Source organism: Ixodes scapularis, unplaced genomic scaffold (assembly GCF_016920785.2).
Source record: "Ixodes scapularis isolate PalLabHiFi unplaced genomic scaffold, ASM1692078v2 PGA_scaffold8__174_contigs__length_109621045, whole genome shotgun sequence".
In the NCBI taxonomy this organism is placed as follows: domain Eukaryota; kingdom Metazoa; phylum Arthropoda; class Arachnida; order Ixodida; family Ixodidae; genus Ixodes; species Ixodes scapularis.
The window spans coordinates 32,940,309-33,084,487 of NW_024609883.1; the positions used below are offsets into that span (position 1 = coordinate 32,940,309).

General features: G+C 47.6%; 1 pseudogene; it reads left to right on the forward strand.

Moving 5' to 3' along the window:
- Positions 1-100,564: 100,564 nt before the first annotated feature.
- LOC120843563 lies at positions 100,565-101,497 on the forward strand (annotated as a pseudogene).
- The last annotated feature ends 42,682 nt before the right edge of the window (positions 101,498-144,179 follow it).

Consider the following 144,179-nt stretch of genomic DNA (forward strand, 5'->3'; position numbering starts at 1 on the left):
GTACCGTCTGCTTTGGCGCATGTTTTCAAACGTCCTCCTGTAACAGCCCCCAAAAGGCCGCCATTACGGTAGTGATACCGTAGGTAGACTTCGTATATAGACCTAGTATAGTACAAACTTTGTTAAAGACCAGGTGTGAGCGGAGCCAACGCCTCGATCCGATGGAGCGAATCAAGTAGCTCGAAGAGTTCATCGTCCCGGCGCTAGACGTCTCTATGCATTTTCTATCACCGGCGATACAAATCACTCTCACTGGGTGCGCTTTATCCCTAGCCGGGTCTTTCTTTTTTTTTTTTTTTTTGTGAACAATGAGTGTCGCCGGTCAGATAGTATTGCCTTTCTCTTGCGCGCATAGTTCGCCCGCTTTCTGAAGCGTTTTTCACACCAGATAAGGGGTAATTCGGAGAGTGCTTCAGCAAGCTCCGTTATACGCTGTCGGCAACAAAAACTCCGCAAGTGTGCATGCTGCGTAGCCCTTCAGAGATGCGTGATTTGCGGGCCTCTACAAAATGTTATCCCGGATCAAGCGTTGACGGTTTTGCACTATACTTCGAACAATGAGCAAAAGTCTTTATTGTTTGTTCGTATTTTTTTTTTTTTGCTTCACTCGTGAGCGCGGTGTGAAAGCTTCTCAAAAACTCGTCCAAACGCTATCGGATGTGTCGAGATTAGAGTATAGGATCGCAGAGCTGACTCTTGTACACTTCGGCTTCGCCGCATGACACTCTTCAAAGAGAGCAACGCTCGAGGTTTTGCGCGAACGTTGCACATATGTTTTTCGGTCGCCTATTGTTGACACCACGTTTCGCGCGCCCATTGTATTTCTAAGCTCGAGGGCGCTTGCTTGAACCCTTGTCAGCATTTCATCAGTGCACGCGTTTGGTGACAAGGGGGACTGGTGGCCGAGTTTGATACCGCACCGCAGCTCGCGGTATACCGAACCCAGAGATCTCTGGGTTCAACCCCTACCCCTTCCGGTTTCGATCTGGGTGAGCATCGTAGCGGCGTGCAGTCGTGTATCGCAACCCGGGCACGTAAGAACTTGAGATTGGGCGAGTTGGTTGTTCATGTTTGTCGACGTTTAGCGCACTCGAAAAGCTGTCATTCAAGCATTCACACACCCAAAGAACACTCCTTTCACACAGCGCTGTGTGAAAGGAGTGTTCTTTGGGTGTGTGAATGCTTGAATGACAGTTTTTCGAGTGTGCTAAACGTCGACAAACCGGGCACGTAGCCAGTGGGGAGGCCCATAAGGCCCGCCCCCCCCCCCCCCCCCCCCCCACAACCACCCCCGAAATCTTCCATTTTGCTGGGACCTCCTCTCCCCCCCTCCCCCTCATACAGCATTTTGTCACGGGCGGCGGCCCAGAAAAACAAAATCCTGGCTACGTGCCTGATCACAACTGTGTGGTGCACGTGAAAGACCCCAGCAGCGGTAGTGTACTGGCAAAACTGTGCGTCTAGAGCTAAGACACCGGTCGTCCACCTCGATCGACTAACTTTCCGGCGTCTAAACAAGCAGAAAACGCAATTACTCTTAATCGGTAACTCCGAAACATCAATGTTCCGCATTGATGGTAATATCATCATAGTATTTGAACATAATAAAAACAGCCCGAGAATATCATCATACTATTTGAGTTGGTTTGGTCGACTTACTGCTGTAACAATCTAGCAATGTGATGTTTTAAACTCGAAGGTCAGCGAAGGCTATCAGCACAAGACTCGTCGCCAAAAGACGCAGCGCGCAGAATGGAGACTTTCAGCAGAACCAGAGCCGTGTATACAAAGAGCTCGGTCGATGGGAGGCGCGGGCAGAGTTAGAGCGTGCGCGAGACTCGGAAAGAGGGTTTGGCATGCTCTCTTGACCAACCAGAAGCCGAAAAGAATCCCCTAGCGGTGGTAGCGAGAAGCAGTTCTGATCAAAGGTTTATGTTAGTATATGGTTTTAATAAGCGCGTAAGAGTGAAGTGTAGTAACTCTTCGTGGTTGAAAATAGGGTGCACGTCTTGTTTTGATCATGAACATACAGAAAGATGTAAGAAACGAATGCGCCGCTCAACTCTTTTTTGCTAGGACTGAGTGTGACCGCTCGGACGGCAGATTTCCGGCCCTCGGCGGTTGGCTTACGGATTATGTCAATCGTTCCCCTAGTCGCACTCTTCCACCATCATTTTGGATGGCCGTGATTGAAACATCACGTGAACCATATTTTCAGTCACCGAGAGTTACTCCGATGCATTTATCAGGTTTGTTACTCGCGATCACCGCCAGGGTATTATTTCCAGCTTCTGGTTGGTCATATTCGAAATCCTGAAGACGCCTTAGAGCACGCCCAGCCCGCTTTCGGCCAATGGCGCCTCCTCATTTGTATCCTATACTTCCTAACGGATAGCCAAACTCTCTACGTACACGGCTCTGAGCAGAAAGCATGCTGGCTACCGCGGGCATGGTACCGCTCCGCGCGCGCTCTTGAGGGCGTTTTTAGAAACTCACATCGCGAGCTCCCGTAGCAATATTACCGCCTTCAGCGCGTGCTTGTTGCCCTCCGCCAGGTTTTGTTGCGCTCGCAACGAGGAGGAATCAAAGCAAGAAAGATCGCGACGGAGGCGGCGACATCTAACTGAGTTCTTTACTTCTCGCCGACTATAACGCAACTGCAGAGCTATGCTAAAACTCTCCATCCATTTACCGCATTCTTCGCTCCTCTCGTTTCTAGCACGCAAAGAAAGCAGCGAATGGATTGTCATTCGTACTAATATATCTGGGTCATGACGTCAGAATTCGCATCACCTGCATGCTGACTTCGCTCCAGCTGTTATATCTTTCTTTCTTTCTTTTTTCTGTCATAACATATTTTTTTTTTCGAAGCGTTGGAACGCAACTGTCCCTGCTTTGGCGCGTCTCTTACGGCCTCAGTTAAAGCACGCGAGCCTTACGTGGGCCGCATCACAAGTGCCTCCGACGTTACTCGGGTAGCGATCCCGGGCTGTCGGAGCTTACTCCAATCGCCGCTTCATTTTGATGCAAGTCATGCAGAGCGTAAAAAGGGGGTTCTTGGTGACGTAATCTCGTTCTGTTTAGGGGGAGGGAGGCACGGGACGGATACATCGTGTCGTCATTCAACGTCAGCTCTGCGGGCGAACCCTCGACGAACTCTGGAGAGGCATTCATTTCAATCCACTACGTTGTATGAAGCCCGAGCCCACCTAGAGCGACAAACAGGAATAAGTGACACCCACCATCCTCAGGCACCTAAAGCATGCACGTTTTGCTCAGTATTCACGATCTGCGCGAAGAAGTTCTTACACAATGGGGTTGTCGAATGAAGCAGCGAAGATTTTGACCTTTGAAACATAGAAGTCTCGATAAAATAACATAAAGCAATAATAGATAAAAGAGCACCCCGAGAAGCGGATCTTTTTACTACGCTTCTTGAGTTGAATACGAGCATAGTACTGGCAGGCTTTTGATTTCTCCATGCTCGTGAAGTAAGCACGGGACTTACTTCACGAGCATGGAGAAATTGAAAGCCTGCCAGTACTATATGCTCGTATGCAACTCAAGAACCGTAGTAAAAAAATCCGGCTTTTCATGGTGCTCTTTTAAATATTACTGTTTTATGTTATTTTATCAAGACGTAATATGCTTCGAAGATTAAAATCATCGCTGCTTCATTCGACAACCAAATCGTGTAAGAACTACTTCGCGCATATCATGAATACTAAGCAAAACGTGTTTTTTTTTTCTTCTTGACTTGACGGGTATTCACTGGATGCCATATTTGAGGGAGATGTCTAGAGCGTATGCTCAGAACGAGTTCAGATTAATAGGATAAGACCGGCAATCTTGATGGAGCGGAATGCACGTTGCGAAAGAACTGTGGAGGCTCGTCGTCAGCACGCGTGCTCAGCAGTTGCGCACACAGCTATGGTCGCCAGTGAATATTCCCTATAAGGAGTATTCACTGGGCGCCATATTTGTGGGTGATGTCCAGAGCGCATGCTCTGACCGAGCCCACATTAATAGGTTGCCAAGACCGGCACTCTTGATGGTGTGGAATGCACGTTACAAAAGAACTGTGGAAGCTCGCCATCAGCACACGCTTAGCAGTCGTGCACACAGCTATGGCCGCCAGTGAATACTTCCTATTGGCGACGTGCGCGACCGAAAGCGTCGCTGTGGTCTGCCTTCCACGATTGGCCGAACGCTGACTATGACGTCCGAAAAGGATTTATCATCGACGGAAATAAGAGGAATGAAAGAACTTTGATTTTAATGGTGTTGGCAGTGTTCCTTTGAGAGCGCAATGATTTCAAGCTTCCACCATGCTATTTACAAACACCATCGAACTTGTTGTTTGCAAGGTAATGACGTCACAAGGGGGAACCGTAGGAGGGCGCCACTAAAACATCTCGTTGCTAATAGATAAAATCAGTTGTAAAACTCCTTCGGAGGGAGGTCCGTTCCTCTTCCCCCCAAGTCCACCACCCGTAAAACCACCCGTCGTTTGAAGCGCCATCTAGAGGCTGTGCTTCAAAAATGCGTGTTCCACAGAGTGAAGCCCCTTGATGGGTTTGTGTTTTTCCTGGAAGCAGCGTCAAATGCGCCAACGCACGATGCCTGTGCGGCTATTGGAAGAAAATGGCGGCGCAGCACTGAAATCAGCGTCCCTTGTAAGCTAGCGGCGGCGTAGCGCTCACTCGTGGCACGTGTCCCGAACGTTCGCGCAACTGTAGTTGTCAGTACACATGTGAGAAACGCCGAGCGTGAATTCTATTCGGGGACTTTACCATAGAGTACGATGAAGTGCCACTTAGACGGTGCTTCAAAATCTGTATATATCAGAGAGTACAGTGTACTTCCCATACAAGCCGTCTCTATCTCTCCCCTCCACTCCCCCCCCCCCCCCCCCCCCCCAAAAAAAAAAAAAATAAAAAATTTCGAAAAAAAGTTGGTGCGTTGATTGGCGGCAGAACGAGCTTGGGGGTAGAAGAGTACCGTTCGTGGAAGCGGGCATGTATGGGCAGATCCGTAATTGAGCTGACCTATATTCGTTGCCACATTATGAAAAAAAAAACAAGTTTTGCACATTGTTCGTACGTTGTGCGAAGTAGTTTTAATTGCCCGGGGAAAAACAATACTTTTGTCGTTTGAAACGTATACTCCTTGATAAATCGACGTATAGCTAATCTAAAGTGCATCTACATATATCTTAATTCACCGCATAAAGGACGAAACAACTAACTAGTAAAACTCGGCAAAATCCGGAGATTCTTTTTTTTTTTTTTTTAGAGCGCAGCTATAAAAAAAAATAAGAAAAAAAAAACGGCTTCAGCGGCGTCAGCGTCGCCGTCGGCGTAACCGCGTGGTGCATTATTGGTAAATTTCCCCTCTAAATTTAGCGGAAAATTTCCCCGCTAAATGTAGCGGAAAATTTCCCCGCTAAATCTAGCGGAACATTTCCCCGCTAAATCTAGCGGAGAAATTTCCCCGCTAAATCTAGCGGAGAAATTTCTCTAGGGGGTCACGTAACCCACCCCTTAAGGTCACGTGACCCACCAAAGTCCCGTGACCCCCCCCCCCCCCCCCCTTCCCCCCGAGGTGGAGGAGCAGGATGAGGGGAAGGGGGAGGAGAAGTAGCAGGCACGATCACGAGGGAGGAGGACGGGTATACCCTCCCCTCAGTACCCTCCCCCCCTCCTCCTCAAGGGCTACGCTCCGATTCGGTGTTACAGGGAGTTGAGAGGGGGGCAGGGAGTTAAACGGCTTTCATTTTTTACTGCGGTTTATTAGGTCACTGCGAGTAGAGGCGGGTGTAAATTTGGGCAAGTTGATGGTTCGTGTGTGTCTTGTCCTTCGTTTTCTTTTTCTTTTTTTTTCTTTGGGGGGGGGGGGGGGGGGCGCTGTTTATAGCACAGTAACGCTGAAGCTTGCCTAAGCATCTTCGCTTGCACGCTGCATGTGCTTAACGTTGGCCGGTGTTGGCTGTTTTTTGTTAGTCGCTCTGGTGGTACCCGGGCATTCGGATGGACGCACATAAGATAAGTTAATGAAGAGGTTACTGAAAAAGTTGTAATTATCGAAACCTGAAATTCGTTTCGTATGGGCCCTGAAACCCTAAATCTAAACTCCGTTAATACCGGTTTTGCGCAGTGGTGACGAACGCTACGGGGCTGGGGTGCTTGACCACGCCGACCGCGAACGGAGCGGCCGAACTGCCGAGCAGTTCGAGAAAACGAAAGTGTTGCATCGCGCGTCCCCGAGATGTGGGCTCTGCAGTGCGAGCGGTTGAAGATATAATTCCTGCTGTCATTCCGCGGGAAGTGCTGTTTCAACGGAAAAGTAAGACAATCCACTTCACCAACGCGTGCGACAAAGTGAAAACCACGTGCAGTACCAAGTATGCACCACACACGGCCTCCCAGGAGTAATCTCATATTGGAGACTCACCAAAATGCGACTCTTCACTGAAAATGGTCCTTTCTAAGGATCTTGGCATATGTCCGTCTGGCCAGCCCAGTCATATACCAACGCAAATCAAATCAAAAGCCCCAGAAAAAAAAAAAAAAAAGTGAGCACGAGGGTTTAGCGAATAAACTTTTAGCATATTTTCGAGTCCACCCCAAGGTGTTCTTTCGCAATGCGCGGACCGCGACTGTGCGCACAAAACGGAGGAATCCGTGTGTCACCCCTACCGTACACAGCCGAGAGAGTCTGAGGAACCTCGCTCCCCGCTTGCCGAGGGGACCTCGGGGTCCTCCGCGATCCGTCTTCGTTAAAGGTGGATAAAAATACCGGCGCAGCTTGGAGCGGCGCGCGGATCCCGCGGGCGCAATGAAGGGAGCCAACCATGGCCGTGCAAGGGAGGCCCCCGAGGCTCGGGTACCTGCAGCTGCTGCTCTCTTGGGTGTGCCGTGCTCTCGAAACGAGAGACGACGCGTCGGGAACCCACTTTTAATTTGGGAGAGACCGCGAGTCGTTTACGCTCACCTGACGCGCTCCTCGTCGAGCCCATGGTTGCGCTGCTCCAAGGAACCATGGAACGACATCGAGCAGCGAAGGTTTCGGGTGGAGATTTACCCAGGATTGTCAATCCGGAAAGGAGGGCTGTACTCAGTATGGGGTCAGTCTTGTATACACGTTATTCGAAAAGGGTAATCGCTGGCAATTGCTATCAGTGCTTGGTTAAAAGAAATTACTCAATTTGATTCCATTGTTAGTAGAGAAGAAAAGAAATGGGCCGTTTCTTTAAGAAGTAACTGTTACTACTCCTATTACCTCAGTATTCCGAAACGAGAGTTTTTTTTTTCTGCCAGTTTGAAAACGGGTTTTTAGTACTGTGCATTATTGAATCAGAATTACAAAATTTTAACAACTTATCATCTTATTCCGCAAGTTTTGGTAAACCATCCTCCCTTCAGAGACATGGTTCGAGCATTCCTCGGTGAAACATGTACAAAGGGCGTTATTAGAAAGCCTAGGGATAACTACTAATGGTCACAAGTAATTTATGTACTTCTAAAAGTAATCAAATTACCCAATTACTAATGGACTAATTGCAAAATTATTACAAAAGTAATCAATTCAAGTAATCTGAGTGTATGTATTGAGTACCGTACAAGTCTAATCCGGGGGGAGGGGGGGGGGGGGGTTATAAAACAGCGCTGTTTTTAAGCGAATTTTAAAAGTCTCATCAGCATGCACCGACTCGCCCGACTATGAGCCTCGCTACAGTCTCACGCATGAAAGCGACACAACTGCGAAGGACCTCCCGACCGCTCTCATTCTATCAGTAACTGCTGTGGGCACGCGCAGCGTCACCTATGCGGACCGCAAGTTCGTCTGCTTCTTTTGCAAGAGTTCCGATAATGTCAGAAAGCCGAGCTCTTATTGGCTGATTGAAAAAAAAATAGCGGGTAGCCCTCAAGGCATCTAGCATTGAGGTCTACCCACTATCTTTTCAATCAAAGCCAATCAGAGCTCAACGTCCTTCTGACGTCACCGTTGCAACTCCTGCGCTAGAAGCCAGACGACTTTTCTCTTCGCATAGCTCGCGTTCGCGTCGCCGCAAGCGCGTCTCGCAGTGTCTCACACAACAGGCGCAACGCTACAGCATGCGCGCGGCGACGCCAAGCTTTGCCGCTTACTCTCGGTCGAGGAGCTTCAGCGCGTTTGCCGCTTGGCGTGCGGGTCGGGGATTCACTGTGCAGGCTTTGTTTTCTGGGTGGCACTGCTTCAATCCGCATTCCTTGGCGTCCCGTCCGGGACGACGCAAAGGTGTATATAGAAACGCGACCCGAGAAGAAGCTCCCCGCTGTCTCGCCGTCCTGCAGCACGTGGCGCGACCTCAAGTCGGAGGTCGCTTCGGACTCTCGGCTTTCCCGAGCACCGCATTCTCAAGCGCGCGCTGCGACGTAAAGGTAACTATAGCAAGTCGCAGGCTGGGGTTCCCAACAATACCCAGAAAGGAGCCACGGCATTTGCGAAGCTCAGTGGGTGAGGAGGGAACAACGATCCTGCAGTTCGTGTTTCCACCCCAAACTATGGCGCCCAGAACGCGTCTCTCCGACAGGTGTGTTGATCGCGTCCAATTAAAGAAATGGTCCCTCGATTTTCACCCGATGACGTCACAGAGTGCCACGCTGTCGCCGGCAGCGATCCTGGCGGCGTCACAACAGCTGCGGTGGATGTGGCAGACGCCTGTTCTGCTGCAGGTCGCTCTCCGGTTTGACAGTTCACGGAAGCTTCGGCAGCCAGGAGTTGGGACGTCGCGACGACAGCGACACTCGCGTTGGCTCGTGCTGTTTGCCGGTACTGTTACCGCCAACCACCAGGATCGCGACATCCGACGGCGTGACACTCCGACTTCTGTGACGTCATTTGGTGACACTTCGGGAACACTTTTGTTGCGTTGGCGGAGCAGGACGCTAAATACGCCAGTCGAAGATGAGTTCTAGAACTCATCTTCGACTGGCTTTTTCGCGCTAACAGTGTCCCAAAGTGGCGTATCACGCGACTCCGGGCTCTCGCTCCGCCCAACCGGAAGTGCAAGTGACGAACACAGAGCAAGAGATTGGCTCACGTGACTCGTAGTGTCCCTTGCGGGTCATCGTATGGCGAAACGAGGTACGGTGCCAAGAACCCTACGACAAGTCTACGCGAACATTTACACCTTAACATAGAGTTTTAGTAGAACGTTTAATTAAACGACTCTGATAACGAAACCCGATAACCCGAAGCCACCGCCTTTGCTCATGCATGGAATCGTTATCGGGTATCGTCATCGGGGGTATAGGAACGCTCTACTAATACTCTATATTAATGGCCGGAAGTTGACAAAAATTAAAAAAGAAGCCAGTTTGTCCAGTGGAGCCCGATGGAATATGAAGGAGGTGAATCGTGGAAAACCCGCTATGGTGGCAAAGATGATTTACGAGCTATGTATACTCTTGCTGAAAGTAAATTCTTAAGGTCCCAGCATCCTAAACAGAAAGTCGCCGTGACCTCCTTCCTTTCAAAAGGCCACGTACGGTTTATTCCCCGTCAGCACGCCTGGGCGAGCTACTTATTCACCTTCGGACGGGACCAGTCACAAAAGGACGGCAAGAGATGAAGAGTGGAAGGATTCGTTTAACACCCAAAAAGTAACAACCACAGACAAAAAAAAATCCCATCGGAGTTGCGCTCAATAAAACAAACTTCAAATCATTTTTATTTCATTTAGCACCGGTGCTTAGTTAAAGATCTTTCTCCTTACTTCGGAACCCTCGACTTGCTATGTAATAAATTGTAGCTATACATACAAATACATTGTACTTCGTGTCAGCATAGGTTTGCTTTTTTCACTGTTTCAAAGTAGAGTCAATTTACCTAGCGTTAATCAAAATGCCAACTTCGACTTTCTTTGCGTCATACGTAAACCTGACAAATGTCACATGTGCCACGGGTCGGGTTGGCACAAGAACCTCGAAGCACATACATGACTCTTCAGATGATTCAGTCAATGCAAACATGGCAGCGTTTCAGAGAAACATGAAATTTCTCGCCGCCTGTCGGAAGGCAAAGTCATCCGACTGGAATAATCGATAATCATGTTACAATGTTTGCTCCATGTTTCGATCATACATTTTTATTAACCTAAAACAAAGGACAAATTGGGGTTAAAAAAAAAGTATCCTTGCGGCGATTATCGAAAAAAAAGACCAAGAAGGGTCTTTTTTTTTTTATTCGAAAGATCTAATTCCTGGTATGGACATCTACGCAGCGAAGAGCTAATCAGCTTTAAAATACACTAGTTTGTGTAAACACAATCAGCTACAAGTGATTCTAAGCGAACGACGAAGCCAAGATGGCTTATTAAGAACACAGATTGTTGCCGGAATCGCTGAGCAGATTGTCGTTTAAATGCGACAGCCAACGTTACTAGAACACTCAGTTGGGAAACTCGCCGGCGAAACCTGGGCCGCTGGCGTCCACCGAGACCGAGCTAAATACGATAACAGCGCCACTCTTTATCATTTGTCGGTACTGCGGTCATATTGAGCTTTTTGAAAGCATGTTTTTGCGTAAAAACAAACGGGAAAGACTCTTTTTGTACAAAATTTGTTAGAGTTTAATGTAAAATGAAAGGGTGCGTGATGTTTTTTCTAATCTTTAGTTTGCAAGGTTTTGCGGAACAATTAATATTGTTTTTAAACAACCATGCCTCAGCGGTCCTTTCAGGTAGCGCGTCCCGACCTAAGTGTAACTTCGGTAGAAATTCGCGGCGCGTCCGCTGGGGAGACGGGGGTGGCACCCCTGTAACCTCTTCCGCTGTATCTGTTTCGGCACCAAAATGGCCGATTAAAGCCAAAATAGAAGTAACATGCAGTCCCTCGAGTGGCCGCTGCGGGAGAAATGGCGGCGTTGTGTTCGCCATTAGCTCGGTTCTGGTGGACAGATTGGGGCCACTTTTCAGAGCAGTCTCTATGGCAGTTTCCCAACTGAGTGGTTCTAGTAACTCTGGCGACAGCATTTTGCACCGTCTTGTACCGCGTAGACGTTTTCTTCAATAAACTGCCTTAGAACCTCGATCTGAAACTTCTAGAAATAATTTTCATCAACGTCCACGAATCCTTCTATCGCATTTAAAACCAATTCGCATAATCTATAGATATAACTGTCCACTTCCCGCGGACGGACCTCCCGCAACGAACTAACGACGTAGCATTACAACAATTCAGGTGTTTCTGTCTTACCATAATGATGTAAACATAAAATGTACATCAACATAATAAAATTCCTAGAAGCTGAACTCGCTACTCAGAAGTGTCTGATTTCCTAGTCGCATAAATGAAGTAGCCATCTGACAGAAAGGTGCAGCCCTCTTCCCTGGCGGGGACTCAAAAGAGCGAAGGGTTCTTTAATGTACGAAGTGCAGTGTACGAAGTGACAAAGCGCCCGGCGCACCAGCACGGACATGGAGAGCGTGTCACTCGCGAGCCCCGGCGAGCGTGCACAGCGGCCGGTGGGGACATTCCAACGAACCCGACGCCACGCAGGCTCCCCTTCCTGTATCGGAAAAAAAATAAAATTAAATGCAGTATATAACAGGTTCGCTCAGATGTGCTACCGCATTTAAAAACGTCAGGCTGACCTGCGAGCATTCAGCGCGGTCTGCATAAAACCCGAGTGTCTTCACAAAGTTGGCGTCACGGTTCGTAAAGCTCACAAGATCTGAACACTTTAACCGCCTAAAGCACAGTGGGGAGTGTTTTACGTACATTGTACTTAAAGTACTACTTTAAAGGACCAATGCAACAATATTTGTACTTTGCGCAAATACCGCTTAAAACGGATCCCTAACGTTAATGACCTATGAAACACGCGTTCGTTTTTAACCCCACGCAATAGAAGTTCCAGAAAAAAATTTAAGAAAAACGAGCAGCGTTCACCCCCTCAACTCGCAGCCAGAACAAGCGGCCACGTGATCTGGAGCCGATTATATGCCGCCAGTGTTGATCATAGCCACGCGCTGGGGTTGGCAAAGCGCAGGACACGCGCTGAGTTCCAGGCATTGTTATGGCTCGGCTGTTGTCGTCGTTGCAGCGATTGGACACGGGTCAAAACCCGAATGCTTCTCGAGCTAGCAATTGTCACGAGCCCAAGTTGAGTGCCCACGCAATGCTCGGGTCCAATCTATGAACCGCATTCAAATATCGTCACTTGGGTGTACTGGGACCCCCGAGTTACGTCATCAAATTTTGCAAAGGAGAGATTGAATGAAAAGGATCGCTTTTGTCCTTGAAATTACACCGCAACAAAGGAGTTTCTTGGCCAATGGCGTTGCGTGTGAGTATCCTTGAGTCCCAGGTGTGCCAGTAAGCTCGTGTATAGAGAGATACATTCCAATTGAATATCGTTGCACAGCTCCTTTAAGTAGGTTTAGAAAACTTGTCCTTTAATTTAGATACATTTTTTTTTATCGCCGAATTCACAAAACTCACTCCAATCGAGGCGCCCGAGCTCCATTTCTTTGTCGCGATTGGCCAGTGCCGGCCCTCGCGCCTTCCTTGAGGAAGTGGACGGACGCCTCAATTGGAGTGGGGTTTGTGAATCATGCGATTAGTATGTAATCTCGTACTTTACATAAAGTTTTTTTTTTTTTTTTCTGGTACTTTCCGACCGAAGTGCAATTCCCAACTTCAAAGTACATGCCCCAAATTCCGTGAAATCTTTTTTTGCCATACTAGTAGGGTATAAAGCGGCTGCCTATAGAAACAATGGCAGACAAAGGGCACAAGAAAGTGCTTTTTCGGGGAAGCCAAGATCACTCTGTGGTTTTCGGCATCCACCGCCCAATCTTATTTATGTTGTGGTGCGGATTTATGTAGTGTGACCGACTCGGTAGACAATCTCCAAGCTTCTGGGTGGCCCGCAGAAACGAGCTTCCACAGAAGGCGTCTCTTTCGTCGTTATCACAAGGCAATGGGGAATCGTAGTAGACCGCAAGACCTTGAACTATGCAGACAAGGCTGGCGGCGCGCATACGTAGCTGCGGCGTTTTCTTCACGGATACCGTAGCGGAGGAGAAAAACTGTTTACTACAATTCCCTAATAGAAGGTTTTGTAGATCGTTCTCGCCGTCCCGCAGCGCCCTCCGCAACCCGCTACAATACCCGGAACTCTACAGTCAAGACTATCGGCGCGCAGGCGCAGTAGCAATTTCTTCGTTGCGGAGGGCTTAGCGGAGGGGTGAAACGCCATTCTACGAAAACTCCCTAATAACTACATTCCATATGTTGCGTAAAGCGCTGAGAAAGGCGCGGGGACGACCGCGTTGATCTGTGCAGTGCCTTCCTGCGCTCGGTGAAATTGACCTCTTTCAAGAACCACGCACTCGCGTCCTTCCCAGTACTAGAGTACACTATAAGAAAAAGCATGGCGTATCGCCGTCATATGTTAACGAGCCATCGTCTTTCGACACATCATCCGGTCATTTCTGAGGTAAGTACTGGCGACTATAAGACCCATACAAATAAGTGCCTTATAACTTATAAGCTGACTGCGTTAAGCAATTCGTCAACTCCGTGGCCACTTGACTCTATCCAGTATTTACCGCCTTTCCCAAAAATAACTGATGCACCCCCGATTAGCCCTGGGGCAATGCGTACCAGTTTAAAGAAAACGCTGTATAGGGGAATGAAAGGGTTTTATGAAAGATTGCGTTAAAAAGTGCTTGTACTGTACTTTGCAAGTACATTGTACTTATAGTGCTTTACGTCAAGTATGTGCATCGCGTCCGGTAGCCTTCCTTCTTTATTGAAAGTACATAACCCATGCTTTACTTTGTGCCCCAAGTACTATTTAAATGTACTTTACCCAACACTGCTAGAACCCGACTAAAAATTATACTTGCACGGTGTGGAGAATACATACTATTTTTCCCCCTGCTCGTAAAGTGCACATTTCAGCGATGTTTTCTCGGTAAAGTGCCTGTCGGTCGTTAGGCAACATTCCTCGTTTTTGGGCAGCGGCCAATCCCGTCGGAAAAGCACAACAACGACAAAACACGACGGCGGTTCATGCACCTTGGCAAGCGAGCTGGAGAAATATCCGACCGACCGGGCTGGAGGCATCGATAACGGTGCAACGAGGAATGCTCGGTGTCGCAAACGTCGCATGGCACGTTTCACGGGGAACGCGGCAGGACGTTTCTCGCCGAACCTCCGCGGTCGTTTCTTGCCGATTGAGGTCTCTTTTTTATCTCACGTGCGCGCGCCGCTGCTCTGCACAAGCAATACAGCTACTACTACCACTTCAACTACTGCTACTACTACGACTACTGCTACTGCTACTACTACTACTACTTCTACTACTACTACTACTACTACTACTAATAATAATAATAGTAATTTTACTGAACAACGACAACAATAGACATAGAAATCATTGGGATGCTTGCAAGCGGGACCTGATAACTAGGAGAGATAACTACACCGCTAATACACAATTTAAGAAATTATTAATTAACAGCGGAAATAATGACAAACGCGTCGCGTAAAGAAAAAGAAAACTTTCAGATATCGTAACAAGTCAAACATCTTAGCGAACCAAATATCGTGCAGTAGTCAGATGTCGTAACAAATCAGATATCGTAGCGACTCATATATCGTAACGAGTCAGATATCGCAACGAGGCAGATGACGTATATAGCGAGACAGATATCACAACAAATCAGATGACGTGTATACCGAGTCAGATATGACCACAAATCGGATGTAGCGAGTCATGTATCGTAACGAGTCAGATATCGTGGCGCGTCAGATATCGTAGCAGGTATAGATATCGAAATGAGTTAGGTCTGGCAAAGAACCAGATAAGGTAGCCGGTCAGAGATGGTAGCGAGTCAGATATCCTAGCGAGCCAGATATTTATAACACTTCAGATATCGCAGTTAGTCCGATATCGTAACAAGTCGGGTATAGCAGCGAGTCAGACATTATAAAATTTTCTCATATCGTTTCTTTTTTTTTCAACTCCGCTACGTTTTTTGCAACGCAGACGCCACTACTGGCAATGCGCACCGGTAGACTTGACGACAGCGTTTCGGGTCTCGTATACGCCGCGGTCGAAACAATCTACAAAAAAACTTCCTATCGTAACAGATCAGGTATCGTACCAACTTGAGTGGTATCTCAAAAGTGCATCCTATTTCCAAGCTTACTTGCAACATCCAATTCCGGTTACAAAAAGGAGAAGAAAGAAAGGAGGAAAAGGAAAACAGTAAGTAAAGAGGGAAAAAACGTACACATTCAATCAAACGTTCCGTGCGCACTTGACGCAAAAAAAAAAAAAAAATAATAATAATAATTGAGAAGTCTGAGCTAGAATATCGAGTTCTCTACCGCCTGTTCATTTGCCTCGCTCGGAAAGTAAACTGATTGCGGAATGTTATGTAAACAAAGTTCAGTAGAATTTCGACGACGAGAAAACGAGGTACCGCGCCGAGTGCCGTGTTCGTGTATGCCGACTCTTTCCCGAGGCCCCGGAAACGAGCACATCAAAGGCTGGCTCGCAAACAGGTACCCGCAGAAAACAGAGAAGAAGAAGAAGAAGAAAAAAGGCGGGTAATGCACAAGGCACTCGATCTCCTCCGCCTCCCCGTTCGAAGACCTGAACAATCTCCCTTCCATTATTGATGCGGCCTCATGGTTTCCAAAAGATGGAAACGAAAAAACGAACGACGGAATCTCGGAATATACGAACTTTCGAATATGAGATGGGGCCGCAATCATCGGCGACTACATATTCTGTTTCACGACCGCGGAGAAGGCTACGAGCCCTGGAAGACAATCTCTCATGCCATGTGAGTATCTCGTGATATGTTTCCAGCGCTGGAATGGCTGGGATGGCTTGTAGCATCCGCTGCGATCCATTGGAAGTTTGAAACGGAGTAGAAGCTAGGGGCAAGGATCCTTGCCGTAAGGTTAAACTCTCACTTCAGGTTTCTTGAAAAGTAGCTTCACCTGTGACTGATGTGACTCTGCAGGTTTTAGGACTAAAGTGACGGCGGAGCAGTATATTGAACTGGAAGTCACAATGTTCTTTCCGCGGAAACGCGCGTTGTTGTGCGCGAGTTGGTCCTGTAAGAGACGGTGAATAATATCAAAGATCTCACGACGCGGTACGCTTCCATTTTGCTTCGAATATATAGTTTTGTATGGTTCGGTTTGCAAGATGTACTAAATCTTTGAACGCAAGTTGCCGCCTCCGGCACAAATACCAAAAGCAAACAAAAGCGGACACTTTTTTTTATGGCAAAACCACCAAATCTGAATAGACCCTGATGCGGTGTTCATTAATATTTTGAATAACTCCTTTTTGTGTTCTAATGTCTTCTAGGCGAAGAGAGAACGTGGGTGGTCCAAGGTGGTTATTTGGGCCAGTTGGTTCGTGGTCTTAAAATGTATAAAAGCGCCGAAAACAACAAGGACGAAGAGCAAGGTGGTCATTTCGGCCCGTTTGTTCACGGCCTTAAAATGTATAAAAGCGCCGAAAACAAGGGGGAAGAGCAAGGTGGTTATTCTGACCAGTTTGTTGATGGCTTTAAAAGGTATAACAGCGCCGAAAAAAACAAGGTTGTTTATCTTACTGCGAAACAATCGCACGACAAACTTCTGTTTCTCTTACTTCGTCTTCGTGCTTGTCGTTTTCGGCGCTTTTAAATTTATACCTTGAACGCCATAGAGGCTGTCAGATTTATTTATTTTTCGTTCCAGACAGAGTTGATGTTTGCAACCCTCAGAGTACCCGTTTGCCGATGGGTAGAAACTGTATAAGCCTGTTGCATGAGTAGCCGATTCTCACGATAACTTTCACGCCAACATATTTTCCAGAAAACGGTAGTAATTAACGCTGCATCCAAAAGCACGGAAAGCCATTAAACTTTTTTCATGCACTCGCGCTGTCCACATTGTAGTCTTATTATCAATATGTCATTTTAGGTGTACAAACTGACCGGCAAATTCCACGAGAACACCTAAATGTACTCGGCAATTACACGCCACTGAGAAACGCTTTGCGTGCCTCCCATTGCGCGCCTTCTGGCGTGGATACGCGCAGTTAATGCAAGCGAACGTATCAGAACAATTAGCAGTCGCAACAGAAGAGCTGTCCAGACCACGCGCCGCAATGAACTTCCACCGATTCGGACGCATCTGCGAACAGTAGCTCTTTGAATGCTTCAATCATCCCAATTACACGCAATAGACCAATCCCACTAAACGTTCGGCGCACGCGTAGCGCCGCCATAACTTTAGTTCACAGGACGCAGGCTTGTACGAGCTTTCCCGCACGAGCAGAGACATGGCGGCGGCCAGTCAACGTGCTTGCAATCGTCTATAGGTCATGTTAAAAGAAAAACCATGGCGAGCATATCAGTGTCCCTTTAAAGCGTTTAAGAATGGATGGTTAGCGGAAAATTGTAACTCTATCATTATAGAACGGGACGTAAAATTGTAACTATACCGCAGTAAATTTTAACTATATCATGAACAAAACGTTACTTTCAATGCTGCGAATTCACATTCATCCATTTCCTGCGAACGCTTCAGGTGTGCTCGGCGTATTCCCAATAATTGATGAACTCGCTCTACAAGCGCAATAAAACGAACAATTATGTCATTCGGCAAAAACAACATAATCGTTATGGCGACTCGAACTAAACGTCGGCAGTACTGACTGCTTGCTTCTTCATAATAAAAGTAATTCTATTGCACGTACGTTTAGACAGCGCGAGTTTCGTCTGTCTTTTGGGACATGGTGACGTTTTTACACGCTGCGGTTGTGAAATGTAGCCAGTGCAATACGACAGTAGTCTTGTGTTTTTTTTTGTTTTTTTTTTTTTTTTGACGTGCATTAAGAGTGGCTACACGACAGCACACCGGTACGGTGCTCACCCATGGATCGAAACGGGCAGGGGTGGGCACTGAACGCAGGATCTCCTGGGTTCTGCAGCGCGGGCATTCACTCCACGTACTCTGAGCTCCGGTTTCACAATCATGCTTATTCATGCGAGCTACACAATGTACGTTATAAAATCGTTAAAAAGGAGAAAAAAAAAAGTGTTCGAGAGCGAACGACGCTACTTTGAAAGCCGCAAGCGGTCGACGTTGCGGTCATGAAGCTTCGAACCACTCTATTGAAGGTGTTCGCTCTCTTTGTCCCGCTAATCTCATAAGAAAAGCACAATAACTACATATAAAGGAGAAGAAGAAAGAACGCATACTATTCAAGATGAAAGGAGTAATCTTGTTCAGAAAGGGCTCGAAAATTTGAAAACAACGTTGCAGCTCATCGGGCCGTGTCGGAGAGTGAGGATAACCGATAGAAATAATAAAGACAGAGGGGGGAAAAAACGAAGTAATAAAATAAAAGTAAATGAAAGACAAACCTGACATATTTGAGTACTGAAAAGCCCCGCGGTGCGCGCAAAGGTAAAAAGAAAAAAAAAGGCAGAGGAGGGTTTTAGAGCTTAGAGCTTGGAAACTCATTTATTAAAAGTTATAAGCTGGGACACAATGGAGCCGCTCCTCATTAATTACGGGTAAAGTTCGCGTCCTCTTTACCAGGAACAAAAATTTGCGGGGAAATAAATAAACAAAAATGCCTCGAAACGAAAAAAAAAAAAGTTACACGAAAGCGGGTGAACGTTTCTGATCCCTATCTGCCTTAGAGGCAAATTCACCGATCGCGCGCACGGCCCTTCCCTGCGAGTTTATTTTGTTCAAGTAATCTTCCCGAATATCCCTATTATCCCAGCCTCTATCCCCGCTCCCCATTTTTACCAGACACGGCCTATCGTGCACAACTAAAATTTCTTCGTTTTTAGACGCCTCTGTTCGTTGTCGTTGAATGCAGGTAGGTCTATATGGGTATATACGTAATATCCATCTAGTCCCTACTTTCACTTCCCCATTCCAGCTCCCCTCATTTTCCCCCTTTTTTCTCCAACATGTCCCGATCTTCCGACGGGCTGGGTAAGTAAAGACCGAACAATCTGTTCCTAAAAAAGAGTTTTAGTAGATCGTTCCGATACCTCCGGTAGCGATAAACGATACTCCCCTGACACCGTTGCGCATGCATCGAGTCGTTATCGGGTATCGTTAGGGGAGGTATCGGAGCGGTCTGCTCAAACTCCCTAATACACAACTTCCCTGTCGCTTCTCTTATTATATTTCGGTATTCGTATCCAATAAATAGCACTCCGGGAAGAGTGAAGCTTGGGTATTTCACAAAGTGTGAATGGTCTGGTTAGCTCCAAAAAAAGCACGAAGCTTGCAACGTAACTAAATTAGTTCAGTTACGGAAATGCTCATAGAAGCATGCTTCCAGGAGCAGCACCCCTCTTCTCCACCCACGGCTCACCTCCCGTCGTTCGACGCGCCACCATTTTTAGGACGGCTGCTATGGTAATTGCAGTGTACTCTACGGGATGCCTATGTTTTGAAGCGCAACGTCTATAGGAGGTATTCACTGGACGCCATATTTGAGGGCGATGTCTTGAGAGCATGCTCAGAACGACTTACACAGCGCTTTGTAAATGGTTCTTTCTTTTGTGTGCATGAAAGCTTAGAGTGCTTGTTTTAAGGGTGCGCTGTTTCCATGTCAGAGCTCACATTAATAGGCTGCTAAGACCGGCAACCTTGATGGTGCTAAATGCACGCTCCAAAAGGACTGCGGAAGCTCGCCGTCAGCACGCGCTCAGCAGCAGCGCACACGGATATGACCGCCAGTGAATAGTCCCTATAGATGGCGTTTAACAGTACTTAGTATAACGTGCAGTTTTGAAACGAGAATCTAGGTGGCGCTTTAAACGACGGGAGGCGGACTGAAGCGAGTGAGGGGGAACCCCCTCCCTGGGAGTTCCACAACTCCCAGGGAGGGGGTTGTGGAACTCCACACAACAAAACCCTAGCTACGTGCTTGATTCAGATGATGATAGTAGTGACAATAGAAATAGAAATGCGCCAGACGAAAAGGATACAGAACATTCCAGAGCAGAAAAACAAACAAAAAACAGTGGATCATACAGACAGGAAGGTACGGCATCAAGACGGCATACAAGGCGACAAAGAACGAGTGATAGGCAAACGTACCGTGCAGAAAGAAAAAAAATCTCGAGAGAAATAAGAGAGAGAGAGAAGGAGAACAGAGAGATGCAGGTAAAAGGCTGCAACAGAAAAGGATAGCGAGAAGAGGGCCATAAGAACCAGATTGTAAGGAGTGAAAGAGAGAGAAAAAAAGATTGGATCGAGACATTTGCTCCGCACGCCAAGACGAATGGTCCTTAGCGCCTCGCACGTACACGGGGACACGTTTGGTCCTAGACAGACGGTCGTGTCCGACAAATCCAGGGAGGCGCGGGCTCGCGAGGGCTTCGTGGCCGGTTGAGGCGGCTGGTTTTCAAGCACGCACTGGAAGCCCCTGCGCGGGACTGACATGCGGGAAGAAAGGACGCACTAGCATAGCGAGAGAGAGAGAAGTAAATGGGAATACATTAATACACATCTAGAAAGCGAAAAGGCATAGAGAAAGGAAGAGACATGTTTGCGGTGATAAAGATGCAAGAGAGGTGGCCCAGAGTAGAAAGAGTGAGAGAAGAACAAAAATCAGAAAGAGAATGAGAGTGAAAGGTAGTAGAAATAGTGAGAAAATGGTGGAGGTGCGTGAAAGGAACAGACGGAGAGAAAGAGACAGAAGAAAAGAGAGAGAAATTCGAACCCTGGGGGAGGGATGAAGGCAAGTCAGGGTAAAGTAAAAGAGCAACGTAGATGGTTGAAACATAGCAAGACACGAGGGCAGGGGCGATATAAGTTGGAGGGGCGTAGGGGTTCCACAAACAGGTTCCACAGACACGCGCTACTTTACTTCAAATGATGACGAGTTATAAACTTTCGTTAATAATAGTTACTCTATAACTCCGCTGCCTTGCCCAATGACATTCCTTTTGTTCTCTACACTTGGATAACAATAAGAATCACGCGTCGGACGTCAAAAAGATGACATGCAGTAAACTAGCCCCGCTGCTAAATTGAAGGGGCCACGAAATTATGTCGAGTCTCAATGTTACACCATTTCCACGAAAGCTAACACAGGTGTGCACAGGTATACTCCCATACAACCTACTGAGTCAGGATATTTGTCATGAAATGCGTAGCATCTATAGGGACATCTCTTAGCGCTTTTGTGAATGAGTCTGGGATGCAGCCTCGATAGCACGCGCGGTTAGAAGGGAGTCTTAGGGATCCCCAACATTCTGGATCTCCCCCGCAGCTTGGGGCGTCACACAAAACATGCACAGAACGTCCGCGCAAGCGCTGTGCGACGATCCAAGCTGCTTGGGGTACCCAAAGCGTTGGGTCCCCCAAGCTCGGGAGAGCGCCTCGAGAGCGCGCGTTGTAGCATCGTCATAAATGTTGTTGTTGTTGTTTTTAAAGTAAAACTACGTCTTTTCTTCTTTTTTTTCTTTTTTTTTACTGGCAACAGCATTGGAGCAGTTACATGCACGACGAAATGGTACAGCGCAGAGCCACTAAATGAGCTACGCTTCAGAGTAACGACACTTACTCTCCTTGATGTTTAAAATCATGGTTGCCAGTTATCTGAGGCTTTATTTGAAATTACAGGGAACGCTTTTCCATTTTCCACAAATGTTTAAGCAGTTTCGCGAGAGAGCCGAGATAGATTACATGAGTTTCTTAACACCGAACCTAATGCTGATGTCGCGCTTTTGAGTCATGGCGATCGGCAGTGCGTCTGCTCTGTACTAAGCACCACGATGGCGGCGCACACAACAATGTCGGGGAACAGAGTTCCGAATTCAGTGGCTCTAGTACAACGCGTTTAAAGGAGGGCTGAATCGGCATGTATACCCTCTCAAATCTTGCTCTGTACGCAATTTTGTGCGAAACGTTTTGTACGGGATCATTTTGGTCACTATCTTTTTTGCCTCCTCCTCTTCATTCCCCCCCCCCCCTCCCCCCGTGCCGTCAGAGAGTTAGAAACTGGGCTAATTATAGCCAAAGTGGGCTATTTCTTTGGAGTCGGTGTCGAAATCTGGTGGTGGCCATATCTATCCCGTGGGTCATTTTCAATTCTTGCATGGCACCGGAAGCAAATACTCTCTAAATCCTTAAAAAAAGATCACACACACACAAAAAGAGATTTTTCTTAAATAAGCAAGACATCTTCGTACCAACACTGTCTAAAAGCACAGTTTCTAACAAAAAAAAAAGAAAAAGACACGGACAAAGCTGTCTTGCCAATCCTCGGTTGAGTCGGCAGAACATGAACCCTTTGAATTCCACCTTCTCTATCAAAGTAGTGATCGCTTAGGTAGCGATATAGTTGAAAATACCGTCCTCGGAACATTCCAGTAGGGAGTATTAACGGGCTGCCATAGCTGTGTGCGCGACTGCTGAGCGCGTGCTGACGGCGAACTTCCGCAGTTCTTTTGCAACGTGCATTCCGCACCACCTTAGCAGCCTAGTAATGTGAGCTCGTTCTGAGCATGTGCTCTAAACATCGCCCTGAAATATGGCGTCCAGTGATGACATGCGCTATCGTAGCGCATGATACGATGATATGCGCTATCGTAGCGCGCACTCAACTAGTTGCTCGCTTTCATGTCGCACGCTCTCTCGTCTGGGGTCTCTCCCGTCGGCGTGCTCTCTCGTTTGGGCACTCTCGTGTCGCGCGCTCTCGAGTTATACCCCTGTCAGACGGGCACGTTAAATGACATTTAAGCAAAATGACATTACAAGTCGGCCAGTCTGCGTGAATAACACGCCACGCGGCGCGTGCACGCGTCACGCGCAGAACCAGGATCACGATCGGATTCGCCAAGCGGTGAATGAAATTCCATCAAAATGACATTTATTTTCCCGTCTGACAGGGGTATTAGATAACCCCAAATCTCTCTAGCATGATTCCACTCTCTGAGTGCAATGGACAACTCCGCTTGGAGCGAGAATTTTCCTCAGTGCACGTCCAGAAAGGACCACACGCACCGCGAAGGCTCTTCTTGCTTGCGGACTGCGTGTACCGCCAAAGCGACGCAGAATACGGCAATGGCAGGCGCAGCAAAGCCAAGAGGGACAGGGCAAGGAACGCGGCTGAAAAACGAAAGCGCCGGGTCGAGCAGCGACAGGAAGACCGTTTCCGTTACACAGCGGCACCGACCGGCAGTTGAAACGCCAGTTCACGGGCACTTCGTTCGGTGCAGCATGTGTGTGTTTGGTATACGTTGTGGTTTCGGGCGTACGTGAGCAAAGCCGTTCTTAATGCGAAACATTCAGAACGCCTTCAGGAAATACCAAAACAGACCGCTCAATCTCGTCAAGGTGTAATTTCAAGGATAGAGGCGGACTGACTCTTCTTCTTAACCCTGAAAGCCGCCGTCCCATTGCTGGTGCATCGTGCAAAAAACAGTCTGCTGGTGCGTCCGAGGTCTTCCTTGTATGACGGTCGGATTGGTCATGCTAATACTGTCTGCAGACATCACATGCTTCCAACATGATTGGGGCGTGTCTCTGCCATCGTACCTGCAGCGTATATTCTGCATTGTGTATGAGGAGTGCAAGCACGGCTTTCGAAGGGTCGTGAAACGTTTTTTGCCCCAAACTTTGAGCTATATGTCGATTTTTGGAATCCTTGTCTTTAAAAATGCAGCCCATGTTCATTCGTTTGATCAACCGAATTCATTTACTAGCGTTAAAACAAAAATACATAGATGATATATATATATATATATATATATATATATATATATATATATATATATATATATATATATATATATATATATATATATATATATATATATATATATATATATACATAATTTCGGTTTATAGGGAGCTTCCTTCTTAGTCCAACAATTACGTCATGATAGGTAGCCAATGGGGAAGTTTCGGCCTATGTGCAAGATGGCGACGTAAACCGGACTTTACGGGCGAAGCCAGAGCGTCAGATAACGGTCCAACAGTGATGTCACACACGCAACTCGAACGATGACACCTGACATCTAAAATTATGCTCAGCATACTTGTAACATGGCCGGCCTCCTGTCGAACTCTAGCGTTCCTTATTAGACCATGGTTGACTTTTCGGTTCCGAGCCGTACGCCGACGGAGGGTTTGAGGGAATTGTGAGTAACTTCGGGCGGTTGGGCCGCGACCCGATGCGATCGCCAAATGACGATCTGCGAATAGGTAGGGCCTCGACCAGAAAATTGCTGATACACTCACAGAACAAGTGTGGGAAAGCTGGAAATGCAAGCGAAATTAATCGCCTCGTCATACTTGAGGAGCGGCATGTCAACTTGCTGCTGAAGGAAAGAAGTCCCGTATAGACCGACACGCTGTTTACAAACAAGCCCGCGTTTGCCCACATCAGGTGTGGGCACTGCGCATGCGCAGAAACCGAATTCGAGTGGACTGAAGCTTCTGCGCATGCGCAGTCCCGTCGACAGCGCCACCGCAGCTGCGTGACGTCAGGGACGCGTGTTGGTCTATATGTTTGAAACCGAAAATGCATCCCTAATCACGTGATGCAGCAACGTCCAACTAATACAAGAACGCCAATAAATAACTAGAATGCTTTATCACTCCCAATTTATTATTCCAAGGTTCAATAAAGTTGAATATCTGTTCCAACCTTTTTACACGGCTAGAGGTATAATGACGTTTGACTGCCTATGCTGCCATCAAGCGTCGCCTGATCTTTTCAGACAGTCCAAAAAGCGCCATTTTTAAACACGCTTTATAAAATGCAGACGCAATATTTCGCCGTAATACTTGGGAATCAGCGACTTTGTGATTTTATGAATATGAGAAATTTACAATCCGACAGAAGAATTTTCTTTTTATGACCCCCTTAAAGGTGCTTCGACTCTAGCAACACGCCTGACGCGTATTGGGGCGTTACTCAGCAGTATTCTACAGGTGCGTTACTCGCAGTATTTATGGCAGGTGCTCTAGCTCCTAGCTATGGCAGCCTGCCTCACTTTCGTGTTTTCGACGACCGACCAGCGAGGGAAAGAGCGAGACGAGGGAGAGGAAGGTACACGTTCCGTGCGTTCGCGGGCAGCATGCCAGGAACGCGAGGAGCACCTTCGGGCGACAGTGTCCCGGTGTGGGACACGCAATCACAGAGGTCCCTCCACCCCGATCCCCCTTTTTTCGGCCGCCTGGATCCAGACGCCGTGTAAAGCGGACGCCCTCCGCCGCACACAGTGACACCGGATAAAGGAACAGCAGGTGCTCCCTCACGCGGTGGCTCGAGGTTTCCCGGCAAAAAGAGCGTTCCTGCATTAGGCGGGCTTTATCCAAAGGCCGGTTCGCACAGCACCGTTTCCTTACGTAGTGTTAAAGGGGCCATGAAACAACATCGGGTTAGAATGTTTATGACTTTGCACATGCGCACTAGTCCTAGTCTGGCCTAAGTATAATTACACAGAGCGCCAAAGATTCAGAAGCTTTTTTGCCACGATGAAATCGCAAGGATGAAAGGGTACTATTTCTTTCAGTTTTATGACGAAATTGTGGGATAGCTACCACCCGCCTGACGACAGTTGAGTGCGGCTCGTGGATTTGGCCCGAGAACTGCATGAGCATTCAACTTCGGCTTGTAACAATCAATGCCTCGGTGGACACTCGAGTAGTGGTTCGTGTCCAACAACTGCGGTAATGAGAAGAGCCGAACTCTAACGATGTCTGGAACTCAGCACGCGTTTTTTACTTTGCCAACCCCAGCGTGTGGCTTAACGACGGCGGCATAGCGTAGGCACCAGGCCACGTGGCCACTTGTTCTGGCTCCGAGTTGAGGGGATGAACGATGCCCAAATTTTCCCAATTTTTGTTGGCTACTGCCATTCACTAGAAGTAAAAACAAAGGCATGTTTATTCGGTTATTAACGTTAGGGTGTGATTCTAAAAAGTATGAATTATACAGAACGCAAGAAAATGCTCCGGTGTGAACTGAATAGGCTTTAAGATAAAGGCTGGTTTGCACAGCGGCGTTTTAAGTCACCGGCACACCTGCGCTTCCCACGAAGCGTCGCAACCAGGAGCTTGGCATGCGGAACACGAAGCACGGATGCGCCAGGGTCATGCGGACGCACCTCGACGTAAGCATATCGTAAGATTCATAAGGCAAGAAAACTGTGCTCTGTGAACTAATGTCACCGCATAGTCGCCATTTTGGTTCGTGGAATGAGCAGTTTCTTTTTGACCTCACCATTCTAGGTGAGCCGGTCTAAATACGCGAGTGACGGGCAACTTTAGAAAGAAGTTCCTTGAATGGCCAAGATTTTGTTATGCATACACCGGAGAAACAAGCGCACACCTTTGCATTGCCACCACATGCGACGCCAGTGCTTGGTGGCATTGAAAAATAATTTTCCTGCCTTTAAGTACGAAAGATCGAACGAAAAACAATATCATTGTAAGACGTCTGTGGTGATAAGCATGATTGGTAAGTGGACTGCGTGCATAACGCCAACGACGATTATACTGACGAGGAAGGATTTCAGTTAGCGATCTGGTGCGATGGGTTCAGAACGACCCGTACTAAGCTACAAAGATTTGGACGAACCGAAATGGCGATTGCCGTGGCAACTGAGACAGAACAGCCAAACACCTTGCGAGGTTTGTTCGGACGTATGTTAGTATCCATTTGTGCCCGGCTAGCAGGCAGAGAATGCAATGGCGCTACTTTCCCAGGATTCAGCGACTTTAGTGTGAACCATCCTTAATAGCGAGTTTTAGAATAGGGGGCCCCAGCATTTTGGCTCTCTGAGCAGCTTGGGGAATCGCACTGCGCTTGTGAAGCGCCCCCTGTTCAAACACCCCCTAATAGGGAGTTTCAGAACTCCCTAATAGGGATTTTTATTCTTAAACTCCCTCATCGGGAGTTTTAAAATAAGCGGTCTTAAATGCCACACCCCAAGCAGCTTGGGGTGTGGCAGAAGCTGCATGCGGTTATAAATTATCAAAAAGTAACCTACGAAAATAAAACGGTCGTGTATCACTACTGCGTGGTGCACGTTAAAGACCCCAGGCTAGCAGGTTGTACTGCACTGGCTAAATTTCTCATCCACAGCTGGGAGACTCGTCGCCCCTGTGAGGCAGACCAAGTTCTAGGCTATATAAACATACACACAACCCAATTTTTTTTTCACAACTCCCTAATAGAGATTTTTATTCTTAAACTCCCTCATCGGGAGTTTTAAGATACGGGGTCTTAAATGCCACACCTCAAGCAGCTTGGGGTGTGGCAGAAGCTGCATGCGGTTATAAATTATCAAAAAGTAACCTACGAAAATAAAACAACTATATGACCTTATTCTATTGCATCGAGCGCTACAAAGATATATGTATCCGGAGAGGGATCAGTGTGCCTTTGCCGTCAAACTTTGTCGTCGTCGGTGGTTTTTGCCTACTGTCTGTTGTTCGCTCATTGTGGAACATGGGATACCCAAAGGTTTGGGGCTTCCCATTCTATAACTCTCCAATACAAAACGACATCGCCGACTACCAAAAGAAAAAAAAAATATATATATATATATATACACATATTTTTTACTTCTCTAGGAGTGAGGGAAGGTACCCCCCTTTTGCGGGTGCTTCACAACTGACGTAATTTATTAATGTTGGTCGTCACCAAAGGACCACGCTAACTACAGCCCGCTTCATATGGCGTAATTTTACTTGCTATTTCGCAATTGGGGTGTCGCTCGTGCGGCAAGAAAATCGTGGTGGAAGCTGCGGTTCCCAAAATCGCAGCTGAGAAATCGAAAGAAACCAAAAATTCATACCACGGATCAGGCTTCCTTAAGCACTCGAAAGGGGCAGTAAAGTGGATATTGAGTTCGTCTTCTTGTGATGTAAACTGAATCTTTGTACCTTAAGCATCTCAGAAAAAAAAAATGCAATCATGCGTGGCCTTTTTTTTTTTTTTTTTTCATTAAAAACACGAGAAAACATCGTGACAGGCCCCCCTTTCAGGTAATTGTCTCAGAAAAGAGGAGTGTCAGAATCTTTGGCAGCGTTTCTAATAGAAAAAAAAGGTCACACATTATTTTAGTTTTGGGTTTCCTATGGCGCTTAGGGCACATAGATTGAGTTCCTATCATAAAAAGACGATCTCACAATCCACCTTAAAGCCCCTTTTGTAAGTTCTTCTTTTGTTTTCATCGCGCTCTTCAGTTTTGTCTTGGTCTCTCCCTCTCTCTCTTTTTTTCTTTCTTTCTTTCTTTCTTTCTCAGTCTTTCTCTTCAAGTCGTTCTCCACGTGACCAAAGTGTCTCCCCTCCCCGCTTAATCTCCCGTTTACAAACCTGGCAACGTGTTAGTAGTTGCTCCGCGCTCTCGTTTTCGGAACCAGCCGGAAAACAACAGAGTCGTTAATCACTACGTCCTCGACCTACAAAGTATACCGAGCCGCAAAAGAGCGTTAAAAAAGCAGACCCTCCTCCCACGTTTTCCTAACTCACAATTAAAAAAAAAAAGAAAACTACAAGCAAGGCCGTTTTGCTTCACCAGCACCTCGAACGCGAAAAGCACTATTATAAATAATATCCGCCCACGTGACCCACACCCCATCCCCACATCCTCGACTTGCTTCAATGATGGGAAGTGCTTCAAGCACATCTCCGGTACTTCTTGTTTAATTCGACTACATGAGCCAAGATATATACTATACTAGTGCTTTAACACTGGAAGCACACCGGGCTATAATGGTAGGGCAAACACGACATCATCGCTTCTTGGAATTTTATTTTGTAAGGGATGAAACTTTGGCTCTCGGATGCGTGTACGAATTTAGCACTTCGACCACGCAAGCAACCTTTCGATTCTAAGAGATGAACAGAAATAACCTACGATCGCGCGCTCGTGCCAACAGTATCGCGCAGTGTATAGCATGCGGCAATATCAGCTCGATCATCGAAGCGATTGAGTCACTTATCTCCGAATCGATATCTGCGTGATCCCGTTTGGCACCATCCAGATGTCACACACAATAGAGTTCACCAATCAACGAGCTACTCTCGTTCGATTACCTCAAAGCAGAGGGCCACGCGGAGCGGCAGGCGAAAACACGAAGTCGACGGTTTTTCGCGTCCTCCTTCACCCGAGTCATATTTAGCGTAAAAACAGGGCATTTTTCCGCCACAATCTATTTATTTATTTATTTATGCGTTTATAATACCTTGACGGTCCATTTCTGGACGTTACACAAAAGAAAAGGGGGGGGGGGGGGGGGGGGCTGGTCAGATTACAGTATCAGCACGTAAGAGAGAGTGGGAGAAAAAAAAACAGTACCAACAGGATAGCAAAAAAAAATCGATTGTTCAAGAAACACTTGAACAATCGGGGATTCGTGCGAGCTACAATTAAGACTCCATTGAGCAGTTTTTTTTTTTTTTTTCTGACAAACCTACAGTTATGAGAGCAAAGAAATCGAAGGAAAAGAGAGACGATTGTATGTTCGATGTAGCTTATATACTTAAAGTAAAGTTCACGTACAGCACTTTCCGGCATACTTAAAGCTCGCCGCGAATTCACCGGTTTGAAATTTCTATCTCACCTGAAACACTAAAGTACATCTTGAGGATCGTCTTTTTAATGGCGCGAACTCAACCTATGCACTTTCAGCCGCGATGGTACTGCTATACACATCACACAAAAAGACAATGTACAAGCCGTGTCCGAAGTGTTTTTTTCTTTTTTCCTCGTATGACGGCCTCGTCACATCGGTCATATCCGTGTCTCTGTACACATGTTTGAGCGCGCACATGTGTATATATCGAGCAGATGTGCTGCAAACACGCGTGAGGCGTGTGTCCGCGTGTAGTTCCGTCGTCGTGTCTGGAGCCAACACCTTGTCTTTGGTCATGACTAGGGTTCCGCGTTTTCGGATAAATCTGAAAAAACTGGGAAATACATTCACCGGTAAATTTTGTGGTCCATTCGAATGTTTCCGATAAACTCCGAATTTCTATGTGCCAAAGCCACCCCCCCCCCCCCCAAAAAAAAAAAGAAAAAAAGAAAAAAGAAGAAAAAAATATATATATGAAGCTGTTTTTCTGTTGTTGTTTTTTTCTTTTCTTAACAATTTGATTGGCGAAGGGTCAATGGTGCTGGGAAAATGGCACCATAATTATCTTCCAAATCTCGGACAGTTGTTAAAAAGGGTCTTACCGCTTTTCTTGTCAAGGTTGATTCAGGGTAACAGGTCATTGTATATTCGGGTCACGACAAAAGTCACTCTTTCGGTTTCCAGCTTGGGCCATACGATTTGTGATTTAGAGCAAGGATAGGGTATGTTTCTGTAACAGTGAAAGCTATGGACCATAAATATTGTATAATTAGGAAAGAGGGGCAGTTGAAATTGCTTTATTACGTCCTTAACCACTCTACCTCGCACGGCCATGGGCCAGATTCATGGAATGGGATGGGATGACTACGAGCTTCCTGGCGACTTTCTCCGGAAGTTTATTGATCTTAAGGTATCGACGTTTATCGAAGCAACACTTCTACACTTCTGTGCAACTTTCGTCGTGGGACAAATCAGTATTGCCAATAGCAAAGGCACCAACGCCGAATTCAACTGAAAAAATCTTAAGTGATAAAAGCGAGTTTTATTTTTTATCTCGCGCACGTTTACATGCGGTTATTATTTATTTATTTATTTTTAATAAGAAACACTCCGAAATTAAACTCTGAGTTTCGGAGAATTAGGAATCAAACAAATATAAATCCCGATAAACTCCGAATCTTAGGCAAAAAATAAACTCCAAAAAACGCCCTCCGAATTTGACGAAAAATAAACTCCGCAAACGCGGAACCCTAGTCATGACGTATGAGCGGTACGACTTCGGCTATAGGCATCCCGAACAAACCTCAACCGCAATCTAAGAATACGCTCGGGCAAAACCCCAAGATTGAGGAGAAACAAAAGGAAAGCACAACGACGCACGGTTTCTCGAGACTTTGTGTCGGTCTGAATTGTCCTTCGTTATTTCGCCATCCGGGGTGTTTTGTTTTAACATATGTTCGACCATCGACAGGTCAAGAACCCAGGGAGACGGAAAGGAAGGCTGGGGAAGAGAAAGCCTATGGAATGCTGGAGAGCAGGGGAGGAAACATCCGTCTCTCTCCAGCATTCCGTCCGCTTTCCCCTCCCCAGCCTTCCTTTCCCTCGCCCTAGGTTCTTGACCTGTCACCGACTATAGGAAGTATTCACTGGCGGCCATAGCTGTGTGCGCGACTGCTGAGCGCGAGCTGATGGCGAGCTTCCACAGTTCTTTTGTAACGTGCATTCCGCACCCTCAAGATTGCCGTTCCTAGCAGCCTATTAATGTTGGCTCGTTCTGAGCATGCGCTTTAAACAACACCCATAAATATGGCGCCCAGTGAATACTCCTTATAGTTTGCGCCCTAACTTTTTGCTCCTTAAATCTAACGGTATGTGTCTTCTTTTTTTTCCCCTCATAAAAACCGCGACCGAACTTTGAACGACGGGTTTCTTTTAGTTAGATTGATCTGGCAACAAGAGAGCGTGGTAAAATATTTGGTCGCATTTTTAAGGGACAAGAGGGCCAGGAATGAATAAAATTCTTGGTTCCCTAGAGGACGCGAAAGTTGTGTATACGTTGCGTTTGCGCCGTAAAAAGACGATCTCGAAATTCACCTTCATGCCCTTTCAACCCCCCAAAAAATGCTCCTCCCCCCCCCCCCCCCTCCCCCCCCCGGGCCATAAAAAAATCACATGGGAACAAAACATTGTTTTATAGCAACAGGAAACCGGAGGCCAAAACATGCCCAGTCGATTGAAGCACACACGCAGACCGAGATAACGCTTCCTGGCAGCCTAAAAATGCGAGTACGTAACGTCACTCCTGACGTCACACTCCTGACGTCAAACCGACGCAGCCTTCGGGCACACGACTCTCGTCGCGTCGATATTCTATTTATTCGGTTCCTCGCGGGTGTTTTCCTTTCCGCGCTAAGCCCCGCAACACGGGCAGTTCCGCGGCGTACGGCGGAACTCGATGTTTGTTTGTGTTTTCTTACGAGTTTGTAAACACAGGCGCGCTTGTTAGCTCCCGCCGTCACGGCGAGCCCGGTGTGCACCGCGCCACACAGCGCAAACAAAACGGCGTATTTTTTTTAGGTTGGTTACGTGAGAGACAAAATTTTAAAACAGTTAAGTTTTTTTTTCCATTTCAGATAAAGGTTTAGATAACTGGCAACAATGGTTTTAAGCACAAAGCTAGATGGCGCAAGCTACCGCCCGGTATCAAGGGTACAGCCGTTCGGATCCGTCCATTTATGGTATGGAGTGTTGTTACTCTGAATCGTAGCTTACTTCTATGGATCCAGGTACGAACAGAAATATAAAGGTACTGCACTCTTAAAAATTGCCTGCGCGTCTACTTACCCGCAAAACACTCAAAGAGCCAATTTCTCCGATCTACGAAATCAGCTCAGCGAATGATGAGGCGGAACGACCGTTTAGTCCTAGAAAGGAAGTCTGCGCTGTGGCATTGCGCAATGCAAAGCGTCATGCTTGCATTGCATAAGGCCACAGCGCAGACTTATTTTTGAAGTCTAAACAGATGTAACGCCTCATCATTTAGTGAGCTGGTCTGTAGATCGCAGAGATTGACTCTTCCGGTGTTTTGCGGTAAAGTAGACGCGCAGTCATTTTTAAAAGAGCGCTATACCTGCCGAGTCAGCCCACAAGTATTGTAACAGTAATACGGATAACGGACCTACCACATGGAGCCCGCTTCAGAACACCCCGAGCACCTTGGGGCATCGCACGTAGCATGCCCAGAAATTCTGCGCATGTGCAATGCAACGCCACAAGCAACTTGGGCGACTTTAAATCTTCGAGGTCCCTTATTAGAGAACTCTACTGTATCGCCTGAACTCATGCAGCAGACAAGCCCCCATTTGCACCCCGTGTAGTTTGAACGAAAGAGTTTCGTTGTGTAAAACAAAACGCCGGCAATCATTTGTAAGTTGTTAGCAGCGATCGTATCGTGCTTTGTACCTCCAGCCGACGGGAGTAGCTCGATCACTTATGCAAGGTTTTATTTCGAGTCCGATTCAGCGCGGGACCTGTGCGGGCATCGTCGTTAACAGAATCTGTTTGCATCGCTACGCTCCTAAATTTCCATTACTTTGTGCAACGTTTTCCCCCGGCAATTCTACCAAACATCCAAGACTAACTTCGAATGGGAATTCCATCCGCGTAATTCCCCATCGGAAACTGCGGGCGATATGTTCCCTCTCCTTCCTGTTTTGATACATGAGGCGGGAGGACGCGATGCGGACGCCTATAATCAGAGCCACGACAACAGGATGAACCGCACTGGACGCTACCAGTAAACTCAGCCAACCAAGCGCTGCGAATAGATCACGTGACTACTTCCCCCATTAAGGGCCAGGTGACACTCACACCACGTTGGACTGGCTTCGTCGGGTGCGGTTCATTCGAAGACCAAACGTAGTGCGGCAGGCAGTTGTCTATGGCTAGCCCAGCTAGCCTCTACAGCGCAGACGCAAGTCACCCTGTTCAATCACTCATTCGATACACAAATAAATAAATAACTTTATTAGAACAAAGGTACTTTCGTTTAGAGCCTCATACAATCAATTGACCTACTTGACCCTGTAAAAAAACACTCGCAGCTTTTTTTAATTTATTTATGCAAAGTATACCTTAAAGGATCGTTAAGAGCATTGCGTAAATGGACACATTTAAACGGCCGCAGAAATAGTTTTGTTGGATCATAACGATGGACGAGGACACGAATCCAGTGGCCGTGGTCTATAAACCACGGCTGCATCACTAGAGTGGTGTATATTGTCCTACCTGGCGGCCCGTTATGAATGAACCACTCCAGCACGTCAACCTGCGAACCTCATTGCGCGTGCGCGTAATGACGCTGCTCCGCTAAGGCGACAAACATTCGAGCTAAGTCCCCCAAAAACAAGGTATATAGGGCATTCATGGGACGCCATTTTGTTGGACATTTTTCGCAGCACACGTTCATAACGATGCTTGAGGACATCTGTTTCAGGCATTTCAGAAGGAGCGAACACCGCGAGGTGCCCAGCTTTGATCGGTGCTCAAGGTCTGCGAGCGCACGGGTAGCAATTGGCTAGAGCGACTAAATGAGCTGCGCTTAGAATATCGGCACTCTGTTCCCTGACATTGTCGTGGGCGCCGCCATTTTGGATCGTATGCAGAGCCCTCTGACTTCTCAGACGCTACCGACGTCACTACATACACCGCCTCTGGGTGACCCCGGTAGCGTTGATGAAAGTGGCGGAAGGTGTGCCTTGTACACCGCCTCACGGCTCCACAATACTACAAAGTTAAATCTTCGCCTCGATTCCGAAGCGAAGATTTTGAAATCAAATAATTCCTTCCGAAAGTCGTGAAACGTCACTTTGTCGTCACTAATAACTTTACAAACGTCGACCTTGAGACGAAAAATTCTAGAGTATTCACAGCCGGCCTAGGGGCAATATAGGCAGCATTGGCTCTAACGCGGCGTGGGGATGTAGCGTCAAGCGGACGCGACGTCATCGGTGCAGCCGTTCAATCGGATGGCCTCAGGGAGTTGCTCGCTCGCTCTCCGATGAAGCTTGCTACGACTTTGTGTTTCACAATCTCGCTGCAGTTTCAGCACTGAGAGAGCTTGGATGATTGACATCTCGGGCTGCGTGGCACCATCACCGCGAGAGTCCAATCAGCACGCTCTGCGGACTTCGGCCCCAACTTCGTGTTTGACGAGATTAACGACCCTAGCGTAAGCCAGGTCTTCAGGGCCAACAAGGCACAAAACAACGTCCACTAACACTCTATTAGTGCCTCAAGGCGGCGAACGAGGCAACCGCCGCAGGCAAGCCGGGGCGCGAAACAACGCAAGTCGCTTTTGTGAACGCAACCCCCCCCCCCCCCCCTCAAACCCGGGGTCCCACGGGCGCACACACGCAAACACTTACTTAGTTGTCTTCGCTCCTATAGGGGGTGTTCACTGGAGGCCATATTTGAGGGCGATATTTAGAGCGCATGCTCAGAACGAGCTCACATTACTAGGCCGCTAAGATCGGCAATCTTGATGGTGCGGAATGCACGTGGCAAAAGAACTGTGGAAGCTCGCCGTCAGCACGTCCACAGCAGTCGCGCACACAGATATGGCCGCCGGTAAATACTCCCTATGCACGTTTCATTGTTTACAAGCTCACAGCCCAAGTTGCCATTTTTACAGCCCAGCACGTGCACCTTTGCTGCTCCAGGAAGCACGAGCAAAGCCAACACCACCTATAGGGAGGATTCACTGGCGGCCATTGGCGACGTGCGCGACCGAAAGCGTCGCTGTGGTCGGCCTTCCACGATTATGACGTAGGATAGGGGATTTATCATTGACGAAATAAGAGGAATGAAAGAGCTTTAATTTTGACGGTGTTGGCAGTGTACCTTTGAGAGTGCAATGATTTCAAGCTTCCACCATGCTATTTACAAACACCATCGAACTTGTTGTTTGCAAGGTAATGACGTCACAAGGGGGAACCATAGGAGGGCGCCACGAAAACATCTCGCCGCTAATAGCTGTGTGCACGAATGCTGAGCGCGTGCTGATGGCGAGCTTCCACAGTTCTTTTGCAACGTGCATTCCGCACTATCAAGAGTGCCGGTCTTAGCAGCCTATTGGTGTGAGCTCGTTCTGAGCATGTGCTCTAAACAGCACCCACAAGTATGGTGGTGACAAATCAAGAATGAAGAGGAAGCTACTCCCACCTCTTTCCATTTTAGTAGAGCGAACACTGGAGAGGAGGTGACCTCCTCTCCACCGTTCGCTCCGCTCAAGTGGAAAGGGGTGGGAGGAGCTTCCACTTCGTTCTTGACCTGTCACCGACCATACAATAATCGAAAACCTGCGAACATGCTCCTCTACCTCCATGAAGCACCATCGCTTTGCGAAGGTTATTCGTGTTTGAAATGAGCTTTTAATGTATTCTTATAGAGTTAATTAAAACTAAAAATAAACTCAAAGTCGAATGTGTTTGATCATAACAAACTCACTATATATTCTTTTGAATTCACTGATTAGAGATTCAACCGAGTTTGGGCTTTAAGAACTCAATATTCATTGTTTTGAATTCCCGCATTAGATACCAAAATGCATTTTATCATTAGGAACTCAATTTCTATTATTTTGATCATACACACTAGATGAGCACTTGAGTTTCATCACTCGACAAACATTTCTACGTCTCCCCATTACAGATTACAATGAGTTTATATCGTTGATTAATAGGCATCAGCTGATTTGACCTTCTGCTGTCGAGAAACCCCAGCAAGGGCACAGCTGAAGGTATACCGACGAGGGCAGTTATGTCACTCGGAGTAAAAGGTTTGCTCAGATTAATATGTGCAAGAAATGGAATCCAAAACTTTCAAGAGCGTAGTTCGGAAAGCGTTCATTGGCAACTTCGCACAATTGATTGCCCCAAAGAATGACGGTGGACTCTCTGTAGCCAACGTCAATAAAAAATCAGCAGACTTTCTGTTGACTTCTTATTGAACATATATCTTTGACTATGGGTGAAAAGTTTATACTACGTTTCTCTATAGTAACTGACAAGGTAAGAACGACAGGGGGGGAGCTTCACTTGTCCCGTCTGTAGTGTAAGGGCCCGTTCACACATGCAGCGGAGCGCTACAAGCATAGCGCTAACCTCGCGCTAAGCGCGTGCTGACGGCAGCGTTCACCAGCTTTGTATCGCACCGTCAAAACTGTTGCTCATGGCATACGATAAGTAGCTGATGGCACGTGAGGAGCGCTACATCAGCGTTTCGCTGCATGTGAGAACCGGCCTTAAGTCTCCTAGCTTCGAAAACGCTTCGACGCCTCGTGCCCGTCGCAAGCATGGCGGAAGGCCGGACGTTCGAAAGACGCGCCATGCCGTTCTCACTTTGTCAGTGACCATAATCACTTCATTGAGACTATTACAGTAGACAATTAGTAACGAACAAAAGTATAGAAATGTTCTAAAGCAGAGCAACTACCATGATGTGTCTAGTACTGATTGGCCTTACGCAGTGAAGCGATAACCCGCTAGCGGTCGTAGTGGATCTCGGAGAGGGGGGCGGGGAAGTTCCGCCCCCCCCCCCCCCACATCCAGCCACCTTATAATCTACACATGCATTTTGACTCCCTATTATTCCCCTCTCCGCACCCCACGTCATGCACATTCCAGCCACCTTAACCCCCCCCCCCCCCCCCCTCTCTTCCTGGCTACGCCACCGCCCTCTAGGTGGGTACTACTTTTGTGGATTTGGGGACTGCACCGATTGATTATTGCTTGTACCAATGCTTTCTAAGAAGGAATAGAGTTCACGAACGTAAAAACACTGTTTACCATTTATCAGACTTCCGAGGGGGGGAGAGCATATCGTAATAAGTTCTGAGGTGGCCACGTCAAGTGGAAAGTGATTCATTCAGGTGTTACGAGTGTTTCATGTTGTTTTTGGGCTGCTCTTCCATGTACTGGCTGACTGTACGTGGCGTATTCAGGAATTATAACGACAAAAACTCTCAACAAACTGCCAATTATTTTCAAAGGAGTTGCAAAAGTTCAATTGGAACACAGTCGCCAAACATTCAGTTTATACGTAGTTGCTAAAAATTAGATTGAAACGCAGCAGATAATATTCTGTGAAGACCCCATGGGAACACATAAACGCGATTGCGTTTCCATAGAGACAAAACACGGTGTATCGTGTGAGTCTTTTACACATTCGATTAACACTCGTTTCATTTTTCTTTTTGTTTTTGTGTGTAACGGCGAGTACATATTGGCGTCTTTTTCACGTGTTTTCCAACATAGTTTTACGACTTCGTGTTGAAAGCGCCAAACGCTGTAAATATTTGATTCGAGAAGGCTGGCGAGCAAACCTGCCGCCATAGCTTTCTGTTCAAGCCGGTAGGTGCCATATATTTCGCTGGAGTCACCCATTCACCATTTATTGCTCGGCGACAAACTCAGTGGTGCCATCTATGGGGCAGCCCCGGCACACTCCCGGTTTACGTATATTTAATAATTTTTTATTCATCATTTTTTTTATCATAACAGTGAATTAAGTCAGACAGTTCTATATGTGGCCGTCTCCAGAAGATAGCGTGCATGTTTGAGTTCGCAAACACTGCGAAACCCGCCGGCTTCTTCAGAACCGGAAGTAGTTGGGGGCTATTTGCACACTGGCGCCCCCGCATTTCAACTCACACAAGAAAGGGCGAATAGGATAACGCCAACCCCGCGCCTGAATATGGCCTCCTATATACTGACAAAGCCTGCTAGATCGCCACGAGAAGCGGCCGCCGAAATGGAAAAGGTAGAGCGGCAGACAACGGATGAAAAGAGAGCCTTAAGAGAGCCACGTGACTGGCGCCTCGCTGCGGCGAGACGCAGAAACACACTTCTCCCGAGCGAACAAGTGCATGTGTTTCGGGTCCTCGCCACTGCAAAAGCTGTGCGCTGACGTCCAAGTTCCCCGACAAATGGCTTTTTTATGCTCTGTGCTACCAGATCCTCGCGCTACAAACCTGCGTCCGGACACTCTATGGCTCCAGCTGCCAGGCTTTGTGAGTATAGAGGAGGCTATGGCCTGACACAGGGCACCCTTTCATGCACAAACTGAATACGAGGCCGAGCCAAAAACTGACACATCGCTCCTGTCCAATCTTTGTCTGCGCCCGATCTCACGGCGATGGCATAAAATCTCTAGTTTCAAGTCATTCCTTTAATTTACTCCCGTAATATAAAATAGGTTATGGAGGCAGGAGAAAAAACTGCAGAGTGCAGCTTGGACGGAGCCACTGCCCCCTACAGGCAGACCGGTCAGCAGGATATAATTACATTATTTCAAGAAGAAAAAAAGGACACATATACAGCACACCGAGCAATATAATATTAAGAACGTAATATTTCGCGCAATGTCTTCTTGCTTAAATTTTCGATGCAGACACCTTGTTCTTTGGAAAAATTCAATACTGTTGGAAGTGTGTGCTGAATCATCTGAAGCCCGTCAAGCACTGCGCATTCATTGCGTAATATTTTTGACAGTTAAGTGGAAATTTGCGTAATATATGATTAGGAAGTTTAAGCGATGCCACGTACATTGTTGCATTGTTGCTAGCATATATATATATATGTATATCAAAAAACTTATTTTATTACTTTATGTTTACACAAAAGAGGTTCAGTATGTGCGCAATACAACACATTAGTTACGATGCGAATTACTTTTTTTCTGCAGCAAAACAATTTATTAAGATTAGTGCCTGTCGTAGCCTTCCAAACTGGATGACGGTATGATGTATGAGAATTTAATAATGCATCGTAAATAAAAAGTTTTACACCACATGGTACTATATAGAGATGCTTATATTAACACCTATGACACTGGGTAGCTTGTGGGCTCTGATATAAATACAGAGATATGCACACCGCTCTAATGTTTACAAATCCACAACTCAGCCTGCGACCTTCACAGCCCAACACGCGCATGTTTGTCGCTTCGCAAAGCGAGCGAAGTACGCGCCATACGCACGCACACTGAAAATGTCACCGATCAAAAGCCCGCGCGCACGAAGACTGAAAGTCTTCGTACGCGCGGAATATCTGGAGCGGAATAGTCTGAAAAAAACTCGGTGTCAGCGTAATTTGGAATTGCACGATAGGGCCTTCGCGAGTCAATCGGAGTGACACAGCAAAGTCCGTGAAAGAAGCAACAGCTTCTCCTCTCCCTTTCTCTCCCCCCTCCTCCCCCCGCCTTAGGGTTGTCACGTACCTCGCTCCGACTCGTTGCTTTACCTTCTGGCGCCGTAACTTTCGCCATTGCCCAAGTTACGCGGGTAGAAGCGAGCACACAGCGCATGCAGCATTCAGCGTCCCAGCCGAGGGCTGGAAGGACGCGAGACACGGGACGCAGCTGGCGCGCGTGTGCGTGCGTGTGTGCGATGAGTGATACGGGAGAGCAACGCGAACCAACAAGGTCTAAATGATGAGCGATGATGTGGCCGTCGCCGGAAAGATGAGCCGACCCTGGTGGCACGCGGCCATGTTATGTACACCTCCTGGGACGATCGCGAGGGCGCGCGCCAAAAATGCGCCTCATCTTAGCGCGTTTTGTCGTGGGCTGCCGCCGGTGATGGAGAGGTTGTTAGAAATGTTGCCGTTAATCATAATTTCGCCGTCGGCTGCGGGAAGTGGCGGGCCCTCCCGAGTGTGCACAAAAGGGGGGAGAATGCAGGGGCGAGTAGGTACTCGCGGAAAAGAGCGAGGAATGGCGTGCGAAGTGCTTCGCCATTATCTAATCACGGGCAGACCGAATACGTCGCTTCGCACCTTGACGCGTTAAGGACATCAATAGAATAATAAGGTTTACTAATTCTCTCGACTTGTCTGAGCGTTCCGTGGCTTTGTTTGTGTATGTGTGTGTGTGTGTTTCCGAATACCAAGAGAGGGACGCCATATTTCAGTGCACTGTGCATGCTCAAAACGAGCTCACATTCATACGTTGCTAAGACCGGTGTTGCAAAAGAACCGTGGAAGCTCGCAGCCAGCACGTGCTCATCAGGCACAGACTCAGCTATATGGCCGCCATCCTGCAACTACTTTCCTAACACGGCCCGAACTGGTCCCGATACTGACAGCGGTGTGTTATCCATACACCTTTGCAAGTCTGGGCGCCGCCATCTTGAAGCAAGTGTTGGTAGATCGTCTGACAGTTCAGCCTTGTATATAAGGCGTGTCAACAGTAGTCGGACTGGCGCCAAAACAGTTCAGTTTTTATCGACGGACGTCGGACTTTAGAAGCGTGGGTGTTTGCAAACACCCATGCACGTTTGCAAGTACAGCCTCTAGCTGGGCGCCGCCATCTTGCTACCGGTAAGTCTATAGGTCGTCTAAAGGCCGGTTCTCACATGCAGCGGAGCGCTGATGTAGCGCTTCTCACGTGCCGTCAGCTACTTATCGTCTGCCATGAGCAACAGTTTTGACGGTGCGATACAAAGCTGGTGAACGCTCCTGTCAGCACGCGCTTAGTGCGAGGTAAGCGCTATGCTTGTAGCGCTCCGCTGCATGTGTGAACAGGCCTTAATAGTCAAGCACTGAGAAGGCGTGCCTCCTGCTTTGCGACCGCGAGATGCCCCATAGTAAGTGCTTTTCCATCAACGGTGACCAGGCTAGCTTTTAAAGTGCGACTGCTTCCAACACGTCTTCGCCAGCCCCTTTTTATAAAAAATATAAGAAAAATATCGATAAAATTCCTCGTTAAGGTTCCATCTGGTATGCTTCTCATCATCAACTTTGCACCAAAAAAAGTGCACCGGTAACAAAAAAAAGTTGCAGTTAACTTTTCAGATTGCTTACGTATACGAAAATTATCGGATCGATCACGTAGCGTGCGTTAGACAATTATCTTTGACTCTCGTATGGCCGACATCGAATTCCCTAACTTCGCCGAAAAGCGGAGTGTGACGCGTCATAAATTTAACCGCGCGTTTCACCTCGACCATTCCTATATCGGTTCTTTGATCCAATTTCTCGTCTCTTTATATTATTTTTTTTATTTCTTTTTTTTTTTTGACAGGCGCATTTTTATATTTTTTTTTAGGTCCCATAGTTATCGACAGCTGGAGAAACGAAGGGAGTGACTTATGATGTTTACGCTTCATGATTGGTTCCTTGCCACTCTTATCGCCTGGTGCTGCAATCTCATTGGCTGCGGGAAAATAATGAGATGTGCTCGGGAGTCACCACGCGCTCTGCGTTTGTTAAGCTCTCTATTTACCAACATAGTGTTTCCAAACAAGCCCGCTTTGCCCACACTAGAGCCACTTTATATGGCAGCGTAGCTGCCAGAGTAGCGACACGAAGCAAAATTATCTAGATGCACGACGTCAGAAGCGCTGATAGTGATCTCCATTTTGGGCCTGGGAGGTTGCCATGGTAACCGTGCTTCTAGCGACGCCGGGCGGCAACCTATGTAGTCTAGTGGATATCTCCATTCGTTCATTGAAAATTGGTATAAGACGCTTGGCATCGCGGTACGGCAAGAGCCTCTGGAGGAACGGTGCCTGTATTTTTTTTTTAAAGTGAGACGATTTGCAGCCCGGGGACTGTCGGGCGACGAGAGCTGCTATGGTATCGTACGTGCACGGACAAGGCGAGTGGTTTTCGGCGCCGCCGGGATGTCGGCCGCTTCGTGGGACGAACGTACCGTCCTAGTACTTTCGGACTTCGCTCCGATGGAACAAAATGTGATTACGCCGGCCACGACAGGACTATTGGCTCGGGATATGACTGCTGCTCGACTGCCCCATAGTGAGCGACTATATGTTTAGCATCATACTTCTTCAAGACCCGATCATCCCTTCAAGATGAGATTTTCTCACCGACTGGTGAGGAGCAACGTCGACGGGGTTCAACCAAGACGGACGGCATGGTGATCTCTAGGGAATCATTGACGCCATCAAAAGAGACGGTCGCTGGATGTGAGGTGTTCTTGCCGACAGGCCAAATGCTCGTTCGGAAGTTTACCGTCATTCAAAAAGTAAATATTTTTATCTGGTGTAGCACACATATCCGTGTTAAAGGGACCACGATTTTATTTTTAAACTTCTTCTTCCTTGCCTGTAATCCTCAACTCAAAAGAGAACTATGAAATCACGCAGTCGTGACATGCTAGGGCACCGGTGCGATGACCCCAAGCTTTCACCGTGCTTTTTAAGCACACCGTAGAACTTTGCATTCGCAAGAGATGATAAGTTTTGTCAGGACACTCGCTGGCCAGGAACTCGAATTCAAATATCCATGGACGAATTGATTGCTGACGAGCGCATACATCCGAGCGACGCAGTTTTCGTGTCCAATGCGTGAGTTGGGGTCGGCTGACGTCATTTTGGCTTTTGTAGGCATTGTAAAGAGGATATTTGGAACCAAGCACACTGACATTAAGGAGCACAAAGCGGGCCCAGCTACAGAAAATAAATATTACACTCGTAAGAAATAAATACGTCTGTAACTTGTTAATTACAAAGACGAACACACCTCTGAGCATTTAAGTTTAATAGTATGTGTTCATGCATTATTATATATCAGGACATTACATATACGTCCCTTGAACAAGCGCCAGTTTTTCACTTGAAAAACAAACCAAAAAACACTGCGATCAAATGCAAGCTATTGCAACGAAAGCAAGTTATATCAAAATCTTCAGAACTTGCAATTCGTAAAATTGGCGATTAGTAAAAAAGGTTAAAGATGGCAGGAGCTTCCTCGCTAAAAAATGCTGTGATTATTCGGTGACCCAGGGCTGAAACAATTTCCCCAAGGCCCTACAAGCGCCGTATAGCTTTCGTTATGATTCTCAGAAATTAAGAATTTCAAAGGAAGCTAGATAAATGCGAAAAATTTATCCTAAAAGCTATGTGTAGCGCAAGTTCGTCTGCTTCTTTTTGCAGGGGTTGTGGTGACGTCAGAACGCCGAGATCTGAGTGGCTCCGATTGAAAGATAGTGGGTAGACTTAAAAGCAAGCTGCTTTGAGGCCTATCCACTATTCTTTATTGAGAACCAATCAGAGCTCGGCGTTCTGACGTCACCACAACCCCTGCTAAAAGAAGCAGACGAACTTCCATTACGCATATCGTAAAATCGTTGATTAGTATACTTGGGGGTTGTGTGAATACTTATACAGCGTGTAGTTGGTCAGCCATATCAAAGTGCGACGAGTCACTCGCTGTAGATGAGCAATTTAGCCAATGCAGTATAACCGCTGGCCTGGGGTCTATAGGTCATTAACGTGCACCACGCAGTAGGGATACACAACCGCAGCCCGGTACGATGCTCATCCAGATCGAAACGGGCAGGGGTTGGGATTGAACCCAGGTTCCCTGATTGATTTGTACAAAACGTAAACATCGCAGGAGCTTCCTCGCTAAAAGTTTGTGATCATGCGGTTACCTAGGGCAAAAACAAATTTTCCAAGGCCCAAAATGCGACGCATAGATTTCGCATCGATTCTCAGACACTCCAACGTTCAAATAAAGCTAAGAGAATGCGAAAATTGCATGCTAAATGTCTTATCGATCCTCAAACACATCCGGAAACCCGAGCACCGCTAAGGCGATATTACTGATGCTGCCGCACAGGGGCTAATATCCAGAGCGATCTTGCACAGAAAGGGTATAAAGTATCATTCTTTCAGGTCTTCACGTTATACCTACGTCAGAAAGCACGAAGAAGCCCTAAATCGTCGGCAAGCTGCGGCACATCACGACTCCGCGCACCGAACAAACTCGCATCCACCAGCTCTGGGCGCTGCCATCTTACCGATGACATCACGGCTCTTAAGAGGTCACGTGACGAATCGTCACTAGGTTGCTACGGAAACCGAGCCAGCTCAGCTCGTTGCTATGGTACCGCGTGTGACCAATCGCGGTGAGAGGCGGCACAGGGAAAAGCGTGGCGCTACTCTGGCAGCTACGCTGCCATATCGAGTGGCTCTAGCCCACACCAGGTGTGGGCACTGCACGTGCGCAAAAACCAAATTTGGGAGGAGTGAAGCGCCTACGCATGCGCAGTACCGACAGTAGCCCCACCGTAGTGGCGTGACATCAGTAAGTTGAGTTGGTCTATGGCTACACCAATCTACCTCCACTGCCATTATTTTTTTTTTTTTTACTCGGCAACGTTTTAGTAAAGCATCAAACGAATGGTATGAATCTGAAAGCACAACAGGAAACGAACGTACATTCGACATTCAATGTCGAATGTCGCGGCTCACATAATCGAGACACAAAATGTTAATTCGTGAAAAAAAATTCCTATTCACGAACTTTCCCCGGAAAATGGCAGCAAAAACGACACTACGCATATCCAAGATGGCCAACGACGTAGAACGTCAGTAATGGAAAAGTAATCGAAGAGTAATCAGCGCGGAAAAGAAAACAACGATAAAACAAAAACAAATTGCGAGAACGTAGGCAGATTAGGATCGGAGATTGATTAGATGCCAGATGATTAATCCAGGAAGACGGACTACAACTAAAGCGAGAAACAGAAACGGCTTAGTCTACCAGACCCGACTGCAGATATGATTAGATATAGAACAAAGATAACACGGTAGCGAAAAACAAGAGGTAATGAAGAATGTGCTATGAACAGAATACGTACAGGCTATAACTAAAAAAAAGAAATCAATCTGGGTGAGATGCGTTAACAGGGGGAACGCCAAATTGGGACAGCGGTCAATCACTGATTAGAGGCAAGGCTACGATTGAGAAAGGACAGAGACTTCGGGCGGATTAGGGCAGACGAAGACGGATATTGAACGAAGGAACGCGGGAAGATAAACATGGCCGATTGATTGGAACACTGCGGAGAGATTACGTGCCGAATGTTGGAAGGGTAGAAAATAAAAATATAGTTGGGCACAGGAACGAGCAGCTCAGAGAGAAAAGATGAGAATAAAAGGGCGAAATCATCGCAAGAAAGAGAGAAAGAGAGAAAGCAGGACAGGGGGGAAAAAAGCAGAAAGTAAAATAATAAAGACTACGGAAACATAATTAGAAGGGACACAAAAAGAAAACGAAATTGCTGTTTGAGAAGCAGGACAACGTAGATACGTGATAACAATATCAATAGCTTGTGGCGACAACATGTATTGGAGGCCGTTTAATCTACTTCAGAAATACAATGTATAAGGAATAAAGAAAAAAAACGGAACAATGAAAAAGATAGTGCGAAAGATACGCGTTCCTCGTAACAAAGCAAGAAAATAAAATCTCTAGAAGCAATCTCAGACACAGAGAAAGAAAGGAAGAGGGAGGGAGAGATCCTACGTAAAAGCATGGGTGAAGATATAAAGAAATACACGGGGGAAAGATAGTGGGGATAGCTAGAAGGACAAAGTTGTCAACGCGAAAGAAACGACGAGTGTAAGCAAGGGCAAACTTTGATACGAACGACGAAAGAACGGCCGAAACAGATGAACAAAATAAATAAAGAGGGCGTGCGAGTGACGCTTAATGAAAGACTGCCGATAAGGGAAGGACGAAGGGCGCATTAGCGGACCAAAAGGCAAACAGAAGCAAAGCGACAGACGCGACAAGCTTAGGGCCTCTGATTGAGCGAGTGCGGGCTGCAGGTAAGTATGTCCCGATGCGGCCCGGGAGAAACGGGGGGTCGCGATGGCCGTAATTACGCTGCCTCAAGAGCCACAGCTTGTACCTTGCGCGGCGCATACAACATGCAGCAGCAACCCATCTGAGTAAGCGGAGGGCCTGGGCCACGCTGCATTGACAGAAGCACGTTCGGTGTGTCGAGGAATGAGAGGAGGGGGTTACTGGGAAGGAAAAAGCACGGTAAACCCTGGACCAACACAGACGAAACCTCCCGCGCCGCTGATTGTTCCATATGTGGGAAGGGGTAGAGTCAGCATCGAGTGCGGTGCACAGTATCATAGCGGGGGTGTCCCTAGAGAACCAGGAACGAAGGGACATCAAAGCTCTGTTCTGTTTAACTTCGGCACATGCAGGCAGCGCCGAAAACACCGGACACAGAACAAAAGGAGAGAGGGAACGACCAATGGCGGCACGGGGACAGTGAATGAGAGTCAATTGCGAGCGATCTGACGCCTAGTGACGTCAGGAAGGTGACAAAATGTAAAGAACGATTGGCTGTATCACTTCATCGCTACAATTGTAAAACACAGAGCTAGCAAGCGGTATTCGAGTCAAAAGCCCTGAGGGACTTGCTTGGTCACATGTCTCAGAAGTCGTTTCTGAACGTTTTACATTCTCTGCTTTAATGGAACTTGGTTTCATACGAATCTTTTGAGAAATCACGAAATAAATCGTTTCACGTAGTTTCGGTGCTGCTGGTATACGGTTCGAATACCACTTGCCAGCTTTCATCTCTTCTGCTGCTTCTGCAAGGTTCGCATTTTGGAGTTGTTTTAGTTTCGCGGAAACTTTACAGCTCAACAAAGAAACAAACCCCCAAAGTGCGTTTTACGTGTACCTTAGCAGCGGTGGTCACACCAACCGTACACCGAGTTAAGCCGGCTTGCGGCTTCGGCCATCCAACCGACTACAACAATCAACCTCCGAGACACCGAACGTGATCGTAAAGCATCGCGAGTTTCTACGCTCCGCTTTACCTTGCGATGGACCGCAGCGGAAGCTACGAGCGACACCAGCCAGTCCGATGCCGTGTGTCAAGGTGACCTTCGGAAGGAACAGGCCGTAAAGTGATACTTTTACTGGCTGGATTGGCTGGGATGACACGTAGCCTCTCAGCCGTTCCACGTCGGCTCGGCCGTTCGGGAAAAAGGTGCATTTATATTCCGAGTCTGTCCGGACGCCGCGGGCTTTTGTGACACAACGGCCGCGCACCTTTGAACCTGCCACCGACATCGCTAACGGTTCAGGCGTCCGTTTTCGGTCGTGACCGCATTGTTGAATCGAGGAAACGCCATACGTCCTCAAGCGCTGGACACGCCAGCCAGAAAGGCTTCGTGTGACGGATTCCAGACAGAAAACGTTAGCCAGTTGCGAATGGCACGTTTACAGGAAAGAATAAAAAAAAAATGGCGGTCCACTGCCGAGTTTTGCAAATGGAATGCACTAACAGTCGAAGTGCTGCACACACTGCGGTATACAGTTACGCCGCATCGTTAATACTTAGCGGACTAGCGTTCCGCCAAACTTAGCGAAAGGTGTTGATGTGACACCATGATGTCACATGGTCACATAATCTGGTCACATGACACTGTGATGTCACATCACACTGGTGCTACAAAGCAAACAAGAAAACCAAGTTACGGATGCTGGATGGATGCTAATGGCTGTACCCTTTATAGCGGGCGGTAGCTTGCGTCACCTAGCCTAGATATTTTCTCGGAGCACATCGGTGGCAACATACCTTTCGCTGGCACCGATCTATTGGACCCTTTTCAAAGATTCATCGAGCAACACTGGCGGTCGCCACTTCTTGGCCACGAAGCGTGTCACTAGATCCGAGTCCTCGCCAAAACGCTGACGCAGCACTCGCTTTCGATACAATGCTCAACCGAGTTCAACTGTATCGAACGTGCCACAACAACGGCACATTCGGATAATTGGCGGAGCCGCGACTAGAGGGCATGCCCCTTAAAAAAAGGGGGTCTCCAACCCCCCTTCCCCCTAACCTATGGCAGACACAGCGTGTGTGAGTTGATGACATGCCGTCGTGTAATCACTATTGCTGCATGATGCACGTAAAAAAAAATCGTGTCGTTTAACGCCTAAAACTGTGATGCACAAAAGAAAAAGGACCTTTAGTGGAAGGAACAGGCACAGAAGGGTACGTCTCGATGTCAGCTAATTGATTTATTTTTCAAGCATCCTATGTATACCCACACGGCCACTCTCAAGCAACTTCTACGCAGAGATGTTTTTTTTTTTTTGTTAAAATCACTTTCAAATGCAAAGAACATACACGTTCACAAGAGAAGAGTTTTTTTGTTTTGTTTTTTTCTTTTTCTGCACCACAATCTAAAGCGCCGTTCACACTCTTGCAACCGAGTACGACCGAGAAAGAAAGACCGGTTTTTAATCCTTTTACGACATCTTAGGACCAGCTCCGCAGCAGCGCACCCGGTCCCAAGACGTCGCAAGAGGCTTAAAAACCGGTTCTGTCTCTCTCGATCTTACTCGGTTGCAAGAGTGTGAACGAACCTTTAGGTGTTAAACGACATGATTGGCTACCACCAGCTCGCCTGCGCAGTTCCAGTCATTACTATAAAAAGCCCGGATTGTCAGTCGTACTACACTGGCTAAGTTGTACTTCGCCAGAACAAAGTGGCCAAGCGAAACAATTACTCAAGTTAAGTTCTGTTTCCTTTTGTTTTCCTCTCTCTCTCTCCCCCCCCCCCCCCCTCTCTCTCTCTCTATCTCCTTCGAGCGTTCAACCAGTGTCGCCCTATCTTAAAACGAAAACCGATATTTCGTCCTATAAACATTCACAACGCTAAATTTTCTTTCTGGGTACACAGCCTCGTCCCAATTTAAAGTCAAAGCCCGCTTACACGAAAGAAAAAGGCAAACCGTGGAGCCCTAACCTCGATAGAGTTATACCCTAGTTAAACAGGCACCTTTAACCGGAGTTGTTAAGTGTGACTGACATGAGACTCAACTGCGGTTAACGGTGACTGACGGGCATCCTAAACCACAGTTACGCTTAAGCGTGTTTAGCAGTTGCTGCCAAGTACACCGGGAACCCTTAACCCCACTTAGGTCTGACCCCAGTCAAACGTAACTGCCGTTAAGCATGCCCGTGTTACTGTGATGTTAGTACGCCGTTCTGGTCTTTCTCTATAAAGTGCATCTGTTTCGAAGGTATAGTGTCTCCATCACATTTTACATTTTTGCTTTCCTTACGAAACACTGGACCTTACGGCCATCTACCAAATGATGCGTTTTGATTGCGTATTTCATCGTGCTTCAGTGTTCTTCTCCACACTATGATGCCATTGCTTACAATGCCCGATGTCGACAGCACGCAATCGCGGGACGGATGCAAGGAAATAACGTGACCCAGAAAAGGAGGCGAAGGACCTCCCACAATACGAGGCGGGAGCCATGCAAATAAAAGCGGCGTGCCACCACAGGAACTGACGAATCTGTCCCGGACATCGTTAAAGAACCAAGAGCTTTCTTTCGCATTTCCTGAAAGCCTCGAGAAAAGAAAAAAAAAAACAGTTGGCGTTCTTCGTAGTTTTTAAAAAGACACACATATACGGATGCAATAAACACCAACAAAGAAAAAACCGTCTCCGCAAATAAAACTCACTTGGAACGGCTTCACCAGCTTCCTTGATTCCGTGGACAGGGAAAAAGAAAATCCACACACTACACGACTGGTCCGACCGCGATCACTGCAAACCGATCACTTGAAATGTTTACCGCCAGCACCAGTTTGCAAAGATACGTCTATACTTAGACCCTCACAGATGCCATCTGCATCCGCCAGGAGGCAAAAAAAAAAATGAGGGCGTTAGTGGACATGTCGTACTTCGCTGTAGGCGCGCGCGAGTAAGACGAACAGGTCAATGCGTGTCGTTGACGTCATATGCCGCTGCGGCGGCAGTACACTGACGGCACGGCCCATGACCGTCCGCTTCACCACTCGCAGAAACTAGCTCCTGCGCAAGCGAAGTGCTCACACCTGGAATACGGGCAAAGCCCACTTCTTCGTAAACAGGGCGTATGCATGACCTGCACCGACGTATAGACATCGGCAGGCATCGAGGTGGCCTCGCTATACCGAGTCAACGCCATCTATGAAATATTTTATGAAAGAGTGAAATATGGTGTGAAATGTTTTATGGAAGAGGCACAAATGGGCTACCTTTCGGCGTGAGACAAGACCAGGCAAAAATGAGCTAGATTTCACAGAGATAACACTTGCAGTGCGTTGATAATTACCGAGGACGAAACGAGCGGAACAATTTTGAACAGCTTCTAGGGGGCTCACCAAATTTAGAGGGCTTGGGTCCCAGATAGACGACGTGCCTTCAAGCTTTGACCGTACAAGCGTTTTATAAAGAGTAAGTTTCAAAGACGAACCCAAATATAAAATAGAATCAGTGCACTAGAATTTTAACGTCATCCCGGTCAGGTAGACCGAAGACCCAGGTTAGGCACGAGTACTGACTGCTTCAGCATTCGGCTGGGCCTTGTGTCCAGTCAGCCCTTCGAAGGACGCTGAATCAGGCTCGGGTCCAATTGTTGAATTGGCGCCATGCGACATGTGATGACGCTCCGTGGAGGAAAACGCGAGGACGTTCACGGGTCTTGATCGCTGAGCGCGTAACTTTCTTCGGCAAACATTTCGCACCACAAAACGTTGTTTTTCTCCGCAAGAACAAGTACAGATTGACCCAAAAGGACCATCACCACCAGCACACGAGGGAGGCGTCAGTGGTAATTTCAAGTTCCTGATAGCTCGACGACAACAATAACAAAAAGCAAGAACAGGAAAAAACAAGTAGCTTGTTTTGGGTCAGTTTGGTGACCTTTTGAGAAATGACGTCTAGACTTGTTTGGTCGCGCCGGGCAAATCTTTCTATCGCGCGGCTGGATCGTTATGAAGCTCATTTTTCTCGCGTCCTGACGCGCATTTTGAGTGGCTTTCGCTCGCGTGGCATCGCGGGCATGTATGATGACGCGCGCTTCAGGTTTTATCGGCGCGGAGCGCTGGGAGAACCTGGAAACGCGCGGCTTCGTGGCGAAACTCGGAGGAAATGGAAAGCGACACGAAGGGGAACTTAGACGCAAAAGCCAAGAGATATAGGGGGCGTCGCGAGCTTTCGTCGAGTCCGAAATTCAACTGGTTTCGCGGAACCTTCGACCTATCAGCAAAATTCAACAAAGTTCGACAATGGGACAGTTATTGCCTGACCTAGCGCTGTACACGCATCAAATTTCGTAAAAGGAATCATTTATCAGGTTGCTTACGTTTCTTATTTTTATAAAATAACCGCCCAACATGTAAACTATTTTCGAGGAAACGTGCGTACTTTTAATGCTTTAGTTCGTTTCATAATCTTAAAGGATGGAACAATAAACTCGATAAATATTACACTCTTCCTCAGCCAGCTGCCGTCAGCTCGTTCTCGAACTTTCGCGCATGCGCACAAAGGTCAATCTTTAGTGCTGGAACAGATGATGCGAAAAACGACCGAATATACTGCGGAAACCGCAAGCGAAATTCGGACGATTCGATAGATCTGCAGCGGCAGATAATTTTCGGTGGAGCCTTTGATTTTCGGACGGCTCGTCCCGAAAAAAACATAAGACATTGCAATTTCCGTTCAGGGAAAAAAAAAAAAAAAGTCTAATGTGGTGCTAATGAAATTAATGCAAAGGTGCAAGCAAGCTGGACTATAATAACGATAATAATCCCCGGAGAAGGGGAACGAATATTCAAACAAGGGTCTTGAAGATTTTTGTTTGTCTTCTGTCCCCCTTGTCCGAAAACCGCTTACAACGGTTTTCGGGTGGTCCGATTCCCACCCTGTTCTCGCTCCATTCTTTTTTTTTTTTTTTCGCATCGTGTGTTTTAGTTTTTAGTCGAACTTGTCGAACTTTACTTTAGAGGTTCCAAAAAGTCGAACCCAGTCGAACTCGGACCTAGGCAAGTTCGGAAATCCTTAGCCAGAGTAGGCGCACGCGCGAGAAAAATAAAAGACAGAGAGGTTTGAGAGAGATTGACGACAACTGTTTTATGGTGAATTCCACTCGTAGATCCGGAGCGCTTTCCGAAATCCGCGAGGGAGGCGGAATTCCGCTCCGTGGGACCCGCTCCGAATCGACGAGGGGAAGATAAACCTGCATTTTTGGAGCGACCTCCCCCACAGCCCTCCCCACCGTCGTTCAAAATGGCCGCTGCTCGAACTTGACAAGCCCACCAACCAACGCCTCAGCCGACTGATCTTTCCGACGACCAGTGTCGACTGTCAATGCTTAGCTGCAGAAATAACACGCGACACAGGCCGGGCGAAATTATACGCACCATGACGCGCATGTCACAAATCACGAATACGTCCGCGTTCGGCACCGTCACATACCTTTGGGCCAACTCGAAGCGGCGGGGCAGGGACAGCGATTGCCCGCGGTGGAGTTCAGATTTCTGGTACGACTTTAATAAACACAGAGGTAACAAACCATCACTTGCGCGGTCGTTGCCTAATCACTTCTTGCTTTATTTGATGGGAAAACGCAGGCGGAATGCCGTGTAAAAAGGTAAGCAATCATTGGCTGCAGAATGAACTGGCCTAACCTTGCGTCTGCCTCCGGCTTTTTTGTCGTTCTTCCTCTCACGATCACAGATGTCAGCACTTGCGATTTACCACGCTCCACAGTCCCTGCTTTGTATCCCTGATCCACGCGAGGTAGAAGCGTTCGAGCCATCACAATCACGCGTAAACAACCGACGCACCCGCACAGATCCGACTCGGAGGCCCGACCGGCCCGCCGACCTCTCCAACCTCGCCGCGCATGCGCACTGCCGATTTAGGCGGAAATCATGTGGGCCGCTCTGTCAACTTCCGGAGAGATCTGTGAAATCCCGCAGAGCAAGGTCGGCGGGGTATGATGCGCTCCATGGAGCGGGCGCTGCCAGAAATCTACGAGCGGAAGATGACCAGCTCGAGCCAGATCTGCGAGCGGAATATGCGCGCTCCAAATGGAGCGCTTTTGGAGCGCTCGAGATCTGCGAGCGGAATTTAACATAAGTTTGCCCGTAGGATTTCCTTGTATGCATGACCCCAAGACGTTATGTGTGACAAGCTCATGGCGGCTCAGAAATGATTCTGATATATCATATCACGCGTCATTGTTCCATCCGGGTCTTTCTTTCAAGTTTACGGAAGCCAGGCATGTCACACCGGCGCCGCCTATCGACTAGCTGAGGAACACTTGCCATTTCCGTATACTTGCCAATTTTTTGCGCGCATCATTCTTTTTGGCTTGGCTCGAAAAGCTTTCGACAACGACAATTTCTCATAGATCGTACGTTTGATCACTAAAATAGTGCAGAAACCTTCGCCCTAATGCGATGCAGTTCAAGGGTCACGTTATAGATGGCGCCAGCGTGCCAGTGTGAAGCGTCGTCGTGAGAGATCACAAGAACTCGGTTGTGACTCGTAAGCAAACGTAAGTGCGTCAACGGGCCCTAAAGGGTAGATAAGAAGGGGATAAAGAGGTAGCAACCAGACACCACAGGTGAAGCAGACGCGTAGGAACTGAAAAAGATAGACACAGAGTAATACTGAGTAAAAAGAGCAACGAAAACGGGAATATTTACCGCACCCATAACAACAAAACACATGTGGGGAGACATGTAGCGTAAACTAAAAATATAAGGAACGATACAGCGAGTTAGAAAAGGAAGCTAACACTTAAATTCAGCGGCAAAAGAAAAAAAAGTTATTATTAAAAGAGAGGTGGAAATGAGCAGTTGAGTAACACAAAATAAAAAATAAAACGAATAACGGGAGTGAGGGCAAGAAGGGAAATATAGATGACAAAGATGGGCGGAGAAAGCGACCGGGACAGAGTAACACAAACGGAAGGAAGGGTTTTACTAGTAAGATAAAGTGGCAGAATAAGAAAGGGGACGTGGGAGTTAAAAAGAGAGAGGGAAAGAGAAAACAAGAAAAAGGGACTTCACAGAGTGGCAGTGAGAGAGGAAAGGGAGGGGGTGGTTTTAAAGTATGGGGGAGCGGTATGCGTAACCTTTGGAGTAAAAGAGAGGGGCTGCCGACGGACAGGCGTACCTCGTTCGCGTATAGATAGGCCGACGTGCTTCCAATTGGCTACTGTGTACATGCACACACACTCACGCACGCGGACACCTCGGCGAAGCCGTGCGGGGCGAGGTTGTGGTGTTGTTGCGGATGTTTGGAAGAAGCGCAGATGACTTATACACTTTTTTCACAAGGCCGCAGGCATCTCGAATGTCGTCCCTTCTGGTATGCGGTAAAACATGGCTCCGATCTCTCCAAGCCGCTGGAAGGTGTTGACGAAAAATGCGTGGGTGTCACATTCTGGTTTTGCCTCGCCTATATCTTCTCGCATAATCCAGGTTGAAATGCGTTATCATTTTTTCGTCCCGCATACCAGATACGGAATCCACGTGACTGAGAATGACAGGAAACAGAAAACGCATACGATAATTACGCGTACTTAGATTTCTTTGTCTGTTTGTTTTGGAGAGTGAGTGAGAGTAGGGATGTGGCGAACTTTGTCGAACCGGACACACGACTGGTTCGGCGAACGTTCGACCTGTTTGACGAAATTCCATGAACTTCGACTTTTGAACAGTGTTGCCCGCCTTCATCACAAAAGTTTCGAATTTTTGGGAAAGGAAGGTTTTTTTTTTTTTTTATGAACTAGTTTATTTTAGAGTTCATAAAATGACTACCCGTGTTTGCAGAATATAAATCCCTTTAAACCCTCTTCCAGCAGCCGGCATCAAACAATTACTTTTTTTTTCAACTCAAAATAAAATTATACACATTATAACGCTTTAGTTTATTAACTCAAAACAAAGAACCAATAAGTACCCAACTACCCAACAAATGTTTCACTTTTCCCCTACCACGTGGCGTCAGCTCGTTCTCGAACCTTTTAACGCTTTAGTTTATTAACTCAAAACAAAGAACCAATAAGTACCCAACTACCCAACAAATATTTCACTTTTCCCCTGCCACGTGGCGTCAGCTCGTTCTCGAACCTTCGTACATGCGCACACAAGCCGAACTTCGGTCGAACTTTTGTGGAACTTTGCGTTAATAATTCTAAAATGTCGAACCCAGTCGAACCGGAACCTCTATCCGGTTCCGGTTCGAGCAAAAAGAAGTACAGGATAATGGGGCATTCACTGCGCGTGATTACTTCAGCCGGTGACATGCGGGAACCGAGTTCGTCTGCTTCTATTGCAGGGGTTGCGGTGACGTCAGAACAATGCCAAGCTCTGATTAGCTTCGATTAAGAGGATAGTGGGTAGATTTCAATGCTAGATGCCTTAGGGTCTACCTACTATATTTTTTAAATCAGCCAATACGAGGTCGGTGTTCTTATTTGACCGTAACCCCTGCGCAAGACGCAGACGAACTTGCGCTCCGCATAGCAAATCCACAGAGACGACGAGCGCCATGACGATGAGCTCTTGGCTGTACTCGATTGGCTTCATATTGGCTTCCCAGACTTGGAATTGAAACCGAGTACAGAAAATACAAACGACCAGCCCCTGTTTTCTGGGTTTGCTCGTGACCTTATGCGGTTACGATTCCTCGTCGTTTGGGTTTCGTAGAGCTTCGTTAGCGGTCGCGGCTAAACGCGTACTCGAGATTACGAAACTAACGGTTGCAATCGCCAAACGCTGCGGGCGAGGAGGATGGGAAGAGTGAACTATGCGGAGAGTAAGTCGTCTGCTTCTTGCGCGGGAGTTGTGGTGACGTCAGAACGACGCCGACTACTGCTTGGACTTGATTGAAGGGATAGTAGGTAGAACTCAATGCTAGATGCCTCGAGGTCTACCCACTATTTTTTTTTTTTTTTTTTTTTCAATCAGCAATGAAAGCTCGGCGTTCTGAGGTCACCGCAACGCCTATGTAAGAAGCAGACGAACTAGGACTCCGAATACGTTGAAAGAGCGAGAGACAGAGAGAGAGAGAAGAAAGAGAGGAAGTTATGATAGGATGGTAGTAAAAAAAAAGTGAATGAATAAAAATAAATTGAGAAGTCGGCGACATGCTGAGGAACCGGGGACACTCTAGGCACGCAGCGCAGGGAAAGGTGGTAAAGTAAATGAAGTAACAAAGTAGGAAGACGTGATAATGAGGTGATAATGAAATGATAATTTCGAAGTGCAGCACGCGACTGCCGGGGAAAGAAAAACGAGAATGACGCAATTCCCTTGACAGGAAGATATCGCGGCACTAATAATAATTTTTCTCACGGTCGCATACCGCAGCGCAAGAGGAAAAAAAATAAGAAATAACGGCGCCGCAAGATGTAATTTATCGCCGAGTGACGTAAATGTCGACCTCACATGTGAACGGTCGGCAACCCTAAATTTCGCACCAAAAAGAATGAAAGAAAAAAAAGTGAAAGCCGTTTACAAATCCCTGTAACGCCGAATTGGAGCGCAGCTCTTGAGGAGGGAAGGGTACTGAGGGGTGTCACGTCACCTGCGGGTAGTCACGTGACCCCGGGGGGTCACGTGACCTCGGGGGGGGGTCACGTGGCCTCGGGGGGGTCACGTGGTCTCTGGGGGTCACACGACACCGGGGGGTGGGGTCACGTGACCTTGGGGGGGGGGGGGGGGGCACGTGACCTCGGGGATCACGTGGCCTCGGGGGTGGTCACGTGATCTCGGGGGTCACTTGACCTCGGGGGGGAGGTCACGTGACCTCGGGGTGGTCATGTGACCCCCCCCCCCCCGGTTACGCCGACGCCGCTCAGGCTGGAAACAGGCCCCTAAGAGCTGCGCTCTAAAACTTACGATATATTTTTGTTCTTTGTTTTAGATCGGCAGTGTACTGTTTTGTACAGCCACAACAACCCCAACACTTCCCAACAAAAAAAAATGTATCGATCAAATCGATGTTCACTCTTCTTCGTGATACGAACAGAGAAGGGGAGGGGGCGGGAAAGCTACACAGTGTGGCTTCCCTTGGCTAAAAAGTCACTCATGCCAGACTACTCCATTCACTCCTGAACCGACAGGGCGATGGAAAGGAGGAGCCTGTTGAACAGGTGGCGCGTCTATCTTTCACCACGTGATCAGACTGTCGTCCATATCCGGGCGCAGGGAGCGGGGTCAATCAGTCTGGGAAGTAACGCGTTATAATTAACGACATTACTTGTACCGCGTTACTTCCTTCAGTAACGCACTATGGTGCGCACGTTACACTTCTGAACGTCTAACGAGATTGGCATCTTCTTTACTACTTTACGGCATCGTCTATCAAATTAGCTTACTCGTTATTTTAGAGCGCAGCTCTTAGGGGCCCGTTTCCAGCCTGAGCGGCGTCGCCGTCGCCGTCGCCGTCGGCGTCGGCGTAACCGTGGGTTGCATGCAACTCAGAGGAGATGCAACAGGTTGCATGCAACCTGACATGCAGCAGGTTGCATGCAACCTGAGGTACAGCAACTCAGAGGACATGCAACAGGTTGCATGCAGCCTGAGATGCAGCAACAGAAAAGATGCAACAGGTTGCACGCAACCTGAAATGCAGCAACTCAGAGGAAATGCAACCGGTTGCATGCAACAGTTCACGTGACTCCCCAGGTCACGTGACCCCCCACGTGACCACCCCGAGGTCACGTGAACCCCTTTTCGAGGTCACGTGACCCCCCCGATGACATCATCGTCACTGATGACGTCATCGGTGACGTCACCGGAATCCGTATGACGTCACCGGCATCCGCATCGTCATCGCCATCATCACTGATGACGTCGTCGGTATCCACATCGTCATCGTCACTGACGAGTGACGTCACTGATGACGTCGTCGGCATCGTCACGTGACCCCCCAAGGTCAAGTGACCCACCCACCACCCGTACCCTTCCCTCCTCCTCCTCAAGAGCTGCGCTCAAATTCGGCGTTACAGGGAGTTGTAAACGGCTTTCACTTTTTTAGAGCGCAGCTCTTAGGGGCCCGTTCCCGGCTTGAGCGGCGTCGCCGTTGGCGTCGCCGTCGGCGTCGCCGTCGCCGTCGGCGTCGGCGTCGGCGTAACCAAGGTCACCCCAAGGTCACGCGACCCCCAAGGTCATCCCAAGGTCACGTGGCCCCCAAGGTCACCCCAAGGTCACGTGACCCCCACAGGTCACGCGACCCCTCCCCCAGGGTCACGTGACCCCCAAGGTCACGTGACATCCAAAGTCACGTGACCCCCGAGGTCACGTGACCCCCCCCCCCCCCCGAGGTCACGTGACCACCCCCCAGGGTCACGTGACTTCCTCGCCGGGGTCACGTGACCTCCCCAATGACGTCATCGTCACTGATGACGCCACCGGCATCCACATCGTCATCGTCATCATCACTGATGACGTCATCAGTGACGTCACTGATGACCTCACCGGCATCCGCTTCGTCATCGTCATCATCACTGATGACGTCATCAGTTACGTCACTGATGACGTCACCGGCATCCGCATCGTCATCGTCATCATCGCGGATTACGTCATCAGTGACGCCACTGATGACGTCATCGACATCCGCATCGTCATCGTCACTGATGACGTCATGCCGGTGATGCCGGTGACGTCATCAGTGACGTCACTGATGACGTCATCAGTGACGTCACTGATGACGTCACCGGCATCCGCATCGTCATCGTCATCATCACTGATGACGTCATCAGTGACGTCACTGATGACGTCACCGGCATCCGCATCGTCATCATCACGGATGACGTCATCAGTGACGTCACTGATGACATCATCGGCATCGTCACGTGACCCCTCAAGGTCACGTGACCCCCCCCCCAGGTCACTTCACCCCCAGTGCCCTTCCCTCCTCCTCCTCAAGAGCTGCGCTCTAATTCGGTGTTACAGGGAGTTGTAAACGACTTTCACTTTTTTATTCATATTCTTTTTGTTTTAACTGAAACACAACTTTATTTGCAGTCTGTAAAGTAGTTCGTAAATGGTCGAGGTACGAATAAAGTTTCGTTATTCTTTTCCATTCGATCGATAGGGCGGAAAGTGTTCCCTAGGGCGGAAAGTGTGCGCGCCAGGTAGCGAAGAGGCGACAACCTTCACGCGGATCGTAACTTTTGGAAATATACCACTAAAAGGCTTAAAGGGATGCTGAACCGAAATTTTGATTTCAGAAAACAACGAAGAAGCGCTAGGCGGGACGCTACAAACTCGAAAGCATCACTCATAAAGCGATACCTCCAACGGATGGTCGTATTTTTGTGAAAAATAGCGCGCCTGAACAAGGCCCAAAAGGCCGGCGACGTCGCCATTATCGTTTCCCGCTTTTTTCGCTTTGACTCCGCGAGGACGCGAAGAGGGAAGAAGCAGGGCCGTCTCCCTCCTTCTCAACAATTCTCCAGGAAACGCGACGTCGCAATTCTTACTCAATCGCATCCTTATTTTACAAAAATTCGGCCGTCCGTTCGAGATGTCGCTTTATAGCCGATTCACACGACGGACTGATCCGCGGACGGATTGATCACGTGACGACATATCCGCGGTTCGTCCGTCTCCCAAGCGCATCCACACGAGGGAGACGACGAGCAGACGCCAGTGAGGACGGACCGAACCTGTTCGCACCCCACAGTGCCGCGAAACTCCAACATCGCACAGTAGCACCGTTGTCCAAGAGAGAAATCGACAGTTGCTACCGCAATAAACAATCGTACGCCGCTGCTACGTACTCATCGAGAACAAAACACCGGGACAGGCTTCGCGCGAAGCGCCACTAACTTTACTAACCCAAAGCATGACAGTGACACAGGCATGATCCTGCCCGAGAAAGCTTCGGCGTAGACGCGACGAACTTCTGGGCTCGCGGAGGGGCGTTTGGAGATGCCTTCACACACTCCGCGCTCGTGCACAACACTCAAGCACACCACATCCACAAGAGAGGGCTTGCTCGGTGAAATCCTGATTGGACGTGCAAGAATTATTGCGGTGCTGGACTAGTTTTGACGGGAGCTTCTTGACACGGACCCGGAGGAGCACCGGAACCTGCGTCGCGTCAGCCGGACAAAGTTTCTGCAGTTTCTTTCACGTGTGGAACCAAGAATCGTACGACAAAATGAACCAACAAACGCACAAAACGCAACAACACGCCATTTTTGTTTTGAACGCACAGAAGCAAAATACCAAGAAAACCATGTACCGTTGCCAGACTAAATGCTTTCCAAGTCAGTCTGCCGCCAAACGTCCGCGAGTGAAAAAGGCGCTCGACTTTATCAGTCCGCGCCTCCGCGGAGGAGGCGCGGATCGCAGGAATCGGTGACGTCCCGGTCACGTGGTACACGGTCCGCGGACGAAAATCGCGATTTGGTCCGTCGTGTGAATCGGCTATTATGAGTGGTGTATTGGGGTTTGTGGCACCCCGTTGAACACTCCTGCTACCTTAGTTTGTGAAATCCAAATTTTGGCTCAGCTTAGCCCTATGGTTACAATTTATCGAAGGCCAATTAACCTTTGATATCAAAAGTTTTGGCGAGGTGGCGCGAGCCGCCACCCAAATAAAAGGGTTCAGCCGCATCCATACATTCATCCATCCATCCCGTCGTCAACTTCCCTGAAATGCTATGATATGTTCGACAAACTCTAACTCGATTGAGCTCTCCGAGGCTACGCCACGATCAGCCCGGACACTCACCAAAGCCCTCCAGCAAAGACCATCCTACACCGTTGTGATCCTCTGCTTACGCTGAGGGCGTAAGACCGGATGCAAATGGTGGCTAGCGGCCCACTCTAAACCCGCTCGTAATTCGCCGGATGCATCGTCAACACAGCCAGCGGCGCACCTCTACGAACAATCCGCCCGAAATAATGTCGTTCACCCCTAAGCTGACAGTGGGGTGGAAGCTACGCGCTCGTCATCACCAATCAACCGCTTTCGTTTCATCACCTGACCACGCTCTCTGCGCGTGGGTGTGGAGTGAAGCGCCGCGATCACATGGTGAAGGATACACGCATGATTGATACAACCATCACGTAGATTCTACCGCACTCAGCTTAAAGGGTGAGTATTGGTGACTTGTGCAACAAAAAGCATCACTGTGATCGGCCATCCGCGATTGGTCAAACGCTCGCCATGAAAAGGGTTCCGTGTATTCCACAGATACCGATAAATCCAGAAAATTAACCACCGAAACGGTTTTACCACAATCGGTGAAAACCGAAAGACGCCGAATTGGAGCTGTCCTTGACTCAGAAAAGCCAGAGCTACGCGGGATGAAAATTTGTGTCTACATGCTTCATTGACTGTCCGTGAGGCTATTTCATCCTTGAGAACCACATCCCCTACCATTTTTTTTCTTTACGGCACATATTTTTTTTTTTTTTCTTTTTGGTATTTAGATTGTGGCCGATGTTCTCTGGAGGCTGGGAAATCCCACTCCCGTCTCTTATAATCTGAAACATTAAATCCCGAAAAACGCTGATTGTTTTTCTGACCCCGAAAATTCACACCGAAAAACAGCGAATCTGTGAAACCACCCCCCTCCCCCCCCCCCCCCCCCTCCAAAAAAAAAAAAAAAAAAAGCCACTTTCGTGTTTGAAAAAGAATAAACCCCGAAAGCAGAGCCGTATCTGTGACGTCTTGAGTAGGGTTATTTCTGCTCTCATCGACGGAAATAACAGCAAAGTCTGAACTCGACGATCTTGATTTAGGAACGTTATGACTAGGCTTCCCCCGTGCTTTTTACGCACTATTGAACTTGTCGCTCGCTTCTAATAATCTTGGTCGTGACGTCAGGGGTAGGAACCGTAAGAGGGCGCCACCGAAACATCCCTTCGCCAATAGGGCAAAACGAGCCTCCATATACCTACGCGAGCGAGACAAAGTATAGGAAATAGATTGAAGCCCGTGATCCGATAGTTCTCGCTGTTCCCTATTTACGCAGACCCACAGAACGCGCTCTTTTCGCCCACTAGCACCCCCTTTCGGGAGTCATCCAATTACGAACGGTTCGGAGAGATTCCAATTTATTCGACTGCAATTATACACGCGCGAGGGATCACTCAGTAAAGAGGGAAAGGGGGGGGGGGGGGAGAGACATGGACAACAGAAACCGAATTGTGGAGCTAGATTCTTTCTCGAAATTTAACACCACGCTCGTGTATTGGCCGTTTCTTTGTTTTAATCCCTCGCAGTCAGGCACCGACAGTTTCCTCTGCCGATTGGGATAAAGGTTGAAGCTCCACAAATTTCTCTTTCGCGTTTTTTTCTTTTTCTTCCCGCTGGGTGGCGTGTTTTCCATGCATCCATCCAATCATTCATTCGCGCATTGCGTAAAGTTACGAGCAAAAAGGTACACCTCCCAGGATTATTGTCTCTGAGGAAAGATTGAGCAGATCCTTCCGCTAACTCCGATAACAATATACGATGCATGCGCAAGGGCGTCGGCGGAGTATAAACGAACTCATCTCTGTTACGTCACGGCGCGGTGGTGGCGCGTCGGGCGCATTTCCGGTCTAGGGCTGTGGGCGGAAGGCCCCAAGTGAGGCGTGTATTCCTGCGTTGTTTTTAAAAGAACCTGAAGAAAACCTACCTTCTCGTCAAAACGCCGCGACTGGGACTGTACCAAAAGAGTCGAGAAAGGTTTGAAGATCAGTTTTCATGTGCTCGGTTCCTCCGAGAATGTGGATATGTGCCGTGAAAATGGAAAACCAGACGCCGTCTGACCACGATTGCTTGGGCGGGAAGCACTTTGGATTGAATTCACGGATACTTGTGGTCGTCAGATTTATTTGTTTTGTTCCAACATGAACGCCAGAAAACCGTCAAATCATACGGACCACCTGCGGACTACGTTCAGTGCGCCTTCAAGTTCGAATGGCCGCCTGATCGTTCGAACTGTCATCTGCTCTTTCAAACGCTTCTGCTTGTCGTCTGCTCTTTTAGACGACACCGGCCCGTAGACCAAATGTTGGCCCGGTACTTGCGATAAGAAGTAAGTGCAGGCGTCAAAAGACTTAAGTTTGAAGGTTGGTAAGCAGGCTCGATGTCAACACTAGATACTAGGAGGTGTTGATCATTGTTACCAGTAGTCATCACCGACTTGTTATGCCTGATTCACTTGGTCCGATTCTGCTTGCGCTTTTCAGTATCGACGTCGGCCATCTCAGCTACGGTTCACGCTTTTGCAGCCCGAGCGACGTCGCGACTGAAAATTGCCACCGAAATCTCATCATGCGAATCAGGCTTTTACGTACATTCTGTGGCGTCCACGCGGAATGTATCGCCGCATGCACATTATTCACGCAAAGTTTGCGGTGTAACGAGCCTCGATAATTCCGCTGAGGCCGCTCAAGTAGTCAGGCATTGTCAGGAAGACATAGAGTCAACAATTTGAATGCGAAGAAGGGCAGGGGGACTCACACCGACGCCAACAACATAGCATTTCAATGGATTGTTTATGGGCGACGGCGAGCTTCTTGCCCACACTCCATCGCGCATGCGCGGCGCCGGTGGCGTCCGCTAGGGGCGCTCCGCTTTGTTTGTAAACAGGAGTTGGTGTATAGGGCGTCGCTATCGAAGTCGTGGAAACAATCTACTAAAACCTCCTAAATGTAAAAATTGCATCGTTATCGGAACGATCTACTAAAGCTTCTTACTCCTCTCGGTCAATATGCAATTTTAGTAGGTCGGTTTTGCACTTCGACAACGACACCCAATGCTCCGGCGGTGCCATTACGAATGCATCGTACCGTTATCGGCTACAGTTATCGAAGCGCAAAAACAACCCGCGTTCAATCTGTGGCCCCCTCGGTAGGAGAAACTCCCACAGAACGGTCTTGTTATCCAAGAGATGTCGAGCAGAAAGACACGCTAAAGAGGAAGGGGAGGAAGTAAACACATTCAGCGCAATAGAGCGCTAAACAGGAGGCGGGCAAAGCGTGATAGAAAGCGATGAGCCGCAGAAACTGAGCAGAAAAGAAAACCAGCACGAAGTGTAAACAGAATGCGAAGAAGTCAAGGGAACAACCTGGGGCTCGGTAAAAACACACACAAAATCCATAGGAGGCAGACAGAGAGAGGAAAAAAAAATACCCCCGGAGTAAATTGAGCGAACTCTGCAGGATAAAAGGGTTCCGGGCGCTTGAACTTGGCTAAATGAATTAACACTACTTTTCTCGTTTTTTTTTTTTTGTTTTCTCTTTTATTTGGTAAGTCTTACAATTAAACGCGGTCTACGCTCGAAGTTCCATGGCTGACTCGTGCACACTAACGCCGGCCTATATTGGCGACTCCAGCGAACTCGACGGCACCTGGCGGCTATAAAGCAGAATGCCGTGGCGGCAGGTTCGCTCCCAGCCTTCTCGAGCGAATCGGACGTTTACACAGCACCTGCCGGTGTAAAGAGGAAGCTAGAAGAGACGCGATGAAAACCGCTTATAAGCAAGCCTGTTACGCATGCTAACCAACAAGATGAACGCGGAACGTAGATATGCAGAGTCACGGACAACTCAACTCTTTCCTGACCGAGCACGGAGGCCACCGATCGCCGGTGACCGGTGGTATCCATGCGCCGTCAAAAAATTAAATATAGCCAGGGTTCGACAACCTCGTTGACAGCCGAAGAACTCTAGTTTCGGTTTCAACGTATGTTTGAGGTTTATTACAAGCTGATCGGTTGTCAAAAGTAGTCCTGGCAGCGATGGGTGCACTCGTCCGGCATGACTAACTGCTTGCACCAGTCTTTGTAACAAAAAAGGAATTATTTACATAATTCAACTATATTGTGGAATGTGTTTCTTAGACCTCAGGAGAGCTCTGGACACATTTTAATTATGTTATAGGCGTCGCTTAACAGATGTTTGTCGGTAAGAATTGCTATAATTTTCAATGCAGTCCTGAGCTGGCGTGTACTTTTTGTGTTCCCCACAAGGCGGACAAAAGTGCAAAATATCAAGGAATTGCAATCAAGGCTATAACAAAACCAACGTATAGAACATAAAAGAAACGCGTTCTGCTAGGGATGCGAGGTAAATTATCTGTGTTTCACCCATAGAAATAAGCATTCCTTCGTTGAAAAGCGCACGGGTTACGTAAGTTAACTTTCCGACGAATTAAAAATAGACAACGTCAATTAGCACACTAACTTTCAGAAGTAGTAGCCGGGGGTGTGCAACACATTTTGCATATTCAGAATTTTTCTTATTTGTCGTTTAATTTGACATAGCTGTAGAATTTCGGCATTTATGCGCCTTCCGCACGTGCATCGTGTTTTCTAGAAATAAATTTGTAACATCCTTTTCTCGCATTATACCAACCTCTGTCCCTTTTGAAAGAACTAATTACCACATCTTGATGCGTCATATTGCTCCGTACGCAAGTTAGGAAACTATAGGCGTTTGCGCGGATCCTTCGAAAATTGCTATTTTTCCTATGGTCAGGAAAGAGTTAAAGAACGCAGGGTCGTGGCGATGCCCTAAACCACCTTATTATGGCTCCGCGCCGCCAATAAGGTTTTGACATTAGCCGATGAAAACGCCGAACAGCCAATCCCAAAGCAAGAAGCGCCCGACACGGTAATGCCACGCCCCTTTCAGCTGCCGGCGCCTATGCGTACTCATATCGCATATGGAATTTTAAAAGGCTGCGAACGGTGGTTCGAGCGCAAAAAATGCTGCTGGGACTTTCGTATAGTGCCCAATGGCGAAAGAAAGGCGATGACAACGCGATGTGCCCTCGTCGAAAGTGTTCGAATGCGAGAGCCAAACGCCGGACGCCAGCGTTCCGCGTTTTAAAGCGTTCGACGATAGCAGCGGAGACAAAGTCAAGATAGCTTTAGGTCTACCCGCTAACCATTCCAAACAGAGCTCGGCGTTCTGACAACTCCGCGCGTTCTCGTCTCGTCCTCCTCTCTCTGAGTTTCTCGGCGTATAGAAACCGGTGGGAGTCATCAAACAGCGCCAAAGACGTAACATGACGTCTTCGTCATATTTTTGTACGTGTTCCGTAATCGGCCGAACTAATCGAGCGCGGTGACTGCCCGGGCCATTGCGCTCTTGGTATGTGCATCAGTGTCTGTATGTGTTGGAGCCTTCATACGTGCTATGTGAAACTAAGTTCAGATCCTTGCAGACGGAAGTAATTAAGAAAGTGAATAATTGTAATTAGGAAAAAAAACTGACAAAGAACGGTTAATTAAGAGGAAAGAACATTAGTCGCTAGAAAATAACACTTCGTGAAACCCTGTATTGATACTTCCTGGACATCAAACAAAAAGGAAAAGGAAAAAGAAAGAGAGATAATAAAGCTCGATGCAAACCGGGGATCAAGCAATAAGACAAAGCTGAAATAACCAGAATAACTGAGATATGATTAATGAGAAGACGATACACATTAAATATTTTTCATCACCAAACAACAAACTGCCGTTTTTTTTTTTGTTTTTTTTTGTTTTTTGTATGTTGTTTTTTTTTCTCGAGCAGGCTAAATAAGCGAACTGATGTACAGTGGATGCAATCGGGCTCCAGCACGAATCAATTCGTTACTTCAAATGTATCGCCGTGATCGCGAGAAAAGAGAAGCTTGTTTTTCTGACCACATAAAATGTACTACGCATCGTATCGCCAAACTTTCAGAAATTACCATTATCTGATTAAAAAGTTATAACAGATTTTGGAGAAAAAAAGCTTCGGCGAGAAAGTGGCGGCCTAACGAAGTCCGAGAACAGATAATGCTTCCGGGAAGGCCTATTTTTTCGCATTCGTACACTTCTCGAAATCGCTTATAACTTTCGCTCCTCACTTTTGAATTAGATAACCCTAAGTCCTAAAACTCTGACACGAGGTCCCAACCGATAGCGTTGCGCTTTGGAGCGAGACTGCGCCGTCAGCGATGCGTCCTTTTAATTCTGCGGTGGGAGACAAACATGGTTCTCCTTCCTCCCAAACATCCGGTACCCTATGCACTTCCGCGCTCTAAATCCTGAACATCCGACGGCGTCGGCATATTAAACATTCATCTTTTTTTTTTCTTTTTTTCTCTTGCTTTTTAGATTTAAGCTTACCTTTTCTTTTTTTTAATGCTTACGCATTACAAAACCTTCCAGCAAACTCAATCATTAAACTTATAAACCATCGCGGCCGACGCAAGCATTTTCAGCTACCTTCCGGCCGGGCCCTCAAGCACAATTATTTTCCTCCTTTATTTTGAATCCCACTTTACTTTTTGCTTTTTTATTTCTGATATTTCATATTCTCGACGAAAGAAATATAGTCTCGGCGCTCGTGTCTGCTCTGTGTACCCAGCCACGGTACATTAAAAAAAAAAAAGCGACAGTTTTGATTTGATAATACGGACACCTGCTTCCACCCTTCCCCCCCCCCCCCCCAAAAAAAAAAAAGAAAAAATAAATAAATAAAAAAACTAAAATAAAAAAATTATGCGTAATGTGAGTTCTTTATTATAACTAGACAAAACAAAACGCGTAATTTACTCCGTTCGCCCCTTGAAAACTGTCTACAAAGCGGGGTGTCCATGTTATCGAGACATATCAGTGTATAGACCCCCCCCCCCCCCCCCCCAAAAAAAAAAAAAAAAAAAAAAAACTGGGAAGTAAAATACTATAATATTGAAAGCCCCGAGACACGGAGGAAATAAAACAACGTTACAAGACGCCTGCACATTTTCGCTTTGGGCAAAATAAAATGTTTCGGGAAATTAGTGAAGCTGCGCGTAGTTGTTGGAACAATCCCCGCCATGCTCTCTCTCTTTCTTTCTCTGTTTTCATTATCACTCTCCCTATTAATGAGTGCTTCGGAGTCTGCTCAACTAAGTAAGTGCTGTCGTTCAAAGAAAAAAAGAAAAGAAAAAAGAAGATAACACAGCTGGAGGGAATATAGGGAGTGGGGAAGCGGCGTAGAAAGATGATCAGAGGAGCGTACAGAATAGCTAATTAAGGCAATTAAGGCTGTCACTCTGGAAGGAACGCTGCCCTGAATCCTCGCGCCGTGTTCGGTAAACGCGGCAGCAGAGGAACTCGGCAGCGGCGACTAGCAAGCGACGCCAGGAAAGGAAAAAACTAAATGAAACTATGTACTTCAATACGAAGACACTGTACTTTGTTAACGAGCGCCTAACAGGGAAGATTTCGGGGAGGGGGGGGGGGGGGCAAAAATAACGAGTTCATATAGTAAGCGCCATCGTCCGACGTGGCATCCACCGAAACAAAACAAAATGGAAGCGGGCAACTAAAAAAAAAAAAAAAAAAACTCGCGCACTATTTCAATCATTGAAATATCGAGTAAGAAAACAATAACAACAAAGTGCGTCGTGAAATAAATGATAATACAAAAATGGCAACGAAACATCCTCGAGATTTCGCATTCCAAAGCCCGTCGAGCAACGATGGCGGTCGCCATTTCTTGAGCGGATAGCTTGTGATTGGAGCCGAGTCCTCCCCGAACACTGACGTCACACTCGTTCTCAATACGAGTCGAGCCGAGTTTTACGCGAACACTGACGCAGTCCTCGTGTCCAATACATGTTCAGAGTATAGACCTTCCCAATGATCCCCTTCTGTGTGCCGCCATCTTTGTCTACTGGGCTGTCGAAAGGCGTTCTGAGCGTGCGCAGTAGCTCTCTTTCAGGAAATATTAGACTCCGCGCATGCGTCCAGAGCCTAATGACTCAGCTTTTTTTTTTTTTTTTGCCTGGATAATATTTGTTTGAAAGGTTTATAGACCTTTTTCGTTTACTCTCACCCCCAGCAACATGGTAAGAATGTCAGCTATGGGGCGACGAAGTAATTACGGAACATTTAAACCTGCAAACAGAAAAAAAAAAAAAAATAGAGAAGGGAGGAAAAACGAGAGTGGGTGGCGGTAAAGTGAACTTTAGTGGCGGTAACCTTTGTATCCTAAGTGTATTCTATTGGCGCGGCGACGGCAAAACAATGTAAACGCCTATACTGGAAGTGACGATATTCGAGATGGCGTCGCCCTTGTGGAACAGGTGGAAAATACGTGCCCAAGGAAAGGTGGACCTGGGTTGCGCGAAGTGGTTCCTACTTCGCGCAACCCAGGTCCATCTTTCCTTGGGCAGGAATAATGCGCAAATCTTCGTGTCTTTTTTCTTTTTCTTGACGTGACAACGAGTATAGATAAAATATCGAATACCGTGCGTGTTACACAAGTAACGATCACTTTTGAGACCCAAACTGGAAGGCGCCATTTTAGTTATGTCGACATCTGCTTAATCATGCCTGTTTGTTGGGGCTGCTGCTAGAGGTGTGCGAATAACGGCAGTGCTCCACTTACCGTACTCTATTCCAGGGTATCGTCTATATGGTCTGTCCCCGAAACATCTCCGTCTGAAAAAAGAAAAAAGTATATATTTGGTTATTTAAGTTTTATTTAAACATTTGGAATAAGATCTATCAAAATATATCGGGAGATATAATACATAAAATAATGGTTCCTTCTTTAAATTTACCCAAAAATCAAAAATTATTTGAAACGATTATGATATGTAACAAGAGTTCTCGCTTCACAGCGTCTGCGACTGCGGCGGACGGGTGTGGCAGGAGGCAATCAGAAGCCTCGTTCACACAGCCGTTTTCTACCCCGTCGCGGCGATAGAGCCGGGCGGCGTTTTACCGGGGGAGAGGGCTTTCGGATCGGTTTCGGACCAAAATAAGGCCACCGGAGCCGAAATGAGCCGAACGATCGGTGTTCTACGCCCCCGGCTCCGACGGGAGACGGGGGACGCCGGTGCCCCGCCCGATTGAGAGACGGCAAGTCACAAGACAGGACATTTTCGCTCAATCTGGCGGATTCTCGAAAGTTGGGTGACCATAAACACGGCCGCGGGAGGGGGGTTGACCGTACTCTAGGAAGAGGCGGTGAGGGCGTGGAGAACTGATGATTTCCGTAAGCACAGGTTGCACAGCTGACGACTACGGCGATTAGAGGTACAGCCGCCATTCTAGGTACTTTTTTCCTACGGAGTTGTTGACTGGTCGCGCGACCAACGCGCCTTTAAAGAGGGGCATCTTTGGCGTCCACCCAAACGTCGTGTTTTTCTTTCCGTCCGCATTCTTTTTTTTTTTTTTTCTGTTTAACACAATCATAAATATGCTGCAATTACGTGTTCTACTCACTGATCCGCAGCCTCCTTCCGAATTTCCTCGATATCTCGTGCCGACTTCCGCCGCTTGGCATCGGGCGCTCGCGCGTGCGCAGAACGCTTCTCGGAAAAGGTCCATTGGAGCAGCCACTCTCAGATGGCAAGCACTTTTGAATATGATATATATTAAGCCCAAGCAACTCACACAGACGGTAATCCGTTCTCGGTGCAATGAACTCAAAACAGCTGGAACCTTAAAGCCGGAGGTCACATCATACGAGAGACTGTCCGCAAGCGAGAGTCACCGCAATAACCCTGGTTCGAAAGCCGCGCCCAAACTCATTGTCGTGCGGCATTCGAAGCAAAGATCTCGGGGTGACTCGCGTTCAAATCTGTCTGCAGACTCTCTCTTTGTATGATGGTGAAGAAATGTGAATCTATACGGCTTCGTATACTCAATAGACCCCTTTCAAAAACCACGTGCCAATGCCTTTGCGCCATTGTTTCATCACAAACACAATGGTGACCGCCCGCTAATGTTGCTCGAGTGACTTTTGAAAAAGAGTCTATTGCGCGCCCACTCAGTCCTATAAGCACCACAATGGCGACGGTCATAGGAAACTCGGGAAACAAAGCTTTCCCCGATGCACCAAGCATAGACTATTTATACTTCGTTTCAGCTCAAGAACAGACGCAGCCGGCACTGCGAGACAACTGGAGCAATCAAGCAGCGTGAGAAACGCAGGCCACCGCGCCTTTTCCTTTTTTTTTGTTATGATTGATTTAGCGATGGCATAGAACACGTGCAAAAACTTGATGAACCTCATGATGATACGCTTTTGAGCTTTTGACGCTGTCTGATTGGTACCCATCAGCTCGTACACTCTAAAAAACACCAGTGCGTCTACTTTCCTGCACAACACTCGGAGAACCAATCACCGCAACTTAAGGAGGCAGCTCACCGAATGACGATGCCGAAACATGTTTAGGCCAAAAAAACCTGTCTGAGTTGTTATATTAATTAATGAAAGCGTCGTGACGTTTTGCATTGTTTAAGCTGAGGTTTTTGGCCTAAACATATGTTTCGACATCGTCATTCGGTGAGCTGCCTCCGTAAGTTGCGGTGATTGGTCCTTCGAGTGTTGTGCGGGAAAGTAGACTCACCGGCCTTTTTTTAGAGTGAGATAGAGAGAGAACCAAGCATATAGTGGTTCTACCTTCCTCCTTTACCTGGTGAATTACGATACCCGAATGGACATTAAAGGCCAGTCATTTCATTTGTCCATAAACATAAACGTTTTAAACTATACAAACTCAATGCTTTTTTTTTTTTTTTTGCGACATCTAAATTTTGTAAAAACTACATCGTACGGCGGATGAACCAAGAGAAACGTTTTCTTCTTTTTGTGTGTGTGTGTTGTTGAGGTGAGAACAACTACAGATATAACATATGATATACGTCCTCAAAGTTTCGAGACCTTACGCCGAGATAACGGCCCTCGAGAATCGTGTTCGAGCAACGCAACGTCCATAAGTGAAACATTATAAAAAAAAGAGAAAAAGAGAAACATAAAGAGTCGATACAGAGTTCGTGCAAGGAGGTCAACAACGTACGTAGCAGCGCGGCTGATAGCGTGTCCCAAGCACATCGCCGCTACTTTTGACTGGCCCACGGGGGTCGGACAGACACACCGCCGCGACAACATAACTGTACGTTACGCACGCGAAACTGCGGGAAGACAAAGAGAAAGCGTTCAAACAATTGAGCGCAGTGTGTACACTATATCGTTATGTCGACGTCGTGCGCGTCTGTTTGTATACATATTCAAACAGTGTCGTCCCACATGTGAAGGAGGTGGAGAGGGAGGATATAGCTCGGTCACTGCACCTTCCAGTTCAGTCGCACACTGAGCGACAATACTAGCGCGAAAAAGCATCTGCCTGTTTTGTTTGTTCTTTTTTTTCTTTTTTTTTTTCAATAGCTGCCATACAAACTTCTACCATGGTTCAAAGTGTTCCTTTCACAGCGGCAACTCTAAAGTTTGATGTTCGTCAATTACCCAAAATAGAAGCTCCTGAGGAGGAGGAGGGAAGGGTACAGAGGGGAGGGTATGCCCCTTCCTTCTCCAATTCAGTTTCCCCGGTAAATTTAATGGGGAAAATGACGTGACATGAATAGGTGTCACGTCATCTATGAACTAATTCGGTTTCTCCGCTAGATTTAGCGGGAAAATTAACGTAAGGTAACCTCAACACCAATTCCATTCCCCTCTAAATTTAGCGGGGAATCGGTGTTGAGGTCACGTAACGTCAATTTTCCCGCTAAATTTAGCGCGGTTACGCCGACGCCGCGAAACACGGAAACGGGCGCCTAACAGCTGCGCTCTAAAACGCGGAGGACGCTCGCGGACGACCCACATTCTTTCACCGAAAAAGTGCGGTTGTCTGTGAACGTCGTCCGTGTTTCTATCGTTTCTATTTTCAGTATTCATAATTACAACACGCCCTCGCTTTAACCAATCATCGACACCCTGTTCGAGGGAAATGCTAAAAAAAAACGTCGATCCCCCTAAAATAACGAAAGCATCGCGCACTAGGATAATGGCGCCATCAAAGTGAGATCGAGCGAAGACGCAGTTTGGACAGGAATACTGCAGAGTGATCGGCTGAGCCTCGTGCCCGTTCAAAGCGTCGGGCTGGGTTCCAATTACCGAGTTGGCGCCCATAGGACTATGATGACGTTCCACGGAGAAGGCAAACGGAGGTAGTTTGCAGGTAGGGACGGTTGCTCTATATATAGGCGATGCTGGAGCAACCAATATATACCACCTAGAAAACAAGGTGCCTGTGCGCCTTTCCTCTCCAGACCTCAACGCGGGTGGATTCCACGCAGGGCCCTCTAAGCGGAGAGCAAGTCGTCTGCTTCTTCACCGGAGTTACACTGACGTCAGAACGACGCCGAGATCTGATTCGTTTTGATTGAAAGGATAGTGGGTAGATCCCGATGTTATACATGACTCAACGTATACCCACTATTTTTTGTTCTCAATCAACCAATAAGAGCTCGGCGTTCAGGCATCATCGAAACCTCTGTAGCAGACGAACTTGCGCTCCGGATAGCGTTCGTGAGCACCGTCGCCGCCGGCTCGTCTCCGAGCGTCTCACTCGGAACGAGTGTGACGCTAGCACGTTCGGTGAGACGCCAGGACGGACGCGTCTCTGCCGCCTGGCAGCGAGAATCGTAGAGACCTTCCGCGTCGTTTCCCGCTGCCTGGGGCGGGTCGGCAAGACATTACCGATGACGTCATGTGCACGACTTGCATTCTAGGTGGTACTGGTACAACACGCACTATGGGACGACACGAAGTTGAAACACACACACACACATACGCACGCTAAAAAAAAAAAAGACATAAAAAAATTGTGTTCGCGACAACAGCTCAGAAAGATAGGGTTTTGTGTTTTCGGGGTTTATTTTCCCGCAAATTCGGGTGTGTGTGTGTATGCGTGCGTGGATGTGTGTGTTTGGGCCTGTGTGTGTGTGCTTTCGAGGTTTATTTTTTTATGTGCTTATTTTCGGTATTGGACAAGAAAACTGCATGTATCAGGGTCAACTGAAAAAAAAATTAAAAAAAAAAAAACAACCAAAAAACTGGACGTTGGCATGAGATTCCCCAACATTCAGAGACGCTATACGGTTGACCTACTAATACTCATAAAATATTCAAATACCCCTCTCCCCCAACCACCCCCCCCCCCCCCAAAAAAAAATAAAGAAAGAAAACGAGGTAATTATACCAATATGTCACTCACAAGAAAATAAGAAAAAAAAAAAAAAAAAGCCTTTCGAATTGCGAATATTTTAGTGCAGGCTGTGTTCGGAGACAGTTAACACAAAACAAGGCCGAAGATTAAACTGTTAATGACTGTAAGTTGACGAGCGTGTTCGTCTAGTTGAGGAACACCGAAAGAATAAGAGACGGGTGGGACGACGGACGACGTGGTACACCTTCGTTCACTTGGCCGTAGACACCCTCGGGCGGTTTCTGACATTTCGCTCGAGTAGGACTCACCAAACACAAAGGTGCCCAAGTTTGCGGAGTGCGCCGACTGGACTCTCGCGACGACGACCCCACGTCTTGGTCGCCGAAGCCCCTTCGGCGTGCTCCGGAACTTTCGGCTCCGACTTTATAAGCTCGACGAATCTACACTTCGTTGATCAGACAACGTCAAAATCACAGCATCCTGTTTGTCGTGTTTATGTACGCGTTCTATCACCGCTGAACAAATCATAAACAGGAAAGGCTGCGCTTTTGATGCTGCTTGATTGTGGTTCCACTATTTGGTAGCGTCTGCTGCGAGGTAATGGCACCAATCAATCACCGTATACTTCGCTTTAGGTAATATACCTGAAACGAAGTATATCAAAGGGGCCCTAATCTGGGCACTTGTCAAATAAAAAAGTAAGCCGGAAATGCTCGCCGACATTTTCCGCCAAGTGTTTTCAGATTAGAGCCCTGGTGTTTACGTAGAACGCGATCCGCAAATCTTTCGACGAAGTGGACCTTGTAACGGAAATGGAAAGTTTGTGCCCCTGTTGCATATTTGAGCCAAACTAAACGTAGAATATATTTTGGGTTAAACATTTTGGGCTGTGCTATAAGATTTCGGTGCGTTATAAAACCTTCCGCAGTATCAAAAGTGAAGCCAGATCGAAACGTGGGCCTTGCGGTACAGAAGCTGCCTTTACTCCGTTCAACCCAGACAGTATACGAGGCTACGTGCTCTTTGGACAAGTCACACGCCTATCTTGAAGCACATGATCCCAGTGTGGCCCCTAGGCGCAGAGCGTGGGGTCAGGCGATAAAAAAAAAGGCGATGAATGGGTATGGCAAGGGCGTGTCTCCCGCATCTATTCCCAACTGATAGTCGATTTTAGGTGCGTCATGAGTAAACAAATGCAAAACATGCAACATCGATCGTCTGTATCAAATAAAAAGTTTATTCACCAATAGACCATATGCGAAATTGTTCGAACGTCTGAGAAAACTCTGTGCGCAGCCATCTTTGTTAGGTCGAGATTCCTCTGCTGTTTGTCAATTCCGACCGTCGTCGATCCTCACCCACGCCCACGAGCTGAGGGCGGGTATTGTTTTACGCCCTTCTTGCGCCGCCGAACACTGGTTCTCTCGCGGCGACCAACATGGCGGACGTACACTTCAGCACGAAATTTGCCTTTGAGGGCCAGCAAAGGCACGGACGCCTGGTTTTCGAAAGCGCTTTCTCTGCGCGAGTGCTTGTGCGAGCGAAGGATTTTTCAGAGCCACGCTTTCGCGCCCTGGTCCTTGCCTGCGACGAAGCCAAATGTTCTTCGGTGCCCCACTAGATGGCGCTGTGCATTTCACATATGGGCTGTTGCCTTTCTTCTCCTTAATACCGTATTTATGTTCGCATAAATGTAAGACTCGACACACTTTAAAAGAAAACCTATAAATTGGAAATAACGAAAAAAAAAAAAAAGCGACGACGAACCGGTTGTTATCTCCGCCCAAGCGTTCCAGGTATTTTCATCTTACGCTCAGAAAACAAAAACAAAACAAAACAAAAAAATAATAATAAGAGAAACCTAGCATATTCGAAACGCGATTCGAAATTTATCAACAAGAATTCACCGACGTCTTTAAAGATGGAGGTCGACTTGACCGGTCGCCGCCTCCGCAGCGCCGTAATATAACACGCACGCACTGAACTTTTTTTCCTTCAACTTTTTTTATTTCAGTTCGCAATAAAGTTCACAAGTACATAATATACACACAAAGGCGCCTCACCAGCGTGCATTCCGAGACTTTTTTTTTTCTTCTGTTGTTGTTGTTGTTTTACGGTTTTACCGCACATTTATAAAACGCAGGCGTCGTTTCTCTGCATTAGGAGGCGCCTAGGGTGCCCACATCTTAGAGTGTTTCCAACAGCCGCATTTGCAACACGAACGAGCTGCGCCAAGGAGGTGACGAACGCGTTGGTCGTCTGCAAACCTCCGCGTCGTTACGCCCGCCTTCCCCCTCACCACGCGACAGCGCAACGCACGCGCACTTTCGACCAGGCTGCGCAGGAGACGTCCTAAGTTGCAAACGCTTTGCCTGGTTTGAGTGGGTCCCACTCTCAAATCTAGGCTCCCTAGAAGAGTCCGGCGCTTTTTTGTGCTCTTCGGCACGGCTTGGCTTGACCCCGTTTCTGGCTATACGGTAGACGTACCCGATACCACCGCGATGGGGGGCAGGGGCCGAAGAGCGCCGGCGAGCGCCGAGAGCCATCGGCACCATGTCTGCGGTGTGCCGATATTTATGACCCAGCCTCGCCGGACAACGGAACAGTCAAGCAACAATATCCCCACAGCAAAGAAGGCTAGTTGGTGCAAGCGGCCGCCCAGTCCTTCTCAGTCCTTTCAGACGCGGACTGAAGGATGTACCGCTTTTAGGGAGGGCGCTCGTATTGATACAATTTTTTTACGAAAGAGTTCCAGATATAGTTCTGTCCTTTATGTGTAACTCTTCCGTCAGAAGTTATACGTACCGCAGTATAGCGTTTTTTTTTCTCTCCCTCTCTCTCTCTCTCTTCTCAGGGATTAAAGCGATAGCGTTCAGGAGCTCGTGTCGCAAAAAATACGGTGTCGGTGTCGGTATCGGCTTCGGTGTCGGCGGCGGTGGGACCGAAACATCCCATAATGCAACGCGCGCCGCCACGTGTATCGCCCATGACGTCGCGCGTGGCTGCGCGCGTTGCACTACGGAATTTGCCCGCTAAATATGGCGGGAAAAGCTTCCCGCCAAATTTAGTGGCAAATTTTCTTGTCCAATGTAGCGAACAATTTTCCCGACAAATTTAGCGGAGTATTTTCCCGCCAAATCTGGCGGAAGATTTTCCTTCCAAATTTGGCGGATGGATAGGATCATGACGCCACAGCCAAGCGCAACGTAATGTGATACGTGACGCTACCGACTAGACCACGCACACACGCTTGAATGGCTTGGCAACAGGGGAATCGGTGGCCGAGTGGGCGAACGCGTCTCAGCTCGGAACGTGGAGCGAAAGCTTGCGCTGGGAGCCTCCTGGGTTTGAACCCCACCACCCCCGCCCGTTTCGATCTGGATGAGTTTCGTACCGGCACGCGTTCGTGTAATCACTACTGTGGGATGCACTTTAAAACCCCAGGTTAGCGGTTGTACTGCACTGGCTAAATTTCTCATCTACAGCTAAGCGACCGGTCACTTGCTGTCGTACGAACATCAAGGCTGTATAAACGCACAAAGCGAGCCAATTTTTTCGGCTTGGCAAAGAGCCCATGTTTATATGAGAAGGCTTTGCGAACGGGACCCGATAATGCTTTCTTTTTCAGTGGCCCGCCGACGTTGAGTAAAATAAGCTAGCAGAGTAATGATAGTCAACAAATAACCATACATATTTACTCTCGCGGACCGTGTTGTTATTCTGTTAAGTGTCTGTTCATATAATCTGGATCACACCATATCCGAAATGAAAAAAAAGGATACTTTAATAAAAACAAAAATGATATGTATCTAGATAAATAATGACAATTAAATAAACATACGGGCTAGTTAACACGTCGCAAAAAAAAAAAACAGAAAGCGTTAAGCGAAAAGGACTAAAGAAAAAGCGCATTGTTTGTTATTCTTTCTAGACCTTGTCTCCTGGAGCTTTCTGTATTCTTGCGAAATTACAAATCTCAAAACCACTGCACACGGCACAAGAAGAAGAAGAAGAAAAAGAGAATATATATACAATATTTTGCACGGCTATCCAAAATATCAAGTCTCAATCCCAATGAACAGGCAGGCGACTTGCAATTCACCTAAACCGGAGACCGCAGCTACCCTGCTCGAATCCTGCCCATATATATGGTTGAGTATAGCTCTCTAAGCTGGTTTCAGAAGAAAAAAAAAAATATATCGGTCGATATTGTTCCTGGCCGCTCACCTCGGATGTGTCGACAACGAAGTACTTAAGATTTCGGTCGATGCTCTTAACCGGGCCTCTTCAAGCGGTCTCTCGACACGTAACAAAAACACAAGAGTCCGGGTGTTGAAGAGGGCTGAAAGAATACGGCCGATTATACCAAAGGTGTGCGAATAGTGAAATTTCCATAACAAATCGAATTCAAATTAAATATTGACAAAGAATGACCGAAAAGTATGATGCCGAATCGAACACGAATACCAAAACGTTTATTCTCAACATTCAAAAAACAAAATAAAATTAGCGCAGAGATTAGAAAAAAAAAGTCACTTCGAGTTTATTCTTTAGCAGTGCACGCGGAACGAAGAGAATCTAGCACGAATAAAAGTGATGTTAATGACCACGGTTAAACGACAAACTTAAGACATAGTTTACAAATCTGCGAACCGCAGCGTGCTGGATAAATGAACGGGTATGGCTGATCCGTTCGAATCGGGTTACATCTTGCGTCACTTCTAGACGTTTTCCGCTTACTCTCGCCCCCGGCCGCCAGGTAGGCATATCCGGTATGGGCGACGGAAAAATATCAAGACGTTTCAACCCGCAAATAGTAAAACAATAGAGGGGGGCCAAACAAGAATGTGTGACGGTTGCGTTTATGTCCTAAACGCCTTCTGTCGGCGTGGCGACGGCAAAACAATGTTTTCGACAATTCAAGTGACGACAATTCAAGATGGCGGCGCCGTTGCGAGAAAGGTCTATAGACATTTGCAGAATTCGCCTCTTGCGCGCTGCCATCTTTGTTTGCTGGCCTGTGGAACGCCTTCTAAGCATGCGTTGTTGATCTGCTGTGCGGTATATCGGACGCTGCGCATGCGTCCACAGCTAAGTGACTCAGTATTTTTTGCCCGCTCGCTTCGTTCGAGACTGCCGCTTGAAAGGTCTATAGAACCTCGATAGACGCCTCGCGAGGAGCGACGGTTTATCGGAGACCGCTTTAATTATCGCTGTCATTTGTAGTTTGATAATAATTTGTGAAATTATGGACGTAACGACTGAGAATCAGCTTATAGACTAGTGCTCTGAGCTGGCTGCAGGTAACGCAAGATTCTCGAAATATTCGGATATAAAAGTATTGAAAAAATTCAAAAACTCAAATCCGAATGTTTAATCGAATTATTTGAGCAATCACAATTCGATGAACAAAAAGTAAGGGCGAAAACGAGCTGGTGTACATTGCACATGGTTGAAAAAAACCCGAGACTGCGGGTAAACGACACAACACTAAAAGCTGTGTTGGAGACTTTTTAGTGTTGTGTCGTTTACCCGCAGTCTCGGGGTTTTTTCAACCATGTACAATTCGATAGTTAGATTCCAATTCGAAACACGAATATACGCACACACCCTAGTGATTACTGATCTCTGGAGGCGAACAATGGCGGCTGAAATGTTCCCACAGGCGGTGAGCGTGTAAATTCATGGGTGGTAAGTCAGGTGATTTGAAGACACAGCTGAGCGTGCACCGTAGACAAGTTTCGCTAAAGCAACCTTTCTGTCAGCTTTGAGAGCAGAACGGATTCCCAGAACCCCAACGCGTATCGTGCACCAGACCCGGGAGTGAAGTTTTTAAGCACTCAATAATGCATTAAAGGTGTGGTGCAAAGATATTCAATCTGAACATTTCTTTTTCATTTTACGCGAGCTTACTGGCACTAGTGGGACTCAAGGATACTTGCATGCAACGCCACTGGCAAAGAAACTCCTTCCTTGCAGTGTAATTTCAAGGACAGAAGCGAGCGTTTTCATTCAATCTCGGCTTTGCGAGACTCGATGAAGCAACTGGGGGATCGCAGTATTCTCCAGTGACGATATTTGAATGCAGTTCATAGATTGGACCCGAGCATTGCGTGGGCACTCGCTTTGGGCTCGTGAAAAACGATAGCTCGGCACGCATTTGGGTAGTGGCCCGTGTCCAATCGCTGCAATGACGACAATTGCCGAACCATAACGATGTCTGGAACTTAGCGCGTGTCCTGTGCCCTGCCAAACCCAGCGCGTGATCCACTCTCTAGATCACGCGGCCGCTTGTTCTGGCTGCGAGTTGAGGGGGTAAACGCTGCTCGTTTTTCTTTAATTTTCTTTTTTAGACTTCGATTGCACGTCGTGAAAAACAAACATGTGTTTCACTGTTTACTAATGTCAGGGATCCGTTCAAAACCGTATTTGCATAAAGCACAAAAATCGTTGCATCGAAACTTCGAGCTCGCAAAACAAGCCCGAACGGATAGGCAAGACTAGAGCCACTAAATAAGCTGCTCTTATTTAGTGGTGACTGGACGTACATTATTTAGTGGCACAAGGCGGGACGCTGCAAAACCCAAAAACAAAACTCATACAACGATAACGGATTACCGTATTTTTGGAAAAGCAGTGCGCGACTGAACATGGCCGACGAGGCCGACGAGACAAGTGACGTCACGACTCTAATTGCCTTTCCTCCTCGCTGTGTCTCGTCGAGCTGGTGAACCGAAGTGAGGAGGAGAGAAGCGAGGCCGCTTCTCCTCATTTTCAAATTTTCCAGGAGGACCATGACGTCAAAGAACTCGCTTGATCGAGCTCTTCCTTTCCAAAAATACGGCCATCCGTTTGAGATATCGATATACGAGTGATGTTTTGGAGTTCGTAGTGTATCGTTCAACGCTTCTGCGGCTTTATTTCGCGAAATCCAAATTTCGGTTCAATGTCCCTTTAAAGCGGTCATGTAAAAAATTGAATAGAAATGTTTCTCACTATACACAGGCTTACTGGCATTAGTAGGATCCAACTATATTCCCACGCAACGCCACGTGCCGAGAAGTTTCGTAATAATAATAATAATAATCCTATATGTATGTTTATACAGCCGGAAGTTAGTCATGGGCGTCTGGTGTCTCAGTTGTAGATGAGCGATGTGTGGAACTCTGCGTGCGTCCTGTGCTTTGCCAAACCCCAGCGCGTGGCTATATGATAAACATTGAAGCCATATAATCGGTACCAGATCACGTTGCCGGTCGTTCTGGCGGCAAATTCAAGGGGTGAACGCTGATCGTTTCTGTCAAAATTTTCCTGCAATTGTTATTGCGCGCAGAGGAAAAACAAATCTAACGCGTATTTCATATATACGCTATGAGTGTCAAGCAATAATTATAAGCGGTACTTACAGAAAGTACAAAAAATTGTTGCATCGCCCCTTTTAAGTTCTCGATGGGCACTTTCATGTGCAATTGGATGACGAATACGTGTAGAAACTGAGGAAGAGAAGGAGAAAAGAACACGCGGGGGCGCCAGAGCTCGGTGTTCTCACACCCTCGTGCACCCTCCTCTCCTTTTGTTTCTACCCGTATACGCTCGACGCCAAGGAGACGCGTATCTGATTGCCAAAGGGGTACCACTCAAAACTGCCGACAGCGATCCATAGTGACCCCTAAATGGAACCCCAGAACAAGCGATCGACCCCCTGACGACAGCTTGAGCTACTGTCGCAGCTGTCACGTAAGGGATATGAGTAGCCGCCGTGCATCGCGGGACACACAAGGGCTAGAGTCACAGACAGTTCTAGAAACGCGGAGTGGTGTGGCCAGTCCCTAACCTCTCGTTATGACGCCACAGCCAAAGAGGTTGCGGCTTTCGTCAATGAAAACGACAAAGAGCCAATCACGAAGCGAGAAGCGTGAACGTAATATGCCCCGTCCCGCGTTCCTTACAGCGACTCTCCGAAACCGTTTGAATAAGGTGACCGACCAAACCAAATGTACCGGAGCAATGACAACCCCGAGAAATTTGTGAAGATTTAGCAAATATGGCTTTAGGTGTGTCGATACACCCTAGATCTTTCTGACACGTCTATGCTCCTGTCGATACCTATGCATTTTTATCCCGATATCTACATTCATGACAGGCGAGACGGAACGAGTGGTTAGTAAATTCCGGCGTGTATATAGACCTTTGCAGAAATCGCCTCCTGAGCGCTGCCATCTTTGTCTGCTGGGCTGTGGAACGCCTTCCAAGCATGCGCTGTTGATCTGCTGTGCGGTATATCGGACGCTGCGCATGCGCCCGCAGCTCAGTGACTCAGCATATTTTGCCCGGTCGCTTCGTTCGAGACTGCCGCTAGAAAGGTGCTTCGGGAAGCGACCAGTCCGCTTGTACGGCATCTGCACCATCTCCTTGCGGTATGCGGGTGGAATGTAGGGTCGCGGTGTTACCGGTCGGAAATTCGCGGAGAAGTAAAACAACTCCGTACCACGCGCGTTCCTTCGAGGTGCTGAGACGTGGCTCGAGTAACAACTTGATAAAAAAAAAATCGCTCTGGTTGTAGCGTTCGGGGAGAACACTGAACCCAATCTGATCGACGCCTGGAAGTTTGGAAGTAGCGATATACATTCGCGATGATAAAGTATCAGCCACTATTCGTTGCGTTCTTCTTGCCAGACTATATGGACGACACTATGCCACGTGGCTAGTCTCGTCTTCGATACTGAAAACGCATTCGATAGTAATTACAGGCAGTTCCCATCAATTAAGCAATGGATCAGAGCTTGTCGATTGAAAAGACGCAGGTTCTTCAGGACCAATCCGGCTACTAAGTCATTTCGTGAGCCGTCGGCTAACGCTCTAAAGCTTACAAGACGTGTCTTTTAATAATCTGCCTACCAGCTTTGACAAAGTCTTGTTCCGCCTGTCTGTATGACTCTTTTTCTCAGTACAGATTTCATTTCTAAACTCCTCTTCCCTCTTCCCCTGCACAGAGTAGCAAACATGGAAACTTACACAGGTCAACTTCTCTCTCTTCCTGTTCTCTACTTCCTTTCAATGTTTCTTTCTTGTTTTATTTTAGGCGTTTAACTATATAGCACGCGATTAAATTGCGCTTAGAGACAGAAAGGAGAGACGTTTTCTATCAAGCTTACAAAACATTAAATTTGCGTGCTTATTTGCTTGCCATGAAATTCCGAATGAACGCTTAGTCCCGGAAGATCGCCCACCCAATCGTACAAAAAACAGTGTGCAGACATGTTCAAAGCATACAAGGGCATGAAGCAAACATGTTTTCAACATGCTTGAGACGCGAGTGCAGATAGCTCCGTCATCGTGTCTGCGGAGCAACTCCGTGTCTTTTGTATGGTGCGCGAGCAGTGGGACCACGGCTTAAAGGCCGACGACCAGACTCGAGATTCTGCAAGGCAGAAGATCCTCCTCACCATGGGGGAGGAGAAACCAGGCAACGGTGGACAGGGTAGAAGGGGGGAGAGGAAGGAGCGGGGAAAAAGTTGAAAGCGCCAACCGGTCGTCAGTCTTTAAGGTCGGTCCAAACCAACCCGGTTTCCGGGTTGCGGGTAGCGGAAACCCTGAGGTATTTGCGGCCTTCAGTACCGTTGAGGGGGGGGGGGGGGGGATTTTTCGGTTCGGTTTGGACGGTTCGGACAGCCAACTGCTAGCCGCATGCGGAAAATTAACATTCAAATATGAATGCGTATGGCGGGAGTCGCAAAAACGCTACCGGAAACGTCACACGACCCGCAAGACACTTGTCGGTTTCCGGTGCCCGCAACCCTGAATTTGCTTTTGAATTGAAGCGGGCTTCACGTATAGGCATGGTAGCTAGAAGGGGAAGTGTGCCGGGTGAGAGCGAAGGGGTGCATAGAGTTGCGATGAAAACGACTCCTCTGCAGACTGTAGCGTCCCTCGCGGTGGCGAAGATTTTCATCGCAACACAACACACTCCCCGCAGCGCGTGTTTTGAAAGGTCACATAGCGTCCTTATATTTTGGCTCGGGTTTTTGTAACTACCTGAACTGAGCACGTTTCGCCCGTTAAATGGGTCGTGCGCCTAAAATATGCGATGAAAATTCCGCGAAAAAACGTTTGGGGACCGCTAGCGGCGCCGCAGCCAGCATACGAGTTAAGCGGTGCCAAAAATGTCGAGAGAACCGACATTACAGAGAGTTTTTAACTGCTCGGTCGGCGTAATGTGGTTTACAGGCCGCGCTTGCGATACGCGCTGCGACGCGGTGACGGACACGTTGGTCGTCTGCGAGCGTCTCAGCGTCTCCGCCTGCTTTCCTCCTAGCCACGCGGAACGCAGCGCATGTGCACTTGCGACCAATCTTCGCCGGTGGCGTCCGCCATTAAATTGCAAACGCTCCCCATGGTTTGAGATGGATCCTCTCTATAATCTAGGCTTACTCAAAACTTTTATCACGTATCGCGCGCCCTCTTTATCATTCCCCTTCCAGCCACCACAACGTAAGCAAATGTCGTTGTGGCCACAGGGCTAAAGAGAACCAAAAAAAAAGGGAGAGAAAAAAAGAAAGAAAAAGGTAGAGAGAGCGGTCGCTAGGTGGCGCAAGTCGCCGCCCAATTTAAAGGGTGCAGCCGTACGCCTGTTTCCACCCATCCATTGAGCGCAAAGAACTACTTGAGGTCGACGACCTAAACTTCATTGGAGGGAGAAAGAAGAGTGTGAAGGAAGAAAAAAATAATAAAAAGTAAGGGGGAAATGAAAACAGGGTAGGGGAGGAAGAAGAGACGGAAAGACGGACGAGACGGGAGAGACAAGTTCGGCGGCAAAAGAAGAAACAGCAGCATCCCTTCGGAATTTTGAACGATTGGAACACAAGAGGCCGCAGCCGGAACTCGCAACCAACGGAGACGCGGGCATGGATAGCACGCACACATACAACGCGCAAATAACGCAAGAAAAGAACATATGAATATAGGGCGAGGGTTGAGAAGAAGGTCACATCTTTTCTCTCCTCCGGCACCATGAGAGAAAAAACGTCAGGAGGAAAGAGATATATATGGAACGGTTTATATTGTGCCACGCCGCACAGACTCAGTACAAGAGAACACCGGAAGAGACAAACATAAAACAGGGGCTAATATTGGGTACGACCAAAGTTTGGCACACAAAACAGTCGTCACCGCATAAAAACTCAAAATAAACGGAGGAAGAATGACAACGACCAGTAAAGCGAAACGAGCCTTAGAGTATGCGGGAAAGAACGCGGTGCGTATGTGCACCATGTGATGTGCGCCCGCACGGAGTGGGCATTCCAATATATAACCCTGCTCGTCTTTCATTTATTTTTTTTACCCTCGACGGCTGCGCCGGTGCGTAACAGCAAGTGACAGGGCAACGCGGCCAAAATCGTTCCTACCCAAGACGACGAAAACGCAAACCAAATGTTAAAAAAAAACGCACCGTTTTCTTTTTTTTAATATTATTTATTTTTTATTTCTTTAAAGCGTTGAACTTTGCGTATCTCGCTTCCTTCAGAGAAAACATTTTTGGTAGTTCATTTTCCTGATCAGCCGGAATGTTTCTCCAACTCCGCACTAAACCGTGCAAAAATTCTTCCCTTTGTGTTAATAAAAAAAGAAAGAAAGGCAAAGTTTGGGGGGGCTCTAAATTTCTCCCTAAACGACGGCCCAAAACGCGTTGACATTTTTCACGCTCCACAACGTTCAGAGCGGCAAACTAACACCAGACAAAAAAACTGATATTCCAAGAAGAAGAAACACCTAAAGAGAGAGAGCGTACGAGAACGGGACGCAGCGCCGAAACCGAAACAACAAATAACATGGAAGAGCAGACGAACGCGGCAGAATGACCGCTGCAGGGGGAAAAAAGTTTTAGAAAATTTTGAAATGCGAGCACTAGACGACTGTCACGTCGTGTCGGTTGATACCAAATTTCTGACGGCATTCCATTCAAAGAAGGAAGCTGAATTTCCCATTCAAAAAAGAAAAAAAGAAGCAAAGAAATAGGTCGAGGAAATGAACAGAGAAGGATAGCGGGGGCGAAGCAATACACTCCCGTTCTTCAGGGCGAGAGAGCGAATACACAATAAAAGGGACGAAGGGAAGGCGATGCAGACAATAATGGCTTCCAATGGCTCAGTTGGTCTGACCACCACACAAAGACGGGAAAAGGGGGTGAGAGAAATAAGCGAGGAAAGGAAGAACATGGAAGAGGGAGAAGACAGCGACCCCCCGTTAAATTCGATTGTAACGAGTAAGCCACACTGCTGACAGTGGGGTGGATGCTGCTCGCCCAGTCAACCGCCCTCCCCTTCATCACGGGACTCGACGCGGGAAGGGGCGGGAGGGTGATCACGCGTCGACAGATGGACGTATGGCTGGTCCGACGAGCCCGTAGCTCCCACCGCGCAGTCCGCTCACGGCTGAACGGGGCAAGACGACGCGTTCGAGCGAAATCCCGGAAGAGCGGTTTTGTCTCATCACTACCCTTTCATCCCAGCCCCTTCCTCCTCTCCCGCACTCCCTTCCTCCCTATCTCCTCCTTTTTCTCCTTCTGACATGTGAGGGTCCCTCTTATGCCACCGAGCAGAGAGCCTAGATTGAAGAGAGGATCCATCTCAAACTATGGGGAGCATTTGCAATTTAATGGCGGACGCCTGCTGCTGACACGGTCGCAGCTGAGCATGCGCTGCGTTTTTTGTTTAAAATACTTTACTGATTTAGGCGAGAACGGGAGTTTTGAGGACGAGGACGTATCGGGCTAAATTTCAGGAGACAGACACATTATGTGCTGCCTGCCATATTGAGAGCAAGACACTAGAGCACTAGGTTTCGAAGTGCACGGGGCCTTCGCCCTGCCCTCCCTGAAAGGGTAACATATCCGGCCGGGGTCCTGGGTTTTCCTGGCGACGATAGCAGGACGGAAGAGAAAAGGATTACAGTCACAAAGATGCGAGTAGAAGATTGGTACAAATTACCTGGGGAAAACTGAATGATGCACAACTAACTAGCACAGCTGGGGACAGGTGGGACAGAGGAAAATTTTACCCCAGTGGGTCCGGTGCTGGGGTAACGCCGACAAGGTTTGACCACAGAAATATTGCCGACTACCTCGCCGAAAAAAAAAAAAACAGCAGGTGATGTTTTTTTTTTTTTTTTCTTCCTTTTTTTGCCCGATCCCTCAAAGGTAATTCTGATGATATCCTACACTATCTGGTGATAGTTATGGTGATAGTTAGGGGAAGAGAATTGGCTTGGAAGGGCGGGAGGAATCTTATGTTTGTCTTCTTACATAGGCTAGGTGGCGCATGCTACCGCCCATGACAAAAGGTATAGCCATTAACATCCATCCATTCATCCATCCAGGTCAACGCTTTCGACAGCTCCTCGCAGCTCGTGTTGCAGACGACACCCATAAACCACGAGACTCCGATCGACCTGTTAGAATTTTTTCGAGTAATGCAGGGCTCCCTACCAACGTTGCTCTCTATTGCCGAGCTTTAGTCGAGTGGCCACCGTCATGCCCCCACGAGACCATGATTCATTCCGCGTGCCAATGTCAAACACAAGACTCGACGCTAACGACGAAGACGTCTTCGACACCGCGATAACCGGGCGAAATAAACGTAAAGCGAGCGGAGAAATGGTAAACACCTTTGTCGTTCGTCCAAGCCAAGATTTTTTGCGTGTTTATTTTTTTATATATACGTATAGGAAACATTTTTGTTTATGTTTCACTTCTTATCTTACGTTTATTTCCTTATTCTCGTCTGCTGTTGGCCTTGTGCTAGCTTTATTGTTCAGCGCAAGCGAGCAAAGCCAGGTGCCCGTAGCAAGAATGTGGAATCTATAAACGCCCAAGCAACACAAAAATACCAAAACAAGAAGACCCCCCCCCCCCCCCTTTATTCCCAGACCCCTCTTTCGAACTTGTTCCCACGGGCCAGGAGTAGGCTGCCCCGCAAAGCGCGCTTATTTCGATTTCCAAGTATTTGTGACTTTCATTTAGTCAGCCTACCCTGCCTCCTTCAAAATGCAACCGAAATTTAAGAACAAAATTTTAAAAAAACGACATATTTTATGATTTATAGGTGGGAGAGCTACATGCTCGTTGGACCAGTGAAGCCGGTTGTTCTCCCACCACGTGATGACGCTATTTGAGCATACAGGTGTAGACCTTTCCAGAAGGGGCTCCTGGTCCATTTTGAAGAGGTTTGTTTTATTGTTTTAAAGTTTTCTCTTCCAAATTCGTAATCGCCATAAAAAAAAGTCTGTCATTAGAGCACGACCGGAGTATCTCATAGGGTTTTCCAGAGTTACCTTCGTCTTCTCCCTCAATCTCTTTCTCCTTCTCTCATTATCTCTCTCTCTCTCTCTTTCACTTTCATTCTGACCCTTGTTCCAGCTTCGGCAAGATGAGCCCAGAGCTCCGACACCGCAGCAAGCTAAGGGCTCTCTAGCGAATCGCCTTTAGGGGGCCTAGATTTGAGAGTGCCTCGCAATGTTCGATAAGGGTCACGAGGTCTATAGGCCGCGTTTGCAACGCCAGCTGCGAGAAGAAGCTGAAAGCACTGATCGTCTGCGAGCGTCTGAGCCCGCTCTTCTCTTCGCCCTGCGGCAACACAACACATGCGCACTCGCGACCAATCTTCCCAGGAGGCGTCCGGCATTTTAAATTACAAACCCTCTCTGTGGTCGGAGTTGCTCCCTCTCTTAAATCGAGGCTCCCTGGTTCCCCTGCAACCGACCATCCCGACACCCAGTGGCTGGACTTCGCGAGAAACTAGGCCGGAAATTATGCCTCGTTGGCGTCGGCTCTTTTCTGAAATCCCCCTCTCGCTCCTCCCTTTCTTTCCCCAAATTCGGTAACGATCCCGGTCGCCAGAGCGTGCCACCATTTTTCAAACGTCGTCGCCTGGGGCTTGCTCGGCCGCCGCCTCCCTAACTCCCTGAAGACTTGGGGAAGAAGAGACTTCGGCAAACGAGCGAGAAATGTCTGCATCGTTCATGCAGATGCACTTTTGAGGGACTTCCGCATGACGCCATTTTTGTTCGAATAGGGAACCCGGTCACTGAAGTTCAAAATTGACCACACTTTGCAAATACATATACCGCGTTTAGTGTATAGAGTCACTAAATAAGCCACTTTTAGAGTAACGAGACTTCAGCCATCTCGTTACTTATAGAGCCACTAAATTGGCTACGCCTCAGAGCAACCAGACTTCATCCACCTTATTAGTTATGGAGCCACGAAATATAAGCTACGCTTTAGAGTAACGGAACTTCAACTATCTTCTTACTCATAGAGCCACCAAATAGGCTACGCTTCAGAGTAACAAGACTTCAGCCATTTTGTTACTCATAGAGTCACTAAAGACGCTACTCTTCAGAGTAACGACACTTCAACTATCTTGTGTGTAGGGCCACTAAATAGACTGTTTCATAGTAAGAGCACTTCTGCCATCTTGTTGCTTATGGAGCCATTAAATAGGCTACACTTCAGAGAAACAAGACTTCAGACATCACATTACTTATAGAGCCACTAAGTAAACTACGCTTCAGAGTAACGACACTTTAACTATCTTGTTACTTATGCCCGCGTCCCACTAGAGCGACAGACAGAGACAAAAGACAGCGACAAGCCTCAAACCCATGCAGCATGCTCGTGATGGTACCTTGGCAGGCGTTCAGTCGTTCGGTGCTTGCGAAGTAAGCACGAGCGATTGCAAGCCTGCCCAAGATACCCTCGCGTGCATGATGCTCGTGTTTGAGCATAGCCTCCGTTACTCTACAAAGCGTCTCAAATCGCGAAATACTCTGGTTTGAGGCTTGTCTTTGTCTTTTGTTTCTGTATGTCGCTCTAGTGGGACGCGGGTATTAGAAAGCTATTAAAGGGACCATGAAAAATGACCTTTTTACTTTTTTCCAGATAACTTTTACATTAAACCGTCAATGTTCACTGAATGCCGAACAGGCATCCGTTTTCGTCTCGGTTTATTAAATTCTACACAAAAAATTAATGAAATATCGACTTTTTTTTTCCCTCCAACTGACCGCAAAACAAGCCGTGACGTACGCTGTTTCCGGAACCGGAAGTTTTCTCGGCAGTAGGAGAATGGGAGCGTTAGCGGCGACGAGTTGGGGTGCGCCGGTAGGTTTTACTGCGCTGATGTCACCAACGTATTTTCTGAATCGGCGCCTCTCATCGCCGCATCGCAGCTGAGCGAAATTCAATGAGATAAGTTGCGCTACAGCGACAGCATAGGACTAGTCCCATACGCCGGTGTGCCTGTAGGGAAGTGCAGCGAGTCTTCCGGTGAAGACTCCAGAAGTCAACCCAACTGTCATTGTTGGTAAAAGGCGGCCCGTGAGAGTCGTTTGCAAAGCGACATAGACGGAAACAAATTGCCGCGGCGTTTTTCGCGGCCTCAAAGATGCAGGAGCGAGCCGACGTTAAGAAAGATACGTTTGAACTAAGGGTGTCAGCAAGAGCCACGTAAAAACCTGTTCACACTCGGAGCGGACGCGCGCGTTTGATGGAAGTGCTGTATACGCGCTGTTGGTAAGCGCTTCGGGACCGATCTTTTACGATTGCAACTCGATACTGACGCGACACTCGGCAAAGAAAGGTTGGACCGGCATCGCACGTATACCTCCCACGAACTGTTATAGCTCGACAGTGACGTGCAGCCTGTCAGAATAAAAATAGCATACCAATAACAAAGTGTACATACCGTGTTACGAAGGTAATCCATACGGCGTTTATTTCAGCTATATTACACAAAACAAGAAGATAGAATCGACGAGAGTCCCTTTTCGACGAGTGTTCGTCAACACTGTCTCGGAAAACAAGGGGAAGAGATTGACCTCACTCTTAACCTAAAATTGAGGTCAGTGATCAAACTGTAATACGGGAAGGGTTTACAAGGGTAGCGCGGGCATATTCCATTCAGCACGCCAGCCGGTCGTAGGCAGACGGTCTTGCGACGAAGCAACGCTGCGCCGAATCGGAGTGCCTGCTAGGCCTATACTCTGAGCAGCTCGCTTCGTCGGAGTCGGTGGATTCGTCGCCGTTGTCGCTTTTCTCGGGTGTTTGTGGGTCCAGCGTTCTTGTTCGTCGTGGTCTGTTTTAAGTACTTTTTTTCTTGCTGCTTGAAGTCGGCACGCGCGAGAACACTTAGAAAAATAAACGTTCAGTCAGTCAGAGCATAGCTATGTCAGAGTCAACGGTCGGAGTTTTGAGAGGAAGGAAATCAAAGGAAATAACCGTTCGTCGGTCGTCGCGACCCAAGCGACCTAAGTAACTGAAGCCGGCCCTGCCCTACTGCGCACGCGCAGTCGTTGCTTCGTTTACCACACGATAGATGGCGCTTGGCTCTCAGCATTATCAAATTTGGCAATCTTCGCCACACATCTCTAATTATGCTACAAAATGTGGATCTGAATATTATTTAACAAAACTTTTAGGAAACATTCGCCGGCTATTTATTGTTTACGATCGCGGTGCTGGTGAGGTAGGCTCTTACCCAATAGGCGACGTGGATTCGGCTGACGTGCTCCGTTTCCGCGGATGCATCGTAGTGAAAAGGCAGCGAGCTTTCGAAGGAAAGAAGGCGCAAAAGAGTCCAGTTTTCTTTTAAAAGTTCTATAGGAAATAATTTTTTTTGGCTCCCCATTTTTGTGTTTTTGTGTTTCTTTTCACACCTTTTACGACGTGCGGTGGATGAAATTCGATTTTAAAATCATTTCACGGTCCCTTTAAATAAGCTGCGCTTCTGACTAATGACATTTCAACCATCTTTTAGTTTATAGAGCCACTAAATAAGCTATGTTTCAAAGTAACGACATTTCAACTATCGTGTTACTTGTAAATTCACTAAATATGCTAGGTTTTAGGGTAACCAGACTTCAGTCAACTTGTTACTTACAGAGCCACTAAATAAGCTGCGCTTCGCAGTAACGGCACATCAAGTATCTGGTTACTTATAGAGCCACTATATAGGCTACACTACAGAGTAACGAAACTTCAACTCTCGTGTTACTTATAAAGTCACTAAATGGGCTAGGCTTCAGAGTAACCAGACGTCAGCCACCTTGTTCCTTATATATCCACAAAAAAGAAACTACGCTTCAAAGTAACGACATTGCAACTATCTTGTTACTTTATAAAGCAACTAAATAGGCTAGGTTTCAGAGTAACAAGACTTCAGCCATCGTGTTATTTATAGAGCCATAAATAAGCTGCGCTCCAGAATAACAACATTTCAACTATTTTGTTGTTTATAGAGCGACTAAATACGTGGCTTGCACATGACGTCACTTCCGATGCCCTCCAGAGAAAAAGGGAAGAAAGAGCTACCCTCTTATCAGGATCCTCCTTTGTGCCTCCCGGATTAGCACAGGCGTCGCTATTCTCCTCCCAGAAGATTATAGAAGATTAACCTGTCACTCAAAATTCTTACAAAAGCAGCTTCTCTCTCCTCCTTTTACTTGGTGTTCAAAAGTATGCGATGTGACGTCAGTGCAAGGAGCCTACAGGCTATGTTTCAGTGTAAGGACACTTCATATATCTTGTTGCTCATACAGTCACTAGATAAGCTACACTTCAGAGTAACGAGACTTGAGCCATATGTTAATTATAGAGCCACTAAATAAGCTACGCTTCGCAGTAACGACACTTCAACTATCTTGTTATTGAGAATAGAGGAGTCGTTGCAAATTAAGGGGGTTGCCTTCAGAAAAACAAGGTTTGAAAGGGGGGGGGGGGGGGGGGGGGGTTCACCCCTCTGGGGGGTGTGTAGGAAAATCACTGGGCGTAAGAGCTTCCAGAGACTTAGCCTTCTTCGGGTAGCAATGGAAGGATTACATACTGTCCTTCGACAGCACTGAAGAGCGTTTAAAGGGAACTCCGGTACTTTTTCTCAATTTTAGGGTTACGACTGTTTTTATTTATTTATTTATTTATTCGGTTACCTACAGCGCCCTTAAAGGGGCCCTGCAATCCTATTTAAGCAACTACCTTTTTTGCGGTTTCCATGTCTCTTGAGGTTCGGACAAGCCAGCGGGCACGGAGAGAGTAACTAAATATCAGTGCTTCATATTTTAACCGGACGACGCGGAAACCACCTCCACCGACGAGGGCGACCCGCGGTACCGAAAGCGCGCAAAATGTGACGTCTTTGGTCCTAGGCTTGCTACTGGTCAGAGCCGCTAAAAGCTTTTTCGTAGTCGAAACACAAAATATAAGTGGCGCAAACCGTTTCAATTATTTATAAAAGAAGTTTTTGTTCAGTATTTTAGATCAGAAAAGAAACAAATGCAGTTCATAAAGTACGGAAACAAGAAGACCCGTTGACATACCCGCCACCAAGCGGCGGAAAAAACGGCGCATACTAGAAAGAACTAGTGGGATGAGGCTACGACGAACGGCCAGCGTAGAAAGGTCCCGGATGTACGCGGCGGCGCTGCGGTCGTATACCGGCTCGACGATCCGACCGGTTCCGAGCGTTCCGAAGGCCTTCCGCGCGGGTCCTGTTGGCGATTTGGCCGTCTGGCGGTATGGCCGCCCGAAGTGGCTCCCGTTCTGAACTGATCTTTACCCCGTGTTTGCTGTGGTTTGTGGCCAATGAAGTGTTATGCCGAAATAGTCTTTTATCGTGCAGCAAATGCAATGCTAGCCGCCCCGACCGCCCGCTTCATAGAGCCTATCCAACACATGCTTTAGTGGCGCCCTCTCGAGCCGTCGATCCGGAGTGCGGCAACCGTGAACGCTCGATGAGCTCACTACCGCTCCTTTAGTTCACGGCCACTCAAGCCAGGACCTACGACGTCATGAAGGAGGTTATTTTTTGCTCGTTTTTGTAATTTTAATTAGCCTATAACTTTTAAAATAAAGCGAAATTTGAGAAAAGAAAAGTTTGATTAAGTTACTACGTTCAGTGCGCTCAGGTTCGGTGCGAATTAAAACCAGTCAAAAAGTCATTGCAGGGCCCCTTTAATAGGGCATTATTGTAGGGGGGAATTTATTTATTCAAGTGCAGAAAGAGTCCTTGAATTACGAAATGTTATTAATTTTTTTATGTTTCGCGTGGTTTTGTAGATATTTTCTCTCAAATGTTCGTTTCGGGTGTCTACGGTGTGGGAGACAACGAGACACGCTGAACGTGGATGGACGGCCCCGTGAAGGTGTATCCACACGACGGACCAAATTGCTGTTTCGGTACGCGGGCCGCGCATCATGTGATCTTACGTCACCGGTTTTCGAGGTCCGCCGGCGGTCCGCGGCCCGCGCTTGTGAGAAATGCCAAGAGACTTTTCTCGCCCGGACCTTGGCGGCGGACCGCGGCGTTTTTAGTATAGTTGAAGTGCTAAGTCTGGCAACAAGCTGACTTTTGTTGTTTGGATTGGAATCCAAATCCAAAGTCCTGTTCTTTTGGCGCCAACTGTTGAAGACGAAGAAGACAAACCTTTTGTTGTGCGACGATGGCTGCATGGTGCGACGATACAACTTTTTACTTCATCGCGCTCGTGGAGCAATTCACGCTTTGTGGGACGATAGATGCATGCCCTTTTCGGTTCACTTAAGTCCTCCTCGTCCTCAATAGTCAACGCCAGGGCCACCGCGGCCAAACGCCTCTTTCGTTCAACCTCCATCTTGGCTCCTTACAAATAGCCTTGAAGCAGCTCGCTGCATGCGTTTGGCGGAGCTGTGAGGTCGAGGGTTAGACCCGACCGTTCACTTTGTCGTCTGCTCTTTTGGTCCCCCGTGTGGATGCTCATTGCAGCCGGACGGCCCGCGGGCCGCGCATCACGTGACCAATCGGTCCGCGGCCCGGTCCGTCGTGTGGATACACCTTGAGCGGCGAGGAAGAAGAGAAAGGGACGCTCGTGGTAGGTGCGCGTGGACAGAGTTTGAGGGGCCGTGACGAACGAAAGAGGCGGTGCTGAACGAGCCCAGGCAAGACCCGGACCACAGGGCAACCTTGGCCTTCCACAGCATCGACGGCACAATTTGAGTATTTATAAAGTGTTTGTCTATGATAGCGCTCCTTGTGTGACTTCCTCGGAGCGAGTAGAACTCGGCCTGATTGGGAATTGGCAGGCGACCCACATAACTGGCGCTTCCAACGTGGGGCCCGATCAGTCTGCCGTTGTTTTTTTTTTTCGCTCCCAGGGAGTCCCACGAATCGCGATTTCTAAGTTTAGGTTTGTTTTGTTTTCCCATTTGAATTTTTTTGTTACTCCGCTGGACATCAGTGTTTAACGTTCTGCCGCCATGTCCAGGTTACGGAATAAGGCCGCCCATCCCGAGGCCTCAATCCAGTCAGTGGCGGATATTGACTCGGACGTGGGAGAAGGCACGAGTGGGCAATCGAGCGTTGCGGCAGCGCTAGAACCCCCGATTCCGGCGGTGCACACGGGAGACGTCAGCGAACTAATGCACGCCATGACGGCGATGTTCGCGACGTTTTCTAGACAGATGGGTTTGGCCCCAGGGGTGGTGAATCCCGCGCCTACGCCCGTGCCTCGCCCGCGGTTGAGCGTGCCGACGCCGACCTATTCGGGCTACTCCGACGCAGCATCGGTTCACGATTTCTTGCAGGACCTAGACGCGTACATTGCCGCGTTGGGCGCGTCGGATGAAACAGCCCTGATACGGATCGTCCCAATCGCGTTAACGGATGACGCAGAGCGTTGGAGACGAGTGCAGAGGCCGTTCCTTTCGATGGCCGATTTCCGGACACGATTCAGAGAGGAATTTCTGCCTCCCGACTATGAGATGCGGACCAGAGATGAGCTAGCCAGCCGTACTCAGCATCCGGACGAGAGCCTCGTAGAATACATCCGCGCTCTCCAGGAGCTCTACGCCAGAGCCGACCCTACAGCGTCAGACGCGGAGAGGGTAGCTAGGGCGATCCGCCAGTGTCACCCTAGATTTAAACCCTACTTGCGCGGACGTGATTTCGCTGATCTGGAAGCACTTGCCAGAGAGGTGCGCATCGTTCAGGCGGGCTTGCTCGCCGAGTTGACGTATCGCCCCCCCTCCACGCGCAGAGGAATCTCTGGAGCCGGGTTGCGCCTGGACAGGACGAGGCGCGGGAGCTTGCGACGACTCACGTACGCCGTACGTGGCCGTTACAGGACATAGGAGTGGCGCAACTGCTGTGCCCCGCGCCTTAGATCCCTTCGCTTTTGAACAGAGGCGCAGAGCAGCTAACGCGGGCTCTTCCAGGGCGCATCCCCGTAAGGGAGGCGACGCAGCCGACCACCGCGGAGTCGCGAATCATTACGGGGGTCGCGGGAACTACAATGACCCCCGGCGCGACACTGCTTCGCGTGATGGTAGCGGCGGACGCTCAGCACACAATGGCAGGAGACAGGTCAGGTGCTATAAATGCAATCAGCTTGGGCATATCAAGCGTCAGTGCACATGGACGGCAGCTCCCCCCCATGGGTCTCAGGGAAACGGGAGAGGCCGGCGCCACTAATTGGACTTCCCGACTCGCGGTTGCCGGTTGCTGCCGAGGCCCCTCATCAGTCTGCCAACGGGGCTAGAGTTGCGGTCAGCGACAGGTCGGTGTTTGCCCCGTCGGCATGTCGAACTCAGGGTTTGACATCTGAGAAGGGGCCGTACGTGCCCGTCGAGATCGGTGGTAACATTTACTACGCACTAATTGACACCGGTTCGACTCTTTCCCTAATCGGCGACAGAGTCTACGAAGGCTGTCGCCGACGAGCACTTCACGTGCGGAAAGTTTCCACCACGCTGCGTTTAGCAGCAGGATCGGCTAGGGCACAAAGCGCTATACGCCTTCACCTTAGCCTCGACGGCAGTCGAAGGAGGCAGCGTTTTCTCTATCTGCCAGGCATGCAAATCCCTGTGATCTTAGGACAGGACTTCGTCTGCCGGGAGGGGATTATCATAGACTTGAAGAATAACGGGTACCACTATAATCCGTTGACTCCCCTTATCCCCTTTGCCGTCCCACCGAGTTTCGGTCAGGACACAGAAAGCTCACTCGTCGGATCACGAGAGGAGCAAACATTAGGTAGTTTTCGTACATCGTTTTCGCCGTCCCGCAAGGCCCTCCACAACCCGCTACGATAGCGGGAACTCCACAGTCAAGGCTATCGGCGCGCAGGCGCAGTAGCAACTTCTTCGTTGCGGAACGCTTAGCGGAGGGGGCAGCGCGGTCTACGAAAACTCCCTATTAGCTGCGCGAGTCGTATCGGGAAACGTTGAAGCGATTGTCGCTTCTTACAACGGGCCGGCAGAACAACGGCGTAGGTTAGCAGACGCCTTGCATCGACACGCAGCTATGTTTACCGAGAGGCCAGGACTTAAACATTTTACAACACAGAATCGACACAGGAGATGCTAGACCATGGGGTTGTAATCCCAGACCGCTGAGTGCGCACAAGCGAGCTCTCCTAGATAAGGCTCTCAATGAGATGATAGACACAGGGGCCGTGAGGCCGTCACAGAGCCCCTGGGCTTTTCCGGTAGTCTTAGCGCCAAAAAAAAAAGACGGTACCGCTCGTCTCTGCGTTGACTACCGCCGACTTAACGAGATGACACGAAGGGATTCATATCCCTTCCCATCTATTGAGTCCATCATGTACTCGTTGGGTAGCGCGAGGGTTTTCACTATCTTGGATTGTAGCAAAGGTTTTTTGCAGATCCAGGTAGCACCACACGATGTCCAGAAGACGGCGTTCACCTGTCACAGGGGTCTGTTTGAGTTTATCCGCCTTCCGTTCGGATTGTCTAACTCGCCATCGAGTTTCCAACGGCTTATGGACATCGTGCTGGGGGACGCGAAATTCAACTTTGCCATGGCATACATGGATGATGTCGTCGTATTTTCAAGGTCATTCGAGGAGCACCTAGCACACCTTGAGATTATCTTAAGCAGAATGAGCAAAGCGGGGTTAACGATTAATCCAAAGAAGGTCCAGCTCGCAGCCTCAAGGGTCAACCTCTTGGGTTTCGTCGTAGATGACGGTACCTTGAGGCCGAACGAGGATAAGTTGAGGGCCATTCTTGATTACCCACCACCGCGCGACGCGAAGAGCCTTCAAAGGTTCCTTGGAATTTTCGGTTTTTATCGGCAGTTCATTCCAGGGTGCGCTGGACTCACACGGCCACTGAACCTGCTGCTCCACAAAGGCTCGAGATGGGCCTGGGGCGGAGAACAAGAGGTAGCTTTCTCTTCCCTCACGAAGGCGATAGCAGCCACGGCCAGCCTGTGCCTGCCAGACCTTAACCGTCCGTTCGTGGTACAGACCGACGCGAGCGACTACGGGGTCGGTGCGGTGTTATTGCAAGAACATGACGGACAGCTGCGCCCGGTGGCATTCGCCAGCCGAACCCTTACACCGCCAGAACGCAATTACAGCGTGACGGAGAAGGAGGGGCTGGCCGTCATGTTTGCTCTAAAGAAATTCGACCTGTATTTAGAAGGGACCACCTTCGTCATTCAGACAGACCACGCCGCTCTCACCTGGATTCAAAGGTTGAAAGAGCCGGCGGGGAGGTTAGCTCGGTGGGCACTCACTTTGCAGCGATACTCCTATACTGTCGAGTACCGAAAGGGCTCCACCAACAAGGTTGCAGACGCACTTTCTCGGGCGCCCCATGATAGTGGTTGGAAGGAGGAGACGCAACCAGGGGATTGCGAGAGACGAGCTTCCCGCGCGGCCGCTCATAAGCGAGACAGCGGGAAGGGATCGATGCCACAGGAGCTCGTCGCAGTGTTAGGACCGCACGAGGGAACAGAGGATCGTGGCTTGGGGTGAAGTGGTGAGCAAGGAAGAGCTTGTCGAAGCCTAAAAGGCAGATGGTTTTTGTCAGCGGGTGTTGGGGAAAATTGCGGAAATGGCAAGCAACACCGGAAACGCTGGCGGTCAATTTAACGAACATATTGATTCATACCTGCTGGGTCAAGACGGCTTATTGCTCCGCTACATTCCAACAATCGACGACGAGGAGGGGAACGACTTTCCGTTCAGGATGGTGATTCCTAGGAGGCTACGGAGGCGGTTTATCGGATACTTCCATGACTCGGCTTTGGCTGGTCATGGCAGCGGCAGCAAGACTTTTCAAAAGTTATGTCGCGTCGCGACCTGGCCGGGGATGAGACAGGACACACTCCGATACGCCCGTAGCTGCCCAGCCTGCCAGAAAGCGAAGCCGCGAGGGGGAAAGCCCCCAGGCCTGATGCAGCCTGTAGTGAGTCACTACCCGTGGGAGATGGTTGCTTGCGACATCATCGGCCCACTTCCAAAAAGTCCCCGTGGGAACCAGTATTTATTGGTAATAACCGATCATTTCTCAAAATGGGTGGAGTTACACCCGCTGAGGAAGCTGGTCTCGGAGCGCATCTGGGAGAAGTTGTTGGAAACTTTCATGCGCTTCGGTACACCCACGTGTCTCATCAGCGATAATGCTAGCTATTTTACCAGCAGAGTGTTCACTGACTCCTGCTTGGCGCTAAACATAAAGCACAAAAGGACGACACCATACCATCCTCAGGCTAATATCACTGAGAGAGTGAACCGAAACTTGAAGAGCATGCTGATCACACTAACGGAGAGACACAGGGACTGGGACGAACACATTGTCGAGATGGGTTTGCAATCCGGACGACCGTGAACAGATCTACTGGGTTAACGCCGGCGCTTCTAAACTTGGGTAAGGAGCTATCGTCTCCGCTGGAGAACGGGTTACGAAATAACCAAGGTTCGACAGAACGCCCACTCTCTAAATACGCGGCGGAGTTGAAAGTTCGCCTTTCGAATGCGTTGCACGACGCCAGAGAGAACTTTGTTGCAGCAAGGATCGAACAGGCGGCCCAGTACGATAAGACTCATCGTCACCTGGAATACAAGGTGGGGGACTTGGTCCTCAGGAGAACCCATCCTTTGAGCAATGCAGCGAGCGGATTCGCAGCCTCACTTGCTCCGAAGTGGGAAGGGCCCTACGTGGTAAAGGTACGACTGTCACGTCTTACCTACAGGCTCGCTCAGGAAAGTGCAAGCGAGGAGTCTGGCCTGGTCCACATTACAGACCTGAAAAAGTACCATCTTCGTGATCGGGATGACGATGAACGAGAACAAAACGAGGAATCCTTCGTTCCGCGTGACTCTCGCGCGCGACCGGCAACGCGGCCTAAGCGCGGTAGCCGAACAATGCGCGAACCCGTCGGTGAGAGATCCGATAGGTGCTCTGCGCGGCGCTATAATCTGCGGCCTAGAACTTGATCTAATCTTTGCAAGATGTTAATAGAGCTTGTTCTGTCCAGAAATGCCCCCCGGAGGAACCAGAATGGGCGCCGCCATCCGGGAAGACGACCTTCCACTTCCCGGGATACCGGCGGAGCCAGCCGGCCCAACTCCCAGGGTGGTCAACCCTTCCGGCAGAAGACCAGTCAGCCCAGCGCACCGGGTGGCCAACCCGTTCGGCAAGAGAATGGCCAGACAAGCCGACAGGGTGGTCAACCCGGTTGGAGGGGGAACGGCCGGACCAACCAACAGGGTGGTCAACCCGGTTAGCAAAGAGCAAGACGAACCAACCGTCAGGGCGGTCAACCTGGTTGGCAGAGACGGGGTGAGCAATCCCGACGTCGACCACGTCAACGAAGGCAGGGCGGCGGAGACGCGGAGGACCGGAGAGTCCCAGGGACACGCTGAAGGACGAGGTGCTGAAGATTATGCCGGTGCAGAAGCAGACGCGTGCCGGCCAGCGCACCCGCTTCAAGGCCTTTGTGGCCATTGGGGACTTCAACGGCCAGTGCTCCAAGAGCTCCAAAGAGGTGCCAGTCCTGCCAAGTGCTCCCAAGAGGTGGCCACGGCCATCCTTCAAGCCATCATCCTGGCATAGCTGTGCGTCATCCCCGTCCGTAGCGGCTATCGTGGAAAGAAGAGCGGAAATCGCCGCACCGTACCCTGCAAGGTGCGTGCTGATGCGGCTGATCCGGAGCCCCGCGGCACAAGCACCGTGTCCGCCCCAGTGCCCAAGAAGCTGCTGCACATGGCGGGCATCGAGGACTGCTACACCTCGGCCCGCGTCTCGACGGCCACACTGGGCAACTTTGCCGAGACCACCTACCTGGCCATCCAGCAGACGTACAGCTACCTGACCCTGGACCTGTTGCGGGAGCGAGAGCTCATCAAGTCCCCCCACCAGGAGTTCACCAATCACCTGATGCACGTCCACCGCCACCAGCAAGGCGGAGATGGGCGACTTGGAGTCCAGTGACTCGTTCCAGGGACTCCGGATGCTCCGGACCCCCCCGGAGTTTGAGGCTTGAGGGGAGGGGAGTGTGGGAGACAACGAGACACGCTGAACGTGGATGGACGGCCCCGTGAGCGGCGAGGAAGAACAGAAAGGGACGCTCGTGGTAGGTGCGCGTGGACAGAGTTCGAGGGGCCGTGACGAACGAAAGAGGCGGTGCTGAACAAGCCCAGGCAAGACCCGGACCACAGGGCAACCGTGGCCTTCCACAGCATCGACGGCACAATTTGAGTATTTATAAAGTGTTTGTCTATGATAGCGCTCCTTGTGTGACTTCCTCGGAGCGAGTAGAACTCGGCCTGATCGGGAATTGGCAGGCGACCCACAATGGCTAAGCAGAAACTTTCGGCTCGAGAAGATGGCAACCCAGCTGCATGGCCATCGTGTGACAGAAAATTCTTATCGCGGTAGTGCAAACGTATACTGGCCTAGTCGCAAGAGGTTGTTCCAATCAGACAGATCAGATGCTATACATGGCTGTTTTACTGCTTTGCCTCGTAGGTATCAAAAGTGTGTAGCAAATATTAATACACACCGCCGCCCGAGAAGCGAATTCGCCGCGATTCACTGAGTTGCAGCGGTGTTTGCAGCGCAAACTCAAAACAAGCCCCCCCCCCCCCCCTCCCTTTCCCCTTATCTTCTGACTCCAATCTCGGTGGTGTGCATTGCAAGGCGTGCACGGTGCGGAAGCGTTGTGGAAGCTTATCGTAAGCCCGCGCTGAGCAGGAACAAACTCAGCTATGGCAGCCTAAAAAGGTTTCGGAGTCTTCGACGAACAGCGTCGACGCACATTTTCTTCAATCTTCAACTGGTAAAAGCGCACGCCCAAATTGCGTAGTGGGTTGTTTGCGCAACCCACAGCATAGCAAGGTGTGTTCGGCACTGCACAAAGATTCCAGTCCCTTGGGCTATTTGCACTTCGGCACCACGACGCGCTTCAGAGAGCAGGGAATCATTAATCTTCGTGCGGGATTGCTGAGGATGGCGCACGAAGATGGCACACGGCTGACAAACGTCGGCCGCTAAAGCATAGCCTAACAAGCAGAACTCGTCCGCTGGAAACGCTGAAAACGAAGCGGGAAAGCACGGTGAAAGAAGTCGCGGTACGATCAAGGAACCTTCTTGAGTACGGAGATGACGTCGCGGTACAAGGTAGCTCGACCAACAGCCAACCCGCTGAGTGCCCGTTGAGAAGTTGGATGTCGCATTTTTTTCTTTAAATATCGGCTTTAGAATGATCGCGGTTTTACATTAGTGGAACATTTTTTAGCAGTGCTCGTGTTTAGTCTCCGTGAATCGATATCAGTAATTTCTTTGGGTCCGACTTTTGGCCGGAGCTACCATTTGTAAACACACAATGTCTGTTCATACGGTGGAGGGGTTCGATCAAACAACCTATGAACGATACGCTGACACGACTGTAACGACAGAGTTACCGCGATAAATGTTCGCCCTACATAGCAAGAAATAAAGAGCAAGGTGCACCCATTTCGGTAGGCCATTATGAGTCACGTGGTTTTCTGTGCGGCTTTGTCGTTGCTGCCGTTTTCGTTGCTGTTGAGACCGCCAAAACAACTTCCCTCGCTTTACTTCAATGGTCATCGCGCCAAACGCTGACAACAATTTAATGTATATACTGCAGCCTGTAGCCTAACAATCACATTGAGTTGGTGCTTTTATACTTCTATGTGAAGCAGACGCGGGGACCGATCAACCCCAGCAACCTAAAGAAATAACAGCTCCCTTACGTTTCTTCAATTTATTGTACTATCATAGCCTCCTCTATCCTGACGAAGCCTGGCAGGTCGCCACGAGAAGCGGCCACCGAAATTGAAAGGGTACAGCGGCAGACAGCGGATGAGAGGAGAGCCACGTGGCGGGCGCCCCGCTGAGGTAAGACGCCGAAACACACTTCTCCAGAGCAATGGAATGTCCGTTCGTGCTCCTCGCATTCCTTGCGCTACAGCTTCTTTTCTCCTCAGGTGTGAAAATCATGTTTCGGGTCCTCGCCGCTGCAAAAGCTGTGCGCTGGCGTTCAGGTTTCTCGAGAAATGCTCTGTGCTACCAGACCCTCGCGCTCCAGATCTGGGAACGGCCACTCTATGGCTCCATCGTCGAACTGCCAGGCTTTGTGAGTATAGAGGAGGCTATGGTACTATAGGGAGTATTCACTGGACGCCATATTTGTGGGTGCTGTTTAGAGCGCATGCTCAGAACGAGCTCACATTAATAGGTTGCTAAGACCGGCAATTTTCATGGTGTGGAATGCACGTGGCAAAAGAACTGTGGAAGCTCGCCGTTAGCACGCGATTAGCATTCGCGCACACAGCTATGGCTGCCAGTGAATACTCCCTATACTCCGTTTCAGCTAAAGTTGAAACCAGGGTGTAAGATAGACAGGTGGGGAAACGGACCATAGAAGCCTACCGCAGCGCCGTGACCTGATTGTGTACTCGTCTGCTTGCGGCGCTTGCGGGTACCCCCGACTTGCGACAGATGGCGCTGTGGCGAGAAGGAAAAAATTGGAATCGGATTTGCATGGAACTCTGTGGGAGACTACACAGAATAAACCGAGAACACGACAGTCCTCCATTAAAAATCCACGAGAAACAATCTCCGTCAGTTTAGCCGATCGCCAGCGGTCGCCCACCCGAAGTGAGAGTTCGCGGTGCTCCACATAGATGGCGCCACAGAAAAAAAGAAACCCGAGGGGGACACAATCCGGTTGCTCATTTGGCTCTCGTTTCCTCACCTGTCTATCTTACACCCTGGTTGAAACGCAGCCGATGCTACAAGCGCGAGCTCGGTGCTTTCAGCATCTCTGCAAAGCACGCGCGCTCGTGCAGTGTAAGCACTGTTCGGGGCAACATGCTCGCACTTGTAGCATCGGCTGCGTCTGAACTTAAACTGAAACGATTTCTTTATTAGCGGCGAGATGTTTTGGTGGCGCCCTCATATGGTTCCCCCTTGTCACGTCATTACCTTGCAAACAACAAGTTCGAGGGTGTTTGTAAATAGCATGATGGAAGCTTAAAATCATTGCACTCTCAAAGGAACACTGCCAACACCGTCAAAATTAAAGTTCTTTCATTCCTCTTATTTCGTCAATGACAAATCCCCTTTCCGACGTCATAGTCAGCGTTCGGCCAATCGTGGAAGGCCGACCACAGCGACGCTTTCGGTCGCGCACGTCGCCAATAGCTTCTCTTTCCCCCAACACACAGAAATACACCATAATTTATTCGGGCTGTGAGTTATTTAGCAGGACGTTTTGTATGCTCAATGGGCCGAGCAGAGTATGTATCATGTCTTTGGTACACTGCTTCGCCAGACTTTATTTCATTTCTTGACCGTCAAGATTTGAAGTTCGTAAATCGCCGTAAAGCTCGAAAAAAAAAATACTGTTTATTGTGCCAAGAAATCATCACGGAGTTCAAACTTTTTGTTAAAAGGCCCCTAAAAAGAAAACAAAATTTAATTGTGTGCCTGGCACACGGGTGTCGAAAAATAAATTTTACGCGAAAAAATAATTTTTTGAGTAAGATTGACGGCGAGAGATTTATTTGAAATTCTGCGCGCAAAATTCATGACGTCGCAGGTCCTCCCGGAATGACGATCTCGGTCGTGAAGGCGAAGCCGATTCCCCTGTCCTCCACGCGCCCGAAACGCCGATAGAGAAAACGACCGGAAAGGAGCTGACTGCCGACGGCTAAATCACGTCTCGCGCCGTCAGTATTGCTCTATTTTTATTTTTTTTCACGTAGAATTAATTTTTGACACGTGTGTCCCAACCAAACTGTTAACAAAAAATTTTAAGGGGGTTTTAAGGACTGAAAATTAAGCGCATAAAATACGGCCGCTCGTTAAGTGAAAGTAATTTCGACTGCTGTTCGAATTTTGGGAACCTCATACAAACATATGCATATTTTATAATGTCGGCTGTCCTTTCCGCATAATTCCCTCATAATTTCATTGTTTCACGTATGCCAACCCCTTTCATAAAAAAAAAAAGAAGAAAATCAGAAAAAAAGCCCTTGGAACGACGCGAGGAGCTGCCGCAAACAGACTGTAAAATTGGGAGTGACAAAAGGAGATATGGACTTGTTCTAACCTCAATCGCAAAAAAAAAATGCTATAAAAATTGCACAAATCATATGAAAACCCACACGCACATCCTTGAAAGACATGAAAAATGAGGTCAAAGTGTAATTGATGAAACTACTTTTTTTCTTCTTTTTTTTTTAGCGGGAGCAATAAAAATTGCGCGATAGAAGGGGAAAAAAAAAAGCAATGCCAAGAATGCAGGTGTTTTTCCAAACGCAAAAGCAATTGAACCATAAGAACTGGACGCTGCAGCGTATACACTCCGTAATAAAAAAATGAAAATAAAAAAATATTTAGGAAAGAAAGCCTGTTCGTGCATACTGCTCCGCATTTCAACAAAAAAAGTAGGAAACACTTTTTTTTGTGTGTGATGCAGACGTACAGATATGCGTGAAAAAGAAAAAAAAATAATAATGCACAGTGGAGAGAAAGCCAACACAAAACGTAAACGTTCCTTTTTTTTTCTTTTTTTTTTTTTTTTTTGTGAAACGTTTTTTAAGCACTTTTGAATATCCCATTCCACGTTTCGTCCCCTTTGTCAGCGGACTTTTAGTTAACCCTACTCAGCTCCGAAATATTTTTTTTTCTTTTTATGCAGGAAGGAAGTGTAATTTCTTGTGTGTTATGCGCTTCTTAACTAAATATGTTCAAGAAGAAGAAAAAAAGACCGACAAAGCTTAGCGTGCGTTCTACGTTACAAAAAAAAAAAAAAGGTCATGCCAGGAAAACATTTCGAAGGCTGCAAAAAGTAGTGAAATGAGGACAAGTATATAAACTCCGCGAAAAGCTGGAAGCAACGTGGTGACGTAAGTACTAACGTTTTGTTCGAAAAAAAAATAATAACACAGTATATAACACAGTATAGGTGTATATGTAGATGTTAAACAAACTGCAGTGGAGTAGCTGGCACTCCACAGTGCCAACATATCTAACAATGCTCATTTATTAAAGAATATAATATAATATATTATAATATAATATAATATAATATAATATAATATAATATAAGGCATCGGCCTATACGCAGCCCAAGTTCGTCTGCTTGTTTTGCAGGGGTTGTGGTGACGTCAGAACAACACCGAGCTCCGACTGCCCGTGATTGGACGGATAGTGGGTAGACGTCAAAGCAAGCTGCCTCGAGGTCTACCCGCTATTCTTGAATCAGAGCCAATCAAAGCTCCGCGCGTTCTGACGTAACCAAAACGCCTGCAAAAGAAGCAGACGAACTTGCGCTCCTCATGCTTACTGACAGCAAAGGAAACAAACGGCGTGACTTATTATGTTCATTATTCTTTTTTCGTGATTGGTTCTTCGCCGGTCTCACCTTCCACTGCCGCAATCTGATTGGCTGCGGGGCGATAATGAGATGCTCATGTGTCGCTCTGCAAGGCAGAAAATCCTCCTCGCCTTGGGGGAGGAGGAAAGAGGTAACGGTGGACAGGGTAGAAGGGTAGAGAGCAGGAAGCGGGGGAGATGTGGAAAGCGCGAACTGGTCCTCGGTCTTTAAGCTGCTGCAGTGACGTCACGTACATGCTGAAAAGTCGCACACGCGTGTGGGATGAAGCCATCTGAACGTATATATATAAAGAGAAAGGCAAAGCTTACAAGTCATCCACGCGTGTGGATAAAACCAGCTGAACATAGAGAGAGAAAGGCAAGGGCAACTGGGAGATGAAATGGGTCGGGGTCATCCAGAACCGTGATGACTCCCCCGACTTTGCTCGGCTCTATCCAACCCCTCGTGTTTGGCCTGGACAGCGTAGCGGACGCTGGATCCGTCCCCAGCCAATCTGCAGCGCTGCAAATACACATGGCGCGATCAGGCGCCATGTTGCGTCGCTGCGCCGCTTCCGAAGCTCACGTGACTCTCGCAACGGCACGGGATTGGCTGAAGAGGTTAATGTGAGAGTATTGTCTTTCAAAGACGAAACACGATTTGGACAGTGCCTGCAGACTCTCGTTTGTATGATATAGTTAGTGGAGCTGCAACTTCATAGACTTTTTAGCTCTGTATTAGTCTCTGCCGTTTTTAAAGGTTTTAGAGCTCTTGGACGTGCACAACTTTCTAAGACTTTTTTTTTTTTTTTTTTTTTTTGGGGGGGGGGGGGGTGATTTTAGACTGTATTTAAGGCTAAAAGACGCACAGAACAGCCATTCCGCGTTTTTCAACTTTATGCCAAATACTAAAGTAAGCTTTTTATTATTATTATTTGTTGAAGGAACACTGACAGAGTGCTTATGCTCGCCAAGGTTTTTATTTGTACATGACGTGTAAGAGCCCGAATACCCACAAATCAAATCGGGGCTCGAAATTCGTTTTCTTTCCGCCTGAAATCCGCCGATCGAGAACCGGCCGGTTTGAGTCGCGCTCACTCTCTTCATTGTGGTCACGTGCCGTTTTCTATGGTTTAGACCAGGGTGTCGAACCGGAACCGAACCGAACCGAAAACCGGAACAGAACCGTTATTTTTAGCCGAACCGGAACTGAACCGAACCGAAATCTTCGCCGCCATCTTGGAACTGAACCGGAACCGAACCGAAAAAAATTATAACGGTAACCGGTTCAAAACGGTTCAAGGTAATATTTCTTTTTTTTTCTTTTTGTTAGTATCACAAAATGAACATATGGGAATAAAAAATTGGCGGCTGTATTTCTATCTATTGATCAAATCGTCATATAGAGAATTCCAATGTATGATAAATTGTGGGTTTTCGTGGCACCTTTGTATTGGCACTAGGATTAACCAAGTGTCACGTTGTCACGTGACGTCATGGTGTCAGTACATGTTGTCAAGTAATGTCACGTGGCCTCGTAACGTCACGTGACTCACTGCATCAAGTCGATTTAATTTGAGGAAGTCATTAGATGCATTAACCTTGTTCACAGCATGACGTAACATGACATCACGATTTCGCTCCGAGGGTCACGTGACACCGTGACGTAGGCGATTTTCATAACCCCTAGTCGAGTGCTCGGGTTCATGACAATCAGCAATCGCCAAACATTTGTGTTGGATCGTGTCAATTAAATATGATAATTAATAGCCTAACTGTAACAATATCTGAAGCTCTGCCCAAGCTTTTGCTTTCCAAACCCTAGCCGCCGAGGGCATGGCTGTGACAAACACTGGTGGTATATAATTAGCGTCAGATCACGTGGCCGCTTGTTCAAATTGCGAGTTGAGGAGATAGCGACAGCTGTCTCTGTCCTTTATTTTCCTGCATCTGTTATTAGGGGAAAACTAATGGATGTTTTCGCACGCTATCAACGTTAGGGGTTATTTCTTAACACTATTTATTGAAAGTACAAAAAAATGTTGCAAGACCAATTTTACGTTATTGAGGCACCGAAACATTTTTTTGTTGTTGCTGAACTGCATCCGAGAAATGTCCTTGAGAATAGAAGTTCTGAAATGACTACATGCGACTGATTAATGTGACGTTACATAGAACTACACGTGTGTACGGAAGGAATACCTAAAAAAAAAAAAAAAAAGATATTTTAGCGACCTCAGAGGAACAGCCGAAGGTTGGCAGTCGCGGTAAATCTCACACGAGCGTTGTTCTCAAGTTATTGCCCAAGTTTCGACCCCTCTATATTTTGTTTAAATGAGCTATAACATATTTCTATACATTACTAAATACTACTCAGGATCACTCCCTAACGCTAATAACTGATTGAACTTGGCTTTGCTGATTTTTCTAGGCCATGGCAGTCGCCAAACAGTTAGAGAAATATGAGCATCGTTCATCCCCTCAACTCGGAGCCAGAAGCGGCCACGTGGCCTGGCGCCTATCTTATGCTGCCAACGTTAATCATACCCCCGCGCTAGGGTTTTAAAGGACGAAAACGCGTGCTGAGCTCCAGGCATTGTTAGAGTTGGGCTATTCTCATCACCGCAGTGGTTGGACACGAGCCACTGCCCGAGTGTCCACCTAGGCATTGATTGTTACGAGCCGATGTCCAGTGCTGACGCAGTTCTCGTGTCCAATCCATGAGCCGTGCTCGACTGTCGACCAGGCGGGTGTTTTCAATCCCACAATTACGTCATCAATCTTTGGGACGGCAAGAAGAAATAATCTCGTTTAATCTTCGCAATTTCACCACGACGAAGAAGCTTCTGAATCAGCGGCGGCCTGTGCGAGTACACTTGGGCCAGAGGACCAGTACGCCTCGGAAAGGTCATGAACATTCCAACCCGATATCGTTTCATATGACCCCTTGGAACTTCACAGGGTGCAAAATAAAAGCAATGAAGGGTTGCGGTTAACAAGTGTCAAATAAAATTGTCAAATTAACAGACACAAACGAAGGAGGTAATTCCTCAGGAATACTTTCAGTCTTTCCACTCTGGTGACGACCAATAAAGCTGTACTATGATTGGAATGAAGTAATGGCCGGCCGCAAGTCGGTAAGCCAGAATGGAAAGGCTGGAGGGGTTGCCAAACGGCGACGGCAACCAGACAACCGGCAAGCGGGTTGTCTGGTTGCCGTCGTCATTTATATATGGCGGAGTTTAGTATCATCATTCGTTTGTTGACGGACACGACACTGGGAAACTAGCCCTTAACAGCACGGCTGTATAAAGAAGTGCGTCTGTGTGTATGTGTGGAGGGGGGAGGGGGGAGTTTTAAAAGCATACTGTGTTTAAAGGTTCCTCTTTCCTGCCATCTTTGGCGCAGACCAAAAAGCGTGACCGCGGAAACTATTTTGTTTGCAAAAACGCTCTTGACAAAAATCACGTTTTTGTCGTGCCGGGCGCTCGCGCCGTTCCTCACGACGATGCACTACGAATACTAATACGTGCCTTTCAAATACTTTGCTTTCACTGAGCTTGAACCTCCTGCAGCGTGCCTTTTTCACCGTCGAATTCGATTTTTTCAGCAAGAAGAAATCAGAATGACCACCAGTCTACAGTGTTATGACATCACGTGCATACCATGCTCAATAGTTCAGCTTTCTGTTGAAATGTGATGCTCGCAACACTAGCAATAAATGTCCTAATTGTAAAGTTGTGCAGTATTTATAGCAGTTTTGCGATGATAAACGGCAGCCTAGAGAAATGTTAGAGCGCATGACTACTCTAGCATAGTGTGTAAAGTGAGGGCCCAAAACCAAATATAACATTAGCCTCCCGAGGCAGTATTTCGCGAAGTTTCAAGCTCATGCAAGCTGATGAAATGTGATTTATACTAAGATTTTAAGAATCTTTGTCTGACCTTCGCGATATTTATGCAAAATCATGAATTTCATTGCGCGCATCTTTACGCATCTCTTTTTGCAGTGAGGCGTTCTGCAAGGAATTATTTGGAAAAAAATAACATTAATTATCTCTCTCTTTTTAAGCATTTCGTGCATTTGACTTCCAATCCATTATGTGAGCACAGAGTCTTTTTAGCAAACCCTGCAATCCGATGTTTCACAACTGCCAATCAACCAAGCAGAAAAACACTTTTACGCAGACTCCACAGCTCGCGTAGTTTCGAGTATCGTCCTTCAGCATCGGTCTCAAGCGGTTATGAGAACTTTATAAAGTAAAATTCATTGATCAATATAAAATATATTTAATTACTAACTAAATATTTGACGAAATAAACAGAGGGCCGACCACTCTAAAGCAATGCCCCCCAAATTATTTGAAAGGTGTTCCGCCAATCTTTTCCGGCGTTTTTATCCTCGACAGGCACGTTTTAAGTGATATGGGGCGGCCTTACATACATTTCTGCTTTTGAAGCTAATTTAAATAACTATGTGTTCCTCACACACTTAACTTCTCAAACATATAGAATTCTGTTATTGCCTCTTTTATGTGGTGAAGATTACTTTTATGGGTCTGTGTGCTGGACAAAAACAAAGCAAACAGGGGCGCGCGTCGGAACTATGACGATTACGCACGCAAACCGTCAGAAAGTGTCCAATTAAGTAGCTGCCATGTCGAGTAGAACGTGATATACTACTTCGTTTTACTTATCAAAAAAGAATCTTAAAGGACGCTTAAGCTTCGTCTTTAAAAGTGGAACGCGATAGCGTCAACGGGTCTCGTCTGCATCGCATTCTCATTTGCGCGCAAGCGTGCCTCGCGTGGCGTCTGACTCGCAACCAAAGGGTCTTGGGTTCGAATCCCGCCTAAAATTCTTATCTTTTTTTCTTTAAGGCAAAGGAATTACTTTCAAAAGTAAAATCATTTGAAACATACGGCGACCTTTAAATCACATTACATGTCATGTTTTAATCACTCATTCCACGCGTGATGTCACGTTTCACGTAAGCCTTGTAAGCTGTTTGAAAATCTTGCGCGAGGATATGTAGCTCTGACGTCATGAACCTATCGACCAATATGGATTTTCTCGTCACGCCACCGGCATCGGATTTCCTGCGACATGAGCTCCTTAACGCTATCGTGTAAAAATCAATTACCAAGGGTGATGCTCATTTGCAACTTAAATTGTCCGGCATCTTGTCAAGAACAACCCTCAACAGGCAGGCTATGCCGCTTATTCTGCATAAGAAAATGTTCACTTGGACAAGCGCTGTTTTGGGCCAGATTTGATCTGAGTTCGAAGGTGCGTATAGATTAGGGTGAACAATTGCGATTACTTCTTGCTGCATGATTAGTCGTATGCATGCGGTGCTGAGTGTAAACAATGTTTGGTTAGAACAACAGGCATTTGGATTGCAGCTCGGTGTTTCTATAAAAGATAGACTGAAAGGAATTATCCTAAAACTTTTGTTACATTTTGAAAAGTTCATTGCTTTTAGCTCAGTAGGGTCGTCATCATATACATATATATTGTGAAGTGTATTTCGTAAACCTTATTTTATGATATATATGGCCACCGAGGTGCTCATTTCATAATTTTATGTGATGCAATTAATTCCTTAGTTCAAGGACACGATTTCACTTTAATACTGTGACACAAAGTTGTACCAATCACGGGTATCTTAGACGACCTGCCACACTTTGCGACAACATTTTATACCGCGTAAATAGATCAGCTTGAACTTTAGAATTTTATTTAAACACAAAGAAATGACAAGAAAATATAGTATAGTTCTAAATTAGAAGCTAATCTATTTGGAGGTATGTACCAACAAGCTCAACCTTTTACTCTTGTACTTAAACATTTCGATTCAGGTAAAATATATTTTACTCGTAAACAAAGGGATGTATGAACACGACGTCATGTATGTTAATGTAGATTTTCTTCTACTCTTGCGTAGAAATTAAATAACTGAAATTAATATTTTTGGTACCTAAAAACAAAAGTAAATTGCACGGACGAGCGAAGAAACTATTAGTTAATCGCTTCACGGCGTAAATAGTGTATATTGCCAGAACAACGCGGAAAATACGTATATTCTCAATTTAGTGGTTCAAACCGGTTTGAACCGGTTCGAACCGGTTTGAACCGTTGTTTTTGCTCCCCGGAACTGAACCGGAACCGAACCGAAAGCCGTGAACCCGAACCGGAACCGAACCGATAAAAATTTCGATTCGACACCCTGGTTTAGACACAATCACCAAAGGTAATAAAAGTCGTGGGTCATCGAAGGCACGCACTCAATTTAAGAAATAAAACAAGAGAAGATATAATACCCATTTTTTTGTGGATTAAAGTTGCAAATACGCTGATCGAATGAAAAAAAAAAAAAAAAAAGCTGCACAGCCCACGTGACTTTCAGTAACTTTCTGCTCCTCTATACTTATTTTTCCTCCGCACTCAAGTTTCGGTTTCAAGCAGTTGCGTTTTTTTTTTTTTTTTTTTACTTTATTAAAAGTATATGTGACGTTGTAGCAAAATATTGAGTGGATTCGGACACCATAATAAATCGCCTGACAAAATATATATATATTTTTTTTAATTTGAGAGTGGTCAGTGTTGCTCAAGTGCCAAAGTTGGAAAAGTTGTCGAATCTCTAAGTGCAAACGCAATATTCCTTTTTCTTTCTTTTTTTTCCATTTTTGACTCTACTTTTAAACTGTCAATCTGCAATCATCCGATCGCTCGGCAAATTAAGAGCCATTACTCACCATCTCGGATCCGGTACAATGACCGGGATAAGAACTTTCGCATCTCCCGAACGAAGTGTTTTTGTTTGTTTGTTTTTCTCCCATAATCTATACTTGCCATCTCCGCTGTCTTCCGCCGATCGATCGTGATCGATCTGGCAGCAGTTTAAAAAAGGTCCACCACCCCCACTCAAAAGACAGCCTCCTTGATCTCGGTACCGCCCGCGGAACGCCGTAGCGCAATGCTTTCGACGGCTCATACCAGGAGTCGAGCGGGGAAGCCGACCACTCCCCCACTCCCGATTTTCCCCCATCCACCCTTTCCTTCTCCTTCTCCCTTTTCCTTGATATATCCCCTCCCCTTTCACCGTGGTGTCGCCCAAGCTAATGAGGCTGAAAAAAATGCCTTCCGCTCAACTGTACTAAACGTAGACTATGACCATAGGCGTGTCAAGCTGTCACGTGACTCCATAGAGACATCTCGTCACGTGACAAGTACGCTTCCCCAATAAATATAGCAAGAACGTACACGCTAAATTTAGAAGTAAAACAAAAAAAAAAAAGATCCTTCTTCCGTGAGGCTACTACTGTACATCTAGACGCAGACGACGCTACGAGCTGATGGAACCAAGAAGACAACATGAAAAGAGCACCTTTATAGTGTTCGTCATGTTTCTGTACCTGTTCTGTCATCGCTGAACCGATCACAAACAAAAAGGGCCAAGTGATTGGCGCTTTCGACGCTGCATGATTAGCCCCATTAGCTCATAGCATCGGTTACGAGCTTAAAACGAAGTATAAGAAGCTTAGACCACACTCTCAAGAAAAAAGGGTGTAAAAGGGTGTATCGTTACACCCTTTGTCCTTATAATACACCCCAAAACTTCATTTCGACGTACAGTGCCCTATGGCCGAAGAGACGACCCCAAATTTTACGAGGGGCTTGATAACGGTTCAATATAACTTTTTCAATAGCTAAAGTATGTATCAAAGGCCACATAAAAGAAAACACCGAGTTTTTACAGTAGGGCCAAGAAAACCACGATTATTTTTTTTTCTTTTTTGTTGTTGTCAGTAAAACGTACATTAGCTATTTTAATAAGTCGTACCACACGGCTATCAAATCCCCCGTAAAATTTGGGGCAGTCTGTTCGACTGCAGGGCGCTGTACATCGAATTGAAGTTTTGCGGTGTATTATAGGGGACAAAGGGTGTAGGAATACAGCCTTTTACACCTTTTTTTTTTTAGAGTGCAATGTGGCAATAGTGCAAGCACAACGCTAGAGGAAGGGCCCCGCCATCAATCAGTTAGAAAAAGCCACTGAGGTGGTTAAACTCCTTTGCAAGTTAAACACGTTTTGCACGTTACGTCATCGGACGCCATGCTGGTTGCCATTCCTAAATGGTATTTCCGAGAAAAACGAATGGGTGGTGGGAAATGAGCGCTGCAGGAGGTACGAGCTCAGCAGCAAAGCCGCCACAATGGCGGCACATGTGGCGTACGCTCATTCTCTGTCCGAATTAGGGTGCCTTCATGTGCGCTTTGCTTAGGGTGGAGACATCTGGCCATTTTGTTCCCAGTTTTACATATATTTTTTGTTCAGAAGCGCGCGGAAGAGCATGTCCCTGCACGCGTCTCTGGCGCTGACTGTGCTATGGCGACATTTTGTTTTCGTCGATTTCTTTGTATTTTCCCCGTGAGCGCGTGTTGTCGGCATCGGGTACTACAAAGGGTGGCATCACTCTAAACAGAAGGACATTAAGGCACCCTAGTCCGAATGTAGAGCCTAGCGGTCGGAACCGGATGGAAAAATTTCAGGACGAACCGTTATGTCTACCAAATTTTAAGAGTGATTTTCTGAAAATTTCAACGGGGAAAATGGGGCCCGCTTTCGGTATCTGGCGCCATTCATCTCCATGTAATTCGAAAACTCCGTTGGTCGCCATTTTCCCACTGAAAGTTTCAGAAAATCGCTAATAACTTTCGAATAAAATAACGGTTAATTCTGAAACTTTAGAATCTGGTCTGGACCACTAGCGCTACATTTCGGCAGAATATGAACATTCGGTGGTGTGTAGTTTAGTTTTGCACTAAAGAAACACTGTATTTTTTTTTTTTTTGGGGGGGGGGGGGGGTGGGGGGGGGGGGGGAGAGCAGAGACTCTGCACAAATGAAGAGCGTTCAGGTGGCGAGACACCAGAAAGCATGACTGGGTTTCTTTCATCCCCGGCTTTCGCGGGCAAGGGTCGCAAAAGCCACTGAAAGGATGAGAACATCAGGGAGGAGTTTCAGTTGTCCCGCCTCCAGCGCGAGTTTCCCACCACCTTCGATTATGCTTCGACGTCACGCGGGCCTCGAGCGTGCACGCGGAGCCAAAGCACGGCGGAAGGCGACCCAAGCGCGTGCCGGAAGACCAGCCGTTCGAAAGAGACGCCATGACCTTCTCACCCTGTCGGTGACTATCGGCGACGAGCGCTCGCTGTGATCGCCCTTCCAAACGCTCACTATTTTGACGCCTTGAGATGGGACCACTTCGGCCCTGATCGACGGTAACAAGAGCAATGTCAGAGCCTCGACTCTGACGGTGTTAATTGAGGAACGCGATGACTTGGCTTCCATCGTGCTTTTTACACACCATCGAACTTGTCTCTCGCTACTAATGTCCTTGCTTGCGACGTCGGGGAGAGAAACCATACGACGGCGACACCGAAACATCTCTTCAATGACCAAATCTATTAATAAATAAATAAATCTCGACGCCGATAGAGTTGAGTCTCTAGAAAGAACTTCGAATATTTGCAGAGAAAATAGAGATTCGAGATTCCGGAAGTGTATTTTCTTCTAAAGCTATTTTGATACCTGGTTCCAGTGAAACGCAGTTCAAACGAATCGGTTGGGTAGTTTAAAAGTTGCGCAATTTAAAACTCCGAAGAAAGACACGCAGGTGACGTAAGGACATGCGAAAAAAAAAATCTTCCGAAAATCGCGCAAAAATTGGACCACAAAAAAAAAAAAAAAATCGATCTTTGGCATTTTCGAAAAAAAAAAAGAAAGAGAGAATTTACTCTATACAATTTGGAAACATGGCTTCGTCGAAAGCAGTCCCGCGATTTATGTGCGACAAATACCCACGCGTGATTCGACCATTCAAAATGTTTTAGCATACTTCGAATTTCGCACGGTTTTCAGTCGGTTTTTCGCACGTGCTGTTCCAGACTGGTTTCACATAAATAGCGGCCTTGATTGTTTGCCTGCAGACTGTTTTCACTCGAGTCCATCGTTTTGTTGTTATGAGCTGTCGGCACCCGTTGAAGGTGAGCATTCCAAAGATTCATCAGACACCATCGAATAGGCAATAAATTTTAACGAGGTGGCGTATCGACATTAGGTGACAAACAGCTAGCACATACATTCCTTCTAGTTGCATCATCGCTGTTGTAAATATTTTCTTTTCTTGTGATCGCTCCACCGCAAGAGTTGGGAAAGCGCGGTGACAGCATTGAACACCACTAAGAGAGGCTTAGAGGAGGAACTAGATTGCCGTGTAGGTGACGTGACATCAGGTCACGTGACAGGAGGTCACGTGACGTCAATTTCCTCGCTAAATTTAGCGGGAAAACGGAGTTGGTGTATAAGTCACGGGACATTCATTTTCCCGCTAAATTTAGCGGAGAAATTTACGTCACGTGACCTGATGTCACATGACATACACACCGAAGAAACTGGAGTGGTGTGTAGGTCTGTGACCCATAAGGCAACACTGCGCGCGTTGCATTATGTGACGTCACAGGCCACGGCTTCATCTTCGGTGGGAGTGAGTCGGTCACGCAACAAAACGCACCCAGAGTCGACGCCGGGAAGCGATATCGGCTTCGGCACCCACACGAAAAAGGCACCGCGGAATGTCGATGACCACCCCCCGGCCATCATGCGATGATCGCTGATCGAGCCCTAAACGACGCGAGCGGCGGATAGGGAAGGACATTTGAGCGAGAATCGCGGAGTGTATTCCGCGTGCGTTCATTAGCATTCCACCGTCGTCGTCGTCTACCCAACGCGAGTCCCGCAATCGTCCATAAACAACATTCCCTCCGGTCAACGCGCAAAAGCCTAGCGGCGTGCTTGACATTTCAACGCTACGACGCGTAGCCACGAGCACGCTTAAAACAAGCAGTGGCAGTTTGATACCTTAACCTCATGTGCAAAGGGAAAGAAAAACGAAAAAAAAAACAGCCGTCAAATGATTAAAGCAACATGTTTTTCGCCATCATCAAGACGGCTCGCCAAAAAATTAGGCGCTCGATAAAATCAGCCTTCTGCGTTGAGACTTTATTTCGAATTACTTCTTGTTCACGTTCCGCCCATTAAAAAACCTGGCGAAAGAGGCCTATAGTGCACAGCTGAGGTCAGACCCCGAAAGCTTTCTTACGACAAAACAGTTCGCAAATTTATCTTACGACAAATTGACAAAATTTTATGTATTCCCAAAGCAAAATGGCCGCAGGTTTTGCGGCGTAAGTTACGGCGATATCCGTAACTTTCGCAAAGCTTACAAACAACATGCCTCGGGAATACTCAAAAGTTCGTCAATTGGTCGTAAAATAAATTTGCGAACTTTTTTTTTTGTCGTAAGAAAGTTTCTGCAATCTGGCCTCTGATTTCGCCACACGCTCCTTCCGCATAATAAATATTGTCTGCTAAGGCCCCCGAATGGCAACAGACGCGCACACGACCGTAGCGTCTGAAGCTGTAATCACTAATCAGAGAATCAGACTCGACGATCATCCAACTCCAATGTCACGTAGTTCATGAACGCCATGCCGTGACAGATTTTTGCTGGTCGTCTACATGAATATAAAACTTTTCATAAACCGTTTTTTTTTATTACTTTTTTAGAAAGACGTGAGAACGCTCCAATACTTTACGGTATTAAGAAAATACTACGTACATATAATTGACCACCATTTTTTTACTTCAGACGGGAAGTATTTTTTAAAAGCAAAAATCAGTTTATTTCGCCATCATGGTCTGTCTGGTTTTCAGATATAGACTGTGTTTTAGTAGACCGTGTTTCCCGCTCCGCTAAGACCCTCCGCTACCCGGAACTCTACAGCCAATGCCATCGGCGCGCAGGCGCAGTGGCGGTTTCTTCGTAGTGGAGGGCTAGCGGAGGGGGAAACACGCTCTACTAAAACTCCCCACTACATAATGCAGTGCCATCCGTCAGGGACATAACGGCGGTGGCGGAGTGGGAAGGAATGAGCACGCAGCCAATATCGGTAACCAGGGGCCTGCGACAGGGATGCCCCCTGTCTCCACTCCTATTCATGCTGTACATGTCAGGGTGGGCGGCAGAATTGACGAATTGAGGGAAAGGTCTGGACACCTATCATACATGGAGGGCGGACAGGTGGTGAGGCAGCACCTTCCAGGATTTATCTAAGCGGATGATCTGGTGCTGACCGCAGGCTCGTATGAGGATCCTACAGCAGCTGCTGGACATATGTCCACAGGAGGGCGACAGGCTGGGGCTAAGGTTCAGACCGCGCAATTGCAAGGTGCTTAAGTGGGGACCGACAAAACATGCCGGAGGGGCTCCCGGAGTACCACTTGTTTTGCAGAGAGAGACCGTAGAGTGTGTCGAAGAATACGGGTACTTGGGCGTACATCTCTCGACGGGGAGGAACTATAGCCAGGCGCATGATTCTGCTCTCCCTACAAAAGCCGAGAGGGGTAAGGGAGTGCTGACAGCGACATCCATGTGGGCTTTCGACCGATACGAGGTTGCTCGCGGCCTTCGGAATATGGCGATGGTGCCCGGTCTGACATTCGCGAATCGGGTTCTATGCGCATCGTCCCAAACTCGGAAGACCCTGAAAGTACGGCAGCGGGAGGCAGGGCACACAGAGGGACACCGAATGAGGGGGTGCAGGGAGACCTCGGGTAGTCTGACTTTGAGGCAAGAGAGGCTGTGGCCAAGTTGACCTACGAGAGGCGGCTCTGCGGCCTCATGAGAAACGTTGGGCCAGGAGTGTGCTCAAGTAACCTGGTGTACAAGCACATAAACACGCGCCTGACCAAACGAGTGGCCAGACTCACGAGGAAGCACGTGCGGGAGGCGGAGACGAGGAGGTGGACGGAGTCGGCCACTCGCGAACCGACAATGACGACGTATGCCGCATCCAAAGTTGTCATCATGGGAGAGCAGATATACGACAATTCCGGAAGCAGCGGCCTGCTTTTCGAGGCGCACACGGGACCACTGAAGACAAGGGTGTAGAGTTCGCGTTTCGACACCAAGTCTCCAACCGCCTGTGACGCCTGCGCAATGCGAGGCCCGCAGCCCTTCCCCCGGGTGGACAGGCTGCCGGTGCCGCTGGGTTTTCGTACGGCCGACGGTGAAGAGGACCACGGGGAAAAAGTTGAGACGACCAAGCGAAGGTTGGAGCAGAGGTGGGAGCGTTCCTGGCGGAGCTGGGAGAATCACAGGTGGACGGACCCGGACACACAGGACCGAGTCAACCTTGCAGTCTCAAGCGGCTCCGGCAGACACCCACCTACAGACGAAGGAGGCCAAGGAGACGAAGAGAAACCCGGTAAGTCTTGACTGGGCACTTGATGAGCCCAGCGAAGCTGGCCTTTGGAGGCCTTCACCAGAACTTCCGGCGAGTGGCCACCCGATACAAAGGGGACGCCAGCAAATCCAAATCAAGCAATCAGTCAATCAATACATGATTTTCTTTCACAAGAAACATGGCAGCTGGGACTAAAAGCTGCAACAACTGCAGGTTGCGTGGCCCCAGGGATCTAAATTCAAATCAAAAAAAAAAAAAATCACATAGCCGTCACTTTAAAAACAACTCCGGTCTTTTTTTTTTTACTTTGGGATTACGATTGTTTTTAGAGCAAACCTCCTGAATAACAACGCATACATATTTTTTTACGATATTGTGTGCAATTTTGGCTTGGTTTCGGTTTGATTTCGGCTTGGTTTCGGTTTGGTTTCGCGCGTCTACGCAAAACTGAAACTATCTGCTAGAGGGATGGCAACACTATAGTCGCTGTCAACTTTCTGTGGCACAAGAGAAGGGAAGAGAGCGCGTGCACAGCCTCGATAGCGCTCAAAGTGGGCGAGGGTATTATCGCTTATAGCTTTGGCTGCAATGCCAGAGTTGACCCCGAGTATAATCATCAGCCCTATGGCCGCGACGTGACGTTACAAGGATGCTGCGGTACGCTGTACAACCAGTCAACCGCAGCTCCACCGCGACGTGACGTCACAAGAATGTGACGTCAGTGTTCCTTGACTAAAAGCTAACCCGTTTGCCGCCCGCTAAAAAGCAGCTGGTCACATCTTTAAAGTCGGTTTTAGTGGAGTACGCGGCTTCACTCTGACGTAATAGTTCGGCTGTGATCATATGTCGTGCCACTAAAGCGATACCAATCATTCATTTTGGTTTCGCTTTTCACCCGCTTCGAAGCGATCTCTGGGCCAGCAATAGGCAATCGTGTGTACAGTGTAGCCTGTAGCCTAGAGCGAAGATATTAGAGACTTTTAGCAAACCGTCACCGTGTTCCGCGTACCGCACTACCGGAGCCTTTGAAGCACGCTTTTAAGCGGGCCGCCACGGTCACGGTATCACCCGGGCGTGCGCTTAAAAGCATATGCTCTCAAGGCTCCTATACCAGGGTACGCGGAACACGGTGACGGTTTGCTCCCCAGTGCTACAGCGGGAAACCCCGATAGTAATCAGGTCGGAGAAGTAGCAGGAAGTTCCGCTAGAAGGCTCTGCATGCTCAGGAAGGCGCACGTTCCGCTGTTGGGATTTATTTTGACCATAACTTTGCATATTTCCGCTGGAATTTTAACGGAGTGTGTTCTCAAGTGGGATTTTGCGTGGCAGCAAACACCGTAAAAGTCGGTTCAGACACCCGCGTTTGAGTGCGAGAAGACAGCTTGCGTCGAGTTGTTGCTATGGCGACCCCAGGCCAATGGGGAGACGCTGTGCTGCAGGACGCAACGCAGCGCAACGCGGTCGACGCAACTGTGTGAACGATTAAGCCTTTACGGCTTCGAACTCTCGAGCGTACGAGCGAGAGGTCGTGGAACCTTGTTGGAGAAGGGGTATTTTAGTGTTGCCTTCAGTTCCCAAATTGGACACCACATCTACCAGGAAAGTTATATATATTTTTGACAAGACATCCTCCTACTTGCTCCGTTTCCCACAATCTCGTTTAAAAACGATTAACATTTTGTTTGTTAGTAGCAGGTGGACAGACTCCTTCACTCCCGATCTTGAGAGCTTTCCTCCCTGAATTTATTGCATGATGCATTTTACCCAGATTTTTTTTTTTTTAATTCATGAATAGTCATTGTTGTACATCTTGGGTTTGTAACTGAATTCATCTGCAATGCTGCCTTAGTTCTATCGGGGCTGTGAATAAATACTGGGCATGTGCTTTCTGTGACTTGACCTGCCTCAGTTTTTCTAGTTTACTTGCAAGGTGCAGCCCCAGACCGTTGCCGCAAACAGAAAACATCATTCTAGTTCCCTTTGAGACGTTGCTTCATTATTGCAACGAACATGTGGGCAATCCAAACTTCGTACCGAAAAACCGAGCACCCACGACGTCCGCCAGTTTTCCAACTTTTTGCTGCTTTTCTCGAACCGTTGTCTCATGCGGCTGTCACCGCGAACGATATGGTAAACAAGGATGATTTTAGCACCGCTCTTGTCTTCTTAACTCGCACTCAGAGTTCTAGCACGAGGAGATCGACGACTTCCAGACTTCGACGACTTCGGCAACGCAGACAACGTTCACTTTTTTCTTTATTTTTTTTATTTTAACTAGCGTGTAGATCTGTTGAGTGTTGGCCACGTTGGTATCACGAAAGTGCAAACGCGCAATAAAAGCGGCTCTTTTTTTTTCTCTCTCATTTTATGTTGGTTTCTCGCTTTCTTCTCCTACTTTCTTTGTGACAGATTGCTCCATGTTTTGAGTTACATGTCCCCTCATTTTAGTGACCCTATCTGAAGCCAGCTATAGCCGCGCCATCTTCTGACAGCCGCCTGCTACCAACGCGGCAATGCTAGCTTGGGCTCCCAGCTAGGCTATTATGACGGGTCTAATATGACAAGAGAAGTCGCATGAGCATATTCTGTCCATGCACAAGCACGCACGCGCTGCTGAGTACCGCTCGACTAAATCACCCGCGACTAGGCAAACACAGCGGCACCTTTGAGTATTCCAGTTACTGTGTCGATAGAGCCGTTCGCTTGGAATCCCCATATACCTCCGCAGGAATCTCCAAAAAGCATTAAAAAAAAAACTTCTTTCCTTTTAATCTGCCTTTCCTACATAAAAACAACAACAACATAGTTGTCCGTAACCTCCCAAGTACACCGACTCTCTTCAGCTAACAGGCTACTAAACGCGGCACGAACTTTTTTATTCTTATATTTTTCTTCTTCTTTTTGTTTCGTTCTTGAAAGGCTTCGCACGAGTGCGCACCGTCTGCGTGTGACAGGAATATAAAACAGTTGTTTACCCCCCCCCCCCCCTCTTTTCCTCCTTTTTTTTTTCTTTTTGGAAACGAATGGATAAATAAACGCCAATATCCATTTGGAAGCCGACAAGGAGGCAACCATGTTCGTTTTAACCCTTTGGGGAGTGGGTGCGCGGCGTATACGTATACGTTCGTGCCGCTACGAAACTACGGTAACAATCTACTGCGTCAAAAAAAGAAAAAAAAAGATCAGACGGCATTGCAGAGTGCGCGTTGCAGAAGTCGCGCGTGTACATAAAATATATATGAGAAGAGCTGCGTGCGGTGTTTGCCCGTGTTTACAGCGGGGCCGCGACAGCTGCCGAAAGGGCGGAGTCGTAGGAGTCGCCTGCTGCGGTGCGTTTTTTTATCCGTTCATTACGCGATAAAATCATCGGGCCCGACAACGACTACTACATACAAGTCTCCGGTTATAACGACCTCGGTTATAAAGAAACACGTTACACTCCACCTCAATTAACCACGCGTTTTTCAATGCTGCTTCGAAAGCCCCAACGTAATTCTTTCGGCCATTTTTTTTTTTTTTTTCGTTTTTCAAGTTGGTTAGTAAACGAAGGGTCGACTGGATTGATCGCCAGTATTGCGCGATAGATGTTAGAGTGTGCGATTAAAGCAGACGTGGTTCAATTTGAGTCGCCCTTGCGTTACTCGAGACGAAAAGCTCCTGGGAAATCTGAAAACGTCAGCAAACGTTTGATTTAAACAAAAAGCCTCGAGGAAATAAATGCCTCAGCGAAGCCGGCTTGCAGCTTGAGATTACCCAGGACCCCCCATTTCTGTTTTTCTTGTTTTGAGTTTGTCCTATCATATTCGGGCATAATTCCGAGCTTTAAGTGGATCTAATTTACATCGAGCTTCGAGTACGCATTTGCAAAAACCCAGTTTTTTGTTTTCTTTCTTGTTTATGCTTTTAGAGGCACGTGTAATGAATACATATTTTTTTTTTTTGCAAAGTTCATCAGGCAATATTGGAGGTCGCCATTTCTTGGGCACGAAGTGGGTGAATGAATCCGAGCTTCGCCGAAAGATGACGCAGCGCTCATTTTCGATAGGAGTGGAGCCGAGTTTACGTCGAACGCTTACGTAGCCCTCGTGACCAATACACGCTCAGAGCATACGTGCCCGGACAATGGCTGACAGGTAATGGTGCGCACCCTTCAAAGCGTTTGTCTATTCGCTAAAAGCGCTAAATAAAGACGGACAAAAGAAAGAACGACGAACATCAGGTCAAGTTTTTCACTGATCCGTCGTTTTTCTTTTAGAGCGTTTATCTTCTACAATGAATTGCCAGCGTTCGTAAGTACGGCCTCCTGGCTCCGCAACCTTGCTCCTGACGTGGGAATAGATTGTCTGATAGTCAAGCATTGCTGAGGCGTATACCCACGGCCTCAGCAATGCTCGACTATATCAGACGATCTATGCCCACACCAGCAGCAATAGGCGGCTCCCAGGGGCCGTACTTGCGAACGTCTATCGCCATCGAACGTTTAAGAAACATGGGGCGTGGCTTATTACGTTAATACTTGTAATTAGCTCTCTGGTTGGTTCTTTGGCCTTCTTGTTGGCTCATGCTCATTGGCTACGGTGCGAAAATGAGATGCTCAAGACCGACCTTTCCCAGCGTGTCTTAAGACTGTGAGTTACTGTACAATAAAAGGTCCATATTATTTTTTTATGTGTATAACGAACGTTCGCGTAAAACGAATCCCGAGTCACAAACATATTTTAGTTTCAATAACGTCAGCACAGAGACTATAACTGGGCCGAAAATTACTATCACAAAGTGTTCGTCTCCAGTCACAGTAGATCCGTTCATTTTAACACACACACACAAAAGTCACATTATACTTAAAGCCACACTTGTGTGACACTCGCAGCCTATATAGAGCAGGCGATGACGTTTTGCAGGTTGCGGTCGGCCGCTCGGGATGAAGGAGTACCACGCCGCGTCTTTTGTTCGTTGCTTCCTGAACCCTGGACATGCATGTGCCTCCCCTCACGTAACGCGGCGTTTCGGAAGCAGTTCTTTTATTTATTTCTTTATCTTTTTTTATGACAAACTGCCCTGTTAATACGCCGAAGGTCACGAGCAGCTACCGAGTGGGGCAGCACGAAACTACGGCAGCACCGGGAGTCAACGAAACGCCGAAAGGCCGCGTCTTATTTCGAAACGCCGGGCTGTGTTTAGGAAAAAAAAAAAGATATTACGCAATGACGTACAGTGCTCGACGCAACCAAATGGACCAGTTGAGCGCGTGGCTCCGCGCAGATACAATGACTCTAGCGATTACCCGATCAACCAAATAGCGGAGGAGCCATTTTGTTATTACTCTAAGCTGTATATGTTGGCTGTATACGTCAGAGTAACTGTAGACGCTCCTCAAGCGAGTTACGCGCCGTTACTCAAGCGAGGCCATGCGCTGCGCTGGTCCGTTTCCTTTCGTTGAACAGTACATATACACCTAAACTGAGAGTGGCAGTCCAATAGACAAAGAAAGCACATGCTCCTGTCCGACTCCGCGCTCGGCAGCATGCCTCAATGTCAACACATCAAATATATGGGTTGCATTAATTTTTCTACGGAGGAAGGTCTGTGTGGCCTAAAATAGCGGCAAATATCTCCGCTGCTATAGACGCTTTACGCACGCGCCAGATTAGGGCGGCCATTGCTGACCTTCTCTTCTCTTATTCAAATACCGAGCCACTGAAACGGGCCATGACGAGCCTCCACAAAGGCCAAAGCTGGGGAGAAGGATAAAGTAGAATCAAACGTGGCAGTCCCCTGGCCTACAATGGTAACGACGATGTGAAGTAAACGCAATAAAAGGAAACTAAAACTGGAGGTCTGTTATCGCGACGCGAAGCAACTGCTGCAAAGCGTCTATAGTCACGAGGTCTGCATTCGCGTGCAGAAAGACAGTAGTTCCGAAAATCCCGGAACGCAAACACTCCGCCACGTTGCACTATAGAGCCTCCTTGGGCCATGGGCACGAGTGCCATGGTTTCGGGTTCGATCGCCCTGTTGACGAAGTCGTGCATCTCAGCACCACGCGAAAATAAAGTCGGCGCTCGCTGACATCCCAGCACCCATTCACCTTCGTGGGAGCCCTCGCTGAAAACACGGACCTCCAATGGCCGTGAGGAGATGTAGGAGTATTTCCTGATTCGTTCCACACCTTTCCGGAGGTCTGGCTACAACTCTAGAAGAGTGCAGTATGACCCTCCCGCCTCACGGATAATTTAAGAAGCCCATAGGACATTGAGAAGACGATGGAACCGGGTGTCCGGCCCAGTATACTTCTTCTTTCATGTGCAGTCTCACACTGCGTTTACCTGCACACAAACTCCATAAAGTCGGGAGCCCGAGTAAACGTGTCACCCGGTATCGTACCCACTTCGATAGGCAACACCTACGGTATTCTAAATTTAAGGAAAATCGCATAACCGAAAATGCCAGCAATGTATTTGGTCATGACGGGACGTCGTGAAGTGAGGTTGGCCAGAAATCTAAAATAATACTTAGTGGCCAACACAGCACCCAGGACGCTTTCCGGGGCATTACGTCGCTAGGACCGCTTCGATTCTGCAAATGGTACATCACGACCATCACGGTACAATATTTCTTCCTTCTGTTATCCGCGCGCGAGCTCCCTTTATCTTCCCAGTTTTTAAAGCAGCTTCGAACCCCCGGGCGTTTCTGTCAACATCCCCTCTGCTCTCTATAATGACAAATAGTCTCGTAGCCGCGGCTAATGAACGAGAGAGTGTGACGTCATTCAACCGACCTTGGGGGAAAGGAGGGTGGAGTGCGACCAATCGGAACACACCCTCTTTAGGCCACGCGTACGGGGAAGTCACCGCGAAAATCGGCTGTGCGTGACTACGAAATCTAATCGAATAAATAAGAGGAGAACGGGAGAAAAATAAAAAAAGAAGCCTGCGCGTAAAAAGGGCATCGTTCTCAAATGTCATTACAAAAGCTCACGTACCATCGTGTCAAGGAAAAAAAAAGAGGATACGAGAAAATAACACAAAGCGTTACCACAGAAGCGGCCATTCACGTTTCGAAATGAGGATGGGCTGAAAACCAGGGTCCCGAGTGGCGCGAACAGGGTCGCTTTGATTGACAGGCACTGACAGCTGAAGAACCGCGAGGCGTAAACCGGGACCCGAGCAACTCATTATCCCTCCCCAGCCAATAAGGTTGCGGCATTGGCCGATGAGAACCACGAAGGACCAATCACGAAGCGAGATCATCATTAACGTAATAAGCCGTCCCTTTTAGATTCACTAAATAAGCTACGCTTTCAGAGTACCGCATTCCTTTTCTTTGGCATTTTGCCGACAATACAGTCGCTCTATCCAACAATATTCTGGTTCGCTGCGGCATCACTGGACAGTGGCGGTCACGTGAGTCGCTATCATCATCATCGCGTTTTTTTAACGCTACCACTAGGGGTGTCGCGAACCGACCGAGGTTCGAGTTCGACCAGGTTCGGCTTTTTCAAACTTTTAGTGGAAAGTTAGGCGAACCTTGTATTGAGGTTCGACTAGTGTGCGCATGCGCGAAAGGCTGGCCAGTTGGCTTCGGATCGGATGGCGATGGCTAAGTGATGAATTAAGAGCGGCGCTGATTGGTAATTTCAGTTAATACAGTACAAAAACATTACTTTATTAACTTGTTTAGTGATTAGAATTGGTTTCTTTTAATTTCAACTGTTAATAAAATAAAATAACCCTTTTGCATAAAAAAAATTCTCCAAACCTAGACATGCTTGTATCAAGGTGTGGCCACACTGTCCACAAAGTCGAACCGGTCGAATCTCGTGAAAAGTTCGAAGGTTCGTCGAACCGGTTCGACACAGTCGAACCCCGAAAGGTCGACTTAAAATTCCGGTTCGACAAAAGTTCGCGACACCCCTAGCTACCACACTCTAAGAAGAAATGGAGGAAGAAAGTAGCAACGGCGCGTCTTCCTCCCTTCTACTGACGCGCCCCCAAGCGGACACGAGAAAAGTGGAGGAACGAAACGTTTTTCTTCTTCTCCAGGCAGATGGGAGAAAGCTTTGGCCCTCCCGACTCATCTTCTTTCGGTTTCGTTTTTCCAGCAGATCGCGCACGTTGTTTAATAAATAGCTGTTGAGTTGATCGAGCTTCAGCGGCAGCGAAGGTCGCCTATAATTCCGTCTTCTAGTCCAAACGTGCAGAACATTTCGGTTGCATTGACGTTTTTATCACTAATTTTATCAAACGAGCAAACGAAGCCGCAAGAAACAGCGAAGTTCCGGAGCAGTGCCAGCAGCGCCACGGAATGGCCGTCTCCGGAATGCTCAACTCTATGGGAATGTGGGACTCGCGCGGCACGGAACTAAGTCACTACAGTAGCGAAAACACGCGGAACTGTGTCGACGTTTTCGACGTTATGGAACCCGCAGGAACTGCGTCCAAGACAGGCAGGTTTTGCTGCCGGCTGCCTGGGTGCCTTCCGTGCTGAGTTCGGTTCTGTTTTCCGATGCCGAGTGCAACCGGCGTTCAACGTGGTTCTGTATTTGTGCGTGTCAGCAACATAGCTGCAACATCGTTATGGCAGTGTTGTGGGTTGTGAACAGAAGACTGGAATTATCGCCGATGTAACCGTGTGTTCGCGTATCAGTGGTGTAACAACAAGATGAGATCGTAAACTGTCGGGCATTGATGCCGTTGGTCGGGCCGTGATCGGAGGGGGCGGGGTGTCGCAGGTTGACATTCGGCTTTACATTAAAAAGTTTAATACCACTTGAGGGATTACGTGCAATCGATCAACGTGCGGATAGTCATGATGGAACGCTGGTCTGAACAGTAGAAGCTCCTATCGCTATCGTACAGTGGCCAATGTGATTGTCGGAATTGTCTCGTCCCCGAGAGCGATTGCGCTCTGGGGCAAGAACTGAGCAGAATGAAATCGTGACGGAAAGTACGTATATTTACAGTATAGAATTTCGGCATTAAAAAACAATAGTAGGTAAAATCGAAAAAAAAAAAGCTACCCTTTATTTTGCTGTTTAAATATACTACGGTTTGGGAGTTTCGGTACTCTGAAAGCGCAGCTTTATTTAGTGACTCTAGCCCCTTTGGATGTCTTAAGCTGCCTGTGACTGTATAGAATAACGTCGTGTTACTACATCATATGCGTCCGTCATATACGAAATACGCAATATATACGAAAGACGATGGGCAGATACTAAGACAGTTTTAGGGAACCGTTCTTGCACACCCGATATGGTATACGATGGGCCCACCGGTACAAACTGCGCATGCGCGAGTCTTCCATGGTTGCGCATGCGCAGTCCGTACCGGATGGCCCATCGTATACCATATCGGATGTGCAAAAACGGTTCCCTAAAACTGTTTGAGGCACGTTTCTTCCCCTGTACACGTTCCAAAGCGTAACAAATGTACGAAGCAACCATCTTTCGAACATGACTGAGGCGAGTCCGCAAACAATTATGCAATTCGTGTCTGCGGTCGACACCGTGTCTTTTTCTAATGATATGTGCGAGCAGCGTAACTGGGGTGTTTGGGTCTACGACTGTTATTGGGATCCGTTTCGTCGAGTCCCTTATCTCGTTTCTCAGGGATAATGATGTAGCGAGCGTCCATATTATCCGGGGATTATTACTCGGATTAGCGTTTAATAACGAGCCCATTATTTTCTCAGGACGTTGTCGTACAGGCGCCCCATTTTTTGCATTTCATAATCCCTCTGGAGGCGACGTTTCCGCGTCTCACAGCATTGCAGACGACGATGGACGGCGGTCCGCTCGTCTGCTCGCTCGACTAGCAGGCGGTGTTCCAGACTATAGACGCACCGAATGACGCGGAAGGAAGACACTACACTTGTTAGCCTGTTCGGTCGAGAGGCCGAGCCAGTCCAGTAGATTAGTGAGCGGGGCTTTGAGCTGGCTGTGACCTCCACCTATATGTCTTACAGAGGCAATATTCTTACAGAGGCAATAATGCGCAAAAAGCTTTTTCGTGGGAAAATTATTTTAAAAAGGTGTGTCCCATCTATCCTCGTTAAAACAACATTTGTTCTTTTCCTTGCAGTGTCTCTAAGTTTAGACTAGAATCTCTGCCTTCAGTGTGAGCTCGCTGGCTTCCACAGTGCTTTGGCTGCGAGTGCCTGCGCGTTTATACTTGTGTAAGCAAGGGCAGAAAGCTCGCGCTGAATCGCAGCAGCGTCTCCTGAGCCTCGAACGCGCTCCCGCCCATCCAAAGCGCGGCAGGAGGCATGGAGCGCGTGCTTGAAGCCGGGCGTTCGAAAGAGACGCCTACCGTTTTCAACTTGTCGGTGCACGGCTCGTGAAAGGAAGCTAGTGTAAAAATAAAACTCGTTGTTAACAACGACGGCAAATCTATACCGCGGCGTCCCGTCGCCTCCTGCGTAATAAAATCTGTTTTCTCTCCCAGCTGTTGTTTCATAGAGGATCGTGTAGCTAATAAAACACGCTCGTTTAATAAAAAAAAGAAAAGCCCGTTTGCTTCGACGGTAATTTCACGTGGGTTTCCAGCACTTGAACATGATGGAAACCCAGAGCGTCTACGAGGTCACAGGAGGAGAGCGAAGGAGTTAAATGCCGACCGTCTTCTGCCGGGCAGAAAACCGGTTGCCTGTTTCCATTTCTCCCTTCCCTCTCACACTCTTCTCCTCTCCCCCAGGAGCGTGTCTCTGAGCTGCTCCGAGCAGAAAGGAGGAGGGTCTCCCTCTTCCTAAAATGGCAAGAAAGAATCGAGGGAGAGCTTCCTCGTTTCTGGGTGCTCGCCAGACTGCTGGATTCTAGGCGTCACCAAAAGAAGGACAATGCGGGGGCAAAGATTGGGCACGAGTTCTGCTCCATCGTTCGGACTGGGAATCGTGTCCAATAGACACTATCGGAAATTTCGAAATGATGCATAGGTTATATGTGCGGGCGCCATTAGTTGGTCATGCACTGTGAGCACGCATTGGACGCGAGCGCTCCGTCAAGCATTTGGAGTGCACTCGAATCGAAGCGCATTCCACACGAGTGCTGCATGAGTGCTCGGTGCAAACTTGGAACCAATCATGGGCTTCACGCCGAAAGCGACGGGAAGAAACAAATGGCGGCTGCGGATAATCTATGCGTCATTTGACAATTTCGGAAAGGGTCGAGAGGTGAGAACACGAGCCCCAACCGAACGCTGTGGGAGCACTCACTCGTCCCCAATCTCTGCCCCTCGCCCCGCCTCCGATAGATGACGTCAAAACTTCAGCACTCCGGCCTTGCTACCTCTAGTTCCTGGAAGCTTCAAAAACAGACAGCGAGGCTTATTATTTCCACTTTTTTTTTTTTGCTTCGCAATTTGTTTTTTTGGCATTGTTAATTAACGAATGCTACAATCTCATATCGACTGCAGAGCAGTGCAATCGATTGCTATTACCGTTGGACGAAAAGTATGCAGTTCGATTAATTCATTACTTAAAAAGATTAGTAATTGGCGACCGTTACTTTTCCTATTAGTCCGAATTTTCAAGACGACAAGTTACTCTACCGGTATGAAAACGGTGGGCTTTTCGTACTGTCCATATTTGGATTGGAATCACCGAATTATAAACTACCACCCACCAATTTTAGGACACCATGCATCCTCGCGTCGGAGGCTTGGTTCGAGGACGCCTTGGCGGGAAACTTGTACAGAGGGCGCAGTTAGAAAGGAAAAAAAAAAGGATAGTAAAGTACGAGTAATTCGAGTACTTCCAAAAGTATAATCAAAATACTTTCGCGATTACATTCGAATGAATTTAACCGAATGATCACAAAATTAACACCAAAACTAATCGATTAAGAGTAATTAAATTATTTTTGTAATCCCTATACCGTACAACTTACAAGTCTGCTCCGGAAAGATAATAAAATGTAGTGGACAAGCGACGCCTCTGGAGTTCCCTAGGCCTTATTAGTGACTATATGAGGCGTTGCGAAAATGCCAGAAGCTCCTCCAACGTGCCTCATCACCGCCAGCCACTGTTCGTTCGCGACAGGCAAAAATGTCCTCTACCGAGACGCACGTCGGTCTAAAGCGTCACATAACGCATCGTCGTGGCTACCGCTCTTCCTGACTGGTCCGCGGCGGGTCGATTCGGTGCCGCGGTTGGTACGTAGTGATGTTTATTTGGCGCATATCTATACGAGGAGGTCGAACTTGTGGGATGGACACTCGTGGTAGTAGTAACAGGAGGATTCAGCGGCAGTCTCCGATCAGGGGACGCCAAACCTACTCTCACACACCGCGGCTCTCTCTCGAAGACGCCGGGCGGGTGCGAACGTGAACAGCAACGATAATCGCTTCCCAAAAAAAAAAAAAAAAAAATTAAAGAAAGAAAAAAAATAGAAAAAAGCACGTACCACAATAGGACTATGTTCAACGGTTGTTTAATAAAACACCCAGACACACTGTCCCAGACCTCCATGCCGAGAAGGTCAGATGGAAAGGCTCACCTTGCCGACACCGTCCCGAGAGCGCATTTCAGAGAGAGCGACGGAGGACCCGCGGTCTCTTGCGACAGCGTCCGTTCTCTGTCGCATCCGTGGGAAGAAAAAGACCCTGTTCCCAAAATCGGGAATGATAAAAAAAAAAAAAAAAACTCCACCACTTGCGGACTTTCCGATGAAAGGAGAAATGGCAAAGGTCCCTAGAGCTGTGTGATGTCTGTTCTTCCTATGTCCCTCTCTTCTAAGCGCAATCATGTTTTCTAACGTACCATACCCACTTGCCCAACAATCAGCACTTGTCCCACCGAGAAAGAGTTTCACGAACAGGTCGGAGCTCACGGCGAGCAGATGGAGCGTTCCGACCCTCGGCCGTTACGACGGCCATCGGGGAGGGGCGACCAACGGTCCCCACGAAATATGGGAGGTGCTTTATCCAGAATTTTCCGCCGAGCTCGGCGTTTACTCAACACAAGGCCTGTGGTCTGAGTCCTTGACGTTGTTGACTTCCTCGATCAAGTGCGGTGCTCAAATTCGACACGAGTGAGGACGTGAGTGTTCGGCCTGGGACTTGTGAGCGCTGCGTCATAAACGCAAACAAATAATTTATGTTGTTGTTGATACCAGAGGTTTAGTTGTCAACTTAGCACGGCGGTACGCGATGGTTGAATCTCCTCTTCGGGGAAAGGCAGACGAAGGCTTGAATTATGGTAATCATATTTCATAAACGCGCTTGCATAAAAATAAACGACCTCGCTTTCGTTCACGCGGTACATGTGACGGGCAGTCGATGTATGCCAAACGCAAATTATGGATTTCCGGTATTCGAAAAACAGAAAAGGAGATAAACGTAAGCAAAATGAACAACCAAAATTGTATCGATCATTCTGTGTCTACGATCATATTACTCGTGGTATGTAGGATTCGGTGCCTACACTTTCAATTATTTTCTTTTTATGTTTGGTTTACTTTTTATTTTGGTTGTCCTCATAGAAAACTTTTGCTTTCTGTTCGTCAGTGAAGATATGTATAGGGTGAAAGTTTGTATTATTTCATTTTCGGTGATGTTGTAACGACGAAAAATGGTGAACGAATGTAAAGCTTAAAATAAGCGTTCGCTCAAGCAAACTTGTACACAGTAACTGAAACAGGCGACAGAGAAAAATTTACTGCGGATCTCCCGATAGAGACGACGACGCGACTGGCCCGATGCCTTCAGCCATGGCTTGGTTCCAAGCTTTTTCATACCGCTTTCTCTCTCTTTCTAGCCTACATTTTTCAACAAAACAATTACATTATTATTGCTATTCTTTTTATTGTAATTAGATCATGTTGGCGGAGGCAAGCAGGGCCACGCGTGGGAAGGAACCACATTCCCGCTCCACCTTTTACCCTACGATTAATATTATAAAAGCCCGTCTCTAAACTACCTGACGGTTGAAGAAGCACAGGGGTTACCTAAATTATAATCAGATAATGCCAATATCTGCGTTTATTAAGCTGTCGGTGATAATAGAGCATTTCGAGAAGAGAAAAAAAAGGTAAGCCCCTTTGGCAGAGAGACAATGCATATAACCAGCGTTGTGCAAAACCAGGAAATAATAATAATAAAAAAAAGAATACGCGCCGATGTCTGCAGACCGCATAATGAACTATAATGTCGCCGCAGTGCCTGCGCTCTACGCACAATCGATCGATCAATAAAAGAAAACAATAGTCAATACAAGTACCACGTAACGATTTAGCCGAAGGACAGCTCATCATGGTTGCGCGCGCGGTCCTATCACGATATCTTGCCTGTGGTATATTCCTTCTCAGAAAGGCCTTAGACGGCCTAACGACTTCCGCACGATTCGTTCCACTAGCTCCCAAACCAATATATATATATGTGTATATTAAAAAAAATTAATACACGGTAAAATAAGAAGACGACGCCATCTACGGTCATTGAGCGCAGCGACCGATGGACAAAAGAAGGAACACTTCCCTAAGCACTTACTCGTGCAGTTCGCGTTAGAAGGGCCGCGAGACTGAGAAGTGCGGTCGTTACAAAGAACCCCAGTAGCTCCCAGCACCGTCCAAAGTCAAGCGCCGGTCGCAGCGCTTATGCACAGACGGAACGCGCTACCGGTGTTAAAAGTAACCCGTTCCAGGTAAAGACGTCACTCGTAACGCGTTAGTTTTTGTTTTCTCCCGGGAACCCCCTAACGTACTCGCTAGAAGTTTAAATGACGAACGAGTGCTGTGCTTTGATCAAATTACGTTACTCGTTACCTTCAAAAAACGTTTTTTTGTGTGTGTTTTTTTTTTTTTTTTATTTTGTCGTTTTAGAAAAACAAATTCATTCGCATTTCGAAACTGCGCCGAAAAGGGCAAATAATAATTTCGTTACCCCGGCATTATTGCAAAATTCTTCACTTCGAAATCCAACTGAATATATATATACAGGGTGTTTTTTTTTTTTTAAGCTTAACAGATTCGTTTAAAAAAAGCCGTGAAAGTTACGCTTATGCCGCTTGTGGAGGTGAGTTATACGGCCAGGGGGACATATTATAGGGGGCTAATCATAACGATCAGTCGTCTAATTAATTAAACTTTGTTAATTAACTTTTTAATTAATGAAAATAGACATGGTTACAATTAGAAACTTGCTCAGCGTCATCGAAAACCACTAAATCAGTCATTTTCAGAAAGACTTTCGGTGCGTGAGAAGCTTAGTATTGTAGTAAAGTTACCACTCGTGGAGCAGGTACAAGGCTGAAGCTAGATAAGAGACGGAAAAATCGCGCGGGCGCCTTATCGCAACCGCTAGCTTTGTACCTGCTCCACGAGTGGTAACTTTAGTGCACTCCTACGCTTCTCACGCGCTCAAAGTCTTTCTGAAAATGACTGATTTAATGGTTTTCGATGACGCTGAGGCAGTTTCTAATTGGAACCATATTTCTATTTTCATTACTTAAAAAGTTAATTAACGAATTTTGGTTAATTCGTCGAGTGATTGTTACGATTAGCGCCCTATAATATGTCCCCCTTGCCGTATAACTCACTTCCACAAGCGGCAAAGTCTAACTTTCACGTTTTTTTTAAACAAATCAGTTAAGCTTAAAAAAAAAAAAAAAAACTGCATATATACATATTACGAAGTTTTAAAACAAATGTAATAAATATTAGTAACTCGCTCTGTAGATGTTCATTGTAGTTTGTACCCGCGACTTATTGCTGCCAAATAATATTGAAATCTAAAATAGCTCAAAAGTAACGTTCGTTTAATTTTTGGGAGTAACAGTAACGCTATTTTGTTACATTTGGACGATGGTAACGAGGCGCAGACTCTCAGTAACACGTTTTCATTTTTTTTTTCGAACTAACGAGTTTAATGCTATTCCGTTACTTGTTTTCCAGTATACGGGCACAATTCACTGCTCCGTTACGAGTAACGCCTTACTTGTACCTAGTTACTTTTGCCGGTAACGAAGGAACAACCTAGTTACTCTCTAAGAGAAGGAACGGCGAACGTATTTTCTTTACTTCTCTACTTTTTGATGAAATAACGAGTGATAGTATTTAGTTGCTTCTGGAGGGGGAAACGCGTACAACACAAGTACCCAACCTAGTTCTTGCCCTACCCTGCACCTGTAATTTTAACGACGAGAAAACGCTAGATACAGGCACGTAGCAAGGATTTTGTTTCGGGGGGAGAGGCCGGCCCATGACAAAATGCTGTATAAGGAGCAGGGGGCCCGGGAGACGAGGACCCATCAAAATGTAAGAATTCGGGGGGGCCTGGGCCCCATGGGCGCCCCCCTCCCCCCCTGGTTGTGTGCCTGGCTAAATAGATCATAAAAATATGTGCGCGATATGTACATGTATAGCCGCAGTTTTCCCCGAATGAAGGCGAAAAAGAAAAGAGCGGAATAATTAACGGGAAGCGGGTATACTGCTTCACAGAAACGGCCCATTCGGAGAAACGATAACTTAACGCGTTAGTTTCGAGCTGACGTGACGTATTCCTTTTTAATCGCAGTAACGAGTGACGTACTTATAGTCGGTGACAGAGTAAGAGTTTAGACTTTTAAACGGACCTGATCCAACCTTCTTTTTTCTTTTTCATTTTAGCATGAACAAACGATGAAGAGGAGGTCACCTTTTCTGCAACATTCGCTCTGCCAAAGGCGAAAGGGGTAAGAGGAGCTACCCCCGAACCCCCAACCTGTCGCCGGCTATAGTTACACTTTGAGTGAATAACCATTCGAGTAACGCTATTTAGTTACTTTATTTGACTCAACGCGTGCTTGGGCATGAAATTAGGACACGAAGTGGCCACCGCGGAAGGAAAGGGCTTCGTGTGCGCTCCAGTCTGGAAACTTTGGACCCGCGCTTCATCAAGGCTTGACAATAGGCGGTTTTAGTGTCGATCATAGGAGCAAACGCAAGCGCTGTGCGTTTGCGTTGTCTGCTCCACATCGCGCGTGCGCGTCGTGGAAATGCGCCAATCCAAGACACAGTTCGGGCTCCGCGCATGCCCGGTATTCAACTTCGGAACGCAAATGCACAGCAGTTGCGTACTGAAACGGATGAAGGAGTTGTAGTATAGGTAGATGGTTTTTGCCCTCCGCTACGGAGAAAACGCCGCAGCTGCGCATGCGCGCCGGCAGCCCGGTCTGCATAGTTCGAGGTCTTCTGGCGGATGACGGAGCGCTATGCGGGTGCTCAGCGGGCTGCAGAAACGGTCTAAAACTCCCTATTAGGGAGTTTTTATAGACCGCGTTCCGTCCTCCGCTAAGCCTTCCGCAACGAAGAAGTGGCTACTGCGCTTTCAAGCCGATGGCTTTGACCCTAGAGTTCCGGGTATCATAGCGGGTTGCGGAGGGCGTTACGGGATGGCGAAAACGATCTACGGAACTCCCTATTATGAGGCGAACTACGCAAGCTGAAACCACCAAATTAGCTACATTTAGAGAGTCGGCGCTCCGTTGCTCGATTAATTTGCGGGTGCCGCCATTTTGGCGCTTGGCCTGGAGTGCAAGCACAATGAAGGCCCCTACGCACATCTGCGTTAGACAGCGCTTGAGTGCGTTTGACTGCGTTGCGTCGAGAAACGAGAGCGAGTAACCGGCATATCTGTGGTTCGTATGAAGCGTAGAATCCAATTCAAGGAATAGCTTGGCACACAACATAAGAAGCAGGGATGTCTTGGTTTCTCGTCGCTGCAACGCAGTCAAACGCACTCAAACGCTCTCAAACGACACTGTGCGTAGGGGTCTCAAGCGATCCGCATAAAAGAAAAAAAAACTTACAGGAGTATGCGTGAGCTTCATCTTTAAGATTTGGAACGCGAAAGCCGTGGAAACGTGTTCGCGTGGCCTAGTCAATAGCGTGTGTGGCTCGCAACCGAAGGGTCGTGGGTTTGAATCCCGCCTATAAATTCTTCTTTTTTTTTTTTCTTTAAGGCAAATTAAATATTTTATAAAGTGAAATCATTTGAGACATGCGACGACCTTCGATTCGCATTACACGTCATGTTTTTTTAATCACTTCCATTACACGCGTGACGTCACGTTTCACGCGACCGTTGCGGGTTCTTTGAAATTCCCGCGCGAAGTCACGTGGCTGTGACGTCATGACCCTATCGACCAATCAGGATTTTCTCGTCCCGCCCACGCATCACACAAAAAGACACGATGTTCGTTGCAGACGCGACGACACAAGTATCTGCGCCATCACGCATGTTTTCTTCATATATGAACATGTGTGCAGAAAGTTTTTGTACCACCAGTGTGACCGTCACACAAGAAAAAAAGAGTGTCCGCAAACAGTTCGTTTTTTTATGTATTTGCAGCGTGGCCTTGACTCGGGCGAAACCGTTGTACCCTGTCCCGAACCGTTTTTTGCCGTTTCAGGAAGACGGGAAAACCGTTCTCCTGTTACGAGCGTATAAACCTCTGCATCGCTTATCACCCGGGCGAAACATGCTGAGTCACTGAGCTGTGGACGCATGCGCAGCGTATGATATACCGCGGACAGCAGATCAACAGCACATGCTCACAAGGCGTTCCACAGCCCAGCAGACAGCGATGACAAAGCGCAGAAGGCGATTTTTGCAAAGGTCTATACAGCAGACGATCTATACACAAGCCGGCAGCAAGACAGTGGCGCCCAAAGAGGGGGCTTGCGAGCGTCTTTCAAGACCCACTCCCGACCATGACATTCACGTGACAAGAAACGTTTTAGGAACGAAGCGGACCCGGACGTAGGGTTTGAATCGCTTTACGAGGATGTTCCGGGCATATTCGGCCGTGACGGCGCAATAAATCAATCACCGATGGGCGTCCATTATTTATTTCGCGTCTCGGTCCAAAAAAAGCGAACACGTCCGAACGTTTTGGACACACGCGCCAACGAACTTCCGCGCTCTCTCTCTCTGTTACAGACATAATTTCAAAGAGAAAGAGAGAAAAAGAAAGACGTAAGACCGCCACTTTTAGAGGATATGAGTATACACCTTTTTTTGTTTGCTCTCGTCACCAGCCACCTCATAGACATATCCGGTATGAGCGACGAAAAATAAGAAAACATTTCAACCCGCAAATAGTAAAATAAGGCAATAGAGGTGACGCAAAACAAATATGGATGACGGTTACGCTTGTACCCGGAATCTCTTCTTTTGGCGTGGCGACGGCAAAACAATGTTTTCGCCCATACTGGAAGTGACGACATTCAATATGGCGGCGCCCTCGTGAAAAAAAAAAAAGAAAGATAAAGCTCTATGGAGTTATTAACTAAGCTACGCTTCGGAGTAACATCACTTACAGTCATCTTGGTGCCTAAACTCATTGTTGCCAGTTCTCCGAAGCCGTATCGCGTAGAATTGCGTACGAAACGCTTTTCCGTCCTCCAGAAATGTCAGAACGGTCCGCGACAAAACAAAGCGTTATCGTCTTAGCTTCCTGACGCTGTACCTATAAAGCTCAGGAACTCGTATTTCGGAACCGTATAACGATCGCCAGTGGCGCCCGCTCTCTACGAAGCACCAAAAATGGCGCCGCCCAAAACAGAATCGGGAACTTGCGTGCCGATTCTCTAAGCCCGATCGCAACCCCCATATTAAAAATCGTGCCTTATACGGGTTACGAACACGCATCCATCGTCAGCTCCAGAGCGTAACCTACATTTTTATCATCTATCAAACACTCGTCATGTTTTTATTCGTTTTATTTTTAAATTGTAACAATTTTTAGGCCTAACGAAAGTAATTCGAAGTCGTCAGAAGCCGCCCCTGTCCTATCGACAACCGAACAAACTTCGAAGCGCGCGACACAGTCCCGCGTGAAACGTCAAAATCAATATACCGAGAGCGATAAAAATCCGTAGACAAAAAGAGGAAAAAAAAAAAAAAGGCACGCGCTGTTTGTAACCGCGCACCGCCACTCGATCAACATCGATGTCTGCATAGATTCATGCGCCGATACCCTAAGATATCAATTTCGCAGCCAAGGCAAAACTCGCTATATGAAAACAAGCAAACAGAGACAAACTTACACGGGGAGCGAGTGTGTAACTAGCTAAATGAGAAGAACGACACTCGCAAGCGGCGATCCATACACGCAGAACAGGGACGAAAGAAAACAAAACATATCGACCACCTCGTGAATAAAATGTAATTTAGTGGCAAGGCCGAGCAAGGGTACAGCATATACGCACGACAAAAGACTGAAGGGTTCCCGCATCGGAACCATAACGGGCTAAAGCGGCGCCGTTCAGACCCAATCTGGGTTAAGTGTAGATAGCCGAACACAAAGCCCACACTTAACCTAGATTTTTTCTACCCCGCCGCCTCTCTCGTTTCGCTGGAGCCTCGATAGAGTTCGCGTGTGTCGCTTACCGTACAACTTTTAACGACTCGCAGTTTCACCGTAACAATTGGCAAACGGCAAAGGCTACGCAGGCGCAGTGAGCCAATCAGCGCGTCGGAGTTGTCACATGAAGAAATAAGAAAGTGTTGCGCATTACTCATGCACTACGCGAAGTAGTTATTACAAGATTTGGCTGGTTAAAAATAGAAACGATGCGTTAGCGTTTGAAACGTGTGCTCGTCTGAATAAAATAACATAACGCTAATATAAGATGCACCTACATATATCTAACTTCAACATATCAATAACGTTCCGTAAAAAGCCGGACTTTTTTTGTTTTTTTAAGTTGTGGTTTTTGAGGTGAATACGAGTATAGTTGAGCCATAGCCTCCTCTATACTCACAAAGCTTGGCAGCTCGACGACGGAGCCGTAGAGTGCACAGTCGCAGATTTGGAACGCGAGGATCTGGTAGCACAGAATAACAAAGGGCCATTCCTCGGGGAACCTGGATGTCAGCGCACAGCTTTTGCTGCGGCGAGGACCCGAAACACACTTTTTCGCTCGGGAGAAGTGTGTTTCGGCGTCTCGCCGCAGCGGGGCGCCAGTCACGTTGCTCTCCTTTCATCTGTTGCCTGCCGCTCGACCTTTTCCATTTCGGCGGCCGCTTCTCGTGGCGATCTGACAGGCTTTGTTAGTATATAGGAGGCTATGGTTGAGCGCAATGCTGTCGGAGACACGAACGGGAGGCGTAATTCGGGAAAAAAAGTTCCAACGCTCATTAGAGACAGCTACATACAGCTTTGCGTACGTCCCCTAGTCATTCTGACCAGAGCTCCGTGCTCCGTGATCGGCCATTCCCGCGCGCTCACAAGTCCTCCTCTCCCCCAGTTTCTTTCCGCATAGTTTAAATGAACCACAGATGTGTGCAGTTTCGGTGCATGCAAAACGAAAGAAAAAAAGAAGAAAAATCTGGGCCAGCTGGGACTGGCTTCGAGTTTATAGGATAATAGTCACTTACGGCCTTTTCGGAAAAATGGGCCGAGGCGAGTTTGCGTTAGAATAATCTCGAAACCGGGTCTTAATTGGGTCTGTAATTAGGAACGCCGGTTTGCGTTCAAGCGGCTGTTCAAAGAAGAGACCCTGTAACACGTTTTCGACGGTTTTAAACATACGGTGATTGCGCGTGCATTAGCCTATAGGCAAAAGGCAATACGCTAAAAGCGTATAACTTCCTCTTCGTTTGTTCCCTTATCTCAGGGCTTATAGACGCTTTGCAGCAGCTGTGCATGGGCGCCGCCATAACTGACCTTCAGTTTTTGTTTCCTCTTATTCCGTTTATTTCACTTCATCATTACCATAGCAGGCCAGGTTATTGCCATATTAGATTCAACTGTGTTCTTTTCTAAAGCATCGGCCTTTGTAGAGGATCGTCACCTACCGTTTCAGTTGCTCGGCATCTCGGTAAGACAAGAGAAGGTCAGCAATGGCGGCTGTAATTTGGCGCGTGTGTAAAGCGTCTATAAGTATGATCGTTCACCAGCTAATCTAGCTTCGCCCTTACCCTCCCTTCACTAATCTTTGTAGTTTTATGAAACGAACGAGTACTTTCAGATATCTGAAGTGTACTGTTTTTAATGTACTCGTTGTGTATACATTGTGCACTAGTGGAGCGCTGCGCGTCCAAATCAATCTGAATATGTCAAAGCACATTTTTATATACAATGAGTAAGCTCGAAATCTGCCTTAAGTATACTTGCCAAGACATCTTGTTTGTTCTATAAAAGTGTAAAAAACGGTATTCTTTGGCGTACTGCTTTTTGCAAAGAATATGTAATGTCGCAACTGAGCTCATAAAACAAAATTGCAAGGTGTTTGAGAGAAATCCCAGACCACGTTTTTTCTCATTGCAAATATAAACCACGCATCGTCAAACGCTCGCTGTACGACCGAATATGCAGCTTTATATATAGCCCTTGGGATCGCACGCCAAATGGTCATAATTTAGCGTTATCTTTTTACAAGTGATAAGCTATTTTCGTAAATTTTCATCGAGCAAATGGCTTCAATTCCTCCTTAACAAACGCCATTAATCTCCATGAATTCGGAGGCACCCTGGACGCCACTTTATTTTTCCTTTTAAAGGGATTAAAACCGCTTCTAACTTTTTAACTCGATAACGACAGATCCTGAAACCTTGTCATTTCATTCGAACCGCTAGCGCTAAGCATTTCGGGCGAGACTGAGCATTTGGCGAAGAGTATTTTTGATTCGTTTCGTTCTCCAGTCACGTGGGTTCCGTATTTGGTATGAGGGACGAAACAATAATAAAACATTTCAACCTGGAATATTCGAGAAAAAAAATATAGGTGAAGCAAAACACCATCCAGCGGTGTGGAGAAATCAAAACGATGTTTTAACGCATACCAGGAGTTACAACATTCAAGATGGCTACGCCCTTGTGGAAAAAGTGTCTACTTTACCTTTGCGGTGAGAAAAAAAAAAACATGTACCAACACAGTATACTCCTTACAAACAGTGCAGTTTACCCACAGCAGCAACCTGGTGGGCATTGTGCGTGCGCAGAAGTCCGTTTAAGGAAACATTTCTTATGAGTATTAGCTCTGTCACTCGCGTTTTTGTAGCGGGCGCTTTTCGTTCATTCACACAGTTTTTTCACCTATTTTCATTCGTGAGAGTCGCACCCATTCCCACGTAAACACCGCAAAACACCGCACTCGAAAACGGGGAACGTAAATCCGCTAAATTTAGCCGACTTACATTCTGCTGCGGCCTTGTGTTCATATGACACCGTGACGTATACGCCGACACCACGACGTCAGGTGACGCAAGCTTCCCGCTACATTTAGCGGGAGAATCGAGACGTCACAGTATTACGTGACATTCTGATTGCCCGCTAAAATTAGCGGATTCATTTTCCCACTAGGGCGAAACCTCGCCAACAACGGCTCTAACCCTAAAAAAAAAGAAAACAAAAGTGCTTGTGTTATTTTTTTTACGTGTTTACTGTTTTCTTCTTTTACCTTACTTCCACCAACACGTTCATCAGTTTACGTAACTTAATTTAATATGCGATACAGGTGTAAATTGTCCAGTGTGGCGTACACGCCAACGAAAACAACACCAACACGGACGCTGCGACGCACGCCGATTGCCATGGGTGCGTGTATATATATGAGGCGATCGCGCGGCCGTTCACATGGATCATCGGTAGTGGGCGCACGTAGCAGGCCGGCTGTGTAGGTATACAAGCCGGCTACCCATACAGCCGTTTGCGCCGCTGCCGATGAAGACATTGAATAAAGAGGTCGTCCGCTTATTATTTATGATGCGGCACGCTTTGCCGCTGCCGCGCGCGCTATCACTCGCCTTATCCGCCCAACGCCGCCGGTAGTAGCAGACAAGCACGTCGGGGGCAGTCCTGAGTAAAAGCTACCTTGGAGAAGTAACCCGTTACACTTACCGCAAAAAAAAAAAGTGCCTCGTTGCAGGTACTTTCAGAGACAATGTAGCGAAGTTACCGTTACAGCCACCGTAACAAAAAAGTAACTCGATATTATTACGCTTACTTAAAGAAAGAAAAAGTAACTCGTTACAGTTA